Below are 144,179 nucleotides of genomic sequence, written 5' to 3'. Positions count from 1 at the left end.
TGGCCAAAGTTCAGCTTTTAGAACTGAGAAGTTAATATTAACAGATGACTACTAACTACAGTGCAGACTTCATTCAGATTTCAACACCTTTTTTTTTTCCTTTAACAGCAACTTTCATCTCCAGAATCCAGTCACTGCATCACATTACTATTTCCAAGCCAGACAATAGTTTGTTATCCATCTATTTGCTCACTTAAAAAAATATCTGCTATGATCTCACTCTAATTAATCTTTTTTTGTGTTTAGGATTTTGAACTTCTGAAGTGCTGAGATAATGGCAGAGTTAAGTTCCTAGGAGGATCTCCACGTGTTAAGGCAGAAGAGCTGGGCTGAATATACACGGCAATTGATAGGGAGTATAGAACTCTAATTCAGTTCCATTCTGCTTGGTCCACATCAGCTCTGAAGTTCTAAGCATGTTTGCTTAGAGCCGCTTGATGGCAGCTTTTGGGTATGACAGGAGAAGAAACCTCAAAAGCTCAAAAAGCTTATGCCCTTTGTTGAGACTTATTCCCAGGAAATGTTTAGCCACAACAGAGAAGACAGCTTTCAATTTTTAAGGCCCAGTGGTTTTATGGGGAAAATAATTTGGAAATTTTTTAATGCATTAATCATGTCACCTGTCAACTAAAGAGCAAACACTGTTTTTATTCAATTACATTTTAATTTTTTCCATTCATATGGATTGTTTGGGGAAAATAAATAAAACATGGATAGCTAGCCATTTTGTGAGATCTAGTCTATAATTAACAGGGTGCATGAACAACAGAAAGCAAGACAGTTTTCTGTGTGTATCAGCCTGTAATCATGAGAATATGAAATACTGCAAAAAATGACTGCTTCATTCATTGCTTTCAGTAGCATGGGTATTATCCTTTTTAGGGACAATAGGAAAAACTTTCTTTTCTTTCTTTTTGGCAACTGGACATGATCTTTTCTTCTTTGCTTTATTTAAAAACTATTCCTAAGACACACAACTAAAATTAGAAATTCATTTAATTGTGTGTGTGTGTGTATGTGTGTGCGCGCGCGCACGTGCACATGCACACTGTTACTATGGCTTGAACTTAGGACCTCTCTCTCTTGCTTGATTTTCTTGCTCATAGCTGGCACTCAACCATTAAAGCCATAACCAGCCATGCTGGTCAATTGGAGATGATCTCATGGGCTTTCCTTCTTGGGGTGGCTCTGACCACAATCCAGTAGGTTTCACGCTTCAGGGTAATTAAGATTAATCGTGAGGGGAGGTGGGGGGGGGGTATAGGAAGGGATGGGAAGGGGAAATAAAGAGGAGGCAACAATGCTTGATAAGAATGCACTCGTTATCTTGCCCATGTAATTGTAACTCCTGTGTACGGTATTCTCACAATAAAAAAAAGAAAAGATTAATCGTGAGCCACCAGTGCCCAGCTAAGACACCCTTTCTGAGGGGAGGGGAGATGAGAGAAGATAATCATGAGAATGAATATCACAAAAATATGCTTCATGTATGTAAGAAGGTACTGTAATGAGACATACTATTTTGGAGACTCAATATACTGTATAGGAATGAAGAAAGTGTGCCAATGATGAAAACAAAAAATAATTCAGAAAATTAAAAAAATAGTTTTATAAAGGCATAGTCAGCATAGCATTAATCACAGGCTGAATTCTGCCTCTGTTCTAAAAGCCAGATTATCTCTGATTATTAGAACTGTACTATGGATTGAATTATGAGTCCAATTTATGTATTAAAGCCCTCCCCCCACCCCCCAGGGTGATGTGACTGTACTAGGAGATGAAGCGTTTACGGAGGTAATTGCAGTTAACTGAGTCCAAAGGGTGAGATCTGAATCCAATGTTAACTCATGTTATAAGAAAAAGATACCTGGAGCACAGGAACAGAGAAAAGGCCATGTGGAGGGGAAATGGGGCTGTGGGAAGGGAGAGATCATCCCCATCCATAGAGATAGACCCCAACAGAAGCCAACCTACTGATACATTTTCCATGGGACTCTAGCATCCAGAACTAGGAGAAAGTCAATTTCCATTGTACTAGTCTGTGGCATTTTGTTATGGTGCCTTAGCTGACAAATACAAAGTCCTTTCTTTTCCCAGTTTATGTGTAATGTTTACCTAAAGAAGCATAATACCGAAGAAACAAAGGAGGAGGTAACAATGCTCAATAGGAAATATACTCATTACCTTACTCATGTAACTGTAACTAACACCTCTGTACAGTATTTTACAATGAAAACATAGATAAAAAATAAAAAAGAAGCAAAATAAAATTCAACAAACAGTGGAAACAAACCTAGTCATCAATCTGCTTGAATTCTACATACCCTGGAAAAAAAAGCAAAACCAGATATATGTAGAGCACCTCAATTTTACTTAGGTACCTTCACACAACAAACACTCTGAAAAGAAGAGAACAAGAAACGTGCGCCACAATCAATCTGTGTAACTAGCAAGCTTATCATTTAACAAGGCACTGAGAGTTATTTCACACGCAAGATTTTGTCAACCCAGCGAGTGTTCTTCAGTCCAGCACACCAATGAAGACAGTTGTCACTCTGTCAGTGATCCAGAGTCTGACTCTGAACTTTTCCTTGGTCATGATCATTTGGCCCAGTATATGTGCGGAATTTTGTACTTCCCTTCTACCATTAGCATCATTTGGATTCTTTCAATTCCATTTGCTAACAAAGAACTTTGCTCATAGACCAAAATTGTGTGGTCTTTAGAACAATGAGCCATTTCTATCACTGCCCTTGCATTGTAATGTGCTCTTCATGAGTATATCCTAGAATTTTTTTTTAAAGGGAAATTTGAATTTCTTACTTTGATGGCCAGGATGGAGTTGGCATGGGGTCGGAACTGGTACAGTGTAGCTGGGATGGAATTCATTCCAGTAGCTTGCATTTGTGAATTGCCTTGTTCCCTCCTTAACAGGTAGGAACGTATTGTGTTCATTTTTGGAAAGTGTGGGAAGATTCTGACTTAATTGGTATTTGTTGTAAGCTTGCACTTGCTTCTTTTCAATTTCTCTTTGCCTGCCTGTGCTCCGTCACCGGAGGTACCTGGTACACAAATCTAGAGCCAAATCTAGCTCAGAGGCAGCTGAACTTTTGTTCTCAGAAAGGCCCCTCCTTTGGCTTTGTGACACATCTCTTACAGGAAACAGATCTTTGCACACAGTCCTAAGTAAGCACCAAGACCCAGTTGTACACAATGTGTAAACTAGATTTTCTATTTATGAATGATGAGGTAGTTAGGGGGCACATATGATTTGAAAAGTAATTTTTAATCTATCCAAGCATATCTTTAATCCTAAACATGCCATTGTATTCACTCCTGAATTTCTATGTGTTGTTAGCTTAGAGAAACCAGCTGGATGTTCAGATTCCAGGCTGGCTGGGACGATTTAGGGTCATGAGTGATCTGACAGTGGCCAGTGGCCAGGCAGATGGTGCCCACACCCCATCCCTTCTCATAAGAGGGGTATTGGAGATGGGGCTAGTTTGGGAAGGAAGTTGGTAAGTAGGAAAGTTGTGAAGAGTAAAAGAAGACTAAAAAATGTGAAGATGAAAGATGTTAAGAGCTAAATTAATATTTTTCAAAGGCATAAGCAACTGGAAATAAAATAAAAACATTTAACTGTAAAATGCAAAACATATGTATACTGAATTAAAATAGCTGTTTTCTACATATCCTGATTGCAACATTCTGGATTAATTCATTGCAGCCAAATGAACTTTCCTCATTTTCTCTGGCCCTTTCATGCTGATGTCCTACAGTATACTGGATCACCTTAGTGGATGTTTATGAAGAAAAGGAAGTTTGCTGATGTGAAGTACTGTACAACTCCAAGGGGTCCTGGTCACAAAGCAGCTACTATATACAGTTGCCACTAAAAAGCAGCATGGAGGACTTAAGGTCCAGGCTCCAGCTGTAGATGATTGTGCTCAACAAATATAGTTAGAGAATTTTGCTCTGTCATTACCAGGGATGTTAAAATGCAATTCTCACAGCATTACCTGTCCCTAGTGGGACAGGTAGGGGTGAATAAGGAAGCTGGACTTTTCTACTGTAAATAGAATTTCTGAGCACACTGGCAACACAAGGTGACTGAATTTAGGTGAAGTTATGACCTATTGTTTCCCTTTTGCCCCAGAGATGGTCCCTAAATTAGAGAGTCAACCTCTGGTCAGGTCAGCCCACTATAGACATTCCAAGTTCTGGCTTAGGTCAAGGAAGTCACCATCTCACGTGTAACCTGTCCATTGGAGTTGTGGAATGTTCTGCTGCTCATGAGCTGGGTGATATTAAATTCTCCAGATAGACATATTATCTTTGAACATATCATCTCTGTGTTTGATTAGATTACAAGTTTAACCATGTTTCTTCAAAATTTACCTAAACTAATTCTTTTTTAAAGATGCTTTGGGGTTTTTGACATGTACCATGATGAATGTATCATGTATTATAGAGTGCCTACAGCAGGATCTCACCAGGGTCTGCAATCATATTCTGTAATCAACATGTTAATCATTTCTGCAGCAAAATACAGGATTATTTGCACTAGATTATGCTAAATAAGATCATAAATTGTCTTAAATCAGGTTTCCCTGGAGTTTCCTCAAACCCCCCAACCTGATAGGTATCAGAACTTTCTGAATTTTGGCATTCACGCAGGATAAAGTACTATGTCCAGTTCTTATAGCTTAGCTAAAACTCCTAGAGTATAATTTATGAGGGACTGTTGAGGAATGAGTATTAAGTAAACCAGAGCATTGAGATCAAGAGACCCATAGTTTGCATCCTTGCCACCAATGAACTGGGACTTGGTACAAACGAACCCCTATTTTCTCACTTCTCCCAGAGAGGTTCTGAGGATGAAATAATATATTACTTTGAACACAACTTGGTATATTGGAGTTTTGTTATCTTCTGATTATGTTAACTTGCATGTTTTATTGGTTTGTCTATATGAGGGAGGGAGTAGAGTTGGTGTAGAAAATGAGAAATCACCTGACAGAAGTCACTGGTCAAACTGTTCTCTTCCTAATATTTGTCCTACAGGCCTGCTCCAGATATGGTATTGGTTAACTTCTCTTTCTGCCTATGTCTGTACTGAGACCACTCTATCAACAGACCTGGAGCTATCATTCCATTTACACATTAGATCATATAAAGAAAAGCCAGTTGAATTGTCCAGAAAAGGGAAATCATTGCTATTTGCCACAAAAGTCGGCTATACTTCTGTCATTAATTTTAGCAGTTACAGGTTATTAGAGACATGGAACACCAAAGATCTATCTTGTGATTAAACCGTAGTTTTATTCCAAGTGAATCTAGATGAATTGATACCAAAATGAAACGGAAAGTTATCATAAACTCACTCACTCATTTTTCTTACAGCCCGGGAAATTCTGTGCAGGATTTTGGAGTTTGCAAGCCAGAAGTATGCTCTTACTCTTTGTCCAGGAGTTTTGTCTCATTTGTGACTCATTGTGGTCACTGAAGTAAGCCACTAGTTCCCAAGTGAAGATGGCAGAAACAGAAAATTTCAGCTTCAGTCAGAGCCATTTAGCAAAGTGACAAGCTAAACTGACTCTGTCTCATATACACACCAGATATACACGGCCTGAAGGTAATCTTTTACCATTTTTTAAAAATGACTGAGCATAAAACAACTTTCCATTTATGGTATCATGTCAGTGCTCAGAAAGTTTCAGGTTTTAGCTGGGCACCAGTGGCTCTAGCCTGTAATCTTAGCTACTTAGGAGGCTGAGAATCAAAGCCAGTTCAAAGCCTGAGCCAGGGCAGTAAAGTCCATGAGAAACTTATTTCCAATTAAGCAGTAAAAAGCTGGAAGTGGAGCTGTGGCTCAAGGGATTGAGCAGTAGCCTTGAATACATAAATCTCAAGGAGAGCACCCAGACCCTGAGTTCAAGCCCTAGGACCAGCACATACACCCCCACACACAAACTACATGCACTCAGATATGCATGCATGCATGTGTGCATACACACAGGTTCAGATTTTAGAGCATTTGAGGTGAAATTTTCATGTTAGGGATGTTCAATGCGTTATGAATGTTTTAAATTCTTAAAAAATTCTTTTTGCAGTATTAGGGTTTAAATTTCAGCATGTTTCTAAGCTGTTTCTCCACCACTTGAACTACTCTACAGTCCTGCTTTTTAGCTAGTTATTTAGAGATACAGTCTAACAAACTTTCCTGCCCAAGTTAGTCTGGAATTGCCAATCTCCATATCTAGCCCTAAGTACCTAAATTACAGACATGAACCATTGGCACTGAGATTTTTAGTTTCTTTTAGTAATAAACCGAAGAGAATTTACTTACTTTCTTAGCCCTGCCAGATCTGAAAAGATGTTCAAAATGGAAGAAAAAGTGCTATGGCTTCAGGTAAGCCATTCTCAGCCTCGTTCACTTACTAATTTCATTGGATTTTTCCCTACAAAGAATTGCTCTAGGCTAAGTATTTGTTTGCCAAGTGTCAATTTTGAGAATATTCCTATAGTAGTATTATTAACCTTTGTGAAAACAAATAGAATTGTAATTTCCAGATATGCCTATGCTGTAGTAGTAGTCTCTGCTCCTTTTTCTGCTTGTTATTTCCTTGGTTTTGATGTATACTATCAGGATCATCAATTCAGAAGCCCACCCACAAAAAACAATGGTCACCCCATAAGCAAAGAATCTTGTCATGATTCTAAAACACTGTATAAACAAGTTGCACATTCTTAATAACTTCCAGGATTTTCTTGTCACAGAAAGATAGTTTCTAATGAAAAAAGAACATCACTAAGTCACATTTTTTTAAGGCTGTTTGGAAAGACCAAATCACAGTAACTCAACGAAGCAAACCTAAAACAGTTCTTCAAACATGTGCACGATACCAGGTGGGCCAGTTCATTCACGTCTTTACCATAGGCTTCTTTAGTTCCAACAGGCAACTCTATAACTGTAATATTCTTTTCTATCATTTCAGCTCTAGAACTGGGTGACACAGATCCCTAAGAGAAAACTATAAGGCAGTATAAACCTATTTATGGTTAGAAACACAATGGGCTTTTGTCTTGCTTTATAAGATTTTTCCATAGTGACAGTACTACCAAGATGCATTCTTACCAAATCTTGGACCTAGATTTTACTAAACTCTTAATTAGGGCTTTTGAGTTTGTGAAAATAATAGTAAATAAAAAAAAGAGATTAAATTTGGAAGCAATTAGACAAATCCATGATGATGATTTACTTAAAAACCTACCTAGTAATTTACAATAGCCAAATCAATATGCAATTTTTACAATTCAAATCCAAAAAAAATGTAACTGCATTAAGACATTTCAACCATAGGAGAAATTTGATTAAGGACTAGATAGTATAAAGTATTATAAAGGTAAAATGCTAGGATAGATGGAAATTGCTTTCAACTATACAAGAAAAATGCCAGTAACTGTAGAAAAATGTTTATACCAGTTTAATCAAAACACAGTATATGGGAACTCACAAGACTATTCTATTGTCATGGTTGAAAAAGTTGATAATACAAACAAAAATCCAACCTAAGGATGTGGCTCAGTATAAGAGCATTTGTGCAGTATACACAAGACTTTGGGTTGGAGCACCAATCTTACAAAAATCAAACAATTAATCAATTGCATGGAAGAAAACACTATAGTCTTCTTCATAGACAAGCTTTGGTTTTTCATACTACGTACAGTCAATATGTGCATCTGGCATTGATGACTTAAACTTCATATTCATTCTTTTTCATTCAGTTTCCCATGAAGATCCATAACAAGTTGGATCATAACTTGTATTGTTTAAAAGAGATGAGCTGTTGGATACCTGGTTTCCTGAGATCCTTACAAGAAAACTAAGGTTAAGATTCTTTGCATAAAAAGAGTAAAATTTCATTTGCAAGGATCGTACAATGAGAATGGTGAAAAACTGCTAGTTGACAAGGTGTTAGACTACGTTTCCAAAATAAGAAAACATATTAAAACATTCTTATCACAATTAGATTTTTTCTAAACAAGACAGAGTACTACTGTTTTGTATCATTCTGTAAATAAAAAAAATTTAAATGAAAGGGAAAGTACTAGTATCTTTGTTTTTTAAAAAGTTTAAATTTTATTTGGAAATAATTCCAAATTCTAAAAAGCTACAAGAATCAGCTGGGTGCTAATAGCTCATGCCTATAATCCAAGCTCCTCAGGAGGCTGCATCTGAGGATCAGGGTTTGAAGCCAGCCCAGGCAGGGAAAAACATTACAAGAATCAAAATACTATAAGCCCACCAGTGTAATCATCCTGTCAATTTAACTACTGCTAACATTTTTATCCATTTAGTTTAAATTTCTCTCAAGTTCTTTCCCCTGCTTACATACTCATACAATGTGTGTATAGAGAGCTTTTTTCTGAACTATTTAAAAATAGATTGTATGTGTCATGTTCCTTTACTTCTAAGTACTTTTTAATGTATATCCCTAACTACACTTTTCACAACATTTATCGACAATAAACTTAACTGAATACATTATTTTTATTTAATTTCAGTATTTCAATTTTATCAAATAGCTAATTGTGTTCTTTGTAACATTCTCTATTAGTCTAAGATCATTTATTCCATTTAGTTGGCACATCTCTTGAGCCTGTTTTACTCTGCATGTTTTCTTTGTATTTTAAGATGTAGAACTTTAAGTTCACCTGATGTTTTATAAGCTCAGGATATCATATCTAGGGATATCTGAAATTCATTTGACTTCCAGTGGCAATGCTGCTTTTGTTCAACTGGTCAAGATGTTGTCTGACCAAAATGAATACAAAGAAATTGAAACAAGCCTGAGGGAAATCAGGGCCAGGGGTGAAGGGAGAGAGGAAGGGTGGGCAAATGCAACCATAATACTCAATGTACATTAGACATATGTGAAAATAGAACTAGGAAATATTAGGAGATGGATGGGGATGGAGTCGATAGGGAATAGGACATATGGGATAAAATAGGTGACACTGATGGAGATTCGCTATACTCACAAATGAGCATTTAAGTTCAAACTCCTTTGTACAACTATTTGAAAATAATAAAAATAAATTTAAAAATAATTAAGCTACTGTCATTCAAAAAAAGACATCGTCTGACTGTTCATTGCCATTGTTATTATGTTTTCCCATGCAACCGTTGGGAAGAGTCAGGGACTATGCAAATATCTTTTCTACTGGGGGAAACATTCTCACTAGGTTTAATCCATCGAGGAACCATGCTAGATCTAATATTTTTCAAATGATTTTACTAAAGTATAACCTATATAGCACAGAATTAACTTCTCATAGTTGTTCAACTATAATTTTGAGTTTGTGCCCATCATCATTACAGCTTTGAACATTTCCAACCTGCCTCCGCAAATATGTGCCTTGCTTTTCACTGTTTTCTTTAAACCTTTACATGTTTCCTGTTAGAATTTAAAATTTTTTCCTCTTTGATTTCTTCAATGATGCAGTAATCATTCATAAGTGAATTGTTCAATTTCTCTGACTGAATAATTTCTGTTACTATTGACTCCTAAATTGTTCCCCATTATAATCTGATAAGATAGAAGAAAGTATTTTAAGTTTTTGTGTATGTGAAGACTTGCTCTGTGATCTAAAATGGGATATATTTTGGGAATGCTCCAGAGGCAGCTGAGAATGTGTATTCCACAGTTGATGGATAAACTATTCTACAGATGTCTGTTGAGTATATTTGACCTATGGTGCAGTTTAACTTTTTTGTTTAACTCTCCTCCAACTTCCTGCCTCTGGGTGATCTATCTGTTGATGAGTGTGGTGTTGAAGTCTCCACTATTATGCTATCTGGACCTATCATGTAGTGTTGACGTGCAGTGAGACCACTCAGTCCGCAGTGAAAATGTAAAAGATTTTGAGTGAAAAGTGCTGACGCCCAGGACCACACCTGGAGTCGGAAACCGCACCCAGGAAACGGCCCCGAGGGCCAGCCCACATTGGCTTTTAAGCATTTTGGGCTAGGTCAGGGAAAGGGGGAGGCTGGGTGTTGGTTTTAGCCAATGATTGTTACCAGAAATTCCCACCTTAAGTTTAAATTTTCTGCCAAGGTTTTGCTGTCCGGAAGCAGAAGAATAGAACAAAGGGTGGTGATGGTTCAGCTGGGTTAGGGCTCCCATTGTTCAGAAAACAGCAGAAGCAGAGTTACAGAGTTACAGGGTTACGGAGTTATAATTACAGTTACTAGCTAAAATACCTAGTCAGTTACCAGGGAAGTCTTATCCACAGAAAACACACTTACATTTATATATTAAAATCATTCATTATCCATTTTACACAATCCAAGTCAAATATTATATTTTATCTTTACTTCCTCCACCATATCAATCTCTTCCTTATATCCAGTAGCATTTGTTTTATAAACTTAAGCACACACACCAACATTCAAGGCATACGTAGCATATGTATTGATAATCATGTGTTAATAAGATGTATTGATAATTTTTTTTTTTTTAGTTTTTAGTGGTACTAGGGCTCGAATTTAGGACCTCATACTTACCAGGTAGGTACTCTACAACTGAGTCATATCATTAGTCCTTTATGCACTGGTTGTTTTTGACACAGTGTTTCAATTTCCACTCAGGCATGTGCTTGGATTGTGAACCTCCGACTGTAGGCTTATTTCCATTGTGAGGAAATCTTGTGAATTTCCTGCCTCGGCTGGCATAGAATTAATCTCAGCCTCCCATATAGCTTGGAATGACAAACACATGCCACTATACCCAGCTCTGGGTTGAGAGGGATTTGTGAACTTGTTTTTGCCTGGGCTAGACTTGAATCATGATTCTTCTAATCTTACCTTCCAAGTTACCAGCATATAGCCATTGCATCTTCTTCATGTGTTATTCCCTTTGTTAATATTTAGTAACTTTCTTATTTCTTCTTGCTAATTTTGGCTAATATTGGATATGAGTATAGCAACTCTTTCTTGCTTTTGGTTTCAACTTGCTTAATGTTATTGTCACTAGCCTTTAACTTCCAGTCTGTACATGTGTTTGCCAGTGAGGTGTGTCTCTTGGAGACAAACAACAGCTGTATCTTGTTTTTGAATTCCATCAAACAATCTAAAACCTTTGGGGGAGGAGGGGTTGGAGGTTAGGGCAGTGCTGGGATTTGAACCCAGGGCCTTATGCTCACTTGGCTTATTTGCCTAACTGGTACTTTACCACTCAATCAATGCCTCTATCCTGGCTTTTTGCTGGTTTTGAAAATACAGTTCTGTGGACTTTTTACTGCCTGGTCTCACTTTAAACCACAGTCCTCTGAATCTCACCCTTCTGCATATGTAAGATTACAGGTGTGAACCTTTGGTGACTAACTTCAATCTACATATGCTAATTGGAGAATTAGGACCACTTATAACTATTATTGAGAGATATTCACGATTTTCTGTGATTTAGCTGGGCTTTTGTGCAGGTTGATTTTTGTTTGTTCTTCTTTTCCTCCCTCGTTCCTGTTAGAAATCTGCTGCTTTTCACTGAACTGAACATTTTGATTCTTTCCTAAATTTTTGTTAATCTACTTATTATATAATTTATTTCTTGGAAGTGGCACTGTGGCTGAAGAGGCAGAGTGCTAGCCTTGAGCTGAACTGCTAGGGACAGAGCCCAGGACCAGAGTTCAGGCCCCACAACTGCAAAAAATAAATGATTTCTTCCTGAGCTTTCCTGTTTATGACTTTCTTCCTCTCCTGTGTGTAGGTATCTTCTTCAATGATGGCTTAGTGGTCATAAATAAGTGTAGCTTTTGCTTATCTTGAATGATTTTTATTTATCCAACATTTCAAAGGATAATATAGCTGGATATAGTAATTTTAGTTGGCAGCTGTTTATTCTCAGGATTTGAAATAAATTATTCCATGTGTTTCTGGCTTTTAGAGTTTGCACTGAGTGGCCTGATATACTTCTGATTTTGCTTTTGTAAATGAGTTGGTATTTTTCTCTCATAACTTTATATATTCTTTCTTTGTTCTATAGTCAGTATTTTAGCTATAATGTGACATGGAGAGGTTTACTGGTCATGTCTATTTAAAGTTCAAAATACCTTCTGTATTTGGATGTCCATATCTTCCCTAGATTTGTTAATAATTTAACTGAATAGATTTACTGTGCTTTTAGTTGGTTTCTCAGCTCCTTCTTCTTCCCCATACAGTCTTAGATTTGATGTCTTGATTTTGAAGAACAGAGAAATATTTCTCATGCAGCACAGGCATGTCACAGGAAGAGGCAAAGTAAGTATTTCAGCCCATCTTTTGGGTACAGACATGAAATTTGGATTTGAGAAGAGTAAGAAATGGGTAAGTGAAAAATATGCATGATTGTTAAACAGTTGAAGTCACAATGTGACTTGGTTAATTGTTACCACTGTTCTGGTTCTGTGAGAGGCTCCAAAGCAATAATTTTCACTGTTTCACTTGATTACTCCTACTCCAAGATGCTTCCTCATCATTTGAGGTAACTGTCCTCACTTCAGAGATGATCTGTCCAATGAAGCTCTGCTATTTCTTTCTTTGGGAATAGTGTTGGTTTCTGTCCTAAAGATGTTTTGGGTCAATCAGTTCTTGATTTCAAGGTGGCTCAAAGCAAGGGTAACAGATACAAAATGACAGGGTAATCTTTACTGTCCACATTTTTTTTCCCTTTGGTGGGTTGTGGAGCTTGAACTCTGGGCTTGGGCCCTGTCCCTCAGCTCTTCAGCTCAAGGTGAGTGCTCTACCTCTTAAGCCATAGTTCCACTTTCAGTTTTCTAGTGGTTTATTGGAGATAAGAGTCTCATGGGCTTTCCTGCCCTGGCTGGCTTTGAACCATGGTCCTCAGATCTCAGCTTCCTGAGTAGCTAGGATTACAGGCATGAGCCACCGGCACTCAGCCTGTCCATATTTTTATCTCCTAGCAGAGTTGAATTAACAAGATGCTAGGCATTTTCTAGCCTGGTTCTCTAATCTCCCTGTTTCTCCTGTGAATTAATTCTGAAGGCTTCTGTACTTTCAGTTGTAGTCACAGAAAAATCTGACTTCATGGTACCAAATTTGAGTGTTAGTCAACTTTCTGTTACTGTAACACAATACTTGAGGAAATAAACTCATAAATAGAAATGTTTATTCAGGCATCTCTGTTCCATGGTTGTATGTCATAATGGAGAGAGCATGACAGAGCAAAAAGATACTCAGCTCATGGGCAGAAGGAAGAGTCTGGGATCCAGATACTCTCTTTAAAGTCATGTCCCTAAATGACCAGAAGACTTCCTACTATTCTTCCTATCTTAAAGTTTTCACCACTACTCAATAATCCCAAGCTGGGGGCCAATGTATTAACACTTTGGGCCTTTGGGGATTATTTAAGCTCCAAGCTATAACACCCATCAAAATGGGTTGAAGCTATGATGTAGTTTTGTTGTTATTGTTCTTGTCTTTCCTCAGATACACTAGGAAATTTCTGTTTATGTAGATGTACAGATTGACCTACACACATAGATGTATACATTCACATATATTTTAATAATCAGTTTATACATTTTTTTTTGGTCGGTCGTGGGGCTTGAACTCTGGGCCTGGGTGCTGTCCCTCAGCTCTTCAGCTCAAGGTGAGTGCTCTACCACTTGAGCTACAGCGCCACTTCTGGTTTTCTGGTGGTTTATTGGAGATAGGAGTCTCACAGTCTCTCCTGCCAGGGCTGGCTTTGAACCGTGATCCTCAGATCTCAGCCTCCTGAGTAGCTAGGATTACAGGCATGAGCCACCAGCGCCAGCTTGTTTATACATATTTTAATAATCAGTTTATACTAATACATTCAATATCTAAGTCATCCCATTGAAATTCTCTTTTTTCCCTATTTTATATTTGTATATTTCCCTTTCCTTAATTAACAGTTTAGCTCTCCTAAAATATTAATACACTTACTCAACTGCTCAGATACAATGAATAAATCGAAATTTCAGATTATTTTTTTGTGCCTATACTACTACCACACTGCTGAGCACAGGTGGTTCGCACCTGTAATCCTAGCTACTCAGGAGGCTGAGATCTGAGGATCATGGTTCAAAGCCAGCCTGGGCAGGAATGTCTGTGAGACTCTTATCTCCAATTAACCACCAGAAAACCAGAAGTGGAGCTGTAGCTCAAGTAGTAGAGTGCTAACCTTGAGCTGAAGAGCTCAGGGACAGCACCCAGGCCCAGAGTTCAAGCCCCATGACTGACAAAAAGAAAAGAAGAGAAAAACAACAACAACAACAAAAAATACCACCCTTTCAATTAATTTGTTTAAAATTCTCTCCTGCTTTCCAACCCTATCCAGTATTATGGACATAAAATAAAAAAAATAATGTGTTCAAACTAACTTGAGTAAGTTTTTTCTTCCTCTTCACTGATGGTACGTTTTCATTTAAAATACATGTTGAACAGTTTTTTTGTTGTTATTTTGCTTCCTCCCCCATCTCCCCTGTTGGTGTACCTTGTGCATCTTACTTTATCTGTTTTGAGGAGGATAAGGGGGAGCAGAGAAATGGTGAGACTCACTAGACACTATGTTGAAAATGAACTATACACTTATGGGAAAGGAGTGTCGGGAGAGAAAAACTGGGATCGAAAGCTAGACAAAAAGTAGGCATAGTGTCATCTAGCACTCTCAACAGAAATGCTCAAGAAATGAGTGTGGTTTTTCCATAGCCTCAGAAAACATGTACTGTTTGCTTTATTGCCCATCAGATGGTCACTAGAATAAATTCATATTCCCATGCATAGATATATAAACAGAAATCCAAATCACACCAAAAAACAAATGCTTCATCAAATAAGGTATGCTAAGAATTTCATTTTGTTTGGTTTTTATGCAATTATGGAAAACTAAAGTATCCTATTCTCTGTTGCTTGCAGATGTCTATTCTGAGTAATACTTCTTCAAATATTTCCTCACTTTGCCTTGCTCTACACAGACCATCCTGGTTATGGTATAAATGATTATGAGAATGAAAAAATCTGACTTTTGTATTATTCTGTATGTGACTTCTAACAATATATTCCCAACTAAGCAACCAATTAATTCAAGCAATTTAGATACAGTACTGATTTCATATGTTCCATAAATTTACTTATAAAGACAAAAAGTATTGTAAGGAAATCTTGAACTTTACCTGTACTTTGCTTTGCTGGTGAGAGTGAGTGTGAGTGCGTATGTGTGTGTTACTGGGGACCAAACTCAAGCCCTCATTGATGCCAGCCAAACTTTCTATCATTTAGTTACATCCTTGGCCTATTGCAGTTTCTGAAAACAAAACAATGATAGTAACAACAAATACTAAAGGAGTTAGCTAGTAAATGCTGAAGAAATAAAGAATGAGAAAACATTTCAGTCTCTAGTGAAAACCTAATCAAAAGAGGGCAATATAATTTTGTGAAACTTTGTTAGGCAGGTGGGCTCTACATTCAGAAAGCGTCCACTCTTAGATTATGTACTTTATGATGGAGAACTCTGACACATACCACTGTAACAAATGACTATATTTAACATGACTGGAACATTTCCCTTCTGTCTTCAGAAGGTACTATTTGAGAAGGGCATGTTATTTTATGTAGAGGGAGAATATTCTTAAAGTGTTAACTTGACTAAAATAATGAGCTAATTACCACAGAAATCCAAATTATAGAAATTCTACAAAATGCTAACCCTGGATTTTAAAAAGAAAAAAAATGCATGTTATTATGAAAAACAAGCACTGAACTGCTTAAGATTAGAAGGGACTGGATTCATTTTATTATTATTGATGAAATCCTGAGTTTTTACAAATTAATATAAAGAATAATATTAGAGTTAGTTGTATTGGCAAATGGCTATAATCCTAGTACTTGGCAGGTAGCAGAGGCTTATAAATTCTTGAACGGTCTGGGTCATAAAGTGAAAAAATGTTATCACAAAAACAAAAGGAAACAACCCTAAAAAAGTCAATAGTGGGAACCATATGTCTATTAGTTTTTATTGTAAAAGGGTAATTATAATGTATAACAATACATTTTTTCTAAAAAATACATCCTGAAATATTTAGATATCATGTTTACATTTGTGTGTGTGTGTGTGTGTGTGTGTGCGCGTGCGTGCGTGCGTGCGTGTGTGTGTGTGTGTGTGTGTGTGCAGTCCTACGGTTTAAACTTGGGGCCTGAGTACTGTCCTTGAATTTTTTTGTTCAAGACTAGCACTCTACTACTTGGCCACAGCTCCACTTCTGGCTCTTATTGGTGGTTAATTGGAAATAAGAGTCTCACAGACTTTCTTGAACTGGCTTGCGATCCTTGGATCTCATCCTCCTCAGTAGCTAGGATTACAGATGTGAGTCACAGTGCCTGGGCAATGTCTACACTTGTAAATAATGGGAAGTAGGAGGACAGAAAGAGAATCTAAGAAAATGTAAACAAGTAAACTTAAGTGAATTTCCTTTAAGTGTATGTTCATTTTCACTTTTTTATTTTTGTGATAATATAGGGATATAAATTGGGAGAAAATGATATACATTATTATTACTAAGTACAAAAATTGACATACATTGTCCACAAAATGTGCATCATGTTCTTTCATGATAATAAAATATCCTGGACTAATTATTGTTAAATGCCTTGAACAAATGAAAAGCCAAAGCTTCTCATCAATTTGTTAGAGATTCCATAAGCCCCAATATTGTTTCCTCAGCCCAGATCCCACCCCTAATCTCAAAGAACAGTTGTCAGTTTCTATATTGCTGTTTCTCTGCCCTTAATTTTGTGAAACTAGGATTTCTCAAAATCAAATGTAAGGCCAACAGGAAAGTTGAAGCTAACGTAATCCTACAAAGCCAAAAAGGGTATATATGTAACTTAATTAATAAAGTAAAATTTTTAGATTTGCTAAAAGGTAGCAGGCTTTCAGCAGAACTCAAGTGGTTTTATGGGAAAACTGAATCAAAGTTGAACTCTATGCATCTTAAGCATTAGCAGTTTTTCCTCAAAAGATGATTACCTTGGAACTACATACCCACTGATGCCGAGTCTATTGTTGGTATTTACAGGTATAAATAACTATACTGCATTTTATGTTTGGGTATATTGTGTTTTGATTTTTGTTGTTCTTTGGTACTTTTTGGCTTGTTTCTTTTCTGATCCATCACTTGCTTAGGAGCATTTAAATTTCTACAAATGTTTTAATCTCCAATATTAATTTCTAATTTCATTTCAGTGTGGTATGAAAGGGTACACATACAAAACCACACATCTGTATAAAATATATCATACATGTGGACAGATAGTGCATAGTTTTATATAAATTTCAAACTTACATTTGTTAAGACCTGTTCTGTAGCACAACATATAGTCTACCTTGAAAAATATTTCAGGTGCACTGTTAGTTAAAAAGTTTTGTCACTGGAAACTGGTGGCTCACATCTGTAATCCTACTCAGGAAGCTGAGATTGAGAATCATGGCTCAAAGCCAGCCCAGGTAGAAAAGTTCCCGTTAGATAATTATCTCCAATTAACCACAAAAACTGGAAGTGGAGTTATAGCTCAAAGACGTAGAAAGCTAGCACTGAGCAGAAAAGCTTAGGAACAATGCCTGGGCCCTGAATTCAAGCCCCATGACTGATAAAAATATCTTGGTGCTGGCACAAAATCAGGCCCAAAGATCAATGGAACAGACTAGAAGACCCAGAAATGAAGCCATATACATACAGTTGACTGGTATTTGACAAGGAAGCCAAAATTACACAGTGGAAAAAAGATAGCCTCTTCAATAATTGGTGTTGGGAAAACTGGACATCCATATGTAGAAAACCAAAATCTGTTTGTTACCATGCACAGTATCAGCTCGAAGTCGATCAAAAACCTGTGTCAGACCTGAAACTTTGAAACTACTGTAAGATGGAGTAAGAGAAGCATCAGAACTTACAGGCATAGGAAATTTTTGAAGTCCCAGGGCTACAGTAAATAGGAGAGAGACTTGACAGACGGAATTGGATAAAAACAAAACGTTTATGCACAGCAAAGGGCATAGTCACTAAATTATAAAGACAGCCAATAGACTGGGAGATACCGGCAATACACCTGACAAAGGCCTAATAGTCAAAATAAACAAGGAGCTCGAGAAATTAATCCCCCCAAAGGAACAAACTAATAAATAAATTGGCAAAGGGAGACTTCTCAGAAGTAATAATGGCAAGTAGACACATGATGAAGTGCTCAACATTCCTGGTCATAACAAAACAAAAAACAACTGCAAATCAAAACAATTTGAGATTCCATTTCACTCCAGTTAGACTGGCAAATGAGAATTAGAACTACAAATGCAGGCAGGGATGTGGGAAAAACTGCACTGTTGGTAGGAATGTAAACTAGTACAACCATTCTAGATAGTGGCCTGGAAAACTTCTCTATGATCCAGCCATATCACTCTTTGGTATTTACCCTGAACATTAAACGTCAGGATATGGTAAAGACCCACTTGCACATCCTTCACTGCTGCACTATTCACAATAGTCAAGCTATGAAAACAGCCAGATGACCAAAAATAGATGAGTGGATTAAAAAAAAACAAAAAACAACATAGTACAGATACACAGTGGAATTTTACTTATCAGTTAGAATAAGATTATGTCATTTACAGGGAAATGGATGGAACTAGAACAAATCATTTTAAGTGAGGCAAGCTCTGAGAGACAAATGTTTTCTCTCATATGTGGAAGTTAGACTTAAAATACAAGTAGACATGATAACTTACACAAAACTCTAGGCATTCACCCATGAACAGTCAGACTAAAGGAGATTCCCTTGGGGGAGGAACCCAAAGGCATAATTCTGCTAAACATTTAAAATACTATTTATTGAAAAAAATCCAGGAAATGGAAACATGGTTTTTGTTGTTGGTGGTCATACTTATTTTTATTGTCATTTTTAAGGCAGGGTAAGGAGATGCAGAAATGGAAGGAGTAAGGGTGCACAAATGCAGTTGTGGTATTCAGTATATATTATGTGGAAAATGAACTAAGAAACATGTGGGGAAAACTGGGGGAAAGTGAAGGGGTGACAGTGTTCAGAAAGAATTATACTCATTACCTAACTTATGAAATAACCCCTCTGTACCACACCTTGATAATAACAGTAACATTATATTTTGAAAGCTCTGTATGTATGTATGTATGTATGTATGTATGTTAGGTCTTTTTGGTTTTGCAATTCAGGTATAGTCATTCTTAATTAAATTTGATTTAACTACCCACTGTTAAAATATACTGAAACTCCGTTCTACTCTTCCTATTTATCCCTCCCCCCTTCAGCTCATTATTTGTTCTCTATATTCAAGTGCTCTAAACATTGTGTACATGTACATATTTTTAATGGTTATGTCCTCTTGAAAACTGATTCCATGATCATAAAGTAATGACCTTTATCTCTACTCTTTTTCAGTTACCATCTACATGGAATATCTTGTACTTTTTCACTTTCAGCCAGTGTGACTCTTTAAAACATACAAGGGTCTTTCAGACAGTGAAAAATGCTGACTCTTAGTTTATTTTTGTTTATAGAACTAGTCTTTTTACTTTAGTTTTTAACATTCAAGGTTATTAATGATGGGTAAGAAATTACTACTGCCATTTTGATATGTGTGTGTGTGTGTGTTGTGGATTTGTCTTCGTGGGCTGGTTCTGAACTGAGATCCTCAGTTACCAGCTTTCTAAGTAAGTAGCTGGGATTATAGTCATAAACCACAGGTGCCTGGCATTCTGATAGTTTTAAAGTCCCTTTTTCCTTCTTTCCTCCCTTCTCTCCTTCCATTTCTTTCTTTCTCTGTTGCTCTTTTTTAGCACTTTGACTTTTAACCTTTGTAGTAGCTATACCTTAACATACTACTTTATTTAAATGCATCTGACCTCTATGCTTTCACATGTATGCATGACAATAATTATTGTCCTTTTCTTTACACTTGAACTTCTGTAAGCATTTCCTATAATGCAGATCTAGTGGTAATAAATTCAGCTTTTGTCTGAGACTTTTTCTCAATTTCTGAAAAATAGTTTTGCTTGGTATATTTAGCTGGTTTTTCTTTGAACACATTGTCATCACATTCTCTGCAAGGTTTCTGTTGAGAAATCTGGTAGTCTTAATGGTAATTCTCTTATATGTGGCATGATGCTTTCCTCTTGCTACTTTAAGTTTCTTACTTTTAAAGATAGTTTTGTTACAATGTGCCTCATGGAGGATGTGGGGGTTGACTGTTTGGAAGAATTTTGAGATCTTAATATGTCTCCCAAGATTTGGAATTTTTCGAGTTGATTTTTGCTGTTAAGCTCTAAACTGTATTTTTATTTAACTGACTTCTTCAGCTTCAATATTTGTTTTGTTCTACTTAATGACAGCAATGCTTGCATTGAATTTTTCCTTCAGATCATGAATTGCTTTTTTTTTTTTTTTTTTGGGTCAGTTGTAGGCCTGGGCACTGTCCCTCAGTTCTTCAGCTCAACACAAGCACTCTACCACTTGAGCACAGAGCCACTTCTGGTTTTCTGGTGGTTAACTGGAGATAAAAGTCTCATGGACTTTCCTGCCTAGGCTGGCTTTGAACCACGATCCTCAGATCTCAGCCTCCTGAGCATCTAGGATTACAGGTGTGAGTGACCAGCACCTGGCTCATTCAATTTTCTTAACATCATTAGAGTTCTCTTCCTGGAACTTTGTAAGTTTGCATGTCATTAGAATCTTACTGTTCCTCTGGGCTCCAGTGACTTATACCTGTAATCCTAGCTGAGATCAGAAAGAACATGTTTCAAGGTAAGACAAGGCAGGAAAGTTCTAAAGACTTCTCAACCAACTGCTGGGCATGGTGGTGCAGGCTTGTCATCTCAGTTGTGGGAGTCTTGAAATTGGGAGGCCTGAGGTCCCATGCTATCCCATGTAGAAAAGTTCATCTCAGCAGAAAGAATCTGAAAATAACAGTTCGCTCTGAGCTATGATGGAAGCCTAAAATAGGCAGATCACAAAAATAACTAGTGCAAAAAAATGGTCTAGAGTTGTGGCTCAGTGTTAGTGACTTTCTAGCAAAGGCAAAGGGAAATTTAAACTCTGGAACCACGCACACACAGAGAAGAAAAAAAATGTTTCTTTGGCATTTCTTTGCTTGTTAATGTTTCTTATGTTCCATTAAGAAGGAAAAAAAAATTCACCTGCAGATGAGCCTAAGTATGTCAGTTAGGAAAGGGGTGGTTCCATTGTGTACAGCAGTTATGTCTGTCAAGCTTCTTCGATTGTGGTCAATGTCAGTAATGACTGTGGGCACCTCAGTGGTCTAGGAGCTACAGTGCCTCTAGGTAACACTTTAGAGATCTTTTTGTCTTTGTTTTCCTCATAGGCGGCAGTCATAGTTGAGGGATGACTTTTGATGTTGGATCTGAACTTTTAGACAGCCACAGAGGCCCTGGGGTTGAGGGAATAGATGTCCAGAACAACTAGATGTAAAGTCAGGTTCCTGAACTCAGCATCTGTGAAAAATCCCAAACATCTGGGGCTGGAGTCCCAAGCCACTGAAAAGGCTAGATTTGTTGCCCTTAGGTACATACACTTCAGCAGCTTAGGCCAAATGCAGTGGGATGGAACCCTGTTTCTCACCTAAGAGGGCAGGAGACAGCACTGGCATAGCTTAGCTTCAAGGGAAAAAGGGTATTGCAGAAGGTTGAGATCTTTCTCACTTTTTGATATAGACATTTATTGCCATAACAATAGAAGATTTTGCTGAGTAAGTTCTGTATGTTGGGATACCATTCTTTCCTCAAGGTATTTTTTGTCTTTTTTTTTTATTACTTCTATTACCCATTGGTCAGTCAGAAGAATCTTGTTTAATTTCCGTGTATTCATACATCTTATAAATATGAGCTATTAACTTCTTCACAGCTAATTCCATTTACTCTCCATTTGAATAAAATTCTAATAGTTAAAGCATGTACTTTTTCAAGTAAGTAATGAAAATGTATTTTTCAAGTAAAGCTTAAGATAGCTAACACATAAATTCTAGTGTCTTCTTCATATATGTAATTATACAAACAATTCACTTGTAAAATAATATGTTCAAGCAATATATTAGAAGTTAAAATAAATATGAAAGAACAGCTTTATCATGACAATTAGTAAACATTAAAAATCCCTATTCAAGAGTTTCTCGTTATCTTTCCTACAATATTCTCGCTATAGACATGGAAGCATTTGCTGTCCCATCTCACTCTTACAAACGCCATTTTTTTTTTATTATTTTGCACTTAACAATATAACATCATTCCAAAAAGTTCATATATTTCCTGTTTATTTTTATTTGTTTTTGCCAGTCCTGGGGCTTGAACTGAGGGCTTGAGCACTGTCCCTGAGCTTCTTTTGCTCAAGGCTAGCCCTCTACCACTTGAGCCACAGCGCCACTTCCGGCTTTTATGTGGTACTGAGGCATCAAATGCAGGGCTTCGTGCATGCTGGGGAAGCACTCTACCACTAAGCCACATTCCTGGCCCTATCCTGTTGTTTTTAATAACTATATACAATTCTATGAATTTCCATCTCTTTTTTAATAGACATTTAAATTATCTCAACTTATTAACTTGTAGAAAGAATTCTGCAGTAAATCTTTGTTATTGGTTTCTGCATACAACTTTAGGCTCTTAGAAGAAAAGTACATTTTTTTTTTTAGAATTAAATAAAGCATGTATTTAACATTTGAAAAAGGACTGCCAATGTGTTCTCAAAACCAAAATTGTACACATTTGTACTCTGATGCATTTTCTTGAGATAAATGTGCTTTTTGGTTGGATTTACAAAGTCCAACTGTGCACAATGTAACTTTTGAAAGATCAAAGGACAGATTAACAATGGAAAGAAATTATCTGCCATTAGTCACCCATATTTCTTGCAACAATGATAATCAATAGTATGATTTCTGCAGACAGACATGGGTGACATGGATTGAATTTTGGACCTGTGTGAGTTTTTAAGTATTTTAACCCTTGAGTTGTTCTTTTTGCAAAAATGAAGGAAAATAATAGTTCCTACTTTATAAGAGTTATGAGGATTAGTATTCAAAGTGTTTATCAAAAGATCCTAACAATAGCATGTGCTTCCTTATTAATCATTTACTTCATATGGTTTGAACAAGAACACATTTACTTATAGTTTCGAAGTATACTTTCAAAATACCCCAAAATGATCTAAATTTTATTTTGTCTGAATTAATTCTAAGAATAAAAAAAAATCTTTAGAGTTGAGCATGGTGGTGAACACTTGCAATTCCAAAATTTGAATAAGGTAGAAGGTTCATGGATTCAAGGCCAGCCTCGGCTATTATATCAAGAAGACAAAATTCACTGAAACCTCACATTACCATGAAGAAATTAGAATGGAACGTAATTCGACCAGTTTGACGAAACCTTTGAAAATGCAAAGTTGTAAAACTTAAAAGAGAAAGTTAACAATATGGAGATTTAGTTTTAGGTTAATCAGATTTAATATGACAGAACAAAAGAATTTCTAAGGTTTTAAGCAGTATTTTAACAATGAGGGCTGATAGTTTATTAACAATTTTAAGTTAGGGATGGCTGAAAAAGCAAGCATCAAACATCAAGGCTGAAGCTGATTTCAGTACAAAGCTGATTTTAAGTACAAAGAGTTCCTAGAGGTATGATCACCTCAAATCTTCTCTCTATATAGGAAATTTTAACATGTTCAATTTGAGACATCAAAAAAAACATTTAAAATAGAAACGGTACAATGTATCCGAGGTTTGAAGGTCAAATTTATTAGGAGATTAAGAGATGTATTATACATGGACTATAAATACTGCACAGCTGACTTTATTCACAGTCAAGCTAAGATAATAGTCAGTGCCAACCTATTTTGTGGACACTCTGGTTCTTTTGTTCCAAGAAAAGTTTGCACCATAAGACTTGGACTTGGGTTTTGGAACCTTCTTCTCTTCCACGTCATAGCTCCATCCTAGATGGGGGAAAAGAAAAAAACCCAAACAAATGAACAAAAAAAAAACCCAATCCGAAGAAACAGAATTAATACAGATACTTTAAAAATACAGAAATTAAGAGGCTTTATAATTTAATGTTTATTTATCAATAAGAGTAACTGTTACCACATCTGAAATATAAATACTTAGTAATTTGTTCCCTTAAAACTCTGAGTGGCAAGAGTCCATTGCCCGAAGATGATTTATTATATCTCAAATTAAAGATAAAACTATGATTTAATGTTTCCTAAGTCAATATTCTTTGCTCTGTTAGTGATGACTATATATTATTCAAAACTTAAGATTTCTCTGTGACTTAACAAGTCTTTAAAAACTATAATGAGAAAAGCTAGACACTATAATGTATCTCACTGTTCTTCTAAAATCTGCTGTCTTTACAAATAGCTTGGAACTCATTTGAAATCGGAGGAAAAACACAAATCATAGCTGGACTCAGTCATGAGAAATTACCACATTCAACCTCTTTACTGACAAAATTTCCAGAAGGTTCAACAGTTGCTTCAGGAACCATCTTATTAGGTAGAATCATGAAAAGTACTCCATATCAGTGCCAACTCTTAGACCTGATCAAAAGCCCACTGTGTGATCAGAATCTCTGGTGGGTAGCTAAACTAATCTTAAAAAGTTTAATTGCAGAAGCTTTACTTGTTATGCACAGAAAAGCTTCACTTTTTATGCACAGAAAATTTTAAGCTACTAGTCAAAACTGTCTATTCTTTTCTGAGAATTTTTAATCATCTCTACAACCTTTTCAGTATTTTATAATTCTGAAAACTGGATTTATATATGTCTACCTTCTGGTTTAAGTCCTGTTCTTCAGTTCTCCTAAGATAAAGGTAACAACTAAATCAACATCCCCTTTCTTGAAAAGAGTTAAGCAACACCTGAAACTTAATCTTCTAATATCCATTTTCCTAGTGGTGCAATTTATCACATGCTTTTCTCTCAGGATTTTTCAAATAATCATCTTGAGAAATAGAATCCTATATAAAATATCCAAACTGAGCTTTATATTGTCAAGAATAAGTGAGCTTTGGGTTTAGAAGTTTGAAAGAATTTTAGTGATTCTTTATGAGTATAGTGCCTGAGCTTATATATCTACAGTTCCTCACCTGGAATTAATTACATTTTGTTATAAAAGTAAAACCTACAAAACTCAAATCATCAAAGCATACTACTGTGATTTTTCCAAAAAAGGAAAATCATGAAACAAAGGAGGAGGCACCAATGCTTGATAAGAAATCTACCTTGCCCATGTAATTGTAACCCCTCTGTATGATACTTTCACAATTTTTTTAAAAAAAGGAAAATCGTAACATTTAACACAGTATTCAAGTTAATCTTACATTCCCACTGCTGAACACTGTGCCTTGAGGAACATATATATCTATATCTATATATGTATATATATATATATATATATATATATCTAATATATATACTAGTCTCACTTTACATGAATATATAGGTTACAGAACTCCCAGGCAACTTTGGCTAAAAGGACAAAATAAATAATAAGAACACTTGAAAAGACATCAAATATGTACTTAATGATAGGCAAGTTACATTATTGACACTAATCTTTTCTATTTCCCATTTGAAATCTGACCCTAAACAGGAAAAATGTAATATATTTATTTCTATACTCTATGCTTAGAGTATAGAAATGTAGGAATGAAACTGCAAAATGTCTACATTTCTATGTAAGAATATCTTTCAGTTCCAACAATCTTTTTTTTTTTTTAAAGAAATAACCCAAACTTGTGTTCTGAAATGAGGTCTTGGGAGTTGCCCTCTGTGAAGAATGTATATATAAAGGTGTAGTCTACGACAATGGTCCCATATGTTGTCTTACAAGGATACTCAAAACTGGCCCGTGTTCTTCCTAGCTGTGCAGCAGAAGATCAAAGCAACTAAGTCCAAGGCAGCTGCCCCAGAGATGGGATAAAGCTCCTAGGACTGCCATCATTTCCCACTGTGGAGAATAGCCATATGGCATGGATTAGCCACAAATCCAACCACTAACACCTAAATGACAAGAAGCTGACTTGCTTTGCTGTTTCACACATTGGAATGCTTTCACAAAAATATTTTGAACTTTAAGCTCTAGTGTTAGAGAAGTACATCTGGTAAATTCTTTCAGCAAACTTAAAATGTGATCTGTAATATTCAATGCCCTCCCTCCCCACCAGAATTATGTTAGTTTGTTTTATAGATCTCTATACTGTGCTTGGAATATTCTATTTCCTATTATTTTCTTCTGTGTAATCTTTCAGACACCAAAAATGACTCCAAACAAAGTCAGACCACAATAAGTAACCTATAACTTCTCTAGAGACAGAAAAAGAAAATCCCACTTATTTTTATTTATAGAATCATTTCACTTATGGATCGGTAGTGAAGAATACAAGGTGACACTCATCAGTTCTTTTTTTTTTTTTTTTTTTGGTCCGGTCATGGGGCCTGAACTCTGGGCCTGGGCGCTGTCCCTCAGCTCTTCAGCTCAAGGCTAGTGCTCTACCACTTAAGCCACAGCGCCACTTCCGGATTTTTTTCTTTTTGCTTACGTGGTGCTGAGGAATCAAACCCAGGGCCTCGAGCATGCAAGGTAAGCGCTCTACCACTGAGCCACCTTCCCAGCCCCACTCATCAGTTCTTGTATTGCTTCTGGTAACCTAATTCTGTTCCTGTGAAAGGTCCTTCTCCATTAATGGTATGATCACAAATCTTGATGCGCACAATTAATAATTTGTAAGTACCACACAATATGAACAAACCAGCATAAATGGAATTGACTGCTAACCAACACATAGAATCAGAATAGCAAAGTTTGGGGAAGCTAAAGTAAGTTCATAGGTACTTGGAATGTTTCAATTCTTCACCAGGTTGTGTACTGATGTCATACTTAGCTGAAAGCAAACTGTAACCCTAACTTATAATTTAACATCAGGAAAGAAAAAATAACAGCTTTTTCAAAAATTTCACAATAAAAGCCCTTCAACTTTGAAATTGCTCAGTACCTAATATGGGGGTTGGAGGACAGAAAGTTAGGAATAAAGGCACTATTTCTTTCAGAAAATACTACGGAATGTGTGCAATATGATTTCTGAAATGTTGACAAAACAATTCTATCCATAAAAATTAGATATGATTCCAACAAGCAAATAAGGTGAAAACATGGGACACTTGAAATATTCATTAGCTTAAGTGTCTACACTTGCTATAGATATGACACCTTGAAAAAAACCTCAAACACAGATGTGATCATTAATTTAAATCCCTTTAAATTTTATCTTCACAAATAATAAGATATCTCTTCAAATAGTAGTATCTTTTCATATATTATTACATACAAAGCAGTAATTGGAACCACACTATTCAAAATTTGTAACAAAACAAATTGGGATATTAATTAATTATTGTAGCTTTTAGGTTGTCAGAATATATTTTGTCCCCTGGGCAAAAAACTGCACACAATCAAAAGTCATTCCCAAAGATTTTGATACTATTCATTGGAGTGTAAACTATATATTGGGATTTCCTGAATTCTATTTAACTTATAATATAATATACAAGAAACTACACTAAGTTACTATGTATAATTCTACCATTATGAGAAAAAATTATTTCAGAGTTCTAACAGGAGACCTAACGAATAACCCCTTTTCTTCCCTCCTTCTCTGTCCTCTGTCCTTCTACACTCTAGGACAAGGGATTGGAAAGAAAGCTAGGGGGAAAAAGTCTTTATAAATTGTAGGTATTCACAAATCCTCACTTGTCAATTTAATTACTCATTAAAATTTATTTGTAACCCCAAAATTAATACCCGTGATACTTCTGTGGTTATTTATGACATGCACAGCATGGAAAACAATTGCGTTGCCCAACATGCACATTTCCAGCTGAGGTCAAGCAAGGTAATGCTCTGCCTTGCTGAAGCTCTCACACTGTAAACAAGTGCACTTTTCAAGGTCTATTTAGAGGTGCATTTTTGTTTTGTTTTCTTCTTGATGATTTCATCATTTACAATGGCCCCTAAGCATGGTGCGAGAAGGCTGATGTGACAATTCAGTATTTATAAAGTAAGCTGTCTTTACACCAAAGTATATAAAACACATAGTACTGAAAGAATGTGTAGAGGCTTGAAGGAATCCAGCTTGTCATTTTCCTCGAAGTAACTGTTCTGTTATTTGCTAGTATAGTGTTCCTAGTGACTTTATAGAACACAATTGTCATGAAAAGGTGAATGGCTATAACTAGCAGATATACTAATTCTGTCCTATCAAACTGATATAACTGACTCTTCCCCTACACCCCTTGTAAACTCAGCTTTGCTTCCATTAGTAATTTAGTTCAGCATCTCTTTTCTTCATATACCTTTGTGTTATCTTGACTAATGGTTTGAACTGTTTAAAACATCTGCTTAGCGCCTTTGTGTCACATGAGCAAAATAAGTTCTTCAAAACATGTTCATTTTATAAGTTGTCATGTTCGTATTTTTTCTAGACATTTTCTCTCAACAGTTTTGGAGGTGTTCATGGGATATCTAATATAAACTCACTAACCAAAGGCAGGCAAACTTTTCTACCACAGAGAGAGTAGATCTACATAAAAGCTCAAACATTATCTTTTCTGGTTGCAAGAAATAAATCCAAAACATCAAGAGAACATTGCTGATTCTGTTTTTCTAATTTTAATTTTATGACTTATTTTGAGAAGTCATAATCTGACCACTGATGATCCTAATAAATAGCACAGTAGCTTACAGGGGTCTTATTCTCTACTCCATGAGAACAAATGATTCTGGTTTATAAGTCTTTTCCATTTTGAGTTCAAAATTAAGAATTTGTACTCAATGAAAAGACAACCTTTTTTGCCATGAACCAGTTAAGTTTCACAATTCTGTGTTTATTAACCTATGCTGAAAGTCTAGAATTGAAGTTATAACTGTGTGACTGTACATCATCAACGTGTCTATAATTCAGAAAAACCTTTACTTCTTTCATTGTGTGCAAAGGTTAGCATTTTTCTACCTCTGGATAGCACTAATAAATTAAATTATAAAGTGTCTCCTTAAAGAAGTCTATTCTGATCTGATCATAGGAAAAAAGCCTACCATGTAAATGGAATAAACTTAAAATTCTCAGAAAACAAGAAAACTGAATTTCTAATATACATATTCTAGATTTTAAAAGTACCGTTAAAGGAACTAAGACAAGCATTTCATGTTTGTGTAATGTAGGTAATCTTTGGTAACAACATTTAGTAATTTTTTTAAATTTAATTTTATTTTATTTGTGAACATACTGTACAGAGGAGTTACAATTACATGGGCAGGATAATGCGTACATTTCTTACCAAGCATTGCAGCCTCCTCCTTTGTTTACCCTTCACATCCCTTCCCAGCCTCCCCCTTCCCCCCCAATCCCAATCCTTCTCCTTCCCCCCCTTACCCCCGACATTTAGTTATTTTGATTTAATAAAAACCAGCTATGTTTGCTCTGACTTATCAGTGTTAAACAGAAGCATTGATTTTTATTCTACTTATGTTCTTTGGCCTCACTGACGGCTATTGTAGTCGCGAGAAATTCTTTATTTCAGCAATGATTTTCAAGATTATTAGTTTACTAAGTTAAATATTACTGGATATTTACTAAATATCTAGATAACTTCTAAGAAAAGTAGAATACTGAACCAACCAATATTATTAGATTCTGTCCTATTACTCAAAAGCATGGCACTTTGGCACTTGAGGAAAGAGAAGATAAAGAAAGGCCACTGCAGCTCTTATTCACTGAACCGGTCACAAAAGGATTTCCTGTCCTTCTGAAAGAGGTCACAAAGACCTTGTGTGTCCTATATGCATAAAAAGGAGTGTCACAGAAAGATACAGAAGATAGCTGAGCAAATAGACTTGGTTACTTAATACTCCCCCTACACAACCACACTTTTGCACAACTATGCACCACTTCAAATTTAGCATAAAACACACAGCCTTCCAATGTAACATAAAATTCATATTGAATACATTTTTGTGCTTTCTCTTTAATCTGTCCTCTGTTATAGTGGCCCTAATCATGAACCTATTAATGGCTAAGAGACCTTACACCCAATAATTACTAAATAAAAATTTAAGCTAATATAATCTTGTTTCTCTCTTTTATATTCTAGAAGGCTATTCCTTTGAGTTAGTTAAGCTATATGCTCATTTTTATTTTTTTCTGCTTTTTGTTTTTTGGTCGGTTGTGGGGCCTGAACTCTGGGCCTGGACGCTGTCCCTCAGCTCTTCAGCTCAAGGCTAGCACTCTACCACTTGAGCCACAGCGCCACTTCCAGCCTTTTCTGCTTATGTGGCACTGAGGAAATGAACCCAGGGTCTCATGCATGAGAGGCAAGCATTCTACCACTAGGCACATTCCCAGACCTTCAACATGATCATTTTTGCCACTAGGAGAACCTGGACTATAAGGAATACACATAACCATAGAAAGTAATGTTATATATACTGATGAATTTCTATTAGTCAACTAAAATGTTTATTGTGTAATTTTTCATTATCCTGGTTTTTCTATGAAATCAAAAGTAATTTTGATTAAAAGATGACAATTATATACTTGAATTTAACCCTACTAGAAGTAATAGTGACATACAAGTTATTATTTCACATGGAAGATAGTGAAATAACTTGGTAAACAAGGTAACAGATGTGATTTGCTTATTGTTGGAAAAAAGGAATTCTTAATGTCATAAAGTAGGATGCCTGCACCAGAAAGAGAAAAACAAATGTAAAGGACTAAATCTGAGTGGATTCAGGGAGTTATATGAAATTTGAAGGGAAGGAATTATATTTCCCTTGAATTATATTTTTTTGCATTACTATATGCAAAAAACTAAGTTAAAAACCTATAACATGTCTTCATTATTAAGGTTTGCTCTATTTTGTTGGGCTTTTTGTTTCTTTAATTTACTGTATAATATGGAAAGTAATTCTTATATCTAATCTTCCTAGGATACAAAAGTCCTGGCTTATCACAATAACTTTAGGAGCTTTCTGCTGACTTCAAGTTTTTGGTCAGTTTATATATGAGCAAAGGTCTTTTACTATTTTAATACCCTCTGTGTTTCTAAGTTTTTTTATGACTTTCATTTCTTAGTCAGCTATGATCCATCCTATACTTAGCCTAATGCCTACTTTTGGCAACTTCTGATTTATTTCTGTGGCACTAGAGCTTAAACTCAGGATAAAGGCACATACTAGGTAAGTGCTCTACAGCTCATAACTTTTGATTTTTGCTTTCTCTAAGCTCTTTGAGCCACAACACCACTTCTAGGTTTCTGTTGGTTAAGTGGAGATGAGTATCATGGACTTTCCTGCCATGGTTGGCTTTGAACTGCGATCCTCAGATCTCAGCCTCCTGAGTAGCTAGGATTACAGGTGTGAGCCACCAGCGCCTGGCTATTATATCCTAAATGTTAAAAAATAAAAGGCAAAATATAACAAACTTTAGATTCCACAGATGGCCTCTGGAAAAATCAGAGATATATTCTTTCACTCTGTGAAAAAAAATATTTAATAAATAAACTAGGTTTAGGTATAAACTAGGTTTAATAAATAAACAAGGATGAGGGGCTGGGAAGGTGGCTCTGTGGTAGAATGTTTGCCTTGCATGCATGAGGCCCTGGGTTCGATTCCTCAGCACCACATAAGCAAAAAGAAAAAAGCAAGAAGTGACACTGTGGCTCAAGTGGTAGAGCGCTAGCCTTGAGCTGAAGAGCTGAGGGACAGCGCCCAGGCCCAGAGTTCAGGCCCCACAACCGGACCGCCCCCTTCCAAAAAAATAAATAAATAAACAAGGATGAGCTGCTGAGGGAAAGATGTCAAGAAAAAAAAAAAAAAGGTTAATTACCCTGAGGTTAAATTTGGTGGGTAAAAGGTGAACAAATAGCTATGAGATTGTGTCTTATGAGATAAATTCCTAGAATATCAATATCCTCATTGTCTATGATACATTCCAATTATCAGAGCCTTTGTATTGTTTTGCCTGATAATAGACAACTTATTATTTTGGTTATTTTTTAAATGGTTACATCCTTATTTCTTTAGTTTAAGTCTTGCATCTTTAAGGCCACTAAATATTAACTTAAGAATCTGAACTTCAGGAACACACAAACAGATACTTAGGACCTACTCTGGAGTAGGTTTATTGAATAATCTCTTTAGTTAATGTCCTTCGTAATTTTGATATATTCTTGGTATATGTTTGGCACATTCATTTCTCAAGAATTTTTTCTCTGCAGCCTATTAAAAAATAAAATACAGCACTTTGGCATGCCAGACTTAAACTGAGGCTCTGATGCTATCTTTCTGGCGAGCTCCTCACCTTCTATCTTTTGTTCCTTTTTATCCCACTGAAACCAAAATTCTTCCCCCAAATCTGTTCACAACATTGAAAATTCTGTTCCTCTTAAATTAGCCTTACAATGATTGAAATGTTATTCTGACTCCCCCTGCCTTTCTGTATAAGAGCTGACCATAAAGATATTCTGAGACTCTCCTGGAAGGGAACCTGACCTCTACCCAGGAGAAGTGCACACTGAGTACCAATGAATCTGAATACACAGACCCCCCTGGATTCCCTTTTGAGATTACAGGCTATATTCCTTTAGTTTAATCACATTTCTACACAGCTACCAAATTTTCATCAAACAAAAGCAAATGTTTTCATTGGGTCTTTCAGTCTTCATGCTGTGTTATGTAAAATTGTGTTGTTTTCTTGGCTTTGATAGTTCCCTGGAAGTTCTTTCAATCAGCTATAGGCCAGACTGCTTCCTTTTTAACAAATACTGTCAACACAGAGTCCCATGGAAAAGAACTGCACCAGAAAATTTGGGGGTTTGATACCATCAGTTAATTTTAAGACCATATCACTGGATTAAGTCGGGGTTTTCAGAACTGTAGTCAAGAAGCAGATAAATTTGTGATCCAGTGAAACAAAAATTATGCAAGATTAAATGAACTGATGAGTGATAACTGTAGTTTTATGTTTAGAATAACAATGATACAGTTTTGTCTTTGTCAACATATTAGAAAGTCCTTTTTTCTTCCTCTTAAAGTAGCTAGATAACACATTCTAATTAAGTAGTCTGCTTTGCAAATTGAAATATTTGTGTTCCTTCTATAGAATTTAGTATTAACTACTCTTATTTTCATGGCAATTAAAAGTACTTGCATAAATTCAGTAACAATTTGATGTACTGATTATGGCACCAAGGTCTTACCTAGAATGACATGTTTGAGAATGATGCTCATTTGCACATATGAACAGATACTTTTAAGGAATTAAGGTTGATCTTCCAGAGCTAACACAAATCCAGGAAGTGACCTGGCACCCTGACTTACAGAATTCTCAGCTTTACAGGTAACTCTGGGTTAATTTGGGTATCTTAAGAAGGGCAGATATACTCAAATTAATAGGTATTGAAGAAGAAATCTGGTGGTGAGATCTTAGTTTGGGCTACTAACTTCAAGAGACTGTGGGATTCATTATGAAAAGGTTCAGTAACACAAACTTAGAAAAGTTTGACAGAGTAACATTTTTGCATCACTTGTCTAACCAAGGACAATGGTATACCAATCTCATCATAAATAATCTTTCTTCAAGATTATTTTCCTATCAAAAAGGTGAAGAACGCAAAAAAACATATATATATATATATATATATATGACAGCACCTAACAGCCATTTTTGCTTCTGTATGAATTGCTTTGTACTGGATGATTGTATGGTTTTTGTATGATTTTAACTGTGATTGGTTTTAGTTACTTAGTAGTGGAATATCAGCCTGGGAGCCTAGAGTTGCTTAGTAAAAGACTTCAAAGGGTTTACAGCCCTGACCAAGGGGGCAAAGTCCTCAGAATTATCCCCACAGCTGCAACGCCCCTCCTGGAGGCCGAGGCAGTAAGGCCCTAGGGAAGAAATATAATGTAAGAAACCTAAGCAACTCCATTTTTGTTTAACACTCCATCTCAGTTCTGCGACTTGACTCATGATCCACTTTAGCCCCAATGCTAGGAATTTATGACAGAAAGTCATGCACAATTCTTGGAGCCATAGATGGCATTTGCTTAAGGCAGGTGTTAGCCCCCAAGTGGTGTTGCCCCCCACCCACCTAGGACTAAGAGTTGTTAACCAACCGATTCTTCAGAGCCCGGGGCGAGACATGCCATGCATTCTGTTGGTCTGGGTGTGACTCATAACCTTTTTCGGTCAAGCTATGGACCAAGGACATTTTTTCTGTAAAGATCAACAATCATTATTTGTCCAGTTTAGCTTGCTTTAAATGTAAATGTTAACCAATCATGTAATTTCTTATGTAAAAGTTCCTTAAGTTGTTTGTTCAATACTATAAAACGGCCCTGATTCTATGCTCAGGGCCTCTTAAGCGTCACCAGTTACCATGTGCGCGGAGGACCAAGCTGGAGCTTGCAATAAACCGGCTCTTTGTTGCTTACATTGATCGTGGTCTCTGGTGGTCTTCTGGGGGTCCCCGAATTTCGGTATAACAAAGGGAATAGGCAAACACTTTTAGTGTCTGTGTGTTTTGAAGGGCACACTTGGAAGGGCTAACTACTTGGGAGGCTGAAGAAGGAAAATGACTTGAGCCCAGGAGTTCAAGATTGGTCTGAATAGTGACACCATATGTCAAAAGAAAAAAAAATTGAGGGGAGAGGAAAGAAAAGATTTTTTAAATACAGAACTATATACTACCTCTAGCATACCTCTTCTCTTCTGCCTTCTCAGATTTTTGGCTGTTTGGCAACTCTTTATGCCAGCAGTGGGCTTGAACTCATGAACTCTTAGCTTTTACTACTCAAGGCTGGCACTCAAAGACTTGAACTACACTTCCATTTTCTACAACTCTTTTAAAGTTATATGTATAAAAACTCCTGTCAGGTGTCCTACTGTTCTGTTTTAACTGATACCTCTTCAATAAGAAAAAGACCAATTTTTAATCTTCATTTTCTATTCACCTAAAATTTATTTTGCTTTTGTAACATCTGCTTTGTTTTGTTTAAAATAAATTCTTTCACTTACATTTTGTACCTTTAGGAGAGTCAAGATTCTTACTTTGTTTCACAAGTTGTCTTTTAACAGCTATATGGAAGTTACATTCTCCTAAGAGGTTAAGGTAGATAGAGTAGATGCTACTCAAAGTGTCCACTTCTGGGAGAATTCAAAGTTCTGAATTCCCTCTTCCAACTGCTTCTTTTTAGGATCCTCGGCACTATTTTCTTCTTGGCTTCTACCTTCTATTATTTCAGAAGTGGGTTTTCCTCCCCAATAGACCTACTTTTTCACAGTTTGTCTTCTATCCTTCTTATTATGGAGAGAAACCTTCCTTTATTTGAAGAATTTCGAAGAGTTTTTTTCTTTTATTGTGAAAATACCATAGAGAGGGGTTACAACTACATGAGCAAGATAACGAGTACATTTCTTATCAAGCATTGTTGCCTCCTCCTTTGTTTCCCCTTCCGTTCCTTCCCATACTTCCCCCCTTCCCTCCCCACCCCCCCAAAGTTGTAAAGTTCGTTTTTCCGACATAACGACTTGTACATCTCATTGTTGCAATGGGTCCTCAAGAGTTTTTATAACTAACAACACTGAGAAAAAAACAGGAGGTAAAATGCTATATTTGAGAAGAGTCACAAAGTTGCAAATCAGATCAAACAGGAGTGAAAAAAAATTCTGGTTTTTATTACCATGTAAATGGTAGTAGATTTTAGTCTTCTACCATTCAAATTTTCCACAGCTGTCTTTCACCACCTCTCTCCAAGATATAGCTTCCTCCCATCCTTCACAAAAACACAAGGAAAGACAAAAGCCACTAGGGTGAGAAAGGTGGACCTTTTAGTTCACAAAGCACTGAAGTACGGTTCATCTACATTTCAGAAGAAACACCACATGTTCCTTTTTTTCTCTTTTCTTCAAAAAAAGGTTGTCTTTGAAGAGTTCCTCAGAATAGAGGCGAAGCTTAAAGGGAATGATTAGGGTAAAGCCCTGGGTTAAAGCTAAAAGACATCACATTCTTCATAATATTCTTTGCTTTATAAATATGTTGAGAACTGGGAAGATTTGGTGGAGGAGATGATAAGGAAAAAGGAGAAACAAGAAGACAGAGCCATTCAGTCTCTTCTTCATTTCCCACTACCCAATTTCAAAGAACCAGCCTTCATAAGGAACTGAGGTATAAAGGGAACTATGTTAAAGAAGACAGAAGAAGAGGGAACTCTGCAGGAATTATCAATAGCAGAAGGAAAAAAACTACTTTTTAGTTTTAGAGGAAAGGCATTTGTTTATAAAAAGATCAACCTATACAACATCTTATTTAGTGAATACATAAAAATAGATGACTAACAGAGGAAATTTTTTTTTGGGGGTCCGGTCATAGGGCCTGAACTCTGGGCCTGGGCACTGTCCCTCAGCTCTTCAGCTCAAGGCTAGCACTCTACCACTTGAGCCACAGCGCCACTTTCAGCTTTTTTTCTTTTTGCTTATGTGGTGCTGAGGAATCAAACCCAGGGCCTCATGCATGCAAGGCAAGCGCTCTACCACTGAGCCACCTTCCCAGCCCCCAACAGAGGATTTTTAACATAGGTTTCTCATAATGATTAACATATGTAGATATAAAATTCTACTTGTCCTTGATTCTTATCAAGTAAGTTTCTAAAGAACTGCACTTCTTAACAAGTATAAAATCTGAAGCCACATGTGGTGACTCAGGCTATTCTGGAAGCTGAAAGGAGGGGATCAAGTTACAAGGCCAATCCAGGCAAAGAGACCTCAAATTAACCAACAAAAACAAAACTCAGTGGTTCATAGCTGCCATGCCAGATACAATGGGAAGCATAAATAGGAGGATCACAGTTTGAGGACTCAAAAATAATCAAAGGCAAAGGGCTAGAGGCACAAGTAATAGAGCAAGTTGCCTAGGAAACATGAGGCCCTGAGTTCAAACCCCAGTATAAAAGGTATCCAATTTTCCAAGTTGGATAACATTTTCCTATTTCATATGTATGATACACATACATATGATATATCATGGTACTCTATACACACCCTAGAATAAATATCAACAGACTATTAAGACTATATATATAGTATATATATATATATATATATATATATATATCCTGTATATTGCTAAAGACCTTAGATCAGTGCTGTATAATAGAAATATAAGATGAATGATATATTTAATGTTTTCTAGTAGCCATGTTACAGAAATGAGTGAAAAGAAACAAGTAAAATTAATTTGAATCATATACTTTACCTAGACCAAATATTTAGACTATTATAATTTCAACATGTAATAAAAATTAACAATGACTCTTTGTATCAGTTATTTGAAACCTACTGTGTATTTTACATTGACAGTGAATCTCAACAAACTAAACACATTCCAAATGCTAAAGCCACATGTGGCTAGTGACTACCATACTGCACAATGTACATTTAGATGATTGATTTTTCAGTTCTATCAGCTTTATACTATCAAAGAAAGTGCTATACTTGGGATCTAGACTTAGCACTAGCAATTGATAGTGATTCATCTTGAGCTCTAGATCTCAATATCCTTACAAAAGAGTTCAAAACAGGGAGCGTACATTTAGAAACAACTCAACATTATAAAAGGTTCATCCTTAAGAATGTTGACATACATCACCGTGTTCACCCAAACCTCCCCTAAAAAGACTTGTCAGAAAAACATTGTTCACTGTACTTTGCACAGGAACCCCATCCCATTGTTGCGCAGAAAGTTACACCTCAATAAAAAGTACTTAAGCATGCTGAGCACTTTAAACAAAGAAGCAATCTTAGAACCCCCTGGCCTTCTCTGGCATATTCTTTGAATTTCCCCCTGGATATGATTGTTATGTCTTGGATCTTACATGTACCCCAAAGACTCATATATTAAAGGCTTGGTTGCCAGCAGGTGGCACTGGTGGGAAGTGGTGGAACCACTATGAGGTGAAGCCTATTTGAAAGAACTTGTGTCATTGGGGTCTTGCCAGCCACCATGAAGTTTCTTCCACCACACATTCCCTGCCATCATGCTCTTCTTTATCACAGGCCCAAAAGCAACTGGGCCAAACAACTGTGGACTAAAAACTCTGAAACATGAGCCAAAACATCTCTCTTTTTGTTTGTCCAGGTATTTAAGCTAGCTAATGCACTAAAAGCAATCCCTACAGGAGAACACAATTTTCATGACCCTTGCCCTTGGAATTCTATCATCCGGAGAAGATTAAGTGTATCATAGGAAAAGAAGCTTAACATTGGTGTCCACCATACTCAGACTTTGGCTATCCATCACCTGCTATCTCAGACTTTATCTCCACAATAGTATAATCTTTGTTCACTGTGTATTTCCTCTCCTCATGCACCTATAAGCTATCACCACCTCCCCCTAAACACTGAGCTCTTATTCCTTTCTGTAGCTTAGGAAAACTAAGATTCCCACCTCCTGAACCTTCTGTTCATTTTATACTTTATTGTCTGTTCATTTCATAGATTCACATCAAACCTTCAGAGGGCAAAAGAAAACTACAATTGTTAATCATTTTTCAATAGTTTTCTTCAGACTTTAATTAGAGGATATTAACAGCTCTACTAGGAGATAAAAGCCACATTAAATTAAAAAGATTTTTTAAAATTATAAATTATAACTAAATTTACTATTCAAATTCACCAGTATTATACATTAAAAGGTAAAGATAAACAAGACTTGGTACATTCACTGGGAGGCAGGATAAAATAGTATAGTTTGAATATGCAGATTAGGCCTTAAATACTTCTCCCTAGAGCCTAGCCACACAACACTGGCATACAAGAATACTCTGACCAACTGCAATGCCAAAAAAATAAGCTATAAAAATATACTATAAAGGTATTAAGGAAGAAATTATTATAGAAATTTTGAGGAAGAAAGCAGGAATAGGCAATTGAGTTATGGGAAAGAAAAAGAAAGGGATCAGGAATAAGGGTACAGCTATGTTAGACTGACTGCCTGACAATACCAGGCCCTGATTTAAATACCTACCAAAACAAAAATAACAAACAAACAACTAGAAGCCAAATAGTATTTTCTATGAAGGAGCAAGCAGCAATTACTCATGTTTTGGGAGCCATGTGGTCTTTATTACAACTATTCATTATCATGGTAGCAAAAAAGTCATCACAGACAATAAATGAATAAATGTGACTGCTCTCAAATAAAAACTGATAACCAAATTATATGTATGTAATCTTGTTGCTTAATGTTACTGATGTCTGAGTTCTTTTGTTGTCATCTTTTATTTATTTTTTAACATTTAAACAAAAGGAAAATGAGAAAACTTATTTTCTGGACATTCGAAGTATATAAATTATGTTGTTTTATAATAAAAAATGATTTTTTGTTTTGTTTGAAAAGCAAACATTTAATGTCTGTAACTCCATAAACTTTGCCAGATTTTACATTCCCACATTACCAGTACCAACACACTTTTCTAAGTACACAATTGAGTAGATGATTCGTTGTGTTATAAGGTAAGAAACTCTTGAGTATTACTCAATCCAATTTTTCAGGTCAAAGATGAAGACATAGGTTTATCAGAGCCTAAATGTAATGAAGCATGCTTTATTCAAGTTCTCCTATGAGACAGACAATGGAATTCAAATTCTAATTACCTGAGTCTTAATCCTGCAGTCTTTACATTACTAGTTGGTGTTGGGTGCTTTCTTTTGTTTTTGCCTTTTAGAAAATTGCTTAAATTACCATAACATTGGTTCATCCAAACTTCCAAAGCACAAGTTCACAAGGAAATCATATTAATCAATCTGGGGAAGAAGAGTTAATTTTTGTATTTCTCACTATGTTTATATACACGCAAGGGTAAATCAGAATGGAAGGTATTGCTGAGGTGTTTGGAAAAGATCCTCTACTCTGGTTCTATAATACTTTAATACTGCTTATTTAGATCTTTCTTATATGGTATGTATAGAAGCAAACCTTTATCTATTTAAAAATACATAATGCTAAACATAAAATAAATCTGGAGATCAAAATCACCACAGAGCCAGGTGCTGTGGCACACACTGTAATCCTAGCTCCCCAGGAGGCTGAGATCTGAGGACTGTGGTTCTAAGTCAACATGGGCAGGAAAGTCCATGAGACTCTTTATCTCCAATAAACCATGCAAAAACTGGAAGAATGTCTACTAAGAAATCTTTCCCACCTTAAGTCTTAAGGATTGTAGAAATTCAGATTTTCTGTATTTTTCTTACACAGTGACGTCTATGGTTTTTCATTTTCTAAGTCATTGTCCACTGAGCCTTTTCAAGTTATATTTTCTATTAACTTTTTTTTTTCTATTAACTTTTATACTGTTACTCAATTATTTTTCATAGTAACAATCAGACTGGAAAGCCACCTGATTTCAACAGTATATTACACCTACAATTTACAGGCAATGGTCACCACGCAGTCCTGTGATCACTTAGAGGAAGGCTAACACCAGGGATTTAATAATTAGATTTCCTGTTACTAAACTCATATTACAAACCTTAAATGAGTAATTTTCAAGGTGTCAGACATAAAATATGGTAGGCTAAAAGGATGGAAAATATTAGAACTCTTTAATGATAATGTTACTGATTAATTAAAATATTTTCATTAATAAAAATACTATTTTGACAGTATTATTTTAAATCAAAATAATAGACTACATAACCACTTTGAAACAATGATTTAATTAAGAAATTGCCAAAAAATGTCAATATAAAATTGTACTTAGGAAATCTTTCTTAAGAGAAAGGATGTTAATAAACATAATAGGATATATTTATATACTATTATTTACTTACTGTCAGGCCCTATCCTAATCACTTTGTTTTTTATTAACTCATTTAATTTCACAGTGAATCTCATTTCATATATGAAGAAAATGGAAACAGAACATAATTACCTACCATAGATTTGAATCCTGACAGTCTAGTTTTAGACTTTTTTTCTGGCACGGTGCTGGGGTCCAACACAGTGTATGCTAAGCACACGTTCTATCATTGTCTTATATACTCCCATCTCTTACCCCTAGAGTTTTAGATTTTAATAAGATATGTAACACTAAGAAGAGAAAAAATGCAAATGTTTTAAATAATAATTTTTACAGTATGTTGACATATATGCCAAATATGCTACAATATAGTACTACTACTAATATTGAAATTTTTATAGTGCCTTATAGTAACAATGCACTTAAGACATTATTTCATCCAAATAGATAACTAAAATCCCATTGAAATTCTATTTGAACAAGTAGAACTTGAGTGTCTTTATGCTAAATAAGAGTTTGTCAAATATTATATATTAGTGACAAATACACATTTCAGTCTAAGGGAACAAAAGTAGAAATACCAGATGAAGAATGGAGAGAATGAGAACTAATTATAACCAGGTGTCTGTTATATATAGAAACTATCCCAGATATTCCTACTTCATAAGATTTCTTATTTTAGGGCTGGGAAGGTGGCTCAGTGGTAGAGTGCTTGCCTTGCATGTATGAGGTCCTGGGTTTGACTCCTTAGCACCACATAAGCAGAAAAAGCCGGAAGTGGTGCTGTGGCTTAAGTGGTAGAGCGCTAGCCTTGAGCTGAAGAGCTGAGGGACAGCACCCAGGCCCAGAGTTCAGGCCCCACGACCGCCCCCCCCCCAAAAAAATTCTTATTTTAATTATGAAGAAACATTAAATCCATTATGGAATTACTCCAAAATCATAGAGCTTCTAAACAGATTAGAATCCGGACTGGTGTGGTTTCATGCCTTCTTCTAGTACATGTGCTGGCGAAACAGTAGAAAATGAGAAAAAAGGATATTTCCATTTCCGTTCATAATGAGATAGACATAAACCAAAGGAGTAAAACAGTTATCAGTGGGGATAACATGGTTATCTGAAAAGCTGACATATTCTTAGGCTTTAGTATAATTGTATTAGTGAGATTATATTAATTATCCAAAAAGCAGCAAATGTAGACATTTAGGCTTAAAGGAAAATTTTAGAATAAGTAATTAAAGAGCTGTTAAACAATAGGCACCAGATTTGAGCTCAAAATAAGAAAAGTAAATAATAGAGATGTCAAAACAGGAATAAATCAAATTATGATATTATCAATCAAATGTTAGTGATTTTTGCAGGGGACTTAGAATAAGGCATATGCTAGATGAATGATCTTATTCCTTGCTCTACTTCAAAATACAGTTTGTCTTTTACATGGGACATTCTGTATTAAATTTTGTTTTTTCAGGGAGGTATTCTGATATAGTAAAAAAATCTGAAATACTGAATTTATCACAATTAATCATGATTATTAAAATTACTGAATTAATACATTGAAGGATTTATTACAAACCGAGTGTCAGTGGCCCATGCATATAATCCTATCTACTAAGGAGACTGGGATCTAAGGACTCTGGCCTTAAGTAAGCCTGGACAGACAGATTAGTGAGACTCAAATCTTCAATTAACTAGCAAAAAGGTAGAACTAGAGGCATGCCTCAAGTGGTAGAGAACTAGCAATGAACAAAACAGAAAAGAAAGAACACAAGGCTCCTCAGTTCAAGCTTCAGTAAGGGCACAAAAAAAAAGAATAAATATATATGCTTGGTGAGAATGGCTCACACTTGGAATCCTAGCTATTCAGAAGGCTGAGATCTGAGGATTATAGTTCAAAGCCAGCCCAGGTAGGAAACTCAGCAGCCAGACTCTCAGTTAAAGGACTGGCACAAAAAATAAGATAAAATAAAATAATGTAAAAAATAATGAAATACTACTTTCAATTCAAATACTATATTCCTAAATGATTAAGAACATAAAATATCTCAACTCACTTGCTAAAACAAAAGGAATAAAAAAATAAAGAGACCAAGCATACCATTTTTTTCTGCGAAGGCAATCGCATCTTCTTTAGTACTGAAAGTTAGAACCATGTTGGACAAAGGATCAGCCCTGTAAGAAAGAAACATTTTCCAAGATTTAACATTAAGCTTCAGCCACACAAATTAATATTCAAAATAAAATGATCAGAAAATAAAGTCACTATAATGTTAAATAAGTACACTATTAGATGAATGTTGGCATATTACATATAATCTTAATTACTCAGGAGCTTGAGATCCAGACAATGTTAGTTGGAAGCCAGCCTGAGTAGTAAAGTCTGAGACTCGATACCTTCAAAAATCAGCACACGCACCATGTACTGGTTTGGGGGTGGGGCCCAAGTGGTGTAGAGTATCAGCCAATCAAGCAAAGACAAGTGAAGGCCTTGAGTTCAAACCCCAGTATATGCACAATAGTAGTAGTGTATGTGGTAACTGGCCAGGCTTTAAATATTTTTCTTTGTTCCATATGTTTCTATTACTACAAAATGATAAAATGAAATTTAAGCAGATTGACAACCCAAACTACAACCAAGCCATTAGTTTGAACTACAGATTCCTTAGTTAAATGATGAACTTATTATGTTGGTAATGAGACCTTCTGTTTCCAATTCCAACAATATTAATTATGAAGTATTTCAAAATATAATTGTGCTATTTCTACAAATGTTATGATGATTCTGTGAACCATTTATGTAAGTATAGGAAAGTAAAAATTCTTTAGTCTACTAATAAGAGTTTAAGACATGTTATCTCAAAATATGGCATTTTTGCATTTGAGAATAATCAAGAGTAGACTCTCTGGTGTTTTCTTGTCTTTCTTGCGTGAAGCAGGCCGTAACAGAATTCTCTGACCTTCCTCTAAAGTAGGCTTTCAGATCCCCATCATACCTACCCTGTACCCAGAGGAAGAAATACCTTTATCTCTGAAAACAAGGATGTAGTCAAGAATCATGGCTAAGTTCCCTCAGCATATACCATTAGAGTATAGACTCTTTGTCTATCATATTCTGTTCAACTGCATCAAATGTAAATTGAGGGGTTGGGAAGGTAACTCAGTGGTAGAGTGCTTGCCTTGCATGGATGAGGCCCTGGGTTTCATTCCTTAGCACCACATAAGCAGAAAAAGCCGGAAGTGGCGCTGTGGCTCAAGTGGTAGAGTGCGAGCCTTGAGCTGAAGAGCTGAGGGACAGCACCCAGGCCCACAGTTCAGGCCCCAAGACTGACCCTCTTCTCTCCCCCCCCAAAAAATATAAGTTGAAAAACACTGATTTCTCTGTATTTTAGGTCTTCATTTAAAGGCTTCCATGTCACATAAAACAACAAATAAATTAGTATGCTATTCTTTTGTTAAGCTATCACAGATGTACCTCATCCATGAACCATTCATGGATATGAAGAAAACATACTGCTTTTTCTACTTTATAACACTTTAGCTTACCTGACCTTACTCTCCCTCCCTCCTTTCCTCTTCTGAGACAGGGTTTGATTATGTAGCCCAGCCTGGTCTCAAACTCTTGATCTTTCTACCTCATCCTCAAGAGTGATAGGAATATAAAACTGCATTAACATGCCTTATATACTTATATAAAGTGATTTGCCCAGAGTATACCTTGAGTAAATAAACAATGGTTTATCACCATACGATGCTGAAAATATATTATTACAGTGAATCCTAGAATAGATAAAACCCCATTAAAATCTTGTAGACTCAAAATGAATAAAGAGAACACTTAAATTTTGTGGTATAAAGAAAGTTATACAGGGGCTGGGAAGGTGGCTCAGTGGTAGAGCGCTTGCCTTGCATGCTTGAGGCATTGGGTTCGATTCCTCAGCACCACATAAGCAAAAAGAAAAAAGCCGGAAGTGGCGCTGTGGCTCAAGTGGTAGAGTGCTAGCCTTGAGCTGAAGAGTTGAGGGACAGCACCCAGGCCCAGAGTTCAGGCCCCATGACCGAACCCCCCCCAAAAAAAAAAAAAAGTTATAAACACACAGCTGAAGTCTCTAGATGCATGTGATTTACAAAATAACTGTATGTTGCCTGAAACATGAAATCTTAAAGGTATCAAAACATCTACAAACTGTTTATGATTCACCTAAAATAATTCTATTCAAATTGCGACATAGCAAAATTTTAAAAATAGAAATATACTACCCTGTCTCCCCAAAAAATTCCCGAGAATGAATTTTCTAATCATAGGGTTCCTTCAAATTAGCTAACTTTTGAAATCAGATGCCAGCACACCTCAAGCAAAATACATATTATAATATTTTACTTTAATTTAAAAACACATAAAAATAATACTAAACTATTAATACCATTCATGCAGCATTTTAGGCTAATATATGGAGCTTGAATCTCACATTTACAATACTTGTAATTCTTATATAAAAATAATTTCATTTAATTAATAGTATTTAAAATAGTATTTCTAAGGTTTATTTGTTGAGTCACACTCATATAAATATATATGCGAACATATTTTAAGAAATACATATATGGTACCTATGTCTTTGGTTACAGTGAAACCTAAAGTATCAAAAGTTTGAAAAACAGATAAAAGAAGTGACATTGATCAAGATGTATTATACTCATAAACTGATAGGTTGAAATGAAACCTCTTTATACAACTGCTTAAAGAAAATTTTGAAAAATTAAAAGTTAAGAAATTAAACTTGTACAACGTCGGTGCGGGGGAGGGGGGAGGGGGGAAGGAGAAGGATTGGGATTGGGGGGGAGGGGGGAGGCTGGGAAGGGATGTGAAGGGTAAACCAAAGGAGGAGGCTGCAATGCTTGGTAAGAAATGTACGCATTATCCTGCCCATGTAATTGTAACCCCTCTGTACAGTATGTTCACAAATAAAATAAAATTAAATTTAAAAAAAAAGAAATTAAACTTGTCTTCTTTTCTTTTCTTTCGGTGCTGATTCTGGGGCTTGAACTCAGGGGTGGGACACTGTCCCTTAGCCTTTGTACTCAAGATTAGCACTCTACCACTGAAGCCACAGCTCTACTGCTGGCTTTTTGGTGGTTAACTAGAGATAAGAGTTTCATGGATATTCCTGCCTGGTCTGGCTTGGAACTATGATCCTCAGATCTTAGCTTCCTGCGTAGCTAGGATTACAAGCGTGAGCCACCAGCATAAAACTTAAATTTATCTATTAAAAAAAAAGTATTTTCAAAAGAAAAATTTACATTGAAAAGGAAAGTTGAAAACAAGGTTCATTTTAAACCAAAGTACTTACGTTGAAGCCCAACCCATCAAAGGATTTTCCCATCGCTCTCTGGTGTCAAACTCCATCTTCCATTTCTTTGTGTTGTTTACACCAGACTGCATGTTATTTCGAGCAGGAACAAATATCCTGACCTTTCTAGTTGTGATATGCTCTTCTGGAACACCAGTTAATGCCGTGATATCCTAAAGAAAACAAGCACACAAACATGTTTCAGCAGACTATATATTCAGTGATGCAGTTTTGTTACTCTTTATTCTCATGTAATTCTATCCAAATGTCTATAAATTGGGATAGACTTTCTGGCTTATTTACTACTATCCTTACCTTACTCCCTTCCTTTTCCTTCTTTCCTTGATCCCTTCATTCCTCCCTTCTTTCCATTTATTTGCTGACTGATGGTGGTAGGGATTATCTGAATCTAGGCGCTCCTGTACACTATGAAGTACTTGGCCATTGTGCTACACCCAACCCAGCATTTCTGGAGAGTTTGTTGGTATAAGAACCTGTTAGTCAATATACTCTTATAGTGTGAGCAGATGTAACTCATCAGACAAGAAAAAAAAAATACGCTAAAAGATTATTAAAAGTAAAGGAATACAAGAAGCAACTAAATTTTAAACAGAAGAAAATCCAAAAACAATTTCAGTTAGCATTTTATCTTCCTTTGGTGAAACCTACTGAGAATGAGTAAATCTGATCTCAAAGTCTAATTTATTAAGCCAAAAAAGTTCTATGGTTTTTGCAGAAATGTGAAATGAAAACAATGGTAAGTTTTTTAACTACAATTCTGTATATTTTTATCCAACAATGTTTGTAAAATACTTTATTCTAACACAGTAAAATCATATTAGGATCAACCATATTATTTTAATAAATAACACATTTTAATAAATTACGCACTTAAAATCATCAAGGCTGAAGGTGTCAGTGAGAGGACAGTTGCCTAGCATGTGTGAGGCTCTTTTAATATCAGCTCAAAGTCAAGAAAGACTTGGCATGAAAATGATTAAATCAAAACCAAACAAAAACGAACATTTTCACTTCATTATTATGTACCCCCTATTTCAAGCTCTTTATTTGTAGTTTTAGTCTACCAATGCTATTAACCTTATCATTAGTATGAATATAGTATGAACAGATACTGGGGAAACACTAGGTACATTTGTGAGGTATCCATTTTTCCACCTACAAGACCAAAAATAGAAATCTTTGAAGTTAGTGAATTGGCAACCAATAATCTACTTAAAACAATTATCTCTCCACTTGCATCAACTAGGTGTGGTTAGTTTGTCATAGCTTGTCTATTTAGCGAAATTATCAAAATAATCCATATAAATATTTACACAAATATAAAAACTTCTAAAGGTGCCTATACTAGTTTAAATTTCTATATATCTGTGGTGAGTAAAAATAAATACAATTCGAACAAGAAATTTTTAATGTAAATTTAAGATTTGATGGGTAATTTCTAACTGCCATGTTCAACTAAAATTCTAAATATTATTAGACTTTAGTGGTCAGGAACAATGCTCAGGGGTACAGTGCTTGCCTACCATGCACCAAGGTCCTCGATTCAATCCCCAACAATACCAGAAAAAAAAAAAAAAGAAAGTATTACATTTTAATGACTGAGTATCTAAAGCACAGTCCTATATTCAATGGCTAGAAGTAACTCCATTCCTTGCAAAGTCCTCAATGTTTAATTCTCCCTTTGAATTTATGATTGCATTTTCAATCTTAATATTGATTTATTGTTTAATGCATATATCATTAGATTAATAAGTTTTATTTCCTAAGTATAGTTGAAATAGACTATAAACTAACACCAAAAATATGTTACAGAATTGTGGGATCGGACATCTTCTCCAAATTCCACTGCAACCTCTCCATTCTGAGCTAAATTCCTAACAAAGAAAATTGTTTATACAAGATGCAGGGCACCGGAATCAAATACAGTGAAAACAGGGGTTATACCATGGGGGAAAGAATATACAAAAGAAATAAAAGAAATCACATAGTACATTATAAGTACTTTAAAAACAACAGTAACAGAAAAAAACCTCTTGTGCCCCTATTTTGGGGTTCATTTCGCTTAGCTCCAACTTATAAGGTCATATGTACATAGCTTTTGACCTTTTCTATTTGTCTGGTAAGATTATCCTAGACGTATACTAGTTATTGCAAATAAGGAAAACCACGGGACCTGTGTTTCTTTGGGTCTGGCTTACTTCACTTAGTAAAATTTTTTCCAAGTCTTTCCATTTCCTAACAAATGGGGTGGTGTCATTCTTTCTAAAGGACGTATAGAATTCCATTTTGTGTGTGGGTATGTGTGTGTGTGTATCTCTCTATATATACACACAACATTTTTTTGATCCATTCATCTACTGAGGGGCATCTGGGTTGGGTCCGTATCTTATAATGCTGCAATGAACGTAATTGTGCTGGTAGCTTTAGTATGGTCTTGTTTTTGATCTTTTGATTCAGTACCCTGTATCTTATATATACATTTTTCTAATTTGGGGAGGGGGAAGGAAATAACAAAATGCTGAACAATGAGATGTACAAGACATTTTGTTGAAAATGAACTTTACAACTTGGGGGGGGAGGGAAGAGTTGAGGAAATTAGGAGGGAAAGGATGGTAGGGGAAAAACAAAGGAAGGGGTAACAACGCTCAAGAGAAAAATGTAATCATTACCTTATGTAACTGTAACCCCTCGGTACAGTATCTTTACAATAAAAAATATTAAAAATTGTTATTTGACTGTTCTTTAACTACATGAAAGGAAACATTAAATTCTTAATAAAGGTTAACTCATGAAAATGAGATTATAGTAAATATTTGTTTTTTTCTTCTGTATTGTGATGCATGACAAAAATATTTTAATAACAAAAGCTTTGAAAAAACTCAAAATAATATTTCTCTTTTTTTTACTACATGTAAGTAAAAAAAGAACAGAATGACTTTTAGATTGAGAAGTCGCTCTAAAGTGGCTATAAAATATTGCTAAGTTCTTTATATTCTAAACTCATAATTACCAATCTTTCATGTAACTTATTGATATCTACCCCCAATTTAAAGTTGGCATTCAAGCAATGAGTTTCTGAATTTTAAAGTATACATTATCTTGCCATAGAATCACAGTTTTTGCCTGCAGAAGACATGTAAGGTATTGCAGCTCAGTTGAGCTGCTGCCAAAGACAGAGAATAAAAGGCTTGGCATCTCTCACATACTTGACACCTAACGGGCACAGAAGCGCCAAGATTTCTGGTCCCTGTAGACACACTTTCAGTCTAGACAAACTGATTTCTCACACTTTAAAAATGAACCACGACACTCCATTGTTATCGTTTCATCCAACCAGCTTCAGTTAGTGACAGAAGAACCTATTTGCTAATGGACATTTCAATAGCTTAAAGCTCCTACTCCAAGTGTCCATTAAAACAATGTACCACTTGAAAAGTACCTACACTCACTTCTGTCTGAAGTGCTTTCCTCTCCCCCTAGGTTCTCATTGAGCTACCTGTGATTTAACTTCCACCACCAACTAAAAACACCAAAAATTTTTTCAACTCTGTTGATTGATAACTTATATACACACACATAGATTACCTGTGAATTTTCCAAAAATCAATATAGAAATGTGTTGAGGCTGTCAACAATGAAATTACTCATTGGTAAAACAATTTATAAATATTAATTCATAAATCATCTACCATTACCAAACAGTTAAATCAAACATGTAAGAAGCCTTCAAGCTGGCATTGAAGAACCTTAAGCCTCACTAGTTAATAATTATCTGTGAAATTCTGTTAGCTTATAGATAATACATATGGATTTACTAAATTTTAAAACTTGATTTTTAAGTAGATTTTTAAATAGTTGGATCAAGCATGAAATTTATGTTTCTATTATTAAAGAATATCATCCTAACAAAGTTTCAGAGACTACCTTACAATATGCTATTTTATGAAATAGAAATTAGTAAGTCAAATCATAATTCATGAATCAGGCACCTGATAAAAATTTACTACTGCAAAGATACATTTCATAGTCCAATATCCAAATACTTTATAGCATCATCTTTCCCTACTTAAATTTTGGAGGAACTAATACTTGAACTTTTATTTCTGGAATTTAGTTAAAAGGAAGGTACGTTTTAAAAAATCATTAAGAAGGTATGTGCCAGTATATGTATACAAATTTTGTTCAAGATACTAATTTTCATTATAAAATATTACTTTTACATACAAAAACTATGATTCGGTTATCAACTGTCCCCATTTATCTTGTGTGAATCCAACTTTTTCTTTTTTAACAAAGGAAGCATGGAACAAGCAATGGGAAGTTGGTGTCAGAAATGCAGAAAAACCTCCCAGCAAGCTTCTTGCAACCACCCAGGATTTAAAGTCTTGCTGCCCCTCTCCTTTCAATGCCAGAATTTCACACATTTCAATGACTATTATGACTTCAAAGAATCAAATTTTCATCATTGTCCATCATCTGCCCATTGATTTGTATAAAAGGTTCTTCTGCATGCACCCCAAACAAAAGACTCCTTACTTTTGTGGTTATATATCAAGTTTAAAAGTTTTGTTTGTGACAGTTGTGTCTTTGGTAAATTAGGGTAACACTGAAGGAGTGCAGCTGCTCTGCAGGAACCTCCTTTCTGGCACTATTTCACTTAAATAAAAACTGAATAATTAGTTTCTGCCTTTATTAAACCACAAAAATGCTATGCCCTTAGTAATTACTTCCAGTTGCCCCACCCACTTAACCTTAACAGTTTACATTTGTCATAAAGAGAAATAAATAAAAGGGTTCTGCAGTTCTGGATGGATTTTTACTAGGTCTCTTCATATATATCTAGCAAAGTAAAAAAAAAAAAAAATCACCAGGCTTTTTGGTAATAAGTTAACTAAATTGTATTTGAATGGATCAATCTTGAAAATTTTAAATATTGAAATGTTAGTAAGTAAAAATATCCCTTCTAGAAATTTGTTCTGTTACAGGCTAATAGTTACCAATTATCTGTTTAATTTATTTTAGAGCTTAAAATTGATCTAAATTTGATTATTGTGTTTATATTCTACTTCAACCATGAGAGAAGTGAAAAGAAAAACAATGTTAGATCTATAATAATATAAACAAATCCTTAAAGCTAGGTGAAGTGGCACATGCCTGCAATTCCAACACTGAAGCAGCAGAGTGAATTCAAAGCCTGTCTAGACTTTGTAGTTAAGATCATCTTTAAAGAAGAAAAGCAGCTAACAAACACTCTTCCTTTCAAGTAATGCATGCATACTTTGAACAAGAAACTTATTAAAGGTGTAAAGTTAAGGACAATTTAGAAAATGTGTAATGACTGTTACTGACAAGTCAACTATCAACCTCAATCCCTGAATCTGGCAGGAAAATTCAGGCAAGATGTGAATGTAGCGAAAGTGACAGGTAAGTTTACTGGAAAGGAATATGGCAGAGAAAAGAGATTTTTTTTCATGGCAATGATGTTAAGAGTAGACAGCACTTCAGTTCAGTATCTACCATATTCAGGGTACACACCAGAATTAGGTTTAGTAAAAATTAGGTAGAAGGGACAAAAGTATGCATAATTTAAGTAGGTACAGCCTGATTGGTCATTATTTCAGTTCTGACTGTAAGTTCCCGTTACAAATATTCTTTCAAGAGACAAAGTGGAATACCTCTAGGTTACAAATATTGGCCTTTGGGGTTTGAGTACTTATGGAGATTGCCTATAAGAAATTCCTACTCCTAGATCCAAGCTACAAGGCTGATAGCACCTTTGACTCTGTATGTCTTAATTAAAATATTTTTCAGAGACTTTATGATCTTGCCCTCCATGTTAGGTCCTTTTTATATGTAAAGTGTTTATCTTGGACAAAAACAGATTTTTAAAATTTATTCAACAGACTTTTCAGCACCTAGTCATACATAACACAGTGGACACAATGCTTAACAGTACAAACAGCTTCTCTGCTTTCAAGAGAATTAACTATTCGAAATTTTCTTAAAAGGACAGGATGCGGGGCTGGGGGTTTAGCCCAGCGCAAGGCCCTGGGTTCGGTTCTCAGCCCTGGAAAAAAACAAAAAGGACAGGATGCACAAGCAATGGGAGGTTGATATCAAACTGAATTCTATCCCACCTTTCTTAAAAATTATCACTAAAATCCTTTATGAAGAAAGTTATGGAACTTTCTGAGGGGCAATGAGAAGTCAATTGTTTAAAGTCTGTAGTAATCTTCCACCTCTAAAAATGTTCAACACAACCTACTCACATCATTATTTAGTAGGATTAAATCAGAAAAATGAAATAAAATACATGATAAATGCCACAGGGGCTAAACAAAATAAAAATGGAGATTTGTCTAGGTCTTAAAGATAGAAAAGTATCAAAATATCAGACAAACGAAGGAGGCAGAAGATTCTTTGAAGATATTAATCATGTTTAAATGATACTATTAAGCCATTATAACAGTATTAAAGAGAAAAAGTTAATACATCCATATACTTAATGCTTTATGAACTGTTTTCTTATCTGAGTTAGCTCCCAATAATTATCCGTACAGTAATGATAACAAAGTTATTTTGCACAGATTACTTCCAAGTAATATAACATCATTGTTCCCAAGCAGTTATCAAGTCTTCTTATTTCTTGTTTTAATAACCTCATTAGTAATCTATTAAGTTGTGGGCACCAGTGGCTCATGCCTGTAATCCTAACTATGTAGGAGGCAGAGATCTGAGGACTGTGGTTCAAAGCCAGCCCAGGCAGGCAGGAAAGTCCATGATACACTTATTCCAATTAACTACCAAAAACCTGGAAATGGAGCTGTGGCTCAAAGATGTAGAGTACTAGTATTGAGCACGTAGGCCCTCAATTTGAGTATAATTTCTTAGCTCAATTGTTTATATGAGAAAATAAAATTATTGCTTTTTAAGTACAGATTACTGCAATGAAAATCTCAGTAACAATTCTTTGAGGGTTAACATTAAGATTGTAATTAACTGAAAAAAGTTCTAAGAATTTCCATGGTCTCTGATATGTTATCCAATTAGCTTTCTGAAAGAGAAATAACCTACTACAAATGTATAAGTAGGCCAATTTCTCCATATGTAATCTTAAGTCAGAGAAACATGTATATATTGATTAGATTGACTTTATTCAGTGTTTCCATTCAAAACAAAGGAGAGAAATTGTTTCATTTTTTTACACATAAGAACAACTACAAAAAAATTAACAAAATTGGCCTAATTAAATTCTTCTTAGAGAGCTACTGACAGAAAAAAAACAAGAATGTAAGGAAAAGACTCAAAATGTAATTAACTACTCAAAAATATTCTAGAACATCATACAGATGTATGATCCTTTATACATTGTTTAGGAATGGCAAATCTCTTTACATGTTTAATTTATGAAGCTATATTTTACAGTGTCAGAGGTCAGAATATATTACCCTAACACATGACATATTAACTGGATACCAGTGGCTCATGCCTGCAATCCAAGCTACTCAAGAGGCTGAGATCTGAGGATTGAGGTTTTGATCCAGTGTAGGCAGAAAAGTCCCTGAGGTTCTTATCCTCAATTAACTAGCAAAATACCCAAGTGGAGCTACACTTCATGTGGTAGAGTCTAAAGAAGAAAAACAAAAAAAGCTGATAGTGCCCAGGCCCCGAATTTAAGCCTTAGTACAAGCACACACACATACACATACGTACATACACACAGACAAACAGACACACACACACACACACACACACACACACACACACACACACACACACACACACACACACAATGACATATTGGAATTCTATGATTTTCCCTTGAAGCACAGTCATTAAAAAAAAAAATCCTGATCTCACCTGAAAAACAGATTCTAAGACTCTCTCATTCTAGAGGGATCCTGTTTTCAAGATCCCCAGAGGGTCAAGAAGAACCTACAAGAAGAATCTAAACAGATATCCCATACAGAATCTGTACGGGATCAATGATATTTGGATCCACTGAGGCAATATACCTTTGTGAGGAAGAGTTCTGAAGAGTCACTGTTAAAGAAGGTGAGTGAAAAAATCTATACATAAAATCAAACAATGAGGTAGAAATAGTAATGTGAAGTTCTAAAAAGCTAGAGTAGGGATATTTAGAATAGGGATATTAAGTCCACCTAAGCAACACATAATACCAATCACTTAAATAACCAGACTGATCAGCCAGTAGCTGGCTATAGATAAATACTTTTTAAGAAAAATATCAAAGCCAGGCAGGCGCTGATGGCTCATGCCTGTAATCCTAGCTACTCAGGAGGCTGAGATCTGAGGATCACAGTTCAAAGCCAGCCAGGGAAGGAAAGTCTCTTATCTCCAATTAACCACCTGAAAACTGGAAGTGGCGCTGTGGCTCAAGTGGTAGAGCACTCACTTTGAGCTTAAGAGCTCAGGGATAGTGTCCAGGCCTCAGAGTTCAAGCCCCACAACAGAGAAAAAAAATTTAAAAAAAAAGAAAGAAAGAAAGAAAGAAAGAAAGAAAAGTATCAAAATCATTAGACAGGGTAACACAAATTGTATAGAAAGATTGAATATCCAAATATAAAAAAATAAAGTTGTATGGCAACTTTACATCATATTAAAAATAAAAATTCATCAAACACTTGAGCTAAAGGTATGGCTCAAGTAACAGAAAGTCTAGTAAGCCTAAAGTCCTGAGCTCAAAACCAGTACTGCAAAACAAACGAGCCACCTAAATGTAAGAGCCCAAACTATGCAACTCTTAGAAAAACACATCGGGGAAATAATTCCTTTTTGTTGTTGTTTTTTTGTTTTGTCTGTCTTGGGAACTGAACTTGGCCTGAGCACTCACAAATAAGGTCAAAGTAAAGGGATGGCATAAGATGTACCATGAAAAACTAAGAATTAAAAAAAAACTGGAACAGCTATATTAATATCAAAGAAGACTTCAGAACAAGCAGTAGCACCAGGATAACGGTTCTACCATTGTCCTATTATAAAGTTCCTTCTTTATCCTTAAAGTCCTATTGTAAAGTTCCTGCTTTATCCTTAAGTGACATGAGTTTACGTAAGTAGACAATATGATGACTGCCTATGACATGGCCTAATGATGTACCTCTCAGAGCAAGCCCTTACTATTTACATGACGCATGACTGAACATAGGCATTACTATTAAAATCAGTATTAAAAAACTTTAATTACATACAAAGACCTAATATACTAAGTTTAGTAATAATATAAATAAGGTCTACAGAAACTCCGGAATAACACATAGATGTAACTCAGCAGCAGAGCATTTGTTTAGCATTCACAGGATCCTAGGTTTGATCCTTATCACATATACACCAAAAAAAAATTTTACATTTCTACCATTAAAAACAGATTATAACTATCCAAAGGATTCTCTTTTGTTAGAAAGGTAGTAAGTACAGTGGAACTATCTATTATAGAAATGCAAAATTTCAAAAACTATGTATGAGAGGTAAAATATCATAGATTAGTTAACTGTCATAGACATTGGAAAAGGTAAGTTACACGATTAAAAAAAACCATTAACAACTGTATCTATTTTCTGTTTACACACAAAGGAATGCACAGGACTGACAAAGCACTGTAACTGAGGCCAATATTTTGCTCCAAAATTCCCTAGAACACAATGTCGAAACAGCAGATATACTCAGAACAGTGTTCTCAATTCAGAATCAACTAAGGATAATCATGAAGATTTCAGGTTGCTTCTTTCTTCAGACAAATGATCAGAAAGAAGGCATTGTGATCTCCTGTTTAATGCAGGTATTCTCAAAGAAGTCTAAAAAGGCATTTTCATTTTAGAAAATGAGGACACTTAGAAAAGTTAAGCTTTGAGGTACAATACATCTAAGGCCATATTTGCAAATAAGTCTTTTTTGCAAATAAGTCTTTTTTTCCATGATTTTTGAGTTTAGTGTGAAAATTTAAAGTAATATAGTAATTTAAATTTAAATATAAAATATGATCATACTACAAAATATAATGTAAATTTTTAAAATAATGTAGAATGTTTTTCTTTCCAGTTAGTAAATTTTTCTGAAAGTCCTATATATTTTTTTAAAGAGTAAAAATAAAAAACATCTATAGGGCTATTTTCCAACTCTCCCCTCTAGTTGTAATCTAGCTCTCCAGTCATTTTAGGAGAAGAAAAGGAAGATGGAAAAAGAGAAAGAAAAAAAGAACCAGAAGTATAAAGGAAAGAAGAGAAAAGGGAGGAACAAGAAGGGAGAAGGAAAGATAGAAAAATGGAAGAGGAAAGGAACCATAAAAAGTTGTTTTAAAAAATGCAAGAAATATAGAGAGAAGTACAAAGATAAAAGCAGACAAGGATTACCACCAGTCAAGCCACTGGCAGAAGTAAGGTACAGAGACTACACATATCTGTTTGTCAGCACCTACCAGATGGACAGCAGCTCAGCCAATTTTTCTTTCTTTCCTTTCTTTTTTTCTCTTTTCCTTCTTTCCTATCTATCCCTTCCTTCTCCTTCCCTCCCTTCCTTTTTTTCTTTTCTCTCTTCTTTCTTTTCTATTCTCTCCCTTCCTTCTCACTCTCCCTTTTTTCTCTTCTTTGTCAATCCCACCCTCATTTTTCTCCCCATCCCTTATTTCCTTCTCTCTTTCTGTCTTCCTAGACCATTTTCAACAAATCTGTTACCTAGACCCCATTGGTGGTGGTAGTGTTTGGGCAGGGGGAAGGGGAAGTGTGTTAATAGGAACAGGAAATTAGAAATAGATAATGTTTTTATACTAAGGTTCCAATATGCAATCCCATAAACTGGGGTATGGCTAGTGGTAGGATAAGCTTACCATGTACAAAGCCCAAGGTTCAATTTCTAGCATATACACAAAAAATTTAAAAAAAAAAATTAAGTGTTCCTCAATAAAAAATAATCAAATTGTTATTTCACATATAAAATCAAAAATTCAAAAATAAAAAATTGGGCTTTGAGAAACCCACAAAAATTATTTAATAAATATCAAAAAGGATATTTGAGTAAATTAAAATGATAAACTAATGATCACTTTCTTTGAGTTGTTCTGAAGTGATAATATAGTTATACAAAATATTTTTCCAGGTTTTCTGATCAAAGTCAAATGAACTCATTTTTTAAATATAGGTTTAAAAACTCTATAAAGAATTCTGGTAGCTAGGTATCAGTGGCTCATGCCTATATCTTAGCTACTCAGGAGGCTGAGATCTGAGGATCACAGTTCAAAGCCAACCTATCAGCTACAGCAACTCAGCCTGTGAGAAAAGTAGGAAAGTCTGTGAGGTTCTTTGGATGTCAAATCTCAAACTGCTAATTAAGTTTCAGTTTTTTCCATTAATAGATTATATACTCAGTAGCCAGTGTAATAGAGGTAAGTCAGCAAAATAATCTGATCCTCAGTTCTTTGATTTCAATTAGTCTTTCCAGAGCAATATTTGGGGCATTTCTGTGTCCTACATTGCTCAGGGAACATTAAAATTAAAATTGTTTTTATGTCTGTCTTACCAGAGCATTAAAATTTTTTATACTCTTATTAACAAGCAATACAAAATACTTTACAAGTTTAGTATTAAACAGGATATGGCAACTGAACAAAAACCCTATCCACACATTTTGAGAAATGTATGGCTTACAAAGAGGTACAGTACACTGCATACAGTAAAGATACCATAACACTGCCCTATTTTTAAGATAAAGTACCCATTCTGTAAATATGAACATTTGCAAGCTTGCAGATAATAGTTTGAAGAGAAGAATCAAAGTAGATAGTAGGTTATATAAAATCAGAAATCCTAAGCACAGAACAAAATCAAAGCCTGCTAGTCTCTAACTCCAATGTCTACATTTTTCATTCCTCTGCTCTAATTCTATTCCTTGAGATATATGACACATAAAAGAAAAAGAATAATTGTCACCAAAACATGCTACTACTATTTCCCTACCTCTTCTTACACCTACCTTCATTGAGAACTATCAAATTATGGACATGAATGATAGTATCTGGATGAATTTTTAATTTTTTAAATTATCTGATAAATTGACCTAATAAAAAATAAGCTACAACTCTAAAAATATTCTTTACTGAGATCAAAAGCAAAAACTTACACTGAAATACAGTACAAAATGAAGTACTAGGTATCTGTATTTTTCAGTATAAATTTAATGATCAGCTTAGCAGTCAAATAAAAAAAGACAAGCAATTTGCAAGGAGATAATATACAGCTTGCATATTCTGTATTCACTAAAAATAATAGACTAATAATGTATTTTCACATATGTGTAATCTTTCAAATACAAGAAAAACCTTTATATAAAATCCAAACAAAACATTATCATTTCAACTTTATTGAAAGCCAAAGCTCCTACATAATAATATGCAAGAATTTTAAATTCTTGAAAGCAAGTGTCAAGTACTATACACAATTTCCATACACAGCAGGTAGTAAAGCAAGAAAAGAACTGACACAGTTACTTTCCTTAAAAGAGACATACAATGGGGAACTGTTATACAGCTCTAGCATAGTACAGGTCTATGCATTAAAGATGTTGTGGCTATTTAACAGTTTAAACCTTTACTGTATTTTGCTAATTGCTATATAGAACTTTAAAGCTTTTGAAAGATAAAACATTCCAGTCAGTTCAATTCTTCAGCATTGTTCAAGTATTCCAAAGAGGAACAAAGAAGAAAATAAATCTACTTTAATTACTGAAAAATCACAGATAATAGAGATGGCTGAATACTGTAGAGGAAGGATCTTTTGTTCTTTAAACAATTTAAATATAGAAAGATAATTCTCTATTTTAAGGTTTAATAGTTCTTGTCTGCATATATTATCAATCATAGCATTCACTTCATTCATAAATATTTTTAAATTCTTAGTTTTATACAGTCTGATAATATGTAAAAATATTTTAATTAAGTATATATTAGAAAACAAACACAAGATTTGCATAGAATTCTATCTAGAAATAATATGTGATAAGTAATCTCACTTGTTTAATAATCACTATTGTTAAATGAAATGTCAGATAGCTGTACTTATTTTAAAACTGCTGTCATTTCTGTGTAAAACATTTCCAATTTAAATAACCCAACAATTCTATTTTGATAAATTTCCAATATTTTCTACAGTATGTGAAGTATAAACACAAAAACTTTTAATATTAGATCTTATGCTTAAGTATACACATCATATAACACAAACATAAAATGCAATTCAATAATCACCTAAGGATATAAACAATCATTTGTAATGTGATTAAAATTTTGGTACCTAAGTCTATGCAAAAAATACAGAAAAAAAAACAACAACCTTTCACCTTCACTTAAATCTTAACATTTTCATTACTCCAGTCTTGGTTATTTCTCAAAATTAGTACCCTCTCCTCCAACATACATGTTAGTACCAAAATAAAAGCTGATAAAGAATAGTTATTTCACACCAAAATGTACTTTCAGAATCATTATTCATTCTTCTTACTCAGAATTATATTCAAAAGTATCGCTGTGATCCTAAAGGATATTCATCAATTACTTGTTCAGTAGCTGACAGGAGGTTCATAGGATGTATACTGCAACACACCACAGTTGCTTTTAAGATATAAACTATACTGTGTTTTTTCAGTGTTTCTATGTAGGCATTCTCTTTTCTCTTTTAATTTTAATACTCGTATCTAAGTGGAAGAAAACAAGCATTTGTATAGACTAAAAAACCTGAAGAAACATCCATATGTAGTGAAAGTTTTACAGAAAAAAACCCACATGCTAAACTGCCACCATGGTAGGTTCTCAAAGGCTGCTATTCTTTGATGTAAAATGAAATACTACTTAGTGAATAAAACATAAAAAAAAAATCCCTGTCTACCCTTCAAAGAGACATATCCTTTGACCCAGAGCTCCAGACTAAAGCCTTGAAATTTTTGCACAAGAATGCTGTGTGAGTAAAGTCCAGACAAAACAGACACTTGAGATGCTAGAGGGCTGTATAACCTCAATGGCAGACACTACTTATAATCTAGCAGAGATAGCACTGCTATACACCAAAAGAAAGTAATCTCACCAAAAGAAAACTGACTCCTTAAAAAAGAAGCAAAGAGTAAAAGTAAATGTAAGCTTTTAACAGAAATTTATCTTTTTGTGAGGGTTACCTCTTAACGGCCAGTTTTTAATTTAAGTTGGTACAGTAATATTAATAAACTCATGCTGTTAGCACCATGTGGTTATTACTCAAATAGCAATTACCTATTGCAAGTAATAAAGCTTAAACTGCTGCTGTTTTATTGTTATTTGGAAGAAATTGTTTTAAGCAATAAAATACAACAATTTGGCAACATTAAGGAGACTTACTGTTTTACATGCATACCTAACTTTTAATAAAGATAAAGGAGATTACTAAAAATGTCCAAAATGTTAGGATTTTACATTAACAGTAGTGTATTATAATTTCTCAAAGTTTTAAATGAAATCTATCCTTTCCTACTCTGTATACCACAAGAAAGATTTAAGATTTATAAAATGCCAAATGAAAGGTTTCCTTTTCCTTATGTATTTATATTGAAGATATATGTACAACCATAACACATTTGTAAAAATTAAAACAGGTGGTGCTTAGTTTTCAAATAAACTAATAAAGCACATACATTAAAATAATTTATTGTCAATGAAAATATAGAAGCACAGTATATGGCACGTTAAATGCTCAAAGCATTTGTTGAATAAGTATAGGAAGAATAAAGGAATAATAACTAGTCAACATACTTTTGCCAAAAAGTAATACACAAATATCCAAGCTATTTAAATCATTTTATATTATTTTCACTAAAATTTTTCACTAAATTTTTAAAATTCTTACATTTTATGAGAACACATCTCTTTTATTATTATTTTTAATGTAGTACTAAATAATGTAGGGCAACTGTAACAATCACTATATTAAAGTGAGTATCAAGAATGATTTAAAATCAATTCAAAAGAACATCTGTAGGTCTAATTTTGTAATTTTTTGGGGGGAAGGGGGAGTGCCTCTACTCAAAATATTTAAAGAACACTGCAAATTTAACTTCTTTCTTTCAAATAATCAAAGGGAATATAAAAAAATGTTCATTGGACGTGGGTATTCACCAAACGTACTGAAAGGAGATTGGGGTGGGAGGATGCAGAAAGGGGAAAAAGTTGCCCTCTTCATAAAGCACAAAGGCAAAGACATTCTTTATCCAACCTCTGTGGTATAGCTCCTCCTACAACAAAAACCAAGGGCCAAGCAAACAACCATTTGTAAGCTTTCCTTATTATCTATAGGAAGTATTTTGTATCTGGAAAAAATAATAGTGCAACCTACAAAAACTTTTTTAAGAGAAAAAAAAACTTGTGCTTCTACACATTTACAAAATTAAGATATGGTATCCTATGTTTTTACTATCTCATTTTTTTATTAATGAAAAGATTAGTTTATCCATGAGAAGACATTTTTAATGACTGATTAAAAATGTACCATATACTGATATAAAATTCTTTATTAATAGTAATTTACAAGTTACTACAATTTTTCCCTCTTAAGATTTGTTTGCTAACAATGTCAACATTGTATACAGTGCCAAAATGAGAATGGATTCATTGCACTAAAAAAAAAAAATCCCACCTAGGCAGACTTTTTCCCCTTTATGTTCTATACCAAGAAGAATGACTATGTGTATGTGTATGTAGTCAATATACAATTAATACTCAGAAGAAAACAATTTTTTTTAGTAGTTTTGTTTTTTCCCTCCAGAAAAATCAATACCAGTACCAGCACTCAGGGTCTTGCACTTGCCAATCAAGTGTAGAAATACCTTTTTTTAAATTGTGAAAATACTGTACAGAGGGGTTACAATTACATGGGCAAGGTAATGAGTACATTTCTTATCAAGCATTGTTGCCTCATCCTTTGTTTCCCCTTCCAATCCCCCTCTCTGCCCCCACGCCAAAGTTGTAAAGTTTGTTTTACCACAAAACATCTTGTACATCTCATTGTTGCAATGGGTCCACCTGTATCCCTATTTAAACAATTTGTTTTTTCCCTTCTCCTCTACAAATTATACCAACATCAAATACAGTGAAAACAGGGGTTATACCGTTGGGGAGAGACATACAAAGCAACAAGAAATACCTTATAAATATGTTAGAAACAATAGCAAGAAAGAAAAAAAATATCTGAGTCCTTATCTTGGGGTTCATTTCGCTTAACATCAACTTATCTGACTATTTCTGCACAATTTTTTAAATATACTTATACTGGTACTAACATCCACAAAACACCAGGGAAATTCCTTTAATTTATTATGAAAATTTCATTCGTTTATTGCATGCTAATATAGTAAATTCTGCATATATATATATAAAACAGTTAAAAACAGCTTTACTTAGTAACATGGTCTTTCAGTGAATCTAAAATAACAGAAATAATACCAAGACACACTTAAGATGGCAGAAAGAGTATGACTAGATAATGGTACATACCAAGAATTATCTGAGATTTTAGCTGTCTATGAAATCTGCATAAGTATCAGAACTTCCATTTTAAATGATGTTGTTATAAATGTTCTAATTTTTAAGGAATGGGGCAACAACCTTCCTATACACACCCTATATCACATTGCAGTATCATAAGAAATCCTCAAAACAACATTTTATAGATTCAATGATACTGGAAGGTAATCAAAGTAATGTGAAATAAATCAAAGCCCTGGGATGTTTAGCTCAGAAAATAGAAGACTTAGGAGATTGTTTATTTTTTGGTCTCAAAAGTCCTCTTAAAAGTTACTGAGATTTCAACAAGGTTTTGTTAATAGATTTATAGAAAGATATTTACCACATAATACATTTAGATGAAGTAAAATTAAATATATACTTAACATATAAGCCTGTTATATAACTAATATAAGTAACATTTCAATGAGAAAAAAACTATACTCTCAAAGGTAAAGGTCAATTGAAAAGTGGCTCTAATCTGCAGTTTTGAACATTTTGTTAATATCTAGCTTAATAGAAGACAAATTCTATTATCTGTGCTTACATTCATACTACTATGCTAGGATGTTTTGATGTACCATATGAAAAAAAGCATCATCATACAGAAATCTACTTGGAACCAATACCTCAATAGACTCAATAGTTTCATATGTGATTATATTAAAATATACTGTTCTGTATTGTTCTTTAAATGAAATGTTACCAGTGCATGGCCATACATTGGTCATATAGAGAATACTGGTTCATAGAGATATGTGCATCTTCCAAGTGTTAATATAGTACATTACTGATGTCAAAAAGACACATTTTTGGGGGCTGAGATCTGATGATCACAGTTGGAAGCCAGCTCAGGCAGGAAAATCTGTGAGACTCTTAGCTCCAATTAAGCATCAAAAAAGCCAGAAGTGGAGCTGTGGCTCAAGTGGTAGAGCACTAGCCTACAGCAAAACAGCTCAGGGACAGCACCCAGGCCCTGAGTTCAAGACCCAGTACCAGCACCAAAAAACAAACAAAAAAAGGATGAGGGTTACATTTGATAGTGTCACCTCCAATTCCATTATAGTCTTCTTTAAGTACTAAGGTGTCAAGCTTAATCACATTAGTGGCAGAATCAAGATCTATGAAACTAAGAATTTGAAACTTAAAGTTCATCGTTCATTTCTGAGAAAAATGCCTGCTACATTCTGAAGACCAGATAACCATCACTGGTCCTCTGTTGCTTTTCAGTGAAAAGTTGTATCATAAAAAGAGATTAATCCAATTTTTAATAACTATAAAGTATACAAGAGATTTTTCTTAATATAATCACTGTACTCTTAGATGTAGCAGAAGTGTTTTATGCATACTTCTGTTTTACTACATGTAACATAAAAGATGTGCACACAAAGTTGAGATTTTTTAATTAAAAATATTCAGGCACAAATAGATTACAGCTTTAATCTTAACTACTACTAAGAAGGTTGAAACATGGAGGACAGTGATCTGAAGACAACTAGGAAGAAAAGTCTGTGAAACTCTCTTCCCAATTAACCAGCAAAAAGCAGAGCTAGAGGTGTGGCTCAAGTGGTAAAATACAACAAGCAAGCAAGTTGACCACATGAGGACCTGAGTTCAAACTCTAATACAGTCCCTTAACATATAATTTCCTTCATTAAACTGAAAAAAATTAAAACTTTGACTGAAAAGAAAGAGGATATAATGACTAGTGACTAAATGCCTGGATTTGTACTAAAGTGCCAACAGTTTTACCATGATTACTTTGTACCATCAGTGTAACACAAATCAAGACACAGGATAATTATGAAAATAGCTGGACTTTGGAGGCCTAAAATAGTCTTGAACACCCTTATAGATCATCCTTTAAAAACCACTAATTCTGGAACCAAAAAGCTGGCTTCAAATTCAGTAAAAAAGGGACTAGTCATGTAGAAAGCAGCATACTCTCTCTATGTATTACTAAGGTAGACTTGAAACCAATGGATAGAAGATGCAAAAAAAATAGTGCCCTGGTGGTGGCTCACACTTGTAATCTTAGCTACTCAGGAAGCTGAGATCTAAGGATTGTGGTTAAAGCCAAAGTAGGCAGGAAAATCTGTGAAACTCATTTCTAATTAACCACCAGAAAACCGAAGTGATGAGGTAGCTCAAAGTGCTAGCCTTGAACAAAAATTGCACATGGACAGCACCCAGGCCTGAGTTCAAGTCCCATGACTGACAGGAAAAAAAAAAAAAAGATGCAAAAAAAGTAGGTTAATATCAAACTTTAAAAAAGCCTTCATCATCTTTTTAAAAATGAATATAATAATATACAGGGAATGTTGCTTTTTATTACACAGCTCTATGATTTTTTTCTTTTACAAATAAATACAAATATAGACAGGTTTAACAAAAGAATTACCACCTCAAGCAAGAACAGTTAGATCCCTCACCAAAAATACTCATGTTCCTTTATTGTTAACCCTGCTGAGCCAACCCAGTCCTGACAACTACTGGTCAATTTCTATATTTGGTAGTCTGCCTTTTCTAAGATGTCAAATAAATGAAATCGTACTATATGTATACTGTAGTTTTTTAATGGACTACACATTTTTGGTTAAATTTTACATATGTAGACAAGTACCTCTGTGCCTTAGGTTTATAATCCTAAAGTTTGACATCTGAGAATCTTGGTTGGAAGCAAACCTAGGCAGACAAATCCAAGACACTCTTATTTCAATTAATTTGGAACCACAGGTACGGCTCAAAATGGTACAGTGCTAGCTGTAAGCAAAAAGAAAAGCTCAGCAAGAGCATAAGGCCCTGAGTTCGAGTCCAGAACCACACACAACCCCCACACACAAATTATAGGTGAAACAAATGTAGATGAAAGGGTTTTATAATTTGCACAATTTGTCAAAAGAGACTTGGTTCTCCTTAAGAAACAGTTTTCTAGTATGTGTTGCTGATCAGTATTATGAAGAACAGCCTCAAAAACAAATGAGAGTTAAAAGTTAAAGTTGGGAGAACCAAGAATAGATTTACACTATGTTTCCAAATCTTACGCCTCTCATAAGGCTCTCCTGAGGCTAACAAATCTTTGTGTGTTCTGACCCTACCACTGAACTCTTGCAGCTGAGCTTTCACCTGTTTTATTATTTATTGGATTCTCATGTAAAATTTCTCTGGAACAAAACTGTTTTAAAAATTAAAAACAATTAGTCACAATAATGAGTAACCTATGAAGTTATCCTCTAGTATTGAATACGTAGGATCCATTTTCTGAAAATAGAATTAGAAAAAATCATTAAAACTATCTTCCAATTAATAGTTCCCAGACATCTACATTAGTTTTGAAAATATATTATGTATCAATATCCAGTGAGATCATGCAAATAGCTAACTCCCTTAAACTCAATTAATACTCTAGATTCTATTCTATTTCAGGTACAAACATGCAATTACCTAATTCAGGATGGCTAATAAAAATAGAATACTGGGGATAGAGTTAAGCCCTGGATTCAAGCCCCTGTATATTCAACAACATACATACATACATACACAAATATACTAATCTAATAAATTAGTTTATATGACATGATAGTGACATTAAAACAGTTTCCAGCAAAGTGCCAGTGGCTCATGCCTAAAATCTTAGCTACTTAGGAGGCTGAGATCTAAGGCTGTGCTTTCAATCTAGCCTGGGCAGGTCCATGAGATTCTTATCTCCAATGAAACACCAAAAAGCTGAAAGTGGAGCTGTGGCTCAAATGGTAAAGCACTAGTCTTGAGCACAAAAGTTCAGGCACAGTGCCCAGACCCTGAGTTTGAATACCCAAGACTGGCTCAAAATAAATAAATAAAATACTGTTTCCATATACTTCAAAATACTCAGTTATTTGCTTTATATAAGCTGATACTTCTATCATTAATGTTGGGCTATAAATATCTCCATTTTTTTGGTTCAAAATACAATTATAATTCATGCTAACTATTCAGTGTTTCTGTAAGTTCTCTGCTGAGCCTCTGATCTTGTCATTAGGGCTATATACTCTTCTATTAGAACATGAGTAGAAATATGACTTAAAAATCTATCAGCAGTATGTTACCTACTGAATTATTTAATATTTTTTTAAATTTTTTTATTGTAAAGATACTATACAGAGGGTTACAGTTACATGAGTGAGGTAATGAGTACACTTCCTCTTGAACATTGTTACCCCCTCCATTGTTTTCCCCCTACCATCCCCTCCCTCCCTCCCTTCCCCGAGGTTCTTTTTTCTTTTTCTTTTTTTTTTTTTTTTGATTGTGATTAAGTGATTACATAATTTCCAGAATTTCACAGTATTGTGGAATAATGATGCTCATTTAAAGTCACAAGTTCATTCTAACTTTCCTGGAGCAAATTGTCTATCACAGTCTGTAATATATCACGGTGCTCACATGTTATATACCATATATGTGATCAGCAGCATGGGGATATTTGGTAGTGGTTCGACCAGATGAGTGGGAGTTCTTTGTTTCTTAAGTCCTGTTAGTTTTGTCGTATCACCTAACATTTTGGATTTAGCATCCACTTATCAGGGAGACCATGTACTGTTTGTCTCTTCGTTCTTAGCTTACCTCGCTCAACATGATTCCTTCTAGCTCCATCCATTTCCCTGCAAATGCCATTATTTTGTCATTTCTAATGGCTGCATAATCTGAATTATTTAATATTTTGAGTATAAAACTGAAGGAGTAGCTAAGACTCAACGTTTGAAGATTACTTATTTGTTTTAATTATTTATGCTAAAATCTGAATTGACTCTGGCTAAAATAAAATACTGACATTTTGACTGATAAAACTTCAAGAAAAATGACAACTTGGGGGAAAGATTTATAACAAATAAATTCATCAAAAGAATACAGATATTTTATGACACAAAACTAAAAACATCACAATAAACCACTCTGGTATGTTTCATAGCAGCTTGTTTAGAGCAATATGTTGACTTGTTTGATTTGTTCATTCTTTAGCAAGAAGAGAACTAAAGAGCACTATTATGGGACTTTATAAAATCTTGAGATTTTATAGTGAGTAAACCATAATACTAAAACAATATGTCAGCATCTGAGGCTTAAAAAAATGGCTCTAAGAAATATTGAAATAGTGCTCTCACGTATCAATAACAATGTATGTATGTATACATACATTTCTTTTGAACGTGAATAAGCAACTGATGTTTGATTAATATTTGAAGAATAAATGCACAGTGATTAAATGAAGACCTGGCTAGTGGGTTAAAAGCATAAAGACAAAAAAAAAGACACAAAAACAAAAATTTAAAAAAAGACAAAAAAAAAAAAAAGCATAAAGACAGTGTGAATAAGAACTCTGATTGCTCTGAAGCAAGTACAGAATAGGCTTTGTGGAGGTGGAGCACAGAACACTGTATAAAAGATAATGGTATATGATAAACCTAAAAAGGCAGGAACTAAATCATGGAAGACCTCAAAGCCTATATTAGAATTTTAGTAGTTATCCTACACCAACAGAAAACACCCAAGGATTTTATAGAAGATAGAAAATCAGCACTTTGAAGACTATTCTAAGCTGGAGGCTGATGGTGCTTAACTATAATCCTAGCTACTCAGGAGGATCCTGGTTTAAAGCCAGCCTGGACAGGAAGTCCATGAGACTCTCTTATCTCCAATTAATAAGCAAAAAACAAGAAGTGGAGCTGTGGTTCCAGGGGTTAGTTCAAGCTCCAGAACTGGAACAACAACAACAAAAAAATACAAAACCACCACCAAAAAACCCCACAGCTATATTATAGCTATCCTGAAAAAAGTGAATCAGAGGAATATAAAAAGATTAAAGAGAATAGAAAGATCAATCAGGTGACTACTGTCAGCAATTGGGGTAAAGCTGATGTACTCTAGACCAAGATGATAGGAATGTTAAAAAGAAGCTTAAGGGATAATATGAAGCTAAGAACCAGTTGGCCTTTGGAATAAGATGTAAGTTTTCAAATTTTCTGATTATTTTTCCATGTATTTATTTATCTATATCTTTAGTGGTGCAATAGGAATTCAAGTGGGACCTATTACTTAGATTGTACTTACAGGCTCAAAGCTGAGTGATATAAGACCACACCATTAGAAGGTGAATAGTGCTAGGGATACAGTTCAGTGGTAGAGTACTTGCTTAGAAAGGGAGTAGCATGACTATATACTTAATAATTATAAATCAGATATAAAATTCACTTTATATATTTATATAAAAATAAATATATTTATATAAAAATTATTTTATATCTATTATTTTATATGGCATATTATAAGCATGCTTATACTGCACCCATTTCATCACAGATTTATGCTATTGTACAATCTAAGCATAAATACTGAATAACATTTAAAGTAAAAGGACACATGAAAAATTCTGAGTTACTAAAATTCTACCTTCCGTTGATGGTAAGTTATTGCTTCTCTCTCTCTTTCTCTCTTTCTCTCTTTCTCTCTCTCTCTCTCTTTCTTTCTTTCTTTCTTTCTTTCTTTCTTTCTTATTTTTGTAGTTCTAGCAGTTGAACTCAGAGCCTCAAGCTTGCTACTGGCACATCAATTACGCCCCCAAATCCCCTTTTCTTTTGCTCATTATTTTCAAGATAAGGTCTCACAAGCTTTTCTATCTGGCCTTGCCTTGAAAATCTATCCTTCCACTCTTACCCTCTTGATATAACTCAGATTACTAACATTAGTCACCATTGCCTGGCTTCATAATTTTAATTTCTTAATGTTTGTATATGGCAAGACTTGCATGTAATATTTGCATATAATATTTAACACGAATTATCTCAAATTCAACTCAAATTCTTCTTCTAGGAAGTCAGAATACTATAATGAATATCTATTGTACAAAAATAACACTAAAGATAGAATCATAGCAGCATGTAGTAGAAAATTCTTACCAATTTTTCATCAACTGTTATAAGTTGCATGTCTCGAGTTTGATCCTGTGCCAACTTCCATGGGGATATGCTCAACAACCTGCAGTAGGAAACTTTAAGTTAAAAAGTGATCCATTTAATGAAAAAAGAGAAGCAGACAAATCTTACATAAACAAGCTACTTCAGCAATATGTATCTCATTAAAAAAAATTAAAAAGAAAGGAAAAAAGAGGCACAAAAGTCCTTTTTCTCCTCCAACTGGTTCTTGTCTGCCGAGTTTTTGGAGACTCTCACTTTAGAGTTCACATCAGGTGGCACTTCATGTGAGTCTAGAGGCTCTCTGCCACATAAAGGCTACCGTGTGTTCTGGAATGCTGATTCCTAGATGATGGTATCAGAAATGGAGGGTAGGGAAGAAACTAAATTATATATTTTTTAAAAAGTGTCTTTACTCCCATCTCAAACCCAAAGTATTTTAATTAATGTTATAGTTTAATTCTACCTCTGGTTGTTGAAAGAGGACAAAGTCTGGTTAAAATAAAAAATTACACTGGCAATAAAATGGGCAAAGAATCTAGCTCATCTATATTAGAATATTTCCATCTCATCACACATTACTTAAAACTAGCAGTTTATTCATTTCAAGTATGAATTGTCAATTCATGTACAAGTACTTAAGTAAGTTTGGATAAATCAACTAATCATAGGATTTGTAAACAAATATTCAATTATCTCATATTTTATAGAAATGAAAAAATCTATTTGTGTCAAGCTGTATGTGAAGGTGATAATATTTAAAGACAACAATAGTACTGGAAATCACAAAATCACAAGTACTTTGATAAGAGAAGTTTTTTAAGATTTGGTAGACTACAAAGATATAAGAATTCTCATTTTCTGAGGTAATACATTCATATAATTTACTAAAAAATACCCTAGGTAAGAGTACATATATAAAATGTGTTTGTAGTTTATATGCCAGTAACTTCTCCCTAAACAAAGAACAATTAATAAAAGTATCAAATCTCAAATGGGTGGGGGATTCCCTCTAATTTTATGTTCTTAAGGTAACAATAGAAATCCAGACTCAATTATGAACACATTAATAATTTTATCTACAACAGGATGTAGCTGAGTGGTGACAGACTTGCCTAATAATTTACAAGGCCCTTGGGTAAAATCCCCAGAACTTTACCTCCCCATCTACCTAAAATACATAATATTTTCAGTCAAATGTAAATGCTGTAGTAGGAAAAAATAGTTACAATATAGAACTATTATAAAGCAATATCCAAAATAGGTAAAAGCTTTTACAAATCTATAAATAGAAGGTAATTTCTAAGTTTTAAAAGACATAAAACAGCAACAATAACAAAAACAGGAAAATGACCTGTATTGACATTTACCCAAAATTAACTTATAAAATGGTTAATAAGCACATAAAATTATGTTCAGCATTTCTAAGAAATCAAGGAAATACACAAAAATAACAAGGGTGAAAGGGTATAAAAAAGATATATGTTAGTAGAATTATTGAAATTGGAACTTTTGAGGTAATACACACAGCGGATTTTTTTTTTTTTTTTTTTTTTTTTTTTTGTCGGTCGTGGGGCTTGAACTCTGGGCTTGGGCGCTATCTCCCTGAGTTATTCAGCTCAAGGTGAGCACTCTACCACTTGAGCCACTGCACCACTTCCGGTTTTCTAGTGGTTACTTGTAGATAAGAGTCTCACGGACTTTTCTGCCTGGGCTGGTTTGGAACCGTGATCTCAGCCTCCCGATTGGCTAGGAATATAGGCGTGCGCCACCAGCACCCGGCAACAGCGATTTTTTGAAAACCTTAAACACAGAATTACATGGTCCAACCATCTGCACTATTGGGTGTACACCCACCCAACAGAAGTGAAAGCAGGGTCTTGAATAGATAATTTACAGTAATATTAATGACTGCATTATTTAAACTAGTTAAAGGTAAATATATCCCCAAGTTATCACATTATGGAAGTATACATACATAAGTGATTATTGTGCACATTAGAAAATGAACGTTAATTTGGTGGAGGTGGAAGGAGAGAAGATTGGAAAGTTATATAATACAGTGTCAGTTTGAGACGATAAAAAGTTCTGGAGATGGGTAGGGGTAATGCTTTTGCACAAATATGTATATGTACTTAAGTTCAATAAATTATACTTAAAATTATTAAAAAGGCAAATATAATGTATATTTTGTCAAAGCTAACAAGAGGCTAAGTGTGGGAGCACATGCCTACCTATATCCTAGCATTTAAAAAGCTGAGGCAGAAGACCTTGAGTTTAGGCCTGCATGCACTAGATAGCAAGACCCTGTCTCAAACAAATAACAACAAACACAAGAGTATGCCCTGTGGAAAAAGTGCTGCCTTATGCTATAATCAGAAGATACAAGTTTGTCAAAGTTGCAGGTTTATAACACTGCCTAGAGAAAGTCACTTCATATATGCACAGAGAAATATTATTATATCTGTATATATTAATCATCCATCTCAAAAAATTTTTAAGTCCAGAATAAGGCTTCTAAACTTCAACACAAGTATTTTTTTGTACCACATCATACACCAAATTTTCCAAAATTATACATTTTTTTTAGAAACATCTAGTGCATTGTATTTGTTTGTTTTGTTTTTTGGTTGGTCATGGGGCCTGAACTCTGGGCTGACCCTCAGCTCTTTAGTGGAAGGCTCTACCACTTGAGCCCTCTACCACTTGAGCCACAGAGCCACTTCTGGCTTTTTCTGCTTATGTGGTGCTGAGGAATGGAACCCAGGGCCTCATACATGCAAGGCGAGTAGTCTACCACTGAGCCACCTTCCCAGCCCTAGTGCTTATTTATATAACACAAAATTAGGTGCTTTTTTTTTTTTCAATCTATCCTACCAATTAGCATCTTTGTCATTCTTCAGACCTTGCACTGAAACCACTGTTCAACACATTTTGCATAAACAGGTGATTCTGAATCTTCCTTTATGCATAGATTTATATTATCAGCAGACATAAGAATATTCTTAAATATACTTATAAAAATGTAATAAAACAGAAAAGCAGGCTTAAATGAACTACTCAAAGAACTAGTGAACATTTTTGGTTATTTCTCATTACTGCATTTTCAGTAATTCACCTTTTAGTGTCAAGATCTTAAATTGGTGATAGAAAGAACACTTGCCTAGTCTGCACAAGGCTCTGAGTGTGATCTTTAGCATAGAATGGGGAATCAGGGAGTAATCTTAATTCAATGAAGATAGGATTACTACAGAAGTTCTTGGCATCCTTTACAAAAAAATGTAGTAATTGACCATTAATAATTCTGCATAGTACTCATAAGGTCTAGTCTTTAGAATTGTACATAATATTCTATTTTTTCCTAATCAAAAAGATTATGCTCCTTTGGAGGAGAAAGTGTGGCTCAAGTGGTAGAGCATAAGTCTTGAATGAAAAAGCCCAGGCCCTGAGTTCAAGCCTAGGTCCAAGAATGCACATGCACGTGCATGCGCGCGCGCGCGCGCACACACACACACACACACACACACACACACACACACACACACACACACACACACACACACACACACACACACACACACACACACACACACACACACACACACACACACACACACACACACACACACACACACACACGATTATATTCCCTGGCCATCTCCAAAGTTAAATATAGGCATGCGACTTATATTAACAAATGAAATAAATATAAGAGGAGTTGACAGTAAAAGTTTTAAGTCAATGAATAATCAGTTGACTTCTTTCCTCTGCAACCAACAGTGCTTAGTAGAGATCCCCAAGTGACACAATGTAGGAAAGAGTTTCCAGTTGCTCTACCTGGCACAGGCAGCATTAACAAGAAATATGTCTTTATTAATTTTTTAAATTTTTTGCAAGTCCTGGGGCTTAAACTCAGGGCCTTGGCACTGTCCCTGAATTTCTTTTGCTCAAGGCTAGCACTCTACCACTTGAGCCACAGCACCACTTCCAGCTTTTTCTATTTATGTGGTACTAAGGAATCAAACCCAGGGCTTCATGCATGCTAGGTAAGCACTCTATCACCAAGCCACATTCCCAGCCCAGTCTTTGTTAATTTTTTTTAAATTTTATTTTTAAGGTGATGTACAGGGGGTTACAGTCACACAAATAAGGTTATTTGTTAATTTTAAGTTACAAATATTTTGGGGTTTCGAATACTGACCAATATAGCTTCATAATCAATTGTCTATTCATGTGCTTTTTTAAGGAATGCCATTATGAAATCTAAGGTTTTATGGTGTCTGTCTTAACTGACAGTTTAAGTTCAGAGTGTTCTATCTTGACAGTGTACTATTTTCAAGTGAATCAAGATGTCACTTTCTAAAATCTGTATTTTTTTCTTTTCTGGTCGGTTGTGGGGCTTGAACTCTAGGCCTGGGAGCTGTCCCTCAACTCTTCAGCTCAAAGTTAGTGTTCTACCATTTGAGCCACAGAACCACTTCTGGTTTTCTGGTGGTTTACTGAAGATAAGTCTCACGGACTTTCCTGCCTAGGCTGGCTTTGAACCGTTATCCTCAGATCTCAGCCTGAGTAGCTAGGATTACATGCATGAGACAACAGTACTTGGTTCCATATTTTTTTCTTAAGGGCAACGTGATTTATTTTCTTATGCCTCCACACCGGGAATGGTCAAAGAGCCATTAAATGCTTTGCTTCACAAAAACGCTAATATTTCATCTTACAAAGCTCACTTTCTAATTTAAAATTTTCTGAAATATTACGCATTTTATTTACATTTTAAAATATCTCATCTTTTTGCTTTTTTGCTTGTTAGGAATCTTTTTTGTTTAAAACATCTCTGTACAGCCATAACATCACTGAGATTATGATAGTATCATAAATATTTTTAAATAAACAATGATTAAAATCACAGAAAAAATGCCAAAACTGTAGGACATGGTATTTAAACAGACTAACAATATTGCATCAGCAACAATATTACATCAAAGATAAAGCAAATCTGGCTTCATTGGCATAGTATTTTTCAAATACTATGATGATCACAAGATTAAGAATAATAAGAAGAATCTATCTAGAAAAAAATCATTACCATTTATATTTTTCACTTCACAAAGCAAACTGGAAAATATCCTGTAGTGACTGACTTAAGAGCTAGTCAGATCATGTTAAAATTCCAGATCTGCCACTTAATGGCAATATGAACTTGAACAAATTACTTCACAACTCTACACTTCAATTTTCCTCATCTGCAAAAGAAAGGATAATAATACCTCACAGAGTTGAACTGAATAACATGTCACTGGCATCCACTGTCTAGTGTAGAAAGAAACAATGTTCATTTCTTTCCTTCAAGTAATAAGCAGGAGCAATCTATTTAGTGGCAAAACAAAAGAATTCTACAAAAGATGCATAAATACAAACTTATGAACAAACATAAACAGCTGACTTTTTTTCATCCCATCAACTACAAAGAACTACCTGATCACTGCTCTGTTGCTGTCTTCATTCTTTCTCATCTGGGCTAATACAACATAGACAACTATCATTTACTTAATCAAAACTTATTTTCCTTAAAAGCATACTCTTTCTAATCAAATAATTAAAATCAATCTATGCCACTCTTATGCTTAAAATTCATCATTGATTCAGTGGTTGTCTTTCAAAAAGGACATATTTAAGAAAGATTATTACATTTACAATTACTTCAAATGCCTTACCCAAATGTATGTGTACATTTCTTCTTTTGTGGTAGGGAGGAGAAAAAAGAAAAAGAAAGAAGAAGAAGGAAAAAAGAAGAGGAGAACAGGTGAGAAAAGAGTAGGAAAAAAGAGGAAGAGGAGGAAGTGGAAGAGAAGGAGGATTCTGGCTGGTCTCCAAGTGGCCATAGTAGTACTGGAGCATTCCAAGTGCTGGGAGTTTCTTGCAAAGCAAGGAAAAGACAGCAAATTATTAATAATGCTACATTAAATCTAGGTGGCTTGTTTGTGGATTCTCTGCATTCAATTTTCATGCATGTGAAAATTTCAATAAAAAAAAGCTGAAATCAAAATGAAAATATGAATATATGCGTATTTGAAAAAATTAGGAAGAATATGTTATCTTGAATATGCACAAATAAAACTTCAAGCATGAAAAATTATTAGCAACGACTCTGGTAGTGAGTGAGTAGATGGGGTAGAGAAAAGAGGGAACTGTACAGAATTTATTTCACAAATGGAATTTTGACCAAATCAGCTATTTAAAATACTAGCCTGAAAAGTAAGGTGGGTCCAATTTTTGTTATGGAACATGGATAATGTGAAGATTAAATATGTCAATGAAAACTTCCATAAGGGCCTGGAACTTGATTTGAGCAATATTACCTAGATGTTAATGTGACAAAAAAAAAAAAAGAAAGAAAGAAAGAAAGAAAGTACCAGACACCAGTGGCTCATGCCTGTAATCCTAGCTACTCAGGAAGATCTGAGGATTGTGGTTCAAAGACAGCCTGGGGAAAAAAGCCCGTGAGACTCTAATCTCCAATAAACTACCAGAAAACTAAAGTGGTACTGTGGCTCAAGTGGTAAAGCACTAGCCATGAGCTGAAGAGCTAAGGGACAGTACCCAGGCCCAGAGTTCAAGCCTCATGACCACCAACACCAACACCAAAAAAGTTCTTTATCTATATACTAATGTGTATGTTAATTTAAAATTATACTGTAATACATTAATTTACACTGTAGAGAAGTGGCTATTTAGGATATGAACTTCATTTGAAGTTGATATAAAATATTATTTTAGTCAGTGGTGGGGCTTGAACTCAGGCCCAGGCATGGGCACTGTTCTTGAGTTTTTCTGCTCACAGCTAGCCCTCTACCACTTTAAGCCACAACTCCCCACTTCCAGTTTTCTGGTGGTTAATTGGCGATAAGAGTCTCATGGACTTTCCTGCCTAGACTAGCTTCAAACTAGAATCCTCAGATCAGAAGGCTGAGGTTTCCGGAACTAGGATTACAGGCATCAGCCACCGGCAGCTGGCAAAAAATAAATTTTTAATTGTCATAAATCAAGATTGAGATTATTTTTCATGATCAAATAATGGTTATTTGAAATAAATATTGTTGGAGGAAAATCTGTAAGGATACCACTGTACAAGCTTTCAGGACTTAGCAAGCTCAGTAGCCTAGATTAACACTCAGGAGCTCCCTTTGAGCATAGGATTTTTGCTTTGTGGAAAACATTACTCTCAGACCTTGCCAGTTATGTCACTGGAGTATGGATTTTATTTAGCTCACAAACACTCAGAGGAAATCTAAACCACCATCATAGGACCTTCACAGTAATATATGGATGATTATTATATGGATATGATGACTCATGTCACCAAAACGGTATATACTATTATACTATATAGATAGGTTTCTAGTTTAGACAATACGTTGTATATGGGTTATAGTAACTAAGAAGGAAAAGAAGAATGGTGAAAAAGTCATGTTCATCAAATTGCTTGTTATTCTGAGATTAAGTAGCCTGGGAAGAGCCAAAGTAGAGTTGTCCTGATTAGACCTAAGTGTCTAGAATTCATGAAAAATATTCAGAATCACATCTGAAATAAAAAGAAGTCCTAAAACTAGTGTTCAATACTGACTAAAGTCAGTTAAACAAAACTTACAAAGGGTAAAAATTTCTGTAAATTCTTTAGGCAGGAACCCCTTGTCAACCCCTGTACCATCTCTTACTAAGTCATGATCACAAAGTATAATAATGTGGTTACCAACTTGTAAATGTTTTTAAAATATTCTGTACCTTTTTCTAATTGTTTCATATATGTAGTATGTATGTATTCGATTTATTTAGAGTGCATATGATGTAAGTAAACTATACACATTTAGACATTAGTGAAAACAGATGGCAGATAATGAGATATAAGAGTGTACTAGTTTCCTATACCTGCTATAATAAATTACCACAAAGTTGGTATATTAAACCAACCCAAATTTATTCTCTGGAAGTGAGAAATCAGAAATGAGTTTCACAAGACTAATACCAATGTGTCAACAGTTTGTTTTCTTCTGAAGGCTCAGTAGTTGTTCCTTGTCTCTAATTTTGTGCAAGAATTCCTTGGTGTACAAAGATCTGCTTCAACTCTACATTGCCTTTTCTTAAGTTTTCCAGGGTTGTTCTTATAAGGACCACTTTAATATCATCAAGCTTATCTAGATACTCTCAAGATCCTCAACTGAAGCATATCTATAAAGACCTTTTTGCCATATTGTAGCATTCCTACACTTTAAAGCTTGATATCAGTATACTTGGGGGACCACTATCGGCCTGACAGTATACAAAGAATAAAAGTACTGATAATTCTCTAAAACTTAAATTGAATGGTGGGGTCACAACAATTTTTGCTATTATGCTACCTAGTGTATATGTGTATATAAAATACCATACAATTTAAAGCATTTGTAAAGATGTCAAGAATTATAAATCAACCTCTAAAGAAACACTGACAGTTCAACAAATGAGCAAAAGATGATAGTATCAAAGGGAATTAAGAAAGAAAAAGGCCAAAACAGAAGTCAAAGAAAAAAATATATCAAGAGTGACAAAACAATCAGTTTAGATTGTAAAAGTTGTGTAAGAAAAGGACTGAGAAGAGGAGTCCATTCAATTTAGCAACAGGTTCACTGATGACCTTGATGAAAGTTATTTCACTGGAACACTGGATACCAAAGATAGATTACTCTGTGTTGACAAATGCATGAGAGGTCACAATCTGGAAAAAGCCAGGTGCAGAAATTTGTTTGCATACTCATGAATAGAACACTATAAAAAAATAAAACCCAGGATATTCTAATAATCTAGGATGAGGAACTGATGATGTAAACCAGTGGTAGTGATTAACTGGCAAGCACAGTGATTAACTGAGCATGCCAGAACTATAGTTGTATAAAACTATAACTGTCAAGTGATCATCTAAAATGTTATCATTTTAATGAGATAAAATAACATATATCAAGTAATTACCTCAGTATGGAAGTGCTCAATAAATGAAAGCTGTTAGAATCCTTACTAGCACCCCTTGCCCAAAAGGAGATTATCTAGTTTCTTGAGTTCAAGGAAATAATAGATACATTTATTGCTTATGCCATGTTCCTTTGGCCAAGTTTTCATTTCAGCCATACCTTAACGAGCAGACTGCTCTCATCTTCCATCATCCCACCTCCATTAAACACTTCATGATTCAGGGTCTTCGAAGCACCAGTACAGTTTAAACTGCAGAAGAGTTGACATTTTAGTCAACTCTATCATCTTTTAAATGAGCAATACTGAAAAGCATGTTGTATGTTTCTTTGTGAGTCCCCAGTAAAACTGAGCCTCTACTGCTGATAGCAAAACCATAATCGCATTCCCAGGGTCCTTACTTGTACTTGCTAGATTCTTAAATAAACCACGGATACCATGTTCTCTCAACCTCCAGAAGAAGCCAAATAAGTCAATGTCCTTCACAAGACTCGGAAAAATGAAAATCTTAGTCTTTATTCTATACTGCTAACACTCAATGAAGATATTTCACGAATATATACTGTGTATATACTCTATCATCATATATTCTAATATATATATATATATATATATATATATATTCTACTGTCCACAGAAATGTAGCCCTTTGAAACTAGAAAAGAAACAACAACAACAAAAAATCTGAATGAGAACAAACTTCAAAAAAAAAAGTCCCAAGAGGCCAGGTGCTGACAGCTCACCTCTGTAATCCTAGCTACTCAGGAGGCTGAGATCTGAGGACTGAAGTCAGCTAAGGCAAAAAAGAGTCCATGAGACACTTACTTCCAAAAATGGAGCCATAAATGGAGCTGTGGTTCAAGTGGTTGAGCACTAAGCTTGAACAAAAAAGCTCAGGGCCAATAAGGCCTTGAATCCAAGCTCCAGGATAGGAACAACAACAAAAAAGGTTCCAGAATTCATTAGAAAAAAAGATGGACTAATACATTCACACATGTTCCCTAAATATACCATCACATAAAGTATTACTACTCTCATTTTTTCACTACTCTCATTTTTTCACCATGGGACAGTTTTCATCATATCTGACTCCTGAATTACAAACACTCAATATATTATAGTAAACTCTAAAATAGTTTAATCTGAATCAGACCAAACATTTTACTGAGGACTTTTCTTTTCTTTATGTTGTAGTTCTGGGGTTCAAACCTGGCCTTGCACATATTATGGATACTCTTTAACAATGTGCTATACCATCAGTCCCTCTCCAGGATTTTTAAGCGTGGTATCAAAGAAAGATGTTTTTCAGTCCCTGCTAGAAATAAAACTACTAAATGTAGATTTTCTTTTGCTGGTTTAAAACTACTAAATGCAGACTTGAAATACACTTGCATGAGTTATTATATTTAAGCCATTTAAGGAAAAATGGCTCACACTTGTAACCATAGCTATTCAGATCACAGTGCAAAGCCAGCCCAAGCAGAAAAGACCATGAGATTCTTATCTCCAATTAACTACTCAGAAAAAAAAAAAAACAAAAACAAAAACAGAAGTGGCGCTATGGCTCACATGCTAGCCTTGAGCACATAAAGGCTCAGGGATAGCACCCAGGCCCCCAGGACTGGCAAAAAGAAAGAAAAAAGAAAATGAAAAAAATGATCTAAATTAGTAACTGCCACTTCTGAGCAAGTTGCAGCCTTGTCTCATTTGTCAGAAAGATTTGACACAAGAGATAGTAATACTATTTATGAAATATTATTTATGGAACAGCTACAAACCCATAATCTATCAATCTCCTAATAATGTAACTGATTATATGCACAACATATATCATATAGGGAATGTATATGAGCATACACATTTCTACAGAAAAGTCACCAAATGTCAAGATAGATGTCCAGCCTTCATTCATATCCTGCCAAGGAAGAATTACTGTTTGATAGTCTTCAATGTATTTTTTTCTGCCTCTCCACCACTTACAAGCACTCATCTGTTTTTTGTGGAGTAGGAACATGATGACCTTTACTGAGCTTGTCCACCAAAGTGGAAATAATGTCTATACAAACCAAATATTACTATAATTTCTGCATTACAATTAAAATCCAAACAGTTTCTGGAAAATAATCAAAACCCACGCCTTCAGAATAGCTTCTCTGAAGCAACATCAATACTTAAATATGGTGAAGACTTGAATGCAGATGTAGCTGATTAAAAAGCTAAACTTTAAATCTTTTTGTAATTACAAAAAGACAAAATTATGTTTCTTCGCAGAAATATAGTCTCTAGGACTCACTAACAAGGAACAGTTATTCGAGCACTTGGATTCCTGAGATAACAAGGAATCCAGCCATCCTTTGGAGTAGTCCTTTCTTCTGAATAAGAGACTTGTGGATGTGAAGGATGACACTACACAAGCAAATGTAGTCTTGATTAGAGTGTCTAATTTGTTATCTCCATGAATGAAGTTGCAAATGATGAGGGGTAATATGCTTTACTTCTAAATCTTTTAATGTATTTCTGCCAATTCAAGGACCTTCTGCAGTGAGGTATTCAGGATGGCTGCACTCTACACAATAGCAAACAGGCCCACATGTCCACAGCTAGTTGTCCTAGACTTCAGATGTCGACTCCTACATGGCCAATTGGAATTGATGGCTTTCTGTGAGCAGGAAACTGCCTTTGTCTTAGCTTTTCTGGAGTTCTTCCCAGCCTTACTAACAATGATTTCAAATTCTGGAGAACCTCAAACAAGCAAGGCTAGTCAGACACACTCCAAGATCTCAATCACCTACTCCATCCCCGCCTAGTGATTCAAACTCATACCCATCTTTTATTAAATGCCATGACAAAAACACTAGTAATTTGAAACCCTATTTTTGTCTCATTTCCAAGATTCTGGTATTTGAAGTCCTCTCTCCCACCAGAGTTGAAAATCAACTGGTTAAGAATTTGACCATTTAAGAAATTTTAAGTCATTTTAAGATGACTTTAAATCCACTCAGATATGCTAAAATGTAAGAAAGATTAAAATACTGATTCTAGATAAAATACAGTAAATACATTTGACCCTGTCTCTCCTGTTGATTGCAAATACGAAATCTGGACAGGATGTATGCAGCAGCTATTTGCAGGCTCTCAGTCAAACCAGAATTTGAATGTGAAGTATCACTAAATCCATAGTGAATTTACTTTTTTCTTCCCCTTAAGAGTGTTTATTATCTATGACACATCTGAAAAACCAAAATGAACATTCTCAAGGACTTCTCTCTCAGCAGAGAGATTGTGGAAACTGCCTATTTATCTTTACTGTCACAAACTATGAACTAACCATAGGCAGTCCTGTGGCCATAGGCAGTGGCAATATGAAAATTGACCAGAGCCAAATCTCTGAAAGACTCTTTCTCTCCATTCATTGACTGAAGTCCTGGCTGAGAAAATAAGGCAAACACCCCCTGCTTTTTCTGGTTTTTTTTTTTTTTTTTTTTTTTTTTTTTGTATCTCTATCCTCCAGTTCCTGAGCTCCTACTTAAAATGTAACATGGAACTGCACTGTAAAGCAAGAGAAGGAGAGCCACAAATTTCAAGATGGACACTGTAAGCCCATGAAACTGGATTTTCAGAAAATAATAGAAGTAAATTAGAATTTTTTTTTAATGAAGAAAATCTCCAAATACTTGGAAGTCATGCAAAATGTTTCTATTTTACCAATCAACTACTTTCCATCCATTCACTCATTCAGCAGTGCTAGAGGTACAGCCCAGGGCCTAACATACCTACTAAGCAAGTGCTTTATCACTGAGCTACAATGAGACCTAAATAATTCATCAATGAATCACAAGAAAAATTTAAGGAAAATAATAAACTATTCTGAACAAAATGAAAATAAAATTCAACGTATCAAAATTTGTGAGCTGAAGTGAAAGTAACTCAAAAGAAAATAGATGAAGAAACACTTCCAAGTTCATTTTGAGTACAGTTATCAACTTAATACCAAATCTAATGAATACAGTACAAAAAAAAGTAAAAGATGTAAAAATCCTCCAAACTTTAGCAAATCATATGACAATACATAAGAAGAATTAAGGAACAAAACTAGATGAAATTCTTCTGAGAATGCAAGTTTGGTCCAAATATCTTAAAATCAATCTAGTCTATCATACTTAACAAGTCAACAAAGTTAATGCACAAAATGAACTGGAAAAACTATAACAGCTATTCAAGATAAAAAAAAGTCAGAAGTAGGGCTGGGAAGGAGGCTCAGTGGTAGAGCGCTTGCCTTGTATGCATGAGGCCCTGGGTTCAATTCCTCAGCACCACATAAGCAAAAAGAAAAAAGCCGGAAGTGGAGCTGTGGCTCAAGTAGTAGAGTGCTAGCCTTGAGCTAAAGAGCTAAGGGACAGCGCCCAGGCCCAGAGTTCAGGCCCCATGACCGGACCCCCCCCAAAAAAAAGAAGTTAGAAGTAGAAGGAAATTTCCTCATCTAATATAGGGAATTTCTACTAAAAAAAAAAAAGAGTCTTTAGCAAAAGCAGAATGTTTTCTCTTAAGACTGGTCAATATCAAAAATTGTCTTCAGACTTAATAAACAGCCTCTTGGAAAAAAAAGAAATGAAAGATCTAGAAACTGGAAGGAAAGAAAGAAATTGCTCTTATTCACAAATTACTTGATTATCTATTTTAAAAATTCCAAGGAATGTACATAAAATTTATAAACAAATGAATTCAGCAAAGTCAATACAAAAAATTATGTGTATTTATATTTCTATATTCACCAAAATACAATCAGAAATGAAAACTTTAAAATAGTGCCTTTTTACTTTAATGCTCCAAAATTAAAATACTTTAAGGGTAAATCTAACAAAACATGCAAAGGAATTAAGTTATAAAACACTCTGAAAGAAATCAATAAATGACCCCCCCAAAAAAATAAATAAATGTCAAACACAGCATAGTTACTAATCGGAAAACAAAGTAAAAATGTCAACTCCCCCAAAGTAACCTACAGCTTTCAATTAGTACTAATCATCATCCCATTAGGATTTATTCAGATATAGACAACTTGATTGCAAAGTTTACATGGCAAGTGAAAAGCAAGATATGTGTGCATGTATGTGTTTATGTACATAAAAATTGGAAAAGTCATAACTACTTAAGACAAACCATATTTAATAGAAAGCTACAGTAACAAAAACTATGGGGTACAGATAAAGGTATTTAGACCAGCAAAACAAAGAGAATGCAAAAACAGATTCAAACAAATACAACTACTGAAAAAGGTATGAAAACAATTAAATAGGCTGAGGCATGTCTCTTTCGTAGAGCCCTTTTCTAGAATGAAGGAGGCTTTAGATTCAATCACCAGCTGTGTACAATAATAACAATAAGAAGGAAAAATAAATGGCATTGGAATAAAAATCTACATAAAAAATTACCTTTGACTCACACCTCATATCTTATATAAAAGATGACTTAAAATGGATCAAAGATCTAAATGCAAAAGATAAAACTTTGAAAGTTTAAGGACAAAATATAGAAAAGATAATTGGGCAAAGAACTCTTAGATACATAATGATAAAGACAAAGACTAGTAAATTGGTAAGAGCATTTATGTGATGGAAATAATGAAAAGCTACAAAGTGGGGGAAGGGGGAGTGGTGAGCGGGAATTACAAACCACATTTCTGAAACATTACTCCAAAATATACTACCTTGCATGATAAAAAGCAGTACAAACAAAAAGATCTCTGATCTCCTTTCCTGCTTCTTGGAAATAGGTTATAAAACCTAAGAAAGATTTTCCAGACTTCCCAGAAGCAGATCTACAGGCTCTTAATGTAAAAGGTGCTCTCCCTCTAGCAAGAAAGGAACATCCCTTTTCTTCTGAAGGATATAGAGAAGAACTGGAACAAATAGCCATACAAAGTTTCTCCCAGTTTATTGCCACTTAATTTAGATCTCATCTTTTTGCCCTGGCTATCCAAATCTCATCAAGCCTAAGCATAAAATATACATGTTTAGCTGTGACTCTAGGTCTTCATTTCTTTATGAGAACTTCCAGGTGAGGTAAAACTTACACATAAGGGCATGCTTTTCTCTTGTTAATCTGTTAATTTTTTTCTTTTTCTTTTGGAGTCTGTTTTTGTTTTGTAATGGGGGCTCAATCACAAGCACTGGTTAAGCAGAGAAAATGTTTTTATCCCCACATGACAAAGGACTTTGATCCAGAATTATTTAACAACTATCATGAAGAGCAATGAACAACTAACCTCCAATTTAAAAATGGGTCAAAGACATGTAAGGTGAAAACAATTCCAACATCTATCAACTCTTCAGATAAATGTTGTTAAAGCTCATAGAATTTACAAACTTTAAGGTCATAAAATACATTATGTCCATACAATAGATTATTAATCAATAGGAAGGAATAAAGTACTAATACATTCTACAACTGAGATGAACCTTGAAATTACAAGTTGGCCATAAGAAAATCACCAACTATTGACTGCATTTTTATACAATGTCCATGATTGGCACATTTATAAAGACAAGGAATAGAATAGGGGTTAGTTAGGGATGAGGTAAAGGGAGAAAAGTAGCGTGACTGAAAAGAAACAGGTTTTCTTTAGGAGCGATAAAAATATAGAACTTTATGTAGTTATGGTCATACAATTCTGCAGTTATGCTAAAAACTGTCAAATTGTACAGTTTACATGAGTAAATTTAATGATATTTGACTTTTAAGTCAATGATGTTATTATTAGCTACTAAAAGGAACACCATTATGCACCTACTACAATGGCTGAAACAACCTTAATGGGGATGCAAAACAACTACAATTCTCATATTTTTATAGTAGAAAACAAAATAGTACAACCACTCTGAAAATTAGTTTGACTTTTTTGTTTTGCTTCATTTTAAGACAAGGTCTCAACTAGGTAACTGAGGCTTAGCCTCAACTGCATGATACACCTGCTGATTTTACAAGTATGTTTCACTATGCCTGGCTTGATAGCTTCACACAAAGTTAAAAATATTCTTTAGCTATGACTCCCAAATCTTCTCAGGTATCTCCCAGGTATCTCTTCTAAAGAAATCTAAAGAAATAGAATCATGAGCTGGGAATGTGGCTCAGTGGTAAAGTGGTAAAGTGGGTTCTATTCCTCAGCACCACATAAACAGAAAAAGCTGGAAGTGGCGCTGTGGCTCAAGTGGTAAAGCACTAGCCTTGAGCTGAAGAGCTGAGGGACAGTGCCCAGGCTCAGAGGTCAGGCCCCACGACCAACCAAAAAAAAAAAAAAAAAAAAGAGAAAAGAAAAGAAAATCATGCAAAATCTTGGGTACAAAAGTTTATTGTAACTCCATTTTTAAAGTTTAAAAGAAATAATCCAGAAGGCTGGAAGTGTAGCTCAGTAGTAGACTAGCTAGCAATCTAAAATCTCTCAGTATTGCCAAAAACAAATAAATTATCCAGATACTCTTCAGCAGATATATGGATAAAAAAATTAATAAATCTACCAATGGATTATAACAATCATTAAGTAGTATTAATAGTACAAAAATATACAACTTACAAGAATCTTAAATGGCATTATATTGAAGAAAATAAGCTAATTTGTCGTTTATATGAGTCCGTTTATATTACTCTCAAAATTACTATATTATAGAGATACAGAAAAGACAAATGAAGCCCAGGAATATAAGGAGCTAGAGAACAATAGTATCAGAGATTCTTTAGGGGGGAGGGAGAGGTTAATGAAGCATTTGATATTTTGTACTTTGATTATGGCAGTAGTTATACTTATGTATACATCAGTGAAAATTCTTAGAACTAGGACATGGTATGGTAATTTACACTTATAATTCCAACTATATGAAAGGCAGAGATAGGAGGATCACATTGCAGGGCCAGTCCAAGCAACAAGAAGTTGATAAGATCTTATCTCAGGAGAACAAGTAATGTGTAGTGGTGCATGCCTATGATCCTAGTATACATATCCTGTTATTCTAGCTACTTGGGAGATCAACTTAGGAATATCATAGACAGAGACTTGGGCCCAGGTTAAAAAAAAGTGTGAGAGCGTACCTGAAAGACAAACTAAAGCAAAAGGACATAAGCATGGATCAGATGGTAGAGTTCATGCTTTGAAATCAAAGTCTTTAGTACAAACCTAAGTATTGCCTCTACTGAAAATTCTAAAAATAATATACCACAAAGAAAAAGATAAATATTATAATGATTTGTCTGATGGAGGCACAGAATTCCATTATGTATATATACTACATTTTCTTGATCCATTCACCTACCAAGGGGCTTCTGAATTGGTTCTATATCTTAGCTTAGAAAAAATAAGTGAAGTAAGCCAGGCCCAAAGAAACATAGGTCCTGGTTTCCCTTATTTGCAATAACTAGTATATGTCTGAGTCAAGCAGAAAAGGTCAGGTAAGTTGATGTTAGGTGAAATGAACCCCAAGATAAGTATTCAAATGTTTTTGCTTTCATGCAATTGTTTCTAACATATTTATAAGATGAATTCTTTGTTTCTTTGTATGTCCCTCCTCCACGCTATAAACCCTGCTTTCACTGTATCTGATGTTGGTATAATTTGTGGAGGGGAAGGGAAATAACAAATCGTTTAAATAGGGATACAGGTGGACCCACTGCAACAATGAGATGTACAAATGTCGAAAAACGAACTTTACAACTTTGGGGGAGGAGGTGGGAAGGGATGGCAAGGGGAAACAAAGGAGGAAGCAACAATGCTTGATAAGAAATGTACTCATTATCTTGCCCATGTAATTATAACCCCTCTGTATGGTATTTTCACAAAAAAAAAAAAAAAAAAAAGATTTGTCTGTTTCCTTCTTTCTTTATTGCTGGGAATTTAACCCAGGGCCGAAGATCTGAAAAAACTAGAAATAGAAGCAACATATCTCAACATAATAAACTGTATATATGACAAGTGTACAGCAACATCAGACTAAATGAGGAAAAATGTTAATCATTTTCCTTAATATCTGGAACCAAGGTAAGGTATCTACTCTCTCCACACCTATTCAATATAGCACTGGAATTCCTAGCCAGAACAATAAGACAGGAAAAAAGGGGGAGAAGGAAAGCCAAATAAGCGAGGAAAAAGCCAAAATACCTTGTTTGCAGATTATATGACCCTATACCTAAAGGACCCTAAAGATTCCACCCCAAAATCCCTAGGTCTGTTAAACTCCTTGGAGATTATAGCTTGTCCCTGGCCCCTTTCTCTGCTTTCTAGCTGACATGAGGAAAGCAAGTTTTGCTCTGCCATAACCTTTCTCACCACAGGTCCAAAACAATTAAGCAAGCAGATGATGGACTGAAACCTCTGAAACTGTAAGCCAAAACAAACCTTTCCTCCCTTTTAAGTTGTTTCTATCAAGTATCTGTTTCTATCAAGGCATGAAAAGTCTAACACTGGGTATTTGCTAAAGCTAGCAGAAATTCACTATAACTCCTCAAGAGTTAGATAATCAATAAGCAAGAATTCTACAGGTTCCTAAATAAAAGGTTGGACTGGATATTACAACTTAAATATTGTATGAATCTACACACCATAGCTTCTAGAGTTACTAACCTACAAAGGTAAAAATAGTGAATATACAAAATTGTATACCTTCCAACAAAAAGTATCACTTTTCCATGTATAACTTTAACTTCCATTTTTAAAAGACCAAATAACTATGAGATCTTAACAAAAAACCAAATCAAGATATATTTTATTTCTCCAAATTGCACGTGTAATACAAACATTAAGAATTAAATTCAAATTACTAATGTCGACTGAAGCTTAATTTCATTAAACTAAAAAAAAGTTATAAATTTCATGCAAAGTTCTGTAAGTATACTGAAAAAAAAAATCTCTCCAAAAAGTTTATAGTGTTTTCTCCATTCAAAGAGTGGTGGTCCTCAAAAGACTCAAAACATCTGCATTCACTTTAAAGCTCATCAAGACAGAGTGACATTTTTAGGAGAAGCATATGGCTCGCTGAACAGTCATCTAGAACAGGATCTTTTGTCTAGTAAGCCCTATTGAAGGACCATTTACTTATGTATAGAGTGGTTGAATAAAGGAAAGAACATATTTCTGAGCCCTAGAAAACACAAAGAAATGGACTCTTCATCTAGCTTTGTTAAGGATACAGCAAAACATACTACAAAAGCAGTCAGATCTTTTCTCTCAGAGACAGTGAGAGTGCTCCCCAACATTTGAAACAATTCTATGAAATCACTGAAACAAAAGGACTCCAAAGAAGCAAGAAACTTTCTTAGAGAACTATATCCCGCCAAAGACCACCTCTCTTAAAAACACATTTCCATTTTAAAGGATAAAACACTTTCTTAAAACTTTGAAGGGCAGAGTTCAACAGCTGTGGTATATTAAACCTGAGCCCTTCCAAAAGGAAGAACAAGAGTCTCTAGAGAGGAGTAATAAGGCCTGCTTTCTCCAAAATGACCAAAATAACTTCTTTGCCTTTAAGAAAATATTTTCCTCATTAAAAAAAAAAAACAAAAAACAACAAAACAAGACTAAACAAAAATCACCTCTGTAGAGTGGAAAGCACAAAACTTAATTAGAATAGGAAAATAAGCAAAAATAGAAGATGTTTGGTTTGATTCTGAAAATCTCTCTTACGCCTCTGTCAAGAAGGGTGGTGATAATTTTTTAATCTTTCAAGATACAACATGAAAGGTACTGGAAAAAGCAAACAAATAAACAAAAAAAATAGTTTTCAGGTGTAGATTCCTAAGCTAAGCCTGTACCTATACTTACATAACCAATTATAACCAAAGCATTTAAATTTGGGATGCATACAAAATGTGACTCTAATGAACAAACATTTGAAAACTCACAAAACTAGAGAATGATCCCATTTTTTAAAAAATTCTGTCTAGGGCCAGATGCCGGTGGCTCATACCTATACTATAATTTAGCTATTCAGGAGGCTGAGATCAGAGGATTGCAGTTTGAAGTCAGCCCAGGCAGGAAAGTCTGTGAGACTCTTACCTCCAATTAACCACCTGAAAACTGAAGTGGCACTGTGGCTCAAAGTGGTAGAGTACTAGGCCCTGAGTTCAAGTCCCACAACTGACCCTCTGACCAACCCCCAAAAAAATTCTGTCTAGGGAGTGCAAATGGGATCAAACAGCTAATTCCTAAGAACACTGCATTTTAGTTACTCTCATGCAATGAGATAACAAAGTAATTTACTAAAATATTCAGATATTTAGATGAAAGCCACTATAATAAACTATATAATGTGCAATAAGATTTTATCAAAATCTTTGAACTCTGCAAACAAAAAGTAAAGTTATAGTCTGGTGCTGGTGGCTCATGCCTATTTAGCATCCTCAGAAGTCTGAGGTTGGAGGTTCCAAGCATGTCTAGGCAGAAAGTCCCTAAGACTCTATCTCCAATCATCAAAAAGCTGAAAATGGGCTGGGTGCTAGTGGCTCATGCCTGCAATTCAAGTTACTCAGGTGGCTGAGATCTGAGGATCATGGTTCAGAGACACAGAAGAAAAGCCCATGAGATTCTTATCTCAAATAAACTATAAAAAATAAAATAAAATAAAAGCCACAAGTGGAACAATGGCTCAAATGGTAGAGCACTGGCCTTGAACAAAAGCTTAGACCTTGAGTTCAAGACCCGTACAAGAAACAAACAAACAAAACAAAACAAAAAAAAAAACAAAGTTTTAATTAAGTAATATTCATCATTTTAAAAAACCCAGCATACTCAGTTACACTGGATGGCTAAATCAAACTATTACCTAGCAGTATAAACTTAAAAAGATTTCATTTTGGTACCTTTTTCCTCATCTGAAAAATAGGGATAGGAACACCTGAGTTTGTAAGGTTGCTATAGGTAATTCAAGAGATAATATCAAGGAAATTCTGGACACATGGACTAATCCATATTGTTAGAAATAAATGTAGCTGTTATTTATTTTTGCTCAGAATAAATACAACAAGAATCATATTCAGGTTTTGCCAAAGGGTAATAATTTTTAGATGCTTTTCTATTTAAAGTTAACTCTACATAGTGAAGATAACCTGCGTTCTATCTGAATGCTAATATTCACTCCATCCTCAAATACAGTTCTTCCAGCAAGTACTACACTTGGGAATCAAGTTGTTCACCTTTCTCTACAAACCTTACATATTAAAATTTCAAGTGAAGCTGGTCACTCTAATTCTAAAGAAGCCTTCATGTTTTAATAAGCATCCTTTTCCAAATAAACTCATCTCCACATCTTGGATGTGGAAAATTTGAATACAAAAGAAGAACCAAGCCTGTAATCCTGACTACTCAGGAGATAGATCTGATGTTTGTGATTCAAAGTCAACCTAGGCAGGAAAGTCCATCAAACTGTTATTTTCAATTAACCACCAAAAGTCAGAAGTGGAGCTGTAGTATAAATGATAGAACACTACCCTTGAGCAAAAAAAAGATCAGAGACAGCATGCAGGCTGTCCAAAAAGAGGAATCAAAGCACTTGCCAAAGTATATAAATACAAATATATTTATAAGACAACTTCAATCCAGAAATTTAACAGGGTTCCAGGTGAATATTCTCAATTCAGACCACTGCAAATAATAAGGAAAAATATGCACTGCATACATTTTTATTCACATTTACCTAGGTTAGTGCTTCTCTGGCTTTCATTGATCAGTCTAATACTGCTTAAATATCAGAATAGGAAAACAGGTTTCCTGCTTTTTCTCACAATCACTCTTCACTAGATAATATATTTACCCATATATGTGATAAGTATTCACATGTAAATGTGTAAATCATAGTATACTTTAGAATCTCTGAGGTCCTACTAGCTATGAGCTATGTTTGAGGCAAATACAAGAAAGATGAGATCAGATTGAGTTAAATATATGAATGTTAAAATGAATGAACACCACTGCAGTAAAAATGCTGAGTCCAAAAGGGTAAAACAATGCAACAGCAATACTCCCAAGACACTATGTTGGAAATAAACACTACAATTTGGGGGAGAGGAGAGTCAACGAGGGGTGGGGGGAGGGTGGGAAGGGAAAAGTGGGTAAAAAACAAGGGAGGGTGGGGCTGGGAAAGTGGCTCAGTGGTAGAGCACTTGCCTTGCATGCATGAGGCCCTGGGTTCAATCCCTCAGCACCACATAAGCAAAAAGAAAAAAGCCGCAAGTGGCACTGTAGCTCAAGTGTTAGAGTGCTAGCCTTGAGCTGAAGAGCTGAGGGACAGCGCCCAACAGAGTTCAGGCCCCACGACTGGACCCCCCCAAAAAAAACAAAAAACAATGGAGGGGGGGTAACACTGTTCCACAAGAAATGTACTCACTACCTTCCTTACATAACTGTAACCCCTCTGACATCCCCCTTGTAATATTTTTTTTAAAAAAAATCCTGAGGTTAAGTATTGCTGCTTTGAAAGAGAGTGCCAACTTATGTGATTAATTGCCTCAATAGTTAATTTGAGCCTGGTGAAGTAGCTCACACTTATAATCTAGCTATAATTCCTAGCTTCCTAGGAAGTGAAGATGGGGGATGGACGTTTAGGAGACTCTATCCTAACCAATGGCTGGGCTCAGTGGTACATACCTGTCATCACAGCTATGGGAGAAGCACAATTGCTGTGCTACTGTACAAGCACTTTATGCCCAGCACAAGTAGAAGAATGGAAGTTCGGGCAGCCCAGGGCATAAATGAACCTCTACCTCAAAAACAACCAACACAAAAAGAGGCTGAAAACATGGCTTAATTCCCAGGATGGGGTAAGGGTGGGATTTAAATTTTTTCTGGAAAATCCCTTATGGGAAAAATAAATAAATAAATGTAGATAGCCAGTTTACGTGTCAGGCTCTATCTTGGGAAATGCTAAGTCATTCTATAGTAGATTTTAGCAGATCAGCTAAAATCACTCACCTTCCTTATTTCAATAACTTTCCTTCTCTTTATCTATACATTATTTTCTTTTTTACTTTCTTGCTTTTTCAAGTTTGTACTGACATATAACTAAATTCAAATGTCCATGTAGTAGCTCCTGGCTTCTTTCCATTGACAGTTCCTTTTCTTTGGTTCCCTACTCACTTTATTACCACATGCCTGCCTTACCAATCCCACTCTCTTGTATTTTACTCAAGACATTTGAAATGTTATGCCACTTGCAAATGTCTTTTTAAGTATTACAATAAAATGAACTTTACATGTGGAATTAACATTATTTGGTTCTTTTTCCATTCAGCCTTTCCAGATCCTCATTATTCTCAAATCATAATGATTTTTTTAAAGTCCTTCCAAATAATACGTAAGGAAAAGGAGGCAAAAATTTCCTCTAAGTAAGATGCATATCATAAATTCTCTGGGTTGAAACAGCATAAAATTTAAAATGTGCCAGCTTGTATTTAAGATTATTTTCCTGGGTTTTTAAGTTTTCAAGATGCAAAAGGTCATCATAATTTAAATTTTTATTTTCAAATCTCTTACAACATATAAGCAAGCAGAAACTATTAAGTCTATATAATAGTAATCTCACCAGTTTCCCAAAATCTAGTATCATCTAACTCCAACCACATAATTGCTGTGTCTTAAAGATAGACATACAAAGCTGGGAGCTAGTGACTCACGCCTGTAATCATAGCTACTCAGGAGGCTGAGATCTGAGGATCAAGGTTCAAATCCAACCCAAAGAAAGTCCATGAGACTCTAACCTCCAATAAACCACTAGAAAACCAGAAGTGGCGCTGTGGTTCAAGTGTAGAGCGCTAGCCTTGAGCTTCAGAGCTGAGGGACAGTGCCCAGGCCCAGAGTTCAAGCCCCCTCCCCCCCCACCACCACAAAAAAAAAAGAAAAAAAAAAGAAAAAAGATAGACATACAAGATGTGGTTTGGTTACCAAACACAAGTGGTTTTCTAGAAGTAGTTTTCAATTCTAGGCTACTATAAGTACATTATTATTTGGGAATGCAAAATTAATTGCCCTAATGTCTAAGGAGAAATAAAGTATACTGATGCTATATTAGCAGTAAGTTACTCAGTGGAGTATTTTACCTTAGGAAGCACCTTGCTACTCCTCATGTTCCCCATATGTAGAACAGTTAAAAATGTATCTTTTTCCTATCCCCAACATTAGAACCTTCATTTTTCAGTGACTCTGTTATATATGCATTGGTCTACTATTTATTGTATTCAGAAAGCCTTTTATAAATCCCAGACTCTTCTACTTAGGACACTCTGTTTTCGGGCCAAAACACCCACTGCCTTAATAAAATTCCCCCACAAGAGTCAGTTCTAATAACTCTTACTAATTCTGCATATCCTCTGTATTCATTCAATATAACACTGAATAGGTTCTGTATTCAAGTTTTACATACCACACTTTTCTGGGAGATGGAAAGAGCCTTTCATATTTAGTCTAAAACATTTAGTATAGTCTCCAAAACATGCAGTAGACACTCAATAAAACTCCTGGTTAATACACTAACAAGTTGTGAGGAAAAAAGAGCGATAAAATATATTTAGTAAACGAAAATGCCTACTCCGTCTAAGTGTGTCTATGGTATCCGTCCTATATTCTATTTCAGGAAAATTTAAGAGATGTAGCAAGAAGAAAAAAAAAAAGGAAAAGAAAAAGACCACCATCACAAAACTGCTGCCAGGCAATACAATAATAACCACCAATGTCTGAACTACAGTGAAAGTGGATGGGAAACCTGTCCAGTACTACCACCAGTCTTAAAAAATAAAATAAAATAAAATAAAAGGCCTTTCTAAGCTTGAAGGCGTAGTGAGGGGTAGAGCTCACATCTGACGTTCCAAGTCCTGGGTTCCATGCCAGCCAACCCTCCATCTCGGAAACATAAAAAGAAAGCAGAAGTATGATCACCTTCCAGCACTGCCAGTCGTGGTGTTATTGGGGGGGGGGGGGGAGCACACCCAGGTGAAATTCCTAAAAAGTTTTCCCCCTTCTGCAGACTGATGAAGAAAAGGAAATTACCCGGCTGTTCGGACACGCACCCGATACCAGATGAGCCCACGGACGGACGGACGGAAGGGCCGGGTGGACGGGGGACAGATGCGAGGCCGGCACCGAGGCGGGCACCGAGGGCCCGGGCAGCTCCGCGCCGCGCCGCCTCGGCCCCGCCGCCGCCTCCCTGCGCGCCCCTCGCGCGGGCCCGCGCCCGCACCCCTCGCCCCGGGCCCGGGGCCCCGCGTCCACACGCGCCCCGGGCCGCCCGGCCTCCCGGCAGGAAAGGGTCAGCGAGAGGACGCCGGCCCGGGTTCCTCCTCCGGGACTCGGGCCGCACGGACTCCGCAAAAGCGGAGGGACCTGAAAGCTTGAAGAAGAAACCTGACAGTTCTGTTACCTGGACGGAACTCCGGAAACCGCCGCGGCCGCGGTCCTCGCCGCTCCGGCCCCCAACAACGCCTGCCTCAGCGCCGCTGACATTGAGGCCGCCGCCATCTTGCCGTCGGCAAACACCGGGATGTAACGACGGGTCCGCGCGAGGGACTAACTTCCTTCGCTCTCAAGCCCGTGCAATCCTAACGCGCTACAACCCTGGAGTGCTTTGTTTTCTTTTTAATACTGAGGTTTAGACAGGAGTTCAAAAGTATGGTTGAAAGAGATAAGAAGAAAGATGCAGAGGCCAATTTTTAAAAAAAAATTAATCATTGTTAGTTAGTAGGGCTCATTATTTACACTGGTTCTGAAAAGACCAAAAGAAAATATTTAAACATTTAAACACCTGCAACTCATAATTTTTCAAAGAGCACAGAATATCCGGGGCTGGGCTCACTGGCAGAGCCGGAGGGCTCTTTGAGAAACCAGACTAGTACTTTCCCAAAGTGTTGCCAGATTCAGTTTGCAAGCCCTCAGATCAGAGCTGTATTTAGTTTGATGTTTTATAGTTATGATGATAATATTTTTCCACACGAAAAATCTGGCCTGGCAAAGGAGTTTTCTTTTTCTGTCTCCTTCCTTCCTTTCTTCCTTCCCTCCTTCCTTTCTTTTCTTTTCTGATGTAAGGACTTGTATGAAACCCAATGGAACATAATGCTTTTTAAATGTTTAATGTTGTTTTTGATACACATAATTGAACATATTTTGAGTTATGAATGTATACTTGATATGTGTATACATTGTTTAGTGAGCATAATATTCAGTGTTAAGGTTACCAAACAATAACATCTTACTCTGTCCGGAATGTGTGACCATAATCCATAAAAACACTACATCCTAAACGGGTGACCATAATCCATAGACATCAGGATTATTATTGTCCTTATTATTATAGTTGTTTTGGTACTAGGACTGAAACTAAGGCCTTGTGCATGCCATAAATATATTCTACCACTAATACATGTCTGTAGCCCTCAAAATATTATTCATTCTTAGTACGTATAAAACAAATGTTGGGAACATGTTTGAATTGTAGACTGCTCACCTGAAAGAACAATGATTTACTATGGATTATAAAAAATGAAATGGAGGTTATTTTGTTTTTTAAACAAATTTGTTTGAGAAAGAATATTCCTGCTTTCAAAACCAAGAACATGCAAACATTAATTCAATGATAACGATTAAAAAGAGGATGAAGAATAACTTGATTCTGTATTATGACCAACTAAAGGATTTACTTAGAGGAAAGGTGGAAGAAAGAAAAAGGTAAGAAAATCTACATGAAGCGAGGCAAGTGAGAGAGACAAATGGCCAGCGGGATGTTTTTTCTTCCAGCCTTTTCATTTTAAAATGACGGAATCACAGGAAATTACAGATACAATACAGAGAGGTTTTGTGTACCTGTCACCCAGTTTTCCTGATTGATTACGTATTATATAACCAAAAAAAACCAAGCTCAAAGCTAAGAAATTGATGTGGATAGAGGGTACAGTCCTGTGTAACTCTATCACGTATGTCAGTTTTTCCCCTATCAAAATGATAAAGTTTTCCAACACAACAAAGTTCTCCGTAGGGCTACTGTACCTTCTCAACCCTTGGCAAAGGTTATTTCCATTTTTATAATTTTTACCCTTTGAGGATAGTCTTATGCAATGAGTGACCTTTTCAGATTGGCTTTTTAAATTCAGAATAATGCCCTTGAAATCCATCCAAGTTATTCCAAGTTAATAGTTGGCCCTTCCTTATTACTGAGTAGTATTCCACGCTATGTACAAACCACAAGTTGTAAAGCATTTACCTACTATAGCACATGTCATGAGTTCTTATTCAGAGCTATTACATGAGCAGCTATGTACAGGTTTTTGTGCAACAAATTTTTATTTTTCTGAGATAAATGCCTCAAAATGAGATTGCTAGGTCACAAGCTATGTATTTATTTAGTTGTTATTGTTGTTTTCCAGTACTGGAGATCCACCCAAGGTCTCAGAAACATACTCTTCTACTGAACTATATCCTCAGTCTCCTAATAATTTTTTTTTAAAAAAAGAGACAGTCTTACTATACTGTTTAGGTTGGCTTCCAATTCATTACCATCCAGCTTCAGCCTCTTGGATATTGACAAAGCTTTTCATTCATTTAATGTCCTTAAACTTTATTTCTCAAATGATATTCTGAAGAATGCTAATTTTAGAGTATAATAGATGATCTTGAAACAATGATTCATATTAATATGTGCCTAACTAGGCTGTTTACAATGTCCTTGCAGCAATTCTTAATTCCTCTCTTTCATTTATTGTTCACTTAGTCTTTCAAACAGATCCAGAATTTGACTATGTCTCCTGCTTCTACTGCTACTACTGAGATCCAAGTCACTACAACTTCTTGGATAGATTTGTCAATAACCACTTAACAGTTTCCTCACAGCAAACACAGGTATTGAAATAGAAGTCAAATCAAGTCACTGTGTTTTAAACACTCCCATGGACTAAAGACCTTATTACAACATTTATACTCTACACAGCAGCTGGCAGTATAGCTTAGTGGTACACAAAGTATAGTTTAGTGCACTTGCCTAGTATGAGTAACCTTTGGGTTCAGTTCCAACACTACAGAAAAAAAAAATCTTAAAAGACTCACTGACTTCATTGATTACTTTTGTCACCCCATTCTAGACCCAGTCATCTCTCTGATACTTCTAGAATATACCAGCCACATCTCTATCTGTAGGCCTTTGTACTTGATGTTCCCTATGCCTACGATCTGGAATACTCGTTTCCTAACTCCCTCCCTGCAGAGTGCCTCTTCTCAGTCTTTGTTCATAGGTCATCTGCATAGGCTAGCTCTTCCCAACCGCCTTTGTCTACAATCTTGACTCCACCCTAGCTATTTCAACATGTCTTTCCTGCTTTATTTTTTCTACTTATCGATTTTATGTATCACTGCCTTATTAAATTTCTATGATTAATATAAATGGTAAAATAAGAGCCAAAAAAATCCTTTCATAAATACAATCAGTCTTCCTCTAGCTTGGACTTAACTTTTCCTTACCTTCACAGTAATGCTTCCAGGAACAATTGTTGTAACTCTGCAATAGATGTTGGTCAAATAAAGAATTCCTTACTTAGCACTCAATAATTAATAAATTAAACAATTTGATTCTCTCTTTTACCTTTTACTATGTTCCCTACTGGGTCACGTATTCATTCTGGTCTCCAATTTATAAAATAGCACCTTTGAAAAATCCCTCCAATGGCTTACCATATCCCTCAGGATGAAGACAAAATTCCTAATTTGACAGTATCACATGGTCTGTTCCCCATTTCCCTCTCAAGCCCACTTTTCTTGGTACTAATATGCTGTCTTTTTTCCTGACCTTGAGCCTTTTATGGGCTATGATTTACTCTAGTGCCCTTCCTTATCTCTTCTCTAGTTTCTCTATTTTGCTCTTTAAATCACATCCTTGAGTTACTTTCTTTAGACTTACTGCATGTGGTAGAATCTGAGTATCTTACAGGCTCTTCCAACCTTCCATTTCCTGGCTGATGGAACCCAATTCCTTCAATAAACTAAAATTCTTATATACTTATTTTTCATGAGTTCTTGAAGCTAGCACATGATCATCCACAAGGCCAGTGGAATCAGAAATATTTTCTGAGATAAAAGACTTCTGGAGAGAGAGAAAGAGAGGGAGACAGAGCCAGAAACAGAGAGAGACAGAGACAGAGTCAGACAGACACAGACACAGATATAGACAGAGAGACAGACAGAGAGACAGAGAAACAGAGACAGAGACTGAGAGACAGAGAGACAGAGAGAGAGAGAGAGACAGAGACAGAGAGAGAGAATAAAACAAGAGAATAAAACTAAGAGAGAAGCGCTTGCCTTGCATGCCTGAGGCCCTGGGTTCAATTCCTCAGCACCACATAAGCAAAAAGAAAAAAGCCGGAAGTGGCACTGTGGCTCAAGTGGTAGAGCACTAGCCTTGAGCTGAAGATCTGAGGGACAGCGTCCAGGCCCAGAGTTCAGCCCCCACAACGGGACCAAAAAAAAAAAACTAAGAGAGAAAATGACATCAATGAGCCAACATGGAACCAACTTCGTCTTTTTTTTTTTTTTTTAATTGTGAAAATACCGTATAGAGGGGTTACAATTACATGGGCAAGGTAATGAGTACATTTCTTATCAAGCATTGTTGCCTCCTCCTTTGTTTCCCCTTACCATCCCTTCCCATCTCCCTCCCATCCCTGTCTTTCCCTCCCCGCTGTATCCCTATTTAAACAATTTGTTTTTTCCCTTCCCCTCCACAAATTATACCAACATCAAATACAGTGAAAACAGGGGTTATACCGTGGGGGAGGGACATACAAAGCAACAAAGAAATCATCTTATAAATATGTTAGAAACAATAGCAAGAAAAAACATTTGAATCCTTATCTTGGGGATGGAACCAACTTCTAAACCAACTCTGATCAAAATACCTATAGACTTCCTGTTATTAGATAATAAATATTAAAGACTTTATTTGACATACTCCAATCCGTAACACATTTTCCTATCCTTTTAAACAAGAAAAGTACTCTTAACTTCTGTGACAAAGTCAACTCTGTAGCCTTCCCTAGCATGATATTCTCTTTTCTAGCACCTCCTTTGCTTTGGATTTAATGCAGCATAGTTGACTATCAAGATATAAAGAAGATTAACTGAGGAGAAAAATTCCTATCTGTTTCTGTAGATCATTTTTTCTGGAACCTACCCTAGTTTACCCCTTCCCCTTTAAATTATGTCAAGTTCTTTTTATGTAGAGCAGGCCTCTAATTCACAATCCTCTCAGCCTCTGAGTGCTGGCATTACAGCTTATACCTTTATACATGTCTCACCCAACCTTGTTGTCGATACATAATTTATTTAGGAACAAGTGATTGAAGCTAACTGGATGTTGTACATAGGGCTTCCCTCTTGCTAGACAAATTCAATTAATTGATTCATCTGTAAGCCCTTTTTAAAAATTTATTATTTTTTTTCTTGTGTATTATTTTTCAAATTTTTTATTGTGATTAAGTGGTTACATAATTTCCCAAATTTCACAGTATTGTGGGATAGTGATGCTCAGTTAAAGTCACAAACACATTCTAACTTTCCTGGAGCAAATTGTCTATCACGGTTTATAATATTTATGAGTTCGATGAGCTTTGCGATACAGTTATTTCTTCCACATTGGGTGGTATGTACATTTCTTTTGTTTTGCATAGCATCAGCTGTTCCCTCTTTCCCACTTGTTCCCTCCCTCCCATCACTGCCATTAAGTTGCTTAGTTCATTTTGGTCAATGTCCAGTGCAGCTGATGGGTCCCACTGCTATATGTTTTTCCTTAATTCCCTCTAGTTCTGTGTTGTCTTCCTAGTTCCCCTTCAGTGTACACATATATACCATACATGTGATCAACAGCATGAGATTATTTAGTAGTGATTCGACCAGATGAGTGGAAGTCCTTTGTTTCTTAAGTCCTGTTAATTTTGTCATATCACCTAACATTTTTGGATTTAACATCCACTTATCAGGGCTTACCTCGATCAACATGATTTCTTCAAAAATTGATTATTTTTTAAATAGGTTTTTACTTTATACTCAGGCCTGCCTAGACTACAGTTCTTTTATTTATGCTTCCTGAACTCTCTGGAAATAAAGAGCACACATTACCATATCTAACCTTGGTGCTTACTCTGTAGTTTGGGATAATAGAAGCCTGTTCCATACCCAGCCATTGGTTGAGATGGAGTCTCAAGAACTTTCTTTGTTTATCCCAGGTTAGCCTCATATTGAAATCTCCCAATCTTCACCTCCCAAGTAGCTAGGATTTCATTAACTACAAACTTTTAGAATGCCAAAAGTAAGAAAAATGTACCCTCAGTTATTTTTTGCTTAGAAAAAGAACATGTGCAAACTATATTTAATTGTTGTCTTGGGTCTATACATTTTATTGGTTTCTAAAATTTTATCTTTGATTAAATACCTTTTTCTGAAGACCTTTGGATATCTCCATCAAGAAACTGTATTGCTGGCAAGAAACCTGAAACATAAATCTACTTTTTTACTAACTTTGCGTTAAAAGTAAAAATAATTATCCCCTTTTATTTCCACAAGTGTTACATGTCAAATACTGGATATTTCAAATACTAGAGAATGAATTGAATAGGAATAATTTGTTGTGTACATTTATTCTTTTATGATTTTCCCTAAAGAAGATATTATATCAAAAAAGAGAGATTATATCAATAACTTTAATAGAATAGCTAAGACTGAATGCCATTTTATTTTTCAAATAGGAATAGTAAAATGTGAATCAGCTTTTTGCTTGCATTTCATGCATGGTGGCCAAAAGAAACATTTAGCTTAATCTTTCTGATGGCATGTGAAATTTACAGTGATCTGAAGTTGTCTGTTTTTAATTTTTCCCCTTACACATAGGTCTTTAATAAAACATCCAGAAAACCTTAAATTAAAACCAGACATTTGTATTAGAAGTTTTACATACAATCGCTATAGACATGACAAAATTCCACCATAACTTACTACCTACAAACAAAAATTTTAAATGGCATCTTATTTTTCATGGCTACTTTAATTTTTAAAAAAATTGAATTAATTCCTTATCGATCTTAAACTGAAGGTATGGCTTAACATGTAGAATGCCTGCCTAGCAAGTACAAAGTCCTGAGTTCAAACCTTAGTTCCCAGTTCTCTCTCTCTCTCTCTCTCTCTCTCTCTCTCTCTCTCTCTCTCTCTCTCTCTCTCTCTCTCTCTCTCTCGTGCTCTCTCTCTCTCCCTCTTTCATATACACAAATCCTTATCATTCTGAAAATATTATCTTGGTATCTGGCAGGTTGCTAAGGCTTCAGCAGCCAATGAAATAATTTCTACCTATAATAAAGAACTTGAAATCATTATTAAAAACTACAGTCAAAATTCTTGGTTTTCCCACATCAATTTGATCATATGTCTCTTCATACTCTAGAGTTTCAATCCTAAATTTTCGACCAGTATATGCCATTCTCAAACTTACTATGTAAAAAAAACAAAACTAATTATATTCCTTCCCTCTTTCCTAACTCCAAGCAAATCTGTTCCTCCTCTCCAATATTCTCTATCTTGGCAAAATACTACCATACTTCTTCCAGTAGAAGATGTCATCAACTATAAAATGCATCATTATGTTCTGTAACTATTAAGAAAGAAAAAAATGCAACAGCTGAGCCAATTGTATATCTTTATTTTAGAGGTAAAATGTGGGCAAATGCACATATCAGAAGAAATATAGTAGCTATTTCTCTCAAGTTTTCTCCTCTTTTGTCCTTAGGAATAAAAATCCATTTTTGTTTTTTTTTTTTTTAATTGACCTCTGGAATGAAGACTTGTCCTTCTGTCTAAACCTGCTGAATGTTAGGATTACACATGTGCTCCACTACATCTGGCTAGGATAAGCTTTCTTTTTCCTTTTGTTTTCAACATGACTACAAATAGCCAGATAACTAGTTTCTGGCCAATGAAATAAAAGGAAATGTCATACAATAACTTCTGAGCAATTTCCTTAAAACATAAATAGCAGTCATCTTTCACGTTCTCCCTTTTATTTCTTCCATTTGTCTTCCTAGGTGTGAAAGTGAATATTAGATCATGAAGACAAGATCTATTCTTGTAGGAGGAGTTTGGTGACTCAAGCTCTTCTTTAATTCATCTTTAATTCAGTCCATGGATCTTACGCCATTTCCCTGTTCTCCATCCCTCCCCAGATAAAGATAAATTTATTTTTTTAATCCAGATTAAATGCTGTGGTCCCAACTATGATCTTTTTTTCTTTAACTCACATTTGCTTGCTTCTTTCACTTTTTATGCACAGCAAAATTAACACATATGTTATATTCATCCAACTCTGTGTTCTTCACCCACATACATGCAACTAAACATAATTGGAGAAAAGTCCTGACCTTTAGTGATTTGTCTTATTTGGCTATAAACCTCAGGTTGGTACTATTGCTACTTGGTCAGAAATTAAACTTCCTTGCATTCTTTTCTTATTCATTTTCTCACTTTACCTACATATCTTTTCTTCTTTGTCGGTCATGAGGCTTGAACTCTGGGCCTGAACGCTGTCCCTCAGTTCTTCAGCTCAAGTCTAGCACTCTACCACTTGAGCCACTGTACCACTTCAGTCATTTTCTCAATTTAATAGATGGATTTTCCCCAATTTCTTCCTCCTCAAGCCTCTGCTGCTGCCTCTCTTATGCTTACTTCTTGCTGACTTCCTATTCATGGGAAAAATGGAAGTGATCAGAAGAACTCTTGTTCTGAACCGACACTCAGCAGCTGTATTCACATAAAATAACTTTCTTCTCATTACTATAGATCAACTATTCATATTTCTAGTTAAGGTTAATCCTGCCTCTTAGGCAGGAGAAGCAACCCTATCCTTGACCACCTGTCTAGGATCTTTCCCTTTTTTATCCATAAATCTCACTCACTCTTGGAACATTGTTTTTTACTTACAGGCATAGTGTTGTTTTCTCCATTAAAATAAAACAATTTAAAAACAATCTAAACTTTTTTGGCCTAATTTATCATGTCAACTCCTGCCCTAACTCTCTGTAACAACATTCCTCTAATTCTCTCTCTTTCTCCCCATGGTGTGTGTGTGAGAGTGTGTGTGTGTGTGTGTGTGTGTGTGTGTGTGTGTGTGTGTGTGTGTGTGTGTGTGTGTGTGTGTGTGTGTGTGTGTGATGTGATCCTTCCTCTCCATTCTCTCTCTAAGGACACACCAGTCATGCCTCACCTTTAAGTTAGCCAATGTTCTCCATGTTTCTAAAACCAAGATTTGATTATCAGATTTTATATTATTTGACCTATCCTTTGACACAGTAGACATCTCACTCTTTAATGCAGTTGTTTCACTTGGTTTACAGAATATCATGCCTGGTTTTCCTACTACTTTATTTGAATGCTCCTTTTTAAGCTCTACTACTGATTTTGCCTTCTCTTCCTGGCTTAATGTTGGCAGGGCTATGACTCAATCGTAGGTCTTCTTTCCTTTTCCCTAGATATCTTCATGACCTTCAAATTGCACATATATGCTTGGTAGGGTGGTACACACTATTACCCCAGAATTTGGAAAGTGGAAGCAAGAGGATTGCAAGTTTGAGACCATGTAATGAGATCCTATCTCAAAACATCCAGGGCTAGCCATGTAGCTGGGAAAGAACATAGGAAAACTAAAATATGTCCCAATATTAGAGGGGCACAATGATGTTCACATCATCTTTGCCATTATCTGCAACTCCTCTCTTTCCCCCAATAAATTCCTTTGTCTCTACCAACAAAATGAACTACATATGATCACGTCTTATCACCTCTGTAGAGGGCACACAGAAACAGGCTACCATTAATTCCACCTGGATTGTTAAATGTCTTTTAATATATCTCCCTTCTATCCTTCTCCTCTACAGCATATTTTCAATATACCTGCTACAGTGATTTTTCTCAAAATATAAGGTAATTCATAGCAAATGAATTACTTTGTATTTACCTCATATCCTTGTTCAGAACTCACAGTGGGCCTGTGCACTGTACTTGATTTGCGTCTTTTCGTCTCTTTCCTTATCTTCCATTAATTACTCTTTCTCTTTTCACTCTGATGTTTTCTTAAATATGCCAGGCATGTTCTCACCTTAGGGCATTTGCATAAATTAGTCCTTCTGCTATGAATATATTTCCTCTACAAATCAACATGAGTATTCCCCTCCTGTTTTTAAGTCTTTGATCAAATGCCACTTTTTCAGCAAGCTTTTCCTTGTTGTATTAGTCAGTGTTCTGTCAGGAAAACTGACTGCTTTAAATATGTTACACAGAGGATATTTAATTGAGGAGAATTGTTTATTCAGGAGGTTAAATTGCTGAGAAGACAAACCAAGAAAATTATGAATCAACTCAGATATTAAAATCAGTAGAATGGGACAATAGCCTTTAGGAAAATAGCACCTTGGGCAACAAGTGGTGTTGCCAGAACTCCAAAGCTGGGGTATTTGATAGGATCTGATATGATATGAGGGATGTTCAGCAGGAGTTAAGTTCAAATAGGAAGAGGATAATCAAAGGGAATTAGAAGCATGGGGAAGAAAATGCAAGCAATACCAGGGATAAACTCACCCCATATATATGGCATAAGAGTTAGGATAAGCGAAGTTCTTTTTACCCTACTCTACTTTCTTGTCTACATAAGCTATAGAAACATACTGTGGTTATAGAAAGGGAAGGTATTGAAATTATAATGTGAAGGAAAGAGAATCATAGGCTGTCTCAAGAACTAAGCTACATTTAGTAGGGGAAAGCTAGGCAGAAAGTAGGACCAAAGCCAAATTGTGCCATAAAAACAAGTCAGTGAGGCTTCTAGTAACATACACTAAATGCAGCTGCCTAGGCCTTACTGATAGAACAATTGCTACTGCTATCTGTGAAAACTGTATCCACCATTGCCACTACTGTCACTTGTCTTGGCAATAGACTTCTTTACTTTGGTCTCTTAGTATTGACGTTGCCTTGTCCATAATCCAGGGTAAACGTATCTGAGTGCTTGAATTTGAGCATATTTGTTCACTTACGTTAGCTTGCAAACAACAATCAGATTTTTTTTCCAGTCATTTCTACATGGTTCAAATCTACAAATTCAGTAGAGTTGTATTGTTATTGTTCAAGTTCTTGCAGACAGTCTTGCACATGTTTTGGTTTTACATCACAAATCACTGTCTTTCCAGCTACTCATAGCATTTTCCTTCTTTGGGTAATGATCAACCTGTAATTCAGAATCACTAAATTCCTGTTTTCAGTGGTGTTTCACTTGCAACATGAAATGTGTACAGATTCAAAAAATGATATAAAATTTTTATATAATGTCTCTTCCTGATTGGTGATTTTCCTGGACAATGTTTCTGGGATCAAGGTTTATTCTAGCATCTGGCTCAGCCTTCTTTCAGCCTAAGTTTTCAAAGTCATCATGCATTATATCAGTTGGCATAATGGAGAAAGGAGCTTAAAAGACCATGTATGAGAGACTTTCATGGGTCAGGCCTGGCAGCAAAGCACTTCCTATTAGATAAACACATACAAGTAGCTGTAACTCAGATGCATAATTACACCTAACTGCAAGGGATGACTGTATATATGACTAGCTGTGTTTTGGTGGGGTGGGATAGGGTGAAACAAATAGTCTGCCATTCTATAGCATGGAAGGGACAACATTGGCTAAATTATTATTTGTCAGTTATTTGTCAATTTCTAGAAAAAAATGTAAATTCCAGTAGTTAAGATAACATTGTACATTTGAGAATGTATGTAGTTGATAGTGTTGGAATGCCATCTCATCAAATAATACAAACCATATAGGTCTTATTCCCACAAGGGCCCAGAAACCGTTCAACATTTTTTCTCTACTTTCCTTGTGAATCATTCGCAGAGTCAAGTATATCACCTCTCAAATCTTGAGAACTAACTTTGCTCTTTTGACCGATGTATTGGTTTTTACAATAAATGTAGAATAAGCATAGGATATATAATAAAATAATATATATTATATAATAAAATAATTAGTATCATTAGTCACAATTAGAAATCATCTGGTCTACTCCTTTAATGTTCAAATAACTGTTTTGTATATACTCCATTGTTAACTCTGGGTGCTGGCAGTTAATAAGCATGAAAGGAATATTTTTAAGAAGTGAAAAAGAAGCAGCCTTGGGTATAAAAAATAGCTATACAAAAAATTACTACATTTTTATTGTTAATTTGGCTTTTGAAAAGTTGCTTTCAATGTCTGATTGTCATCAGTTTTTGTAGAATTTTTAACAATGAAGATCATGATAAAAGCTGTCAACAGGTTCTTTGAACAGATTTGTGTTTTTAAACTCTTAAAACCTAATTATGAGAGAAGCTAGTGATTTTTGTTTGATTAGTCTCCTCCTTCCTCATAAGCTCTGGATTACCTTTTTAGGCATTAAAAAAACTGTGCAAGACAATTCACTAGATTATATTACTAGAGAGAATATTAATTTCTGGAAGACATGAAGATTACAAAGCTTGCCTTGAAATCATCAGTCTCGTGGCCCAATTGCAACAATTGAGGAAAGCAGGATGGAGCAATCCCATGCCACTAAAAGGCTTAGCATACTAATGGCCCTTTGACACTACCAGCCATTCAGAAATCAGACTTTGTCACGGTGAAGAATAGACCACTCACTCCCAACAGGAAGCATTGCGAGGCAAATGTGACAGTAATTCCCTGTCAGATAAAACTGAGGTATTGTTTTGGATTCCATCATATTCTAAAGGAATTACCCAGTCATAAATTTAAAATATTCTTTCTCTACCTGTTAGCCACTTGTTTTTAGAGTTAAGTATTTGTGACAGATAAAATGTGTATTTAGAAAGTAGATGTTTTTGGACAGGTTGCAGAAATTAGAATAGAGCTACCTTGCTATATTTTGGTAATCTCAGTTTTGCTAAAGTTTACAAATACAGCTAGGGAAGAGAAAAGCTAATCAAGATTCAATAGGTTCTACTTTTAATTAGCTAGTAGGGAGAAAACAGTGTGAGAAAATAAAGGGAGAGAAGAAATAATCTGCTTCAATGTTACTTTTCTCTGTATTTACATACTTCTAAATGAACTGTGTTAATGTGCTACAAAACACTTGAAACAATTCAGCACAAAGGCCAGCATAGAAACTCTATAACAAACAGTCCTTGGAAACTTAGAGAGGTAAGGGGACTCACACATTAACACATCAAAACTAATTTGAAGGGGATTTAATTGATCTGTGGGTTGTCAAAGAAAGACTTCAGCTTGGAAATTACAAGTGGTTGGCTGCCTGCTCATTACCTTCTGTTTTTTCTTTTGAAAAATAGAAAGTGGAGATAGAATCTTGTGTTTTATGTTTGTATTTATTTATTATTTCCACGTTCACCATGCATCTCGTACCTTATTTTGCCCAATTATCTTTTGTGTGAATCATTTTTTCAAAAGGGGAAATATTTATTTCAGGGTGATTATCTCGTGTTCCATGAAAGAGGAAAAAACAGGTTCAAATCAGGGAGACTTCATCAAAGAGGGTTCTAATCCCTATTGTGTCTGTGTATTCTTCCCATCAGTTTCAAGAATGTGATAAATATCTCTTTGAATCAGGCTTGGGCACTTACTTTTTCAGAGCTCAACAATTTAAATGTGGTGCAAAAACAGGATATTCAGATACAGTAATTTATTTATTACAATGAATTTCTCTCGAGTGTAAAAAAAACTTACTTGGAGTTCCTTTAGAAGTGCTTCTCTGGCTAAAAGTTGATTTTTCTTCAATCACTTTTTATTTTGTTGCACTGTGATTTGGAAGTGGAAGGAAAGAAAAAATAAAATGAGATCATCTCTTGCGAGTCTGTACATTTCACTGAACCCAAGGAAGTGGATAAATTGAAAAAGAAAAAGGTTCCATTTACCAATGAAAACATTTCCCAGACTATCAGCTCCCAGCAACATTCTGCAAAAGCAAATATTAGAGTTTTTGAGCAGCACAAGTTTACAACATGGATTGTATTTTTCTTATTGCTCAGTTTCCACCAATTCAAAAAATTAATTTATAAACATTAATTCTGTCCTGATGTTCTTGCCAAATTTCCACATGGTTTTTATTTAAGGTTCATCAGTTGGTATTTTTATTCCTTTATGGCTCTTTTTCTTGAGATATATGGAATATATATTTTCCCCTTTTGAAACAAAAGGAGTGATCACAGTTATGGGTAGAATCTGAATTATCTTCAGGCTTTATTATAAGTTTCCTTAAAATATTTTTGAGAATTGTGAAAACATTGTTTGGGGGAAGAAAGTTTTACAGGGTAGCATTATTATTTGCAGGACAGACATACATTTTAAACCTTTGATATCCTGAGAGGGAAAAACTCTTCTTCTGAAAATTAATTTGCTATTGTGAATGATTTGTGGATAGTAAGGCTCTATTTATTTAGTAATGCTTATAAACATTTACATTTTTATGAAAAAACCCCTCCATATACTAAAAGGATGGTAACAACAGAATAGCAATACGATCAACATCACACAAAGTCTTTTATTGCAAAAAAAATGGTTTAGCTTTATTCCTAATTTTCTTTTTGGTGTGTCAAAAATCAAAGCACTTACTGAGTACTTAATGACTATGTTTTACTTACCCTGTAGGTCTGTATTTTTCTTTTTTTAAATGTTATTTTAGTTTTAAGGATTTGGATACTGGAAAGAATGGTTTTGTATGGGGGAAAAAACTACTTTTGAAGTAATGTTAAGTAAAAGCGTGTCTTTCTATGACTTTCTCCTCATGTGGTTTCCATCCTTGCTTTGCCATTTCTAGCAGGTGTTGAGAACCCCTGGGCAAAGCTGGAGCCTCATTTCATAGGAACAGCTGGTTAGTTAAGGATGCTGACTTAGCCCTCTGCACTTTTCAGGCTGACTTCCTTCTGGAAAGAATGATTTTCCCCATCCTCTCAGCCTAACAGGCAACCAAAACTCTAAGAAAAAGCTTCATGTTGGAGCTTCAGTCATGAGTCATTTTGCAGTGAATATGCAGATCACATGAACAAATATAGGAGTCTCAGAACTCCTAGCTCTCCTCCTCCTCCTTCCTCCTCCTCCTCCTCCTCCTCCTCCTCCTCCTCCTCCTCCTCCTCCTGCTCCTGCTCCTGCTCCTCCTCCTTCTTCTTCTTCTTCTTCTTCTTCTTCTTCTTCTTCTTCTTCTTCTTCTTCTTCTTCTTCTTCTTCTTCTTCGTCAGTAGTGGGGCTTGAACTCTGGGCCTGGGCACTGTCTCTCAGCTCTTCAGCTCAAGGCTAGGGCTCTACCGCTTGAGCCACAGCACCACGTCCAGTTTTCTCAGTGGTTTATTGGAGATGAGTTTCACAGCCTTTCCTGCCCTGGCTAGCTTTGAACTGCAATCTTCAGATCTCAGCCTCCTGAGTAGCTAGGATTACAGGCTTGAGTCACCAGCATCCGGAGCTTTTTTTAAAAAAACAACAACAAAAAACCCCTCAATTTTTAGATACATTTTACAATAAAACTTATTATGTGCATGTGTATGTAAATATCTTCAGAAAAATGTATTGTGCATATGTATATATGTATGTAACTCCAGCTAAAGCCAAAGGGGGAAAGGTTATTTTAAAATAAAATGGCAATGAGGTCTTGAAATTTGGTTATTTGCAATGTGTATTGGTCTTAACAAATGTGTTTAATTATTGCTGCATAAAAAAAGTTTAAGATTGCTTTTCTTCCTGGATAGAATATTTTTTAAAAAATTAAAGTTACTTCAAAACATGAAGGGACAATCAGGAGGTAAGAAAGAGATGGGAAGTGATAGGGCCATATATTTGGAGTAGTTAAATAATGACCTCTTGGTCTGGGAAGGTGGCTCAGTGGTAGAGCCCTTGCCTTGCATGCATGAGGCCCTGGGTTTCATTCCTCAGCACCACATAAGTAGAACAAACTGGAAGTGGCACTGTGGCTCAAGTGGTAGAGCTCTAGCCTTGATCTGAAGAGCTGAGGGACAGTGCCCAGGGCCCAGAGTTCAGGCCCCACAACTGACCAAAAAAAAATAAAAATAAAAAATAAATAAATAAAAAAGACATCCTGGGGAAAGGCAGGGAGAAAAATGGGGAAAACAAGGCGAAGGATGATCTAATACCTCATATAACTGCTTAAACTCAGCCAAATTCGTAATGGGAGGACAATTGTCAAAACTTGTCCAGCATAACTGCTTGAACCTCATTGAATTCCAGACCAAGGTTAGACAGGATCTATGAGAAATCTCCTTTGGCACAGGTGATACAATTTATGAGCAGTTCTTTCCTAGTGATTGAATAGATGGGAACCACCTGACCCTTGTTGAGTCAGACTGACTACTTGATAATTTATAATAAACATCAGAGGCTTTTTTATTATACTAGAGAAACCATCAAGAGAATAATGTTTGAACAACTAGTTGCCACTAGCAGAATGGTATTGAAAGACTAGCTAGAGATAGATTAATTTAAAAGACAAGGCACTCCTCTCCCACGGTATAACCCCTGTTTTCACTGTATTTGATGTTGGTTTAATTTGGGGAGGGGAAGGGAAAAACAAATTGTTTCAATAGGGATACAGGTGGACCCATTGCAATAATGAGATGTACAAGATGTTATGTCGAAAAATGAACTTTACAACTTTGGTGAGGGGGTGAGGGAGATGGGAGGGCAGGAATGGTAAGGGGAAACAAAGGAGGAGGCAACAATGCTTGATAAGAAATGTACTCATTACCTTGCTCATGTAATTGTAGCCCCTCTGTACGGTATTTTCACAATAAAAAAACTTATTTAAAAAAAGACAAGGTAGTTAAAGGAACTATTACAAGAACAAATTGTACTAGTGCAAAAAGATGCCAGTCTGGTTTTGCTTATTTTAATGTCCTACCTTCAATCCATTAATATGAGACTGGACAAAAAATTAGAGTACATATGTAGACACTAGAAAATAATAAATGATAATAATAATTGATCAGAAAATATATACAAAAGGTTCTAGTAATGAAAAAGAAAGCAGGAATAAAATAATTCCACTTATTTCAAATTGAGTACTAAAAATAGTAATCTGGAAGAATGGTATTCAGAAATACAAATAAAATAATTTTACAAATAAAATCACTAGCAGCAGTTAATGTTGGGTGTCAGTGTTGGTATCTTGGGTGCTTTTTCTTATTTGGCTTTGTCTGTACTGTCTTAACTTTAAAATTCAGTGCCTGTAACCTGACAACAAGATATAGCTACAACAATTTTTAGCAAATAATAAAGAGATTAACTAGTCTAAGTGAAGACTAGGAACAGAAAATCTTGACAGTCAAGGTAAAATTGAAAGTCATGAATTTATTATGTTATTTATGTTATGGACAATATATTCTCTAGTAGAGCTATATATGCTATATTCTAAATGAGCTTCTAATTTTATTTATTTATTTTTTATTTTATTTGTTGGTTGTGGGGCTTGAACTCTGTGCCTGGGTGCTGTCCCTAAGCATTTCAGCTCAAGGCTAGAGCTCTACCACTTGAGCCATAGCACCAGTTCTGGCTTTTTCTGTGTATGTGGTGCTGAGGAATCAAGCCCAGGGCCTCGCGCATACGAGGCAAGCACTCTACCTGAGCCACCTTCCCAGCCCTAATGGCTCTTTTAAAAAATAAATAGCTAGGCTGGAAGGTGGCTCAGTGGTAGAGTGCTCGCCTCCCATGTATGAAGCCCTGAGTTCAATTCCTCAGTGGCCCATACACAGAAAAAGCCAGAAGTGGCACTGTGGCTCAAGTGATAGAGAGCTAGCCTTGAGGACAAACAAAGAATCAGAATAGTGTTGTCCAATTAAAATATAATGCAAGCTATGCATGTAATTTGTCTACAAGCATCTTTGAAGGTTTAAAGAAGCTTGAAATTCATTGTGACACTAACATTTTATTTAGCCCAGCTTTTTTACTCCAACCTGCAATTAATGTAAAAATGTCAGTGTTTATATATAATATGGTTGAGCATGCACACACACACACACACACACACACACACACACACACACACACACACACACTCACACATATACCCCACAGAACTCCATGTCCCTTCTAGTCCTTGCTGCATCTCTCTCCATAGTCTACTGGTGCTGCAGGGGAGCATGAATCAAGATCAGTATAGACATCAAAGGTTCTTCTCCTTCTCATCCTCAAAAATACATGGATGCTTCCTTCTCTACTCAAACAGTCTTGGTTAAAAAAAGGAGAGAAGAGACCTTATTTTCAGTAAGTAATATCTGTAATAAAACGTTAAAATTACAAATTAAGAGGTTTCCATTTAGATGAGATAGTTTTAATTAGACACTGACTTTTTCTTCAGTTATTTCTGGCAGTGGGGACTCAACAATGAAATGACATTATTATAAGTAATGGGCAAGTCTTAAATTTCTAAGTAATGCTGGGTACATTTCGTCCTATGTTGCAAAAGTTCACATTGTTTTAACTGTGAGGAAGCCTAGAAACTTTAGTACCTGTGCCTTTCATTGCTGAGCTTGGAATTAATTTTAAGCAAAGATACTTTTTGTCTTTTAATTGAATAAATTGTATAATCCACAATGATTCACTTAAAAATTCAAGCAGCCAAATGTAGTTATTTTAGTGTGGTCATATCTGTCAGTACAGATATGCAAATAGATAAGTATGTGGAATTGTATCCTGAATGTTGTACTGTTTTACTGATGATCTTGAGTCCATCTTTTTTTTTTTTCTTCCAGTTTGGGGCTTGAACTCAGGGCCTGAGTGTTGTCCTTGAGCCTCTCTGTGCTCAAGGCTTGTGCTCTACCACTTGAGCCACAGCCATACTTCTGGTTTTTAAGTGGTTAATAAGAGTTAAGAGTCTCACTTGGACTTTTCTGCCCAGGCTGACTTTGAACCGTGATCCTCTGATCTCAGCCTCCTGAGTAACTAGAATTACAGGTGTGAGAGCCACCAGCCCCCAGCTCTTGCTGAAAGATTTCCTACATTATATTTATATTCTTCAATCACATTTCATGAAACTACTAGTCATTTCTTCTTGGTGACAGTGAGGGCAAAGGATGATCACCATCCCTAAGTTGCTTTATTTGCTGTTCATCTTTTTCATTAGTTCCTAAAAGGTGCTTATCTTCCTCAAGTACTTTAATGATGTAAATAATCCTCCTGCTTGACTCTTTTGGAGCATCTGTAGTTACATTTATAACATGCATTGCTTCTCCAGTGACGGTGAGCTTTAACTATTGACCAAGAGATGAAATAACAGCCCACCCCCACTTTTTGTTTTGTAATTGTTATTTTTACCATACTCAAGTTAAGTAACAGATTGTATATTCACTTGAATGAGACAAAGCCAGTATAGTACATGATGCTGTATTATTATTAGCTGATTCATCAGATAAAAATTGCCTATCAAAGTTGTGTTCTCTGTGCATTAGCTTTACACACACACATACACACACACACACACACACACACACAATACCTCAGAAGCAGCAGCAGTGCTATCAAAGCAGAGTATTCAAGAAAACTTGCTTTTAGTTCTCAGGGGTCATTTTAGTCCTTCTGACACATTATAAGATAATAGACATATCTCAATGAAATGATAACCTTGGTTTGATTTAAGATGACTTTACAAACACTTGAGATTATCATTTGGTTTGAATCATAGCCCTTTACATTTTCCAGGCACATGAGTTATCTCTCCTGATTTTCTACCTTGAGAATTTTGATATTGGTATTCTGTTGTTAAAACTATATTCTTGGAAGTAGGAGTATAATCCCATTGCAGATCACTTGTCTATGGTATATACAACCCACAATTCAAAATAAAATAATAAAATAAAATAATAAAACAAAGTAAAACGAAACTTAGCTTTATGGTATTCATTGTAGTGCATGCTGAAATCATAGTTCTTTGATTATAAAGCTGTCTTTATGTTTATTAAGAAATGTAGTTTTAAAAAAATCAGTGAAATTACTTGTTCAATGAAATAGACTTACGCTTATGCATTAACTTATTCAAAGAAATAGATGAATTTAGTCATTGTGATGTACATAGGTCCATGGATCTGATTTTAAAAACCTGATCTCAGAGGTTTCACAGAATGATTTTACCTGAATAATGTTCTTAAGTGTGGCTCCAACTATGGGGAAATAGTATAAATTAATGGATTAGGCAGGAATATGATAATTCTCCAGATAGAAAATTTTATATGAAAGCCTATGTAATGATGAAATGTAATGATGATAACCAAGTGTAGCTATTCTACAAATATCTATTGAAGGTTTACTATTTTTCAGGTAGTCTTTTAGATGATAAGCAAGCTATCATGAAAATCATATCATCCATGATCTTGGGTGTTTATAATATATAGATACTAATACACTATTAATAGAATAACAGAGTTATTATATACTTATTATCTCAGGTGATTAGAGGTTAGCTAATGCAAGGAAATATTACTTAGATGAATAAAAATATTTAATTTAACATTTCACAATTTCTTGACTAGTTTAGGTGCTGAAAACGAAAACTGTTCAAAGTTTTGCTTGGATTTTTTTAATGGATACAGCTTTTTTTTTAAAGCTGTCAAAATTATTTCATCCTTCAACATCTTAATTCTTTAGCTGATACCTTAGGGAAACTAAAGAACTAAGATGAGGGTCAACAATGAGGTTGAGAGAGCATGTTATGCCCATAGAGACAAGAGATAACAAAAAACTTGGAAAAGCATTGCAAGGTTTATAAACTCACTGTTGGTTCAGATAAAATTCTATGAATGTGACCTTCATTTGAATCTGAAGCTTGTTGCAAATTAGCACAGAGAAAGAAACATTTAGAATTTTAAAAATAATACCTCCCTTATTTGTAAAAACAAGTCATTATAGATGTTTTGCTCTGTTTTTAAAAATGGCTTTTCAGGTAGAATAAAATACTGAGAATACACAAGGAGAAACAAAAGGCAGTGAATATCAGCAGGTAGATGGATAAAAAGTTACAGGGAGGCGGATGCTTACGTTGTCCCCAGAAGCTGTCTTTCTACCTAGACAATGGCAATGGTGGAATCTGTCTGATGTAATGAATTTGAAACTATGAGATCTACTGAAGCTTTACAACTTCCAGGGGAAGACATGTGCACGGCTCTAGAGTCAGGAAAGCTGTGCATACCTTCTAGGAACAATTTGAGAAGAGCTTGCAGGAGCTCGAGTAGCAAAACAAACTATGTCTTCCAGTGAACCCTGATTGTTCTGATTATGGATGGAGACAGAGAGGTGGGAGGTCCTGATGTCACACCTCTCTCCATTGCTTTAACCCTCCCAACCACCATCTGAAGTAATTTCCAGAGATTTAAAGGCCCTATACCTCACTTTCTGCCCTTAATTTTCAACTCAACCACTGAAGAGAAGAACATGCAAAGGCAACTGCAGGCACTGGAGAAGACAGAAACTGATTGTGCATGCCCATGAAAGGCACAGGCTCAGTCAAGACCTAAGAAGATCTTCAGTGACCACCTTGAGATGGTCCCTGGCATAGAATGGCACACAGTAGTAAATAAAAACAAAACTGATATGATAAGGAAAAACACAAATTAAAAAAAAATAGCAAGCCCTGGGAATGGAGGAAAACTTATTTCCAAACTTATCACATTAGTACATTTAAATATTGAATTTTCAAACAAATCTCAAGGTATATATAGAGAGAGCAAAGTGTGGCTACATTCAAAGGGAAAAAAAAGAAACAGCAATTGTCCTTAAGACAGCCCTAATGATAATCTTACAAGACACTGATTTTAAAGCTACTCTCTTAAAAGTAGAATTATAGGGATATACAAGAAAGGTTAAAAAATAACAACAAAACCAATTGTGTCAATTTGGGTGTTATTGCTATATGCCAGTAATCCATCGTTCTCAGAAAGCTGTGATTTAGAGGACTGAGATTTGAAGCCCACCCAAGCAGAAAAGTTCATAAGATTCTACTTCCAAAGTAATCAGAAAACAACTAGGCTGGTGATGTGATGTGACTCAAATGGTAGTGTGCTGGAATTACAAATAAACCAAGTGAGTATGAAGCTCTAAAATCAAAGCCCTGTTCCAGCAACAGACAACAACAACAAAAACCAGTATGTGAACAAACTGTAAAGATCAATGAGTTACAAAACCTAAAAATTTCTGGAGCTGAAAATAACTGAAATGAGCAGTATACTAGAAGGAGTGAAAAACAGATTTGAGTAGGCAGAAGAATCAGTGAAATTGAAGATAGGACAATGGAAAGGAATGAGTCCAAAGAACAGAAAGAAAAAAAATTGAAGACAAGTGACCAGAAGGGATTTGTGGACTACCATCAAACATATCTACATATCAATTTTCAAGACAAAGACAAAAAAATTTAGAAAGGATATTTTAAGAAACAATGGTTGAAATCTTCACAAATTTTAATAAATTACATAAATACAAACATCCAAAAAGTTTCTTTTCTAAAATATCTTTTAGATTGTGGTATCTATACACAATGGAATATTATGCAGCCATAATGACAAAATAATGGCATTTGCAGGGAAATGGATGGAGCTAGAAGGAATCATGTTGAGCGAGGTAAGCAAAAAGCAAAGAGACAAACGGTACATGGTCTCCCTGATAAGTGGATGCTAAATCCAAAATGTTAGGTGATATGACAAAACTAACAGGACTTAAGAAACAAAGAACTCCCACTCATCTGGTCGAACCACTACTAAATATCCCCATGCTGCTGATCACATATATGGTATATAACATGTGAGCACCGTTATATGTTATAGACTGTGATAGACAATTTGCTCCAGGAAAGTTAGAATGAACTTGTGACTTTAAATGAGCATCATTATGTCACAATACTGTGAAATTCTGGAAATTATGTAATCACTTAATCACAATCAAAAAAAAAAAAACCTCGGGGAAGGTAGGGAGGGAAGGGATGTAGGGGGAAAACAATGGAGGGGGTAACAATGCTCAATAGGAAGTGTACTCATTACCTTACTCATGTAACTGTAACCCTCTGTATAGTATCTTTACAATAAAAAATATCTTTTAGTTATCATTAAGTAGTTGTACAAACATGTTCTCAGTGAACAAAGTTTAATCAGACTTTTTTGTTGTTAGTGGTAGTTATAGGGCTTGAACTTGGGGCCTGGATGCTGTCCCTAAGCTCTTTTTCCCAAGGCTGACACTCTACCACTTTGAACCATAGTGCCACTTCCAGTTTTCTGGTGGTTAATAGGAGATAAGAATCTCATGGACTTTCCTGCCCAGTCTGGCTTTGAACTGCAATTCTCAGATGTCAGCCTCCTGAATAGCTAGGATTATAGGTGTGAACTACCAGCCCCCAGTTTAACCAAATTTTAAAATCAAAGACAAAAGCTAAAGAAGGAGAAGAGGACTTACCATAATAAACCAATTAGATCTAACTAAAGTATACAGAATATTCTATCCAAGGACAACAGCAATGTATTCTTCTCAAGTAAACCTAGGACATTTTCCTGGATGGACAACATGCTAAAATAAAAAAAAAAAAGGAAACAAACAAGCAAACAATCCAATAACCACAACACAAATTTCTGGCCGAAGAAAAGCTCTGGATGTGATAGGTTTACTGGTGTATTCAGCTAAACATTTATGGAACTAATACCAATTGTCATGATTTTCAAAAATAATTGAAGAGAAAAGAATACTTCCCAACTTATTCTATGAAAGGAATATTAATGCCAATGACACTACAAGACATGAAACTACATATTAATGGCCCTTATGAACACTGATAAATAAATCTCCAGCAATGTATTAGCAAACTGAATTTATCATCAAATTACAAGGATTGTTACTTACCACGTCAAACTCCATGAGCAAATAGGGAGAACCTAGAAGCCATCCTTGTGAAAGTGCTGTCTGAGCATGTGTAAAATAATGTTTATCTAGTAAAGACTATTCCAGACACTGAGATACCCAAGGTAAAGATCTGAGGAAGTATTCTGTTCTTGATGTGTTTGAGAGCAGCCTGCAGAGACCGGACAGAGTGAGCAAGAAGCAGAATAAATCATAAGAGGAAAGTTCAAAGAAGTAGCAGGAGGCCAGATAATAGTGGCTAGGCCATTATAGTCATTAACACGACTTTGGCTTTTAGAAGGAATTAGATAGGAAGCCAGGGCAGATTTTTGCCAGGAAAGTAATGCAATCTGACTTACTTACAAGTATCTGTCTCCTGCTGTGTTGAGAAATAGATTAGGAAGCAGGAATGGACAGTTAAAAGACTGTTTTAATTATCCAGTAGAGAAGTGATAGCAGGTAGTCTGGATCAACTTGGCCATAGAAGACGTGGTGAGAGGTCATTGGATTCTGGATATGTTTGAAAAGCAGAGCCAAAAGGATCCGTGGACAAATTTGAGTATTGTAGGTGAAAAAGAAGAGTCAGGATGACTCCAAGCCTTCTGACTAGAGCAATTAGAAGTAGAAGGCCATTGTTTCCTGGCATGCAGAGGCTTTAGGAACAGAGGATTGAGGATGGAGCAATCAGGAATTTGATTTTGTACAAATTAAATCTGAGATGACTATAAGGCAGGAAGAGATGTTTATAGAAACATGTTAACCAATTCAATGAGAATAAACAGAATTTGAGGAACTGGCTCACACCTGCTCATAAGAGCTGTTTTGATATATTCAGGAATTTTTTGGTGGTAATTAACAAGCTGTTATTTAAGTTATGCATATATATAAGAATAAGTTATACTAAAACTAAGGTAACTAATATTTTTTTCTTTTTTATTTTAATTTTATTGTCAAGGTGATGTACAGAGGGGTTACAGTTACATAAGTAAGGTAGTGATTACTTTCTTGTCTAACTTGGGTAACTAATATTTTAAAATCCATTTTCTAATGATTTTACCCTATTTTATGATTGTCTGTGGTGAAGAAATTTAAGTACAATTTGTCATCAGAGACAGCACTTTGGTAGCAAAGAATTGATTAAGGTAGAATAACCAGCAAATGCTGGTTTTTCTCTAGAGAACTGATGGTTAGAAACAAGCACATCACTGAAAAATCCCCATTGGCTTCAAATTGTCTTCGCCCTCTTATGCACTTACAGAATGACAATAATAATAAATGTATTTAAAAATGGTTCCTTCTAGGTAAGTCAAACCAAACAAGACAGAAGAAAATTACCAGGGAGAAATAAAACATGCATGGCTGGCAGGTACAGGACACTTAAAGCAGTGAAGATCTTTGGTGACACTCTTCATTGCTCAAGTTGAACAAATTTGTAGAGCAGTTGAACATATTTTATCATTTACCTATTTTGTGATAATTAACACATTGACTATAAACAATAATTTCATTGTCATCATAATCATCCATTGCATTAGATTAACACTGTGAGTTGTGTTAATTCCAAAATGAAATACATTCGGAGTCTAGAGTTTTCTCTTCAACTGTGTAAAGAAATAAAACTGAGCCAGATGCCAGTAACTCATGCTTATAACCATAGCTATGTGGGAGCCTAAGAATGGAAGAATGTAGTTTGAGAATAACCCAGACAGAAAAGTTTCCAAGATCCTTTCTCAATACATGGCTGAATGTAGTGTTGGCAATCTATCATCCTGTATGTGAAGTTGAGCTTGAAGGGATCAAAGCTTAAAGCAAGGCTAAGTAGAAAAGTCCAAGTGACTTCATCTCAATGAAAGAACCAGGTATGGTATACATGGCTGTCATTCCAATCACAACAAAAACCTAAAACAGGTAGATTGCAATCTAGACTCTTCCTAGGCAGGAATGAGAATGTCTTGTAAATAACCAGTGCAGAAAAGAGCTTAGAGTACACCTTAGCAGTAGATCACCTGCCTACCAAGTGAGAGGTCCTGAGTTCAAGCTCTAGTACCATCAGAAAAAGAAAAACAAGGATAAGAGAGAGAGAGGAAATAAGAAAGGGAGAGAGGAAGGAAGGAAGGAAGGAAGGGAGGGAGGAAGGAAGGAAGGAAGGAAGAAAAAAAACCCTAGAAAACTGCTGGCAGTTTATAGTGGGTTAATGGGTTCATTTGTTTTTAAGCTAGAAAAATGTGTCTTCAAACAAATTGGTACTTCAGTTCCGGACCCAAGTCTGAACAGGAGATAGTGAAATATATTTCTTTAGCCTTGAAACCACAGTATGCTAATTTGATGATTAAAGTGATGTCATGAAATATTTTTGATGTCCAGTGGATGTTACATATCTTTGCTACTTGTTTCTGGTATATGAAACTTCTGTACTTTTAAAATTAAGAACAAAACAATAAGCAAACACATTTGAATGTATGGTGCATTTTGCTGCTATTTGAATTTGTTGTATGTTCAAGGTATTAATCGCTTGTATAGTGAACAAATAGCTTATAAACATTTTCTCCTATTCTTTAGATTGCCTTTTTACTCTTAATTGCTTTGATGGGGCTTTTAAAAAATTATTTTATTGTAAAGATGCTGTACAGAGGGGTTACAGATACATGAGTAAGGTAATGAGTACATTTCTTGTTGAACATATTACCCCCTCCTTCACTTCCCTCCTCCACTTCCCCCAATCCTCTCCCCTCTAATCCTCCCCCGCCCAGAAGTTGTAAAGTTTGTTTCCCACATACTGTCTTGTGAGTATCATTGTTGCAATGGGTCATCCTGTGTCCTTGTTTTAGCATTTTGTTATTCCCCTTCCATTCCCCAAATTAGGTAAGTGTATATACAAGATACAGGGTACCAAAATCAGATGCAGTGACAGCAGGGGATGTACGGTAGGAGGAAGAACATGCAAAAGAAAAAAAATCACATAGTACATTAAAAACAAAAAGGACCAAAAAAACCCTCTTGTGTCCATATCTTGGGGTTCATTTAATTTTAGATCATCTTATATGGTCATATATACATAGCTTTTGAGCTTTTCTGCTCATCTGATAAGGTTATCCTAGATATATACTAATTATTGTAAATAAGGGAAACCATGGGACCTGTATTTCTTTGGGTCTGGGTTACTTCACTTAATATGATTTTTTCTAAATCTTCCCATTTCCTAATTTGATGGGGCTTTTAATTTGACATAGCTTCATTTGTCAGTTTTTGCTATTGTTACTTATGTGAAGTTATAGTCAAAAAAAAACTTTGCACAGACCAATGCCTTAAAGTATTTTCCACTGTGTTTATTGTAATTGCTTCATGGTCTCAGATTGTAATTTTCCTAGTTCATGTAGCTGAGATCACAGGCATTTATCACCATGCCTGGCCACTAACGTATGTTCTTGCTGCCTGCGTTGAAAGACAGTTGGCTATAAATAGGTAGATTATTCTTGAGTTATCTCTTCTATTTCATTTGTTTAATTGTCTGTGCTTATGACAATATTATGCTGTTTTGTCATAGCTTTGCAGTATATTTTGAAGTTGAGTCAATACCTCTAGTATTGTTATTTTTGTTAAGGATGTTTTGCCACTTTCCAGTCTTCTGTGACTGCATATAGATTTTGAGAGTTAAAACAATTCTATGAAGAATTCTCCTGGCACATTGAAAGTGATTGTATTGACAGAGTAGATCACTTTGGGTACACTAGACATTTTAGGATTAATTCTTCTAATCCATGAATATGAGTTGTTTTCCTTTTCTAACCTTTGATTTTTTTCAGTGTTATAAAACTATGAAGTTTTCACTGTGCAGTTCTTTTATCTCCTTGGTTAAATTTATCTCGATTTTTTTATTCTGTCATTTTGTGTTGGTAGTATAAATGGAATTGATTTCTTGACTTCTTGTACAGTTAGTTCACTATTGTACAGAAATAGTTATTTTTGTGTGTCAATCTTTTTTGTAAAAGTGGTATTTTTTTCCTTTTATGGGTTGTGAGGCTTGAACTCTGGGCCTGGGCACTGTCCCTTACCTCTTCAGCTCAAGGGGAGCGCTCTACCCTGTGAGCCACAGCGCCACTTCCAGTTTTCTAGTGGTTTATTGGAGATCAGAGTCTCATGGACTTTTCTGCCGGGGCTGGCTTTGAACCATGATCCTCAGATCTCAGCCTCCTGAGTATCTAGGATTATAGGCGTGAGCCACAGGTGCCCGACAAAAGTGGTATTTTTGAATGTTATGAAGTGAGAGAGGTCTGAGAAACAGTCACATCAGTCTCTGATAGATACCATTCTCTCTTGATGTGTTTTTTTCTTTTTCATTTCTTATATAAATTGATTTAAACTCATGCCTGTAATCCTAGCTACTCAGGAGGCTGAGATCTGAGGATCATGGTCCAAAGCCAGCCAGGGCAGGAAAGTTCATGAGACTCTTATCTCTAATAAACCACTAGAAAACTGGAAATGGTGCTGTGGCTCAAGCAGTAGAGCAAAGCACTTGCCTTGAGCTGAAGACCTGAGGGACAGCGCCCAAGCCCAGAGTTCAAGACCCATGACCGACACCCCCCCCATCCCAAAAAAAAATCAGGTCCAACAGAATAATGCCATTTGTGGCTCAAATGAACCCAGATTTATCACTGGATACATAAAGAAATGTGAGCAGGGCTGGGCTAGGACTAAAGACAAAGATTCTAGAACCAAGAGGTAGGAAACTGAAGATGGCTGCCTTCATGACTATTCCCATGACTGTCTCCTGGACAGTCATGAAGAAAAAAGGCTGTGAGGCAGCCTTTCCCACCAGCTACTCTCTTCTCAATGGTTTGGCCAAATCTACATAAAAACCAGTGTCCATAACAAGGCATTGTAGATACTGTCTTCAGGACTGATCCATTTAAGGGCAAAAAAAAAAATGGATGGGGGGTGGGAATGCAAGAGAACAACCAGCATATTCAAACTCGTGTGTTAAAACAATCTGGGAACATCACAGGATCTGTTCTTCTGTCATATAAACTCCTAAGACTCTTGGTCTGTCTAATTCTAGACTGTTTTGGGATGATGATCACAGCCCTGTGTTAAGTGAGGTAAAGTTTTAATATTTTTCTCAGGGTATCTTCTTATTATACATGCATGTATCTTATTGCTGTAGTTTGTTGTAAATCATACCTTGATATATATGATTAATATTCTAAATACTCAACAATGTGCTTGCATAAATTCTCAACTTTTCCTCCAGAGAAATTAAATTAGCAAATTAAAATCTTAAAAAATACGCACCTCCAAATTTAAAGAGTAAGAATCTAAGTAATATTGAAGGAGAGCTATAATTTTAAAACTATAATTTGTGAAAAAAATTTAAATTAGTGAAAGAAAATTAACATTCAGATGGTTTCTAAGTGGAATATAACACATATCTATTTTGGGTGTGAAAATTTTTCTTTAAGAATAATTTGCTCTTATAAAAAAAGTGCATATAAATATAGTTGCAAAAAAGTTGCAAACTTTTTATTTCCAAGATGAAGTGAAAGAAATAAAATAAAATAAGTTACTATAAATTGAACCATAATATACTGGTAATTCTCATTGCCAGCACAAATTTGGACATAAAGAGGGCAAAAACAAATTTTGTTTTGATAGAAATTAGTAGCACACCAATCACAACATTTGATAACATAATGACTGTATATAAATGAATGAGACCAAACTTATTTCTGATCCTTTGGCAAAATTTTCACAAAACTTTGGTGGTGGTGGTTTTGATCTTATGATTAAAATATCTTAGAACAAAAGTAGTATTAAAAATAGGAATTTTTTCTTTTTTTCTCTTCACCCTCCCTCATTCCCCTAAACATACTTAGAATCATGCTCTATACTATCATTTTAAAAGGCATTTTTGTTGATAGTATAAGCGGGATTTCTTTTACAGTTACTTCACTCGTGGTATGTGGAAATGTTACTTATTTTTGTGTGTTGATCTTTTTTTGTCAGTTGTGGGGCTTGAACTGTGGGCCTGGGCACTATCTATCAGCTCTTCAGCTCAAGGCAAGCTTGAGCCACAGCACCACTTCTGGTTTTCTAGTGGTTTATTGGAGCTAAGAGTCTCATGACTTTCCTGCCCAGGCTGGCTTTGAACCGTGATCCTCAGATCTCAGCCTATAGAGTAACTAGGATTATAGGCCTGAGCTACTAGTGCCCGGCTGTGTGTTGATCTTTTGAGCTTTGCTGATGTTGATGATCCCATACTCTGTTTTTGGTTGCAACCACTGTGCAGTTCTTCTTTTACTTTATATGTATCTTTTATCTGGATGATGTAGTTGATTCTGTTGTCGTTGTGTTGTTATGCTCTTTAAAACATCCTTTGTAGGTTCTCATTCTTTACATTGAATTCCATTATCCAAGCTTAAAACTTAAATTACCTATTAAATGCATTCCCCCAGATTTTGATTTGGAAGAACTTCAGGTGAAGAAACAAACAGAGTGATGGGTGTCCCTTCAACAAGGGTAATAGATTCTATGGTATATGTAGTTCAGTGTTCTCCTCATAGAGGAGAAAGTGAGAGTTGTAATTCACTCAGACATCAGAGTTGACCACAGAGATCTGTATTACCAGCATGTGGATTGCAGTTGAATCCCTCATGCTAGTGGAATACTGATGAGTACACAGAAGGTTGTGTATAAATGGAACTTGGCCTACACAGGGGAATCAGGTAAAGTGGATAAATAAAACAAAATGAAGCAAACCTGCAGAAGTCAGATACAGTCTGCTCTGCTCCTGGCGAAGATGTCTTTGTATTGTGACACAGGCACAGTGATGTCTAGTTTTCAGGGGATTTTGTTGTTGTTGTTATTGTTACTTTCAAGGGAAAATATAAATTGAGATCTTTTTGAGGGGTAATGTAGTATTATAGTTTTTAAGTATTATAAACAAATTAGAAAAAAAAACTTTGCAAGTCTTGTAGGATGAAAAGTCTTGTCAGATACAGCTTGTGGAGTGCCACGTTCTAATTCTAGATGCAGGTTGAGATAAACAGGAGTTCATAAAAAAAGAGAAGGAACAGTGAGACAGAAGAGGAAGGCCTACTAAATTCTGGGAAGTGACTCGAAGAGAGCTTGTTTGGCAACATACAAATCAGAGAGGCCTTGCTAGATAAGCGTTAAAATACATCCATGGCATTCATTCATGATAATTGTACTCTTGAGAATCTTTGGTAGTTTTTGTCAAACCTCTTTAGGAGGATAGAACAGAAGAGACCATATGGTGATGGGCGGATAGTGAAAACAGAATGAAGATGTACCAAGCCCTAAGTGCATATAGACATATGAATATTCATGCTATCCTTTGGTTTAGGTAATCTTTAGTAATTGTATTATTTCAATTTTCTATAACCTTTTAAAATTTCATAGATATAGGCTCAAATGAATAATACAATAATAGAGGAGAATGGTAAAAAACAAATGGTGTGAAAACTGTCAATGAGTTTATTTCCCAAAGGAGGAAAGAGGGGCTGGAGGAGAAAGCACAGAAATGAAAATAGAATTTTCTGCTAACAGTGAGAAGGGGCTCAGAAATATTATTGGGTACTCATAGGGTTAATGATGATGGTGGAAGAAGTTGAGGTCATTGCTGTCCAGTTTGGTAGATAATTAAGGTAAGATAATTAGTGGGGGCAGTCGGGATGGATATGAGACAAGACTGGAACTACTAGAGAGGGAATGGGAATAGAAGATGTGCACAAAATGAAGTTTGAGCAGAGGCCACACTGGAACTCCAAAAGAAACTCATCCCTGGGAATTGTGGCCTTTGGAACATCAGATACAATGGAACTCGCTCAGAGAATTTGAAATGATTTCAGAGAAGTAATTCTTAAACATTAGGTTCATTTGAATGGTCCTGAAAACTTGTTTAAACACAGGTTATGGGTGCCTGCTCTCAGGGAATTTGGTTCAGTGGTATGGAGGTTGTACTCAAAAATATATTTCTAGCAACTTCTCAGGATGATGATGCTAATTGTGTTTATTTGTTGGAGTGTTTGTTGTACATGTCCAGTGCATGAGTGGTCCTCAGTTTATTTTGGTGACTTCTGGGAACTGATCCTATGGAAATTTTTATATAAGGAGTTCCAGTCCTTGAGCCTAGAACTCAGTAATTTCAATGCTAGACAGATTTGTCTTCACCTTAGTCTTTATTGCTATTACTACTTATTGACTATATAATTATGAAGTCATCCAATTGATTTTTTTTGTGGTACAGGAAAAGATAGAGATCTATTCATATCTCCTCACCGCCCCTCTCCCCCAGCCCGTTGTTCTTGAAACTGGAATCAATGTGTAGGTACCTCTTTCTTACAGGATTATAACTTTAGCCTCTAATTTCTTGCTTGAGCTATGAATTCTTGAGAAAAACTTATACTCTGTAGCCAGAGACCCGAGTCCTTGGGGAATGAGATGTTTGGTGGGAGTGTATCTGGCTCTCAACCTTGCCAGTTGATTCCTTGGCCATAGTCTTAAAATAGAAATGACAAATTATACCTCTGCCAGGACTACATTGGTCTAATCCAGAGAATATGTTTTTAAGGGCTCTGAAGGGCTCTGCCACAGGAATCTTGATAGCAGTAGCCAAGATAGCTGAGGTCCAAGGATGGCAAACCCCAAGGGGCACCCGGTACACATGGGGAGATTCCAGCAAAATAGAAATTGGGATTTGGGCATGTCTGGGCAGGTCCGCTGACTAGAAGGGCAAGCATGCCTGGAGTCTATTTACATAACAACTTTTGGCTGAAGAAGGACTGTGTGGTGCTCTGAATGGAAAATGGAATGGGAACAACAGAAATGTGTCAATCTTAGAATCCAGTCCTGATAAACCTTATTTAACAACTGAATTTGACCATTAAATAACATAGGCATCTTTAAAATCTGGTAACTGTACAGTTTATATTAGAATAATTTGATGACTTGTGGTTTGCCCTATCTTTGGAGAGTTATAGACCTTGTGTAGGAATTTATATCAAAATTAAAGATTGATAAAATTTATTTTACTACCAGGAGTTGTTCTGAGTTTGTGAATGAAAGAGAATAAGGCACATGTTTTAGCTTTGGAAATGTTAGTGGGTAATTCTCTTTTTCTAAATTTCCATGGGAAATAATACATCTAAATATGTTTTTATGAATGGTGTACTTTTGTTATGGCATCTACACATTAGTGAACTTTTGTTAAGTATTAATATGGCTAAAATGTTTTAAAACTACATCCACCTTCCATTGAGGTGCTTTTACACTCCTGATTCTGGTCTCAATTGGAATTATTTCTTAATTTTGTATTTTCAAGGGAAAGTTTGATTGATGAGCCATCTTATTACTTTTATCTTTAATTAATAAGAATGATTTTTTTGCAGGGGGGTCCGGTCATGGGGCCTGAACTCTGGGCCTGGGCGCTGTCCCTCAGCTCTTCAGCTCAAGGCTAGTGCTCTACCACTTGAGCCACAGCGCCACTTCCGGCTTTTTTCTTTTTGCTTATGTGGTGCTGAGAAATTGAACCCAGGGCCTCAGGCATGCAAGGCAAGCACTCTACCACTGAGCCACCTTCCCAGCCCAATAAGAATGATTTTTATTCTAGCAGCTATTTACTGACTTTTTAAGGTAACAATAAATGAAATAAACCTTTTGCCTATCTCATCTCTTTTAATTTTCATAACTTTGTTAGAGGGAGGCACTTTCTTATATTGCATAGATGAAACTGAGGAACAGGGGTATTAAATGACATGTGAAATTATACATAGCAAGGACAATGGAGAAATTGGGCACTTGTAATATTTTAATCAGTCCAAATTTTAAGATGGTTGCACAAAAACAAAACCTGTTTCTCAGGATAGAAATAGTTCAATTATCAGGAATTATCTCACTGCCAATTTTGATTCTCTCAGTAGGCTTGCTAAAGTCATTATTTTCCAGTTTCCATATTATTTTCCAGTCATTTGGTCCTATAACATCAAGTATTTAATTTTTTTTCTTTATTCCCTAGAGAATGAAGAGAAGCAGTCTGCAATGTACCTCTCCCCTTGAGAATGATCTTTAAAAAATCAAACTTTTATTTGGATATATTTTTATTTTGGATATATATTTTATTTGGATATATTTTCACATTTATAGGAAAGTTGTAAAAAAGGATAGCCATGTAAACACTCACAAACCTTTTACTCAGATTTACTTGTTAATACAATATATATGAAAATAATACCTTTTCAAGTCACTTAAATTTTAATTATATACAACATATTCTTTTCTCCTATATGCTTAAACAAGTATTTCCTGATTCTAGTAGTATTCTTTTACATGAGTATAGTACAGTAATCAATTCTAGCAAATTCAACTTTGAAATATCTTTTGACATTGTTCTAATTTTGTCAATTTAACCCAAGGTTGTAATAAATTATTAGTTTATTTTGTGCCAGTTCTGGGGGTTGAAGTCATGGCCTGGGTGCTGCCACTGAGCTTTTATGACCAAGTCTAATGCTCTACCACTTGAACCACAGCTCCACTTCCAGCATTCTGGTGGTTCATTGGAGGTAAGAGTGTCAGACTTTCCTGCCTGGGCTGCTTTTAATAAGAATCCTCAAATTTTAGCCTCTTTGGTAGCTAGGATTACAGGTGTGAGCTACTGGCACTTGGCTCCAATGTTGTTATTTATAGAATTTTCTTTTTTAAGTACAAGATTCAGTTTAGGGTTGGGTACTGCATTTGCCTGACTTGGTTAATGATTTAATTATGCCAGATTTTATTTTTGCCATATTTGAGGGACTACATGTTACATAGTATACAAAAATTGTAATTTAGGTGTACATCTGATAAAAATTACTTTCATTTTGCACTGTTGCTTTATATTTTCCAATTCCTAATGCTAATTAGGATATAGTCATACTAATTAAAACTAGTTACCAACAACTGTTCCTATGAACACACTCAGAAGTGAATTCAATCTTTTGAATAAGAGTTGCAATTCAGTAATTTAATGCTATTAATATAAACTTCATTTAGAAGAAACTTCTAGGGTTCGGGATGTAGCCTAGTAGAAGACCACTTGTTCAAAGATTGATTTCTAATTTTCTGGTACTAATTGGGCTAAGGTAAGATGAATGGAAAAGGATGAAACTCTAAGGAAAATGAGATAGTAGTGTTTAAGAGAAATGATTAACACTGACAAATATGAAATGAAATTTTAAATTAATAATGTAGATGCAGGTTGTTGATTTTACCACTCCTCTTTGTCAAAACATTCATCTGCCTGTTAAATTTTATGTTTCTGCTCTGATCATCAATGGCAGTTTTAAAGCACATATAGCATCTCAGGATCAAGGAAAAGGAATCTGTGCTAGGAAGCACTGTGAAACTGCATCTGCCCATCTCTTTCCTGAGAGTCCTCCTGAGTGCCAAGCTAGTAGCTCATCTGCCTTGGAGAAGTTAGATCCTTTTTCTTTTTCTTGCTGGTCCAGGGCTTGAACTATGGTCCTAGGCACTGTGGTCCTGAGCACTGTCCTTGAACTTCCTTTGCTCATTGAGCCACAGCTCTACTGTGGCTTTTTGTGTGTTAATTAGAGATGAGTCTCATGGACTTTCCTGCTGGGCTGGCTTTGAACCATGATCCTCAGATCTCAGTCTTCTGAGTAGCTAGAATTATAGGCATGAGCCATGGGCCCTCTGATTGTTTTCTTTATCCACTTTCCCTCTTTCTCCCAGAATTCAGGGCTGAAAAGTAAGAAAACTCTACAGGGCTTCTAATCAGTAAACTCTTGACTACCTCTGACTCCATCAAAGTTCTCATGTGGCAACCAATTGAGAGTATCTCTGATGTTAATTTTTACTAAATAGGGTCTTCACAAAAAGAACTAACTTTTAAAAATAACTTAGATTGTGATGTTTGGAAGAAAGAACCTATTTTCTTCACAGTACTGCAAATATTGACTCTTCGTTATTCTTTCATTCGTAGACCTGGTCATTTGTTTTCATCTTCTATTGCTTTGGTATTTTTTATATAGATTGAGTATGTAGCACACATGGAATTGGAAACTGGTATTCATAATCTACATACATATATGTTCTAAGAACCACAGATTGTTGAACTAAACAACGCTGAGGAGTTTTAAGAATGTAAAACAGAAACTGCAAAATACTGACAAACTTTCTCCTACCTTGTGGGTGTCATTATTTAATCCCTATGAGCCAGGGGCATCATTCTGGAAATCAACTCCATTTTCATTCTCATATCACCAAGTCTTTGGAATCACAGTTACACAATGGCCATTGCTGCAGTTGATATTCTGATTTCTAGAATGTGCCCATCAAATATCACCAGTCTGTTTTTTGCTTTTCCCAGTGATGTATTAAAAAAAAAAAAACAAACAATTTTTTTTTTTTTAAGATTGGAGGCCTACTTTATTTAGGTAAGGGCAATAGAAGATTCCTGGCTGTGTCAACAGAGCCAGGATAATGGAGATGTTTTAAAGGAAAACTTTAGGTTAGGTATGTTGCAGAGAGGAATACACACCCATACTCCTCCATTGGAAACCGATGCATACCGTTTCTACTGTAAAGGAGTTGTGAAACTCTTTCAAGATCCTTAGAGGTGACCTGGATCCTTCATCATTCTGGAGCTTCTATCTCCTTGGCAACTTAATTCCAGGGGTAAGTACATCTCTCAGCAAATGTATGGCTTATACTGTCACCTAAGACCCTAAGGATTTTTTTTCATTAACAGGAAATTAGACCACTGGCTTTTAATTTTTTTTTTATTTTTTCACTCATCATTTATTTACAAATACACATTATAACTTTTATATACATTGCACATTTACATGGTAGAAAAGTACAAAACTATATATTTAAATGAATTTATATTTAACTTGCCATGTTTGAAAATATAAAATTGCATCAGAAAAAAGTATTATGAAAAGCAAGAAACTTGAACTGATAAAGCTTTGATAGAACTTTTAGTGAGTGACACATTGGTTGAAAAAAGAATTAATTTGAAAGGTACAGCTGACTAGCTTAAAAGGAAACACCAAAAGGGCCAATGTCTGGCCTTTACCTTCCTTTAGTCTCCTGATACCCCAACACTGTTTCTTTGGATATGTGACATTGTATAAGTATATTCCTAGAGTTCTAACACTGCATTCAGTCCTCTTTCACAAATACCATCAGAACAAGAGGACTGAAGTAGTAGTTTCCTCAAAGATGCACAGCCTCTGTACCTTGTATTTGAGTTAGAGTTATAATGCCTTTTGGTCAGTCAAGATTCCTTGTAAACAAAACCCGAGGGATCATGTATGTACAGATCAGGCAGCAGAGAATCCAATAAATAAACATGACAGAAACTGACATGCAAGTTTGTTAAAAGTGGAGAAGAGTCTAACCAACAGTGAAATGATGGGAGACAAATGAGTGGGTGAGAGTTAAGGAATGGACTTAAATGGTTTACAAGGAGAAAAAAAAAGCTTTTACTTTACAAGCAAGAGACCTCACAATAAATAACAACTGCTCTTTCTTTCACTAATAAATTTCTTCAAAAACAAGGTGTACAGTCAACCAGACATTTTATGTATAAATTATAAAACATGACACAGTATAAATAAATGTCTACAAATCTCAACTATGGGCCTCATCCAGTAGACCTCACAATGACCACCTCTCTGTGCCCAGTGAGTAACAAGGTGGCCTGGGAGAGAGTTTTAGGACAAAGGTCCTTTACTGTATAGTTTTACCCCCAAATAAATAAGCATACACTTATTTACAGTATGGACAATATATTTTTTTCTTTTTTCTTTTCTTTCTTTTTTTTTTTTTGTTTGTTTTTGCCCAAAGGCTATGTTAACACTGAACACTGTTGGAGGCTTTACCACTCTAGAATGGAAGATATAGGAAAGCTGTAGTCCTGGTCTTCATCTTCCTCCTCTTCCTCCGTATCTTCCGAAATGGCTAGATGGGGGAATACAGGGGAGCTGTTGTTTAAATATGGACAACAACAGCGCAGAAGCAGCTCAGTGTATGTTTTCAAAGCCCTCTGATACAGCCATGTTACGGCGTTGAATTTTTATGTGACTTGCAGTGTGATGTTTGGTTTGGTTTGGTTTTGGTATTGCATTTTGACATATGCAATTGGTTAAATTTGATTTTTTAGTATTAAAAAATTATCTATGAAGTCAAAACTGCAGAAAGTTCTGAAGAATCAATGGCTCAGGTTTTACGGGCAGATTCCTGAAATTAGATAAAAAGCGCTCTTGTGTTCTAAACATAACTACTTTGGGTCCTTAATTCAGAGTTAGTAGAGGCAACTGCAAAAAGAAAAAAAAAGCAGCGGCCCATGTCTGATAATATAAAGCTGTCTTTGGAGAAAAATAACAACAACAACAACAACAACAACTTTTGAAGCAGTTAGTTTAGACTCAAGTGTTAATCAAGCAACAGCAAAAGCACACAATTAATGCAAAAGAATTAGGGGTGAGCAACTGGAGATAGGTTTTTAGAGACAACCCAATTGGTGATGATGATCACCAGCTTAAGTCTCCAAAGCCTGGAAACATGGTGAATTTTTCAGTAGGTCACGGAATTGCCGAATTGCCGTGAAACGTAGCAGCTACCAAACTTAAAACAGGGCTCATATGGGGAGGTCTGTGGTGCTTTTAAAGTCTCCATTGGCTAGGAATTGCCTGGGAAAGACTTACATTGCAGCTAGGTTAAAAATTGGCACTTACAGTTGCAAGATCCGGCGTGCTTTACTTCCAGTAGCACACCTGAGGAGCAGGCAGCTTCTTTCATGGCACACTCGCTGGCGTAAGTGGCATTGTCACTGGCACACACAGGCTCATCCGATTTACTGTCAGGGCACAGCTCATCACAGAGGGAGCATCGGCCTCTGCCAACCTTGAAATCCCATAAACATTTTTTTCCACCACTGCACTGGATATCTTCACAGGACTTTGCTTCTAGGATGTAATACATCTGTAATGAGTGCACTGATCGCCCATTTCCCCCTTTTTTCCTTTCCTCTCTAGTTGCATTTAAGAAACACAAACATGATCTATATTTGATTGCTTACTAAAAGCAGGTAATGAAGATGTGACATAAAAGTGCTTCATAATTAAACATTCAAGCACAGACAGATGCATACACACTGTGATTATCACATTCCATATAATGCATCATGAAAACACTTTTTTTTTGGTGGGGGAAGGAGGAGGACAGGATTTCACAGTATCCTTGAGTTCAATATGCATCTAATTATTTCCTACAAGTGGGGACTTTTTTTTTTTTTTAGAAAAAAGAAGAATTCCATTAATTACTGGAATTTGATAACAGATTTTAGGAACTGTTAAGTAATTATTTTTTGCTTCCAGCAAGTCTGGCACTCTGAAGAAATGTGTAAAATGGTGTGAGTTTTAAATTTTCTAAAATGGAATACTGTTTTCTGTTTTTTGCTGGCATTTCAGAGAGAGAGAAAGAGAGAGGGAGGGAGGGAGGGAGAGAAAGAGAGAGAGGGAGGGAGGAAAGAAGAGAGAGGAGGGAGGGAGGGAAGAAGGAAGAGAGAGAGAGGGAGGAAAGAAGAGAGAGAAGGAGGGAGGGAGGGAAGAAGGGAGAGAGAGAGAGAGAGAGAGAGAGAGAGAGAGAGAGAGAGAGAGAGAGAGAGAGAGAGAGGAAAGAGAGAGAGAGAGAATATAAAGGCTTACAGAAGGCTATAGTTTCCACAAGAGGCTTTGTGGTAACAAGTTTACCCAAACTAGAGAGCACCTCTTCCTCTGGTGAAACTATGCATTTGGGGGAAGTCTTAGCCTTTATTCATCTGTGAACCCCAGTTTTAATATTAGATTTAGCTCTTTTGATTCTCTGTTATCTCCTTTTCCTTCAATCCAGAATACCTACTGATACACTTTCCCTCATAGGCTAATCCAATCGATCTGCCCAGCAGACACGTGGCTTTTCTCAGATGGCAGGCACTGGAGTAGGTCACTCCATCATTCCCACAGAGATACTGCTCAGAGGAAGTGGGTTCTGGGCAAATCCTATTACACGTCACACAGTAGGCATTATTGGTCTGGTCCACCACACATGTAGAGCTGCCTGGGCAGAAAACATCACGGCAGGTCTCTGGAAGAGAGAGACACAGAGAGAGAAAGAGAGAGAAACATAGTTCAATAAGCATCTCTGGTCCTTAGAGCTTAAGTATTTGACTATTACTGAGGGAATCATGAAAGTGAACTATCTAGATTTAGCAAAGTATTTGGGGAGACTGGTGGTTTAAAAAAAAACAAACTACAATTCTAGATTGGTTCTTTTTTGTTGTTGTTGTTGGCCATGGGGCTTGAACTCTGGGCCTGGGCACTGTCCCTCAGCTCCTCAGATCAAAGCAGGTGCTTGAGCCACAGCGCCACTTCTGGTTTTCTAGTGGTTTATTGAGATAAGAGTCTCACAGACTTTTTTGCCTCGGGTGGCTTTGAACCATGATCCTCAGATCTCAGCCTCCTGAGTAGCTAGGATTACAGGTCTGAACCACCAGTGCCCAGATTCTAGATTGGTTCTTTAATGACTCTTTCGAAGTTAGAAGAAGGCTCTTTTATTTTATATTACTACTACTACTACTACTACTACTACTACTACTACTACTACTACTAGGCTCTTATGGTGATCTATATTATCTCCCAGCTGTCTTCCAGAGGGCCTACTTGAGATGCAAAGTTGAAGGAGAGAGCCAGGGTCTAGATCAAAGGTGGGACCTACTTTTACATTTGCCCTGGTACTGGACTTCCAGTTCTGGCTGTTCTTTACATCTGGCCTTGAGGAGTGCACACTCGTTGCGGTAGGTTTTCCCATCCAGTCCACAGACTGGACCCTTCCAGGTGATATTGGAACAATCTGGGGCACAGACACAGCGTGGTTTGTTCTTCTTGTTCATTCGGCATTTCTTTCCTGGTCCGCAGTCCACATCCTCACACGTTTCTAGGAGATTGAAAGAGATACAGATTGAAACTAGAATCAGAGGGTTGGCAGGTCAGCCAGGAAATGTTTAAGTGCTTTGTGTAATCAGACAGCCCTTGGTTCTGGGGCTAGAAGGACCCAGGTTCGCTCCCATTAAAGAATGAAAAGGGCACAAAGGTATAGGGGCTGTGAGCTATACCCCATCACCAAAATGTGTTTCCAGCAACGCAGGTCGACTGGTTTCATCATTATACTTCAGCCAAAGATGTCAGCAAACCTCGGTCTGCCTCAGCACCGAACAGGACGGATTCGATCGGGCTAGCCAGGCTTGGGGGGGAGCCCACCTACAAAGCTCTCCTAGTCTCCAGCGCCAGCTAGTTAGTAGGAAAGCTGAGGGGAAGACGCCCTCTACCGTGGGCCCTGCAAGTTGGGGGGGGGGGAGGAGGCGAGTCTTACCTTTACAAGGGATGCAGTTGGGGGCGCCCCCATTGAAAATCATCCACTTGAAGAGAGTGTTGTCGTTCACGTCCTCCTCGGTCCACGAGGTGCTCAGGCGTCCGGTGCTGCAGCACTCCTCCTTGCTCAGTTCTGTCTTGTATAGGACCTGGCAGCGGCCGTTCTTGGCTTGACGGAGCCAGCAATTCCCAGCTGTGAAGAGTCATGGGTGGGAGGTGAAGGAGGGTGGCGGCTGGGGGCAGGGAGGAGAGGAAGGGGAGGCTAGGGGGCAGCTAGCGCGCAGAAGCCGTGGAGACTCGGTGGGGATGGGGAGGGAGGGGGGGTTGAGTGTAGCGGAGGAGAGCCGGGAGCAGAAAACAGGAGAGGAGGGGAGGAAAAGAAATCGAAGGGTGGGAAAGGTGCGGAGGGGATGGGGGGATGGGTTGGGATGGGGTGGGCTGATCTCGTAGGTGGGAAGCGGGCGAGGGCCAGGGGGAGGGTGGGCGGGAGCGCGCACCGCGGGAGCACCTAGCCATATCAATGTCAGTTACCAGTGACCCAGACACAACACGTGCAGCCTGCGTTGACTTTTACTAGACTGTTTACTTTATTTCCTCCCATCTCATAGCCTGAAGCGACTCGAAGAGCAGATTAAAGAACCTGACAAAAATATTGCGACGGCTGTTTTTACATGTTGGCTTCATGTAGGCGGTAAGGGAAATATTCTGTGACAGGGGTTAAGAAATTAGGAGAGGGAAAGAGAGAGGGGGGAGGAGAGGGAGGGAGGGAGGGGGAGAGAGAGAGAAAGAGAGGTGGGGGGAGAGGGATGCAGAACCGATCAAGCAAAAGACACTTGTGAAAAATGAAAGCAAAAAGCAACAGGGCGCAGCCCGGAGCTGCCCTGCGCGGCCTCCAGGAACGGCCCGCCCGTCCGACGGGCCCGTTTTGCAATCCTCCAGCCCCGGAGCACGCCCGCAGCCACCGGGATCTTTCGAAATCTCCCAGGGCTTCTTTTCCCTTGGCGCCCACGTTCCAGGCACCCAGGCTGCTCTTCTCCCCGAAAGGCGGGCAACCCATCGTAGGGGCCGGGGCAGACGGCTAAAGGTAGTGCCCAGGGAAGGCGGTTTTCAAGGCAGAAAACGAGAACGCTAGCACAGGGAGAGTCTAACATGTGAACGAGGGAGGGCTACTGCCCGTCTCTGGGCTCTCGACACATCGAAGAAGAAATCATTGCAAATAATACCACCACCCCCCTCTTAATTAATGCTCGTACTTGGGGGTAGGAAGACTTCTCATAAATCAGCACAGAGACTGTACCCATGATTGGACCACAGCTGCTATTAGGATTCCTGTTAAGAATTCTGACCCCCAAGACGACTAGACATAAAACAAACCTATTTTCCATTTTCCAAGACAAACTTGAGAAAAAATGTTCTCCTGATCTCAAAATCTAAATCAGTTGTGAGTTGCTCATTGTTTCACCGAAAGTTCCCAGGGAGAGAACTGAAGCAAAGAGGAGAAAATTGTAAAGTGTACTCGGAATTTGCAGGGGTAATAATTTGGCTGTCTCGTCTTTTTTATTTCTGTTCTTTCCTGTTTTCTTTTCTATTTTCTTTTCTCTTTTGTGGGGCTGGGGGAGGGGATAGAAAGGAGCATCCTCTAAGCAGAAAAGTACTTCCCCTCTAAAAATTTCAGCACCCACATTTCCAAGTTTGGGCAAAGTTTCTGCAACCACGTCCCACAGCCACCCAGGAAAATTCGGGCTCTCTCCCCCACCCCACTTCTCCACCCAAGTCAAATTTTAAAGTCACACCCCCCCCCAAAAAAAGAAAAGATACAGCAAGGAGATACGTTAGATTACAAGTGGGTCGACTGAAATCTCCAGGCTACAGACGCTTGGTCACCCTTGTCCACAGCCAACCAGGGGAGATAACATCTAAAGCCATCATGGCCAAAACTTGGAGCACCTAGCCCCAACTAGGCGAGAGACTCCGGCTTCCTCCCTCCCTTTCCTTTCAAGGATCCGCGAGGTTCAAACTCCGCTCTCAGTCCTACTTAGTGTCAGTAACCTCAGTTTCCCCACTCCTCTCCATCCCGGAGTCGTTAAGTTGGTCCAGCCTCTTTCCCAGAGCGGCGTTGCTCAGGACAGACCCAAGTGGAGACGACGGAAAAGTAGAAAGCCTTTCCCTTCGCCCCGTTCTCCCCAGCGGACCCCCCCCTCCCCTTGACTCACCCTGGGCGCTGCGGTCCTCCATGAACTGGCAGAGCAGCAGCAGCAGGAGGCAGAGCCCGCCGGGCTGGTGCCTGGCGCGGACCATCGTGGGGCAGGCGCGGGGCGAGCGAGGAGCGCGGCGGCGGCGGGTGGCTCGGGCAGGCGACGCGCGTCTGGGAGGCGAGCGGCGCAGGGCGCAGCGATCCTGGCGCGGCCCCGCGCTCGCCGCCGGCCGCCCGCGCGATTCAATGGACGTCAGAAGCCGGGCGCAGCCGCGCTTTAAATCTAGACGGGGGTCTCCGCGGTTTGCGGTGGGCGGTCTCCCAGGGTGTGGGGCTGTGGGAGGGCGGCCGCGAGCGAGGGTGTGCGCGGCTCCTTGGGGGTTGGGGAGCTTTTTAAAAAAGTTCAGTGTGAATCAGGTGACATTTCCCACCTTCTGGAAACCCTTCCCAATTATCTGTCGGAGGTGCCCGAAATCAAAGCGGCGGGAGGGGAATCGCCGAGTTCTTATTTGCGTCGGAGCGGGAGGGAGGGGGCAGACGATCGGGGCGGGGGGGGGGGGGATGGGGGCGACGCGTCGGGGGGTGGGGAGCGGGGGAAAGAACACCCACTTCAGTCCTGCACGCCGCCGCTCGCAGGCAACGCCGGCGCGCCCGGGGTGGCGTGTGTGTGTGTGTGTGCGTGTGTGTGTGTGCGTGCACGGGAGGGAGGGCGCCGTGGGTGCTCTGGAGGAGGAGGAGGAGGAGGAAGAGGAGGAGGCGGCGGCGGAGGCGGCGGCGGCGGCGGCGGGCGGAGCAGAGGGCTGGAGGAGGAGGAGGAGGAGGGGGGGGTCCCCCGGAGTTTGTCTCTGCACTGCTTCATCCTCGGCTCTCCGGCTCCAGCAAGACTTTTTGCAAACGCCCGGGGAGCCTCCCCCCCCCACCGTGCGCCCCGGGGAGCCCCCCTCCCCAGTACCTCCCCCCCCCCTTCCCGAGCTGCTTCAATCTCCTGCTTGGCTTGGGTCGGGTCGGGACGCGCGGGGCCTCCAGGCAGTTTCAGACTCCCCGCAGCCTGGGCGCGGGACCCGGCGCGGTTTTGTGTCTGGGTTGTGTGCGTGCCTCACGTGTGTGCGTTCATCTCACACCGCCCCCCCCCTCCACCATCCCCCTCTTCCCCGGCCGGGAGTTGTGGCTGAGAACCGGGGCCCCCGACACTCCCACCCTAGCCCCGCGGGGCCGAGACGCGTCCCGGCGTCTCCACGAGGCTCGCAAACAAAAACTGTGTCACACCTCGGACCCGGCCTCCCACCCCGCCGCAGGCTCGCCGGCTCCCTTTCTTTACTCCCCTTTCACTTCGCCGCCGCGCCGGCAGTCAGCCCCGAGCAGGGGCGCCGACGTAGGCGGTCGGCCCCCTCCTTCCCAGACCCGAGGTTCCCCAATTCCTGTCGTCTACCTCTGCAGTCTCCTGCACTGCCCCCCCGAAATAACAACAACAACAATAATAAAAAGATTGCAACACCGATCGCGAACTTCTGAGGCCGCCGTTTATGAAGTACAGTGCCTGGCATTCTTCGCTGAAAGTTGGCGGGGCTCTCATTTATAACATTTTTTGGCATGGCTGAATGAAACTGAGGAGGCGATATTTCCTTTTATATAAAACGATTACTTCACGGAAAAAAAGGCGATATTGTTGATTCCAAAGCTGCCTCATTAATTTCTATTTTTTTTTTTTTTTTGCCTCTGAAGCCCCAGCGACCACAGACAGCGAAGTATGCAGACGGGATTCTTGGACATTCGCAGGTCACTACAATTGGTTGTCCTGCGGATTTCCAACCCGCCCCACCTCGCCCCCGCCCGCTCCCCCGCCTCAGTCTTCCTCCCCAACCCAGCCAGACCTTCCTCCCACCAAGTCCTCCCCTAGCCCTCACCCCCCCCATCTCCTGTCAACCCCCCCCCACTCAGCCCCCTCCACAACTGCAAATAACTCAGTGATAACAGATTCTTTTCCACCAACTGCAGGAGATAGTGCTAATCTTTTAATAAAAGATCCCATTACAATGGGATCTGTCTGGACAGACTATAATAGATCCCGAAATACAGCCGTGCTAATATTAGAAGACAGTTGTTTGGGTGCTTCTCAGACGGGCCCAAGCCCCCCTTTGAAAGTGGGCCTGAATCACAAAGCCCCGCGGCCGCCGCACCTGCACCGCGCGCATTCGGTGCCGGCGGCAGGCTGGTTAAAACCGGTGACCTCGCCGCCGCTTTTCGCTTTATAATTACCGTCCTGAGCACGGAGGGGAGGGGCGCGGGCAGCCCGGGGAGACTGGCTTTTTGCTCACTTCAGACGGCTGAGGGGCGCGGGGGTGGGGGGTGTGTGTGTGGGGGGAAGCTCCACATCCTTCTTAATCTTTCCAGATTCATTCATTCTGTCTGTCTATCTGTCTGCTGGCTCTTCTCTTTTCCCTGGCGTCTTCCTTCTCTCAGCTCTCCTTCCTTTCACTCCTTCCCAGCTCCTGTCTTCCTTCTCGACACTGGGTCTCTGCCTATACTCTCCCTCCTTCCCCTCCCTCCTCATTTTTCCTGTCTCTTTTCTCCCCCCTTCCCTCCAACACATTAATGTAGAGTTGTTTAGTGCCCTCTAATGGCAGACGACATTAACAATTAATAGCAAACTGTCCCCCTTGCAGGAGCCACACTCCATGGCAGAGGTCCAAAGTTGAATTTGTTTCTTCTTTATTCAGAGGTGGATATAGGGCTTAGACAGTGATGGGCTGGAGAGAAAGTTTGTTTTCTTCGAAGTTTTTTTGTTTGTTTGTTTTTGTTTCCCCTTCCACTGTAGGGATAAACAAAAGGGGGAGCCAACCATTATTATATGTTTCTTTGACTTCCTCCCCATACACATTTGTCTTTTAGTGACAGCAAGAGACACAACTTCTGTCCCAGATTGATCAAATCATATATTCAGAGTTGGAAAAGAAATAAACGTTCTAAGCACATGAAAGAGCTTAGATGGTAGATGATTGCATCTTATAGCGACCAATGGTTCATTAAAACGTTTTTAAGGCTCAATTATGGTTATAGATTTTTAAATACTTTTTTTTTTTGTCCTGAGTCAGTAGGTAGCCTCTGAAAGCTGGGATCTTTTTTTTTCTAGGACTTTTCACTGTAGGAACATAACTAACATTCAAATTTTATTCATACTCAGTTGAAAATGATGTCATATTGACCAGAAGAACACATCTTGCTCAGGGTCACATTTTAAGTCGTTAATTTTTCAGTAATTTTTGGGAAAATTGTTTTTGAAACTATAATTTCACTAGAAAAAAATGATATGAAGCAAGACTCTGAGAGACAAGCTAGATCTAAAATACAAACATGCATGATAACATCTATAGTGCTCTATGCGTATACACACAAACAAACTGGCTGAAGGATGGTATACTAGGGGAGGAGGCCAAAGGTCTAACTCCTCTGAACCTCTGTTTCTCAAAATGCTTAGGAACTAGGAACATGTTTTTATTCTGGGGGGTGAGTGAGGAGTGGAAGGAAGGGGCACAAGAATGGAGGGAGGAAGGGTGAGCAAATGCATATTCAATGCCCATCATGTAAAAATTGAACTATGTAACTGGAGGGTAGGGATAGGAGGGAGAAAATGGGGGAGAACAATGGAAGAGATGACACTGATGAAGAAGCATTGTACTTATGGAGTTGTAAGCTCTTGGTACAACCACATAATTTAAAAAAGAACCCTCTAACTTCCCCATTAACAATAGGATGTGCCCTACTATTCTCTTAATAGATTGAGTTGCTCTTCATTTACATATGCACACATAATTTGTTGATGGCAAAGGTCTATACGAGTCTGCACAAATATTTCTTTTTGGGGAGGGTCTGCATGGGTAAATGAAAATTAGAATAAAAACAATTTTGGAGAGTTAAAAGAGTATTTATCTGGATATCCTACATAATGTAGTCTATACAGATAATTTATGTACTATATAGAAAAATAACAGTATCATAGAAACTTTGCAAATTGATTTAGGCCAAGATATATCCATACAATTCCAAAATGATTAGGTAGAAAATATTAATTTGATTTTATCTTATTTTGTCTCTCTCTGTATCTATGTGTAGCTATCTATGTACTCTGTATCTATCTCTGTATCTCTGTATCTATCTATGCATCAATGTATCCATTTATCTATGCATCTATCTATCATGTATGCATGCATGTGTGTATGCATCTATCTATCTGTCTATCTACCTATTTACGGGTCAAAGCAGTCATTTGACTAATTGAGTTCATGGCCTAGTTGTGGTATGGCATAGTTGTCTTTGCTGGGCAGATGGGAACACAGTAGCTCTCACTGTAAAAGAAATGCTGTCACTTATAGAAGTCCTTTAGTACCAGAGGATGACCCAGCACAAGATTACTTTTGGTCACAGAGAGGGTGGCCCTGCAGGTCAGGGTTGAGGGCACTGGCAAACACACTGTGGAAAATACAAGGGCTGTGTTGCTTTTGCCCTTGTGAATAAGCAGCTTGGTGTTTGTTTAGTGATACAAGCCTATCCTGTTTTTCAGCTGCACCTTGGATAGTATTGATCTGTTTGGGAGATGTCTGCTCAAAATCCGCATAGATCAGTCACCAGAACTCTTGTCATCCCAGTTTATTTTCTGCCTGTACCTGAAGAAATGAGACACAGGTCAATACTGGTTCCAATATGAGCCTCCTGTGGCCATTAGTAAGAAGTGAAATGGCACCATACCTGATCAGTGACATGACTAAAACCAGATATTTGCTTTCTGTTTTATCTCTTATAAATGTTAAACATTGGCTTGGTAGATATCTAAGTGTCAAAGGGACATTTACATTTTTTAAAAAAGCCTTCTTTGATTTTTGTTGTATGCCTCCAAGTTTGACTTATTTTTTTCCTTTCTGCTTTGCCAAAACAGTAAATGTAAATTATGAGAAACACAATAGGACCACTTTGTAAGTGAATTTCTGGGCAGTGCACAAAAAGACTACTGTTCTCCAATTTTCTTTTGTCAGCTTCAAAAGCTATCTTCCTTCTGAAGTTTATAAATTTAAAATCTTAGAGTTTAGCAATTGACTCACACTAGATCCCAAGATAACTATTGAACTCATATGAAATTGTTGTCTGACTAGTTAATTGTTGTACTGACTAGTTAAATTTCATCCTCTAAAAAGAGAATATAAACAACAGAAATGAAGTATGTATAGAAATTTCAGAATTCGTTGAACTGACAGCTTTTAGCTTTTTGAGACCTTGAAAGTCAAACTTGAAGCTAGATGTTTTGCAAAATGAATACATTTCCAAATGCAAAGTAACCAATCCTGATTAAACAACAGAATTGAAGCATTTGAGAAATAATTACAGTGATTTAAAAATTATATTTTTCATGATAGGTACAAGAACAGTTATTCAGTACATCATGATTTTTTTTTGACACTGTGCAATATAATAGGTTAGAATAGGGATTTGAATGGGGGTAATATATTGGCTGAATTATTGTAGAACTAAAAGATTAAGAAGTCTACGTGATGGCAATGCTTACCCAAGTTACCCAAGTTATATAGGTTGTCTAAGTTAAAAAATTATAAAACATATTTTCTAAATAAGGTACTAAAGCAACAATATATTACTTGTATTTTTCTCTTTTTAATGTTGCTTTGGTGCTCTCTCAGATATTATCATTTTTTTTCTGTACAGCATTTAAACTAACTCATTTCTCCCTCCAAGTTTAGAAACATTTCGGGTTTCCAGAAAGCAACTAAATAAAACACGTGGCACATAGTCACTTAAAGTAGCCAAGTCAGCAGATTCAGTCAACATAATTAGATCATTACAC

At 36.4% G+C, this 144,179-nt stretch overlaps 2 protein-coding genes across 4 annotated transcripts; both read right to left on the bottom strand.

The window, feature by feature from the left end:
* Nucleotides 1–23,826: 23,826 nt before the first annotated feature.
* Ndufs4 (NADH:ubiquinone oxidoreductase subunit S4) lies at nucleotides 23,827–95,328 on the bottom strand. The gene is made up of 5 exons (XM_070041160.1): nucleotides 95,198–95,328; nucleotides 69,792–69,870; nucleotides 46,311–46,483; nucleotides 43,061–43,134; nucleotides 23,827–24,046 (listed from the first exon to the last, which is right to left on the bottom strand). The coding sequence occupies exons 1-5, from the start codon at nucleotides 95,293–95,295 to the stop codon at nucleotides 23,943–23,945; spliced, it is 528 nt and encodes a 175-aa protein (XP_069897261.1). The 5' UTR covers nucleotides 95,296–95,328; the 3' UTR covers nucleotides 23,827–23,942.
* Nucleotides 95,329–132,540: 37,212 nt separating this feature from the next.
* Nucleotides 132,541–138,832, bottom strand: Fst (follistatin). Of its 3 annotated transcripts, none has more exons than XM_070041158.1 (6): nucleotides 138,351–138,832; nucleotides 136,139–136,330; nucleotides 135,485–135,703; nucleotides 134,630–134,854; nucleotides 133,465–133,692; nucleotides 132,541–132,688 (listed from the first exon to the last, which is right to left on the bottom strand). In XM_070041158.1, the coding sequence occupies exons 1-6, from the start codon at nucleotides 138,433–138,435 to the stop codon at nucleotides 132,606–132,608; spliced, it is 1,032 nt and encodes a 343-aa protein (XP_069897259.1). In that variant the 5' UTR covers nucleotides 138,436–138,832; the 3' UTR covers nucleotides 132,541–132,605. The 3 variants fall into 3 exon arrangements, with proteins under 3 accessions (XP_069897259.1, XP_069897258.1, XP_069897260.1); XM_070041157.1 differs by having other exon boundaries at nucleotides 133,465–133,695; nucleotides 138,351–138,830; XM_070041159.1 differs by lacking the exon at nucleotides 132,541–132,688 and adding an exon at nucleotides 132,702–132,967 and having other exon boundaries at nucleotides 133,465–133,695.
* Between the last annotated feature and the right edge of the window lie 5,347 nt (nucleotides 138,833–144,179).

This window comes from Dipodomys merriami, unplaced genomic scaffold, assembly GCF_024711535.1.
Source record: "Dipodomys merriami isolate MVZ:Mamm:240054 unplaced genomic scaffold, mDipMer1.0.p SCAF_30, whole genome shotgun sequence".
Lineage (NCBI taxonomy): Eukaryota > Metazoa > Chordata > Mammalia > Rodentia > Heteromyidae > Dipodomys > Dipodomys merriami.
The sequence above is the reverse complement of the archived record's forward strand: the minus strand, read 5'-3'. Positions and strand labels throughout refer to the sequence as shown.

What these genes read in the sequence shown, in the direction of transcription:
- Ndufs4 (XM_070041160.1), bottom strand. Translation starts at nt 95,295, where the DNA reads ATGGCGGCGGCCTCAATGTCAGCGGCGCTGAGGCAGGCGTTGTTGGGG. An exon ending in GTTTCCGGAGTTCCGTCCAG is followed by an intron (nt 69,871 to 95,197) that starts GTAACAGAACTG and finishes TTCCTACTGCAG; the next exon opens with GTTGTTGAGCATATCCCCAT. An exon ending in TAACAGTTGATGAAAAATTG is followed by an intron (nt 46,484 to 69,791) that starts GTAAGAATTTTC and finishes TGTTTTCTTTAG; the next exon opens with GATATCACGGCATTAACTGG.
- Fst (XM_070041157.1), bottom strand. Translation starts at nt 138,435, where the DNA reads ATGGTCCGCGCCAGGCACCAGCCCGGCGGGCTCTGCCTCCTGCTGCTG. An exon ending in GGAGGACCGCAGCGCCCAGG is followed by an intron (nt 136,331 to 138,350) that starts GTGAGTCAAGGG and finishes GACTCTTCACAG; the next exon opens with CTGGGAATTGCTGGCTCCGT. An exon ending in GTACCAGGGCAAATGTAAAA is followed by an intron (nt 134,855 to 135,484) that starts GTAGGTCCCACC and finishes TCTCTCTTCCAG; the next exon opens with AGACCTGCCGTGATGTTTTC.